The 142,089-nt window shown below is 45.3% G+C and overlaps 3 protein-coding genes and 2 long non-coding RNA genes across 16 annotated transcripts; 2 read left to right on the top strand and 3 right to left on the bottom strand.

Annotated features, from left to right (window-relative positions):
• Positions 1 to 24,633: 24,633 nt before the first annotated feature.
• MFSD2A (major facilitator superfamily domain containing 2A) lies at positions 24,634 to 38,221 on the bottom strand. 3 transcript variants are annotated; one of them, XM_042996729.1, is made up of 14 exons: positions 37,983 to 38,221; positions 36,331 to 36,462; positions 34,746 to 34,870; positions 30,584 to 30,707; positions 30,371 to 30,449; positions 29,857 to 30,014; positions 29,361 to 29,451; positions 29,120 to 29,241; positions 28,802 to 28,885; positions 28,291 to 28,374; positions 28,080 to 28,192; positions 27,528 to 27,671; positions 27,257 to 27,433; positions 24,634 to 26,567 (listed from the first exon to the last, which is right to left on the bottom strand). In XM_042996729.1, the coding sequence occupies exons 1-14, from the start codon at positions 38,073 to 38,075 to the stop codon at positions 26,504 to 26,506; spliced, it is 1,590 nt and encodes a 529-aa protein (XP_042852663.1). In that variant the 5' UTR covers positions 38,076 to 38,221; the 3' UTR covers positions 24,634 to 26,503. The 3 variants fall into 3 exon arrangements, with proteins under 3 accessions (XP_042852663.1, XP_042852664.1, XP_042852665.1); XM_042996730.1 differs by having other exon boundaries at positions 36,331 to 36,459; XM_042996731.1 differs by having other exon boundaries at positions 36,331 to 36,459; positions 37,989 to 38,221.
• Positions 38,222 to 65,671: 27,450 nt separating this feature from the next.
• LOC122241257 lies at positions 65,672 to 82,608 on the bottom strand. Its single transcript, XR_006221291.1, has 3 exons — positions 82,322 to 82,608; positions 76,439 to 76,506; positions 65,672 to 65,760 (listed from the first exon to the last, which is right to left on the bottom strand). It is a non-coding gene; the product is annotated as an uncharacterized LOC122241257 (long non-coding RNA).
• Positions 71,911 to 77,179, top strand: MYCL (MYCL proto-oncogene, bHLH transcription factor). The gene is made up of 3 exons (XM_042996728.1): positions 71,911 to 72,089; positions 72,427 to 72,931; positions 75,944 to 77,179. Exons 1-3 carry the CDS (start codon positions 72,009 to 72,011, stop codon positions 76,540 to 76,542), a joined length of 1,185 nt encoding a protein of 394 aa, XP_042852662.1. The 5' UTR covers positions 71,911 to 72,008; the 3' UTR covers positions 76,543 to 77,179.
• A 6,354-nt stretch (positions 82,609 to 88,962) lies between the features above and the next one.
• TRIT1 (tRNA isopentenyltransferase 1) lies at positions 88,963 to 132,160 on the top strand. 10 transcript variants are annotated; one of them, XM_042996718.1, is made up of 13 exons: positions 89,727 to 89,935; positions 90,673 to 90,736; positions 114,830 to 114,970; positions 118,867 to 118,965; positions 119,671 to 119,816; positions 122,442 to 122,584; positions 124,331 to 124,442; positions 124,812 to 124,924; positions 125,172 to 125,249; positions 128,057 to 128,166; positions 128,503 to 128,620; positions 131,080 to 131,276; positions 131,875 to 132,160. In XM_042996718.1, the coding sequence occupies exons 1-12, from the start codon at positions 89,901 to 89,903 to the stop codon at positions 131,247 to 131,249; spliced, it is 1,329 nt and encodes a 442-aa protein (XP_042852652.1). In that variant the 5' UTR covers positions 89,727 to 89,900; the 3' UTR covers positions 131,250 to 131,276; positions 131,875 to 132,160. The 10 variants fall into 10 exon arrangements, 9 of the variants coding, with proteins under 9 accessions (XP_042852658.1, XP_007077465.1, XP_042852659.1 ...); XM_042996721.1 differs by lacking the exon at positions 89,727 to 89,935 and adding an exon at positions 90,149 to 90,256; XM_007077403.3 differs by lacking the exons at positions 89,727 to 89,935; positions 90,673 to 90,736 and adding an exon at positions 88,967 to 89,343.
• LOC122241256 lies at positions 129,922 to 134,018 on the bottom strand. Its single transcript, XR_006221290.1, has 3 exons — positions 133,467 to 134,018; positions 130,551 to 130,739; positions 129,922 to 130,075 (listed from the first exon to the last, which is right to left on the bottom strand). It is a non-coding gene; the product is annotated as an uncharacterized LOC122241256 (long non-coding RNA).
• Positions 134,019 to 142,089: the final 8,071 nt, after the last annotated feature.

Raw genomic sequence — 142,089 nt, 5'->3', positions numbered from 1 at the left:
CAAAGAGTGTTTGGGGCAGCCTCTGAGTCAACAGGAAAAGCATCTGAACAAGACTGAGCAATGTTTGTTCGAGATTACCCAGGTTTGAATCTGTGTATTCGAAATTCTGAATGTCTGGATGACCATGAAATAAGTGTAGGTTATATCTGAATCTTGCCTACCCATGCATAGTATCCAATATTCATAGTATAATTCCATTTTCATTAAAAAGTACCACTATAGGGGTTCCTGGTTGGCTCAGTCAGTAGAGCACGCAACTCCTGATCTCGGGGTCGTAAGGTTTAGCCCCACATTGGGTGTAGAGGTTACTTAAAAAAATAAAATATTAAAAAATTTTTTTTTTAATGTTTATTTTTGAGACAGAGAGAGAGACAGCATGAGCAGGGAAGGGGCAGAGAGAAAGGGAGACACAGAATGTGAAGCAGGCTCCAGGCTCTGAGCTGTCAGCACAGAGCCCGACGCGGGGCTTGAACTCACGAACTGTGAGATCATGACCCAAGCCGAAGTCGGACGCTTAACCAACTGAGCCACCCAGGTGCCCCAATAAAATATTTTTAAAAAGTACCATTGGGGTGCCTAGGTGGCTCCAATGGTTAAACGTCCAACTCTTCATTTTGGCTCAGGTCATGATCTCACAGTTAGTGAGTTCGAGCCCCAAGTCAGTATCTCTACTGACAGCACAGAGCCTGCTTGGGATTCTCTCTCTCTCTCCTTCTCTCTCTCTGCCCCTCCCTGACTCATGCTCATGTGCACATGATCTCTCTCTCTTCTCAAAATAAATAAAAAAACTAAAAAAATTTTTGTTTTAATTTTTTAATGTTTATTTATATTAGAGAGAGAGAGCCAGAGCGTGAGCAGCGGGGGGGGGGGGGGGGGCGCAGAGAGAGAGATGGAGACAGAATATGAAGCAGGCTCCAGGCTTTGAGCTGTCAGCACAGAGCCCGATGAGGGGCTTGAACCCATGAGCCGTGAGTTCATGACCTGAGCCGATGTCTGACACTTAACTGACTGAGCCACCCAGGCACCCCCCAAAAAATTTTTTAAGTACCATTATATATTAATACATATATGCATACAAAAAAAGTTAGAGTACTTTGCTCTAAGCCATTGACAGAGGTGCCCGTGGTGTGGGTGTGTCAGAAATCGGTCAACAATTCAACAAATCTCTTTATTGTTCCTTGTGGGCACTCATTAGCTTACATTCTCAGCCACCCTTGCAGATAGGAATTGCCTTGTGCCTGGGATCTGGCCAATAGAATTGACAATTCTCCATACTCTTTCTCTTTCTGTGGCTGCTTTGGAAGGTCTGTGTTCAATATGGAGGCACGAGATGAAAGGAGCCTGGGCGCCTGAATCATTGTTTAGAAGAGAACAGTTAAGTGATCAATGATGAAATCCTATTTTGGATTTCAGAAGGAAAAAATAAACTTTTATTTTATTATGCATCCGAGATGTCAGGATTTGTTAAACTGCTAGCATACATTTACTCGTACAGTAGGATTTTGGAGACTAACTTTCTACAATATATACTTATTGTTTGCATTTTGTAGAACTTTCTTTTTAAAAATTTTCTTTCTTCTTTTTAGCCAGCAAAAATGGGTTTATTTATTATAAACATTTTCTTTTTTAATGTTTATTTATGTTTGAGAGAGAGAGATAGAGGGGGTTGGGCAGAGAGAGAGGGAGACAGAGGATCCTAAGGGGGCTCTGCCCTGACAGCAGAGAGCCCAATGTGGGACTGGAACTCACAAACCATGAGGATCATGACCTGAGCCGAAGTCGGATGCTTAACTGACTGAGTCGCCCAGGCGCCCGAACAAAAATGGGTTTATTTGGGAATAGCAGAAAATTGCAATCCGGGATAACCAAGCTATGGCAAAAATCATAGGCAATTTCTTTCTTGCATTTGTAATTAGCCTATTATACAATATAGGTTTTAAAAAATTAAATCATAGGTAACTTCTCATACTGCATTTATAATTAGCCGTCTATGCAATACAGATTTTTTAAATTAATGTTTCATAATTTATAATCAACTTTTTCTCCTTCTCCTCTGAGTAATTCCTTCTTACTTAACGTTTTTGTAGAAAATGCAAAGTTGGATGGTGTTACCAAATGGCTGATTGTCCAAGATGTAGAAGTATAGGAGTCAGCTTGTTATCCTTTTTGGTTTTCTTCATTGAGATGCAGTTCACATACTGTAACATTCATCCTTCTAAGCATACAAAATTCAGTAGTTTTTCACATATTTATCAGGCCTTGCAACCATCACCACTAATTCCAGAACATTGCCATCACCTCAAAAGAAGCTTCATACCCTTTAGCAGTCATTCCCCATGTCCTCCACCCAGCATCTGACAACCACTGATGGACTTTTTGTCTCTATGAATTTTCCCGTTCTGTGCATTTCATAGAAATGGGATCTACAGTCAGTGGCCTTTTGTGTCTGGCTTCTTTCACTAAGTACAATGTTTTCAAGGTTTACCCATGTTGCACCATATATGGCTACTTCATTCATTTTGTGCGTGAACACTGTTTCATTTATGGATAGACCACATTTCGTTTATCTATGCCTCAGCTGATGGACATTTGAGTAATTTCCACTTTCTGACTATCAGGAATAGTGCTGCTATGAGCGTTTGTGTACAAACTATTTTCCATAGTAGCTGTATCATTTTGTATTCCCACCAACAGTGTATCAGGGTTCCTATTTCTCAACATTCTAACCCTTGTTATCGTCTGTCTTTTTGATTATGGCAGTCCTAGCGGGCATGAAGTGGTATTTCATTGGGATTTCAGTCTGCATTTCCTGGCTGATTGATATTATTTCTATTTTAATGTTTGTGTGTGTGTGTGTTGATGGTGGTGATGTGATAATTACTTTCCTGTAGCGATAAGGTATTTGTGGGTTACATATTGAAGAAAACATAAAATAAAGAAAGAGTTGGTTGGTTTGGTGTGGAAAGGAAGGAAGGAAGGAAGGAAGGAAGGAAGGAAGGAAGGAAGGAGAAAAGAGAGGAAAGAGGAAGCAAGCAAGCAAGCAAGAGTTGGTTCTATTCTCTCACATGTTTTTCATTCATCTGTTCTCCCCTACAACAAAAGACACACAATCAATTCATTTTAACCTTTTCATGTAGCAAGGTTGCTAGGTTGGGCCCAGTTTTTGACTCAGTGCTTCTCATGTATGAGATTCATTAATACCCTTCTCTCCACCTCCACGTATCTATTTAAAGCTTAGTCGACTCAGGCTGCCTTAACAAAATACCATAGACTGAATGGCTTGAAAAACAGAAATTAATTTTCTCACAGTTCTGGAGGCTGAAAAGTCTAAGTTGAAGGTGCCAACTGATTCAGTTTCTGCTGAGATTCTCTTCCTGGCTTGCAGACAGCCACCTTCTTGCTCTGTCCTCACATGGCCTTTCCTCAGTGGATGCTCTTGGAGAGAGGAAGAGAGAGACAGAAAGACAATGTAAGTTCTCTGCTATCTCTTCTTATAAGAACACTAATCCTAACATCAGAAAAACCCATGCTCCTGACCTTATTTAACCTTAATTACTAAAGGCTCTATCTCCAAATACATACAGCCACATGGAGTGGGGGGTGGGGGGGGTGGGGGGTGGTGGTTAGGGCTTCAACATATGAATTTGGGGGGTGGGAGTACACAAACATTCAATGTATCCACTGATTTCTTAGGAACTCCCTGAGAAACAAAGTGTTGATTTCTATCCACTATTTTATTCAGACACATACAAACCCATCTGATGGATTTGCAGACAAGCTCAACTGTGCACTCGAGGAAAAATTCGAGAAGGGGGCTGCATGAGGCTGGCACAAAGAGCCAGTCCAGCAACAGGGACCATGAGAGGGGAGTACCAGGTCACTACACTGTACAACACCAAGGGTACCATTCGTTGTTTAATCTATGTGAATGGCACTTCGTGGTGTTATTTGGAGTGCAAAACCTATACGCTGGTTCTGAATACAATGTATTCTAGTAACTAGTAACTAGTAGTACCCTTCCTGACACATTCCCATCCAGACATTATGGAGGTATCACTGGGGAGAAGAGTGCTCTATGCATGTGTTGAAAAAGCTGGATCACTAAATATCATCTCATTTGGGGGTTCTCTTTCCTATCTATGGTACTCTTCTGAGTTTACTGTCCTTTTGCTACAGGCCCCTCCTACTTGAGCTTAATGCTAAGAGATCAACTACTAATTAAAATCCTTTGTCTACAAGCAACAGAGACCAACTCTGGCTAACTTCAAGGGAAACATAAAGGAATTTATTGAAAGAAAATGTGAAAATTCACGAAATCAAAAGACAATCTGAGCAACCAAGGATCAAGATATTCAGAAATCAGGGCAGTGCTGGATATGTAGGTAATAGAAAGCCTATTCAGGATGCCGCCCCAGAATCAATCAGCTCCAGGAGTTTTCTGTCCTCCTGTCTCCCACTAAAATATTTTTCCAGTGTCCTATTGGGATTTGATGCCATCGTATGACGAGGGAAGGGCAGAGACCCATGACTGACAGCCCACCAAGCCAGCGAGTAGTTGGGGAGGAGACACTCTCCAAAAGAAGGAGCTAGAATGCTGATAGAGAAAAACAACAGATGTCCTTGCATTCCAACCACGGGTTGCCAAGCAACGTCCTCCCACTTTTTTTCATACCATACACAATTTTTTAAATGCCTCTGCCTAACATAATATAATTATCTCACATGCAAGCAAAAAAATACATTCAACTCCTTCCAAAAGGGTACAACTCGTGTCCAGTTATGGCATCCATTCCTTCCCAGGTTTCATCAAGGTCCCCCTCCATACTTTGCAACTTGTGGACAAAACGACAAGTTTAACCTTTGCCAACCAACACAGTACACAATTCTAGAGGAAGGCAATAGGGAGGAGAAGGATAACTACTTTTAAATATATCTGACTTTCAGTGCACCTGGGTGGCTCAGTCGGTGAAACATCTGACTTCAGCTCAGGCGGTGATCTCACGGTTCGTGAATTCAGGCCCCGCGTCGGGCTCTGGGCTGACAGCTCAGAGCCTGGAGCCTGCTTCGGATTCTGTGTCTCCCTCTCTCTCTGAGCCCTCCTCTGCCCCTCCTCTACTCGTGCTTTTTGTCTCTCTCTCTCTCTCTTAAAAATGAATATCTATCTATCTATCTATCTATCTATCTATCTATCTATCTATCTGACTTTCTGTATGTAAGTCAGAGAAGGAAAACCCAGTCTTCCTCCTGTGTTTCCCCTTTACTCTCACATGACTACTGCACTCACAGCGCTTCTGACACCAGATGTGGGGGTTTCTCTGTGATGCTAGCTAAACGTCCTACAATTTAACTCAATTCTGATGCTATCTATCTGGAAATAGTGTCAGATCCCACAAGTTAAGGACCCTGTCCTACAAGACTGCCCCCACCCGTACCTCAGATGCCAACAGCAAACCCAAATTGTTGCCTGCATTTCTGACCAACTGGCTGTAAATCAGAGGTTCCCATGACACCCTCCTCAAGTTCTTAATGTGTTAGAGCAACTCACAGCACTCAAGAAAACCATTTACTTACTGCTTAATAGTTTATTATAAAAGATATGGTAAAGGACACAGATGAACATCCAGATGGAAGAGATATGTGGGACAAGGTGTGTGGGAAGGAGTACAGAGCTTCCATGCCTTCTCTGGGCACACCATTCTCCCTACACCTCTACCTGTTCACCAACCGGGAAGCTCTCCTAACCTTACACTATTGGGATTTTTGCGGAGGCTTCCTCACATGGGCATGACCAATTATTAACTCCATTCCTAGCCCCTCTCTCCTCTTGGTGAAAATTCCAAGCATCTAATCATCGCTTGGTTTTTCCAATGACCAGCTGCCAACCAGGAGCCCACTAGAGTCACCTCATCAGAACAAAAGCCACTGCTACTGCCCAGGAAATTCCAGGGATTTGGGGACTTTGTGCCACGGCTTGGGTTAAAGACAAAATACTAGAACAAAAGATGTTCCTAGTGTTCTTATTACTGAAGAAATTAGGAGGGTTTTAGGAGCTGTGTGCTGGGAACCAGGGGTGTGTGTATGTGTGTATATATATATATATATATATATATATATACACACACATTTTTTTAATTATCTCACAAAGTTATACCTCAATAAAAGAGAAAAATATACATGATGCAGCAAGGAAGGAAATACAAGTAGAGGCAACAGTCCTCACTTATGGAACTGATTATAGTATTTATGGCTCCTCCCCTACCTGTCCACATTCTCTTGTCATTGGCCAGCACCTCAGTTGGTCTAGTGCTTTGCCAAGTGGGTTGTAATAGCCAGCCTTCAAGGTAGCACCCAATAATTCTCAACTCCTGGTGATCATGCCTTTGTATAGTCCCCTGCCACATTGAATAGATCCTAGAATAGTTTAGATTACTGAGATTAATTCTTCTCCTGGGTAGCTACATCAACCACTCTCATGCTTACTACTCTGGTTTTCAGCTCTCTCTCCACTTTGGACCCTGGAGATTTCTCTTTCATCTTACCAATTCAGTTATGCATTTCTTTTTTTTTCTTTTTAATTAAAAAAATTTTTTTAACGTTTTTATTCATTTTTAAGAGACAGAGAGAGACAGAGCACAAGCATTGGAATGGCAGAGAGAGGGGGAGACACAGAATCCGAAGCAGTCTCTAGGTTCTGAGCCATCAGCACAGAGCCCAACGCGGGACTCAAACCCACGAACCGCGAGATCATGACCCGAACTGAAGTTGAATGCTTAACCGACTGAGCCAGCCAGGCTCCTCAGTTATGTGTTTCTTTAAATGTTAGTCAGCATTTCTAAGTGTTTATTATATGAACGTGTTCAGTTTTTCTAATGTTTCAGATAGCTGAGGTTGGAAGTCCCTGTGTGTTTACTTTTCTATCCCCCACCCCCCCACTGGACTGCAAGCTCCATTGGGACAGGGAGGATGTTTTGTTTAGAATTACGTTCCCACAATCTAGCACTGTGCCTAGTATATAATAGACATTCATTACATGTTTGTTAAATGAATGAATGCAAGCAGGGAAGGAACAGATGCCATAACTGGACATGGGCTGTCTCCCTTTGGAAAGAGTTGAGTGTGCTTTTTGTTTGCATGTGAGATTATTTAATTAATTAACTAATCAATTAATTACTGAGAAGTCACACAGAAGACTTTCCTCCTTTAACAAGATTCTCTTTCAGAATTGTCTGTTGCTGATAATTAGACCTTGGGACTTGCCTTTCAGATTATCAGTGTTTGGCCTGCAAACACGGTGGTCATTTGAGTTTTACTTCTTATATTTATTTATTTTTTAAACCTTGAAATTCTCTAGTGGAACTGGAATTTGGTTATGCTGAGCCAGTCATAACACTGACAGACATGGACTTCTCCATGTCAGGCTAAAAGAGACAGCATTAATTTACATAAATACAAATCTTGCATTGGTATTTATAGAGTTGTTCTTTAATGGATGGATATTTCAGGATTGAACATTTGCATTGTTTAGGGGTGCCTGCATGGCTCAGTCGGTTGAGCGTCCGACTTCGGCTTGGGTCATGATCTCACAGTCTGTGAGTTCGAGCCCCGCGTCGGGCTCTGTGCTGACAGCTTAGAGCCCGGAGCCTGTTTCGGATTCTGTGTCTCCCTCTCTCTCTGACCCTCCCCCGTTCATGCTCTGTCTCTCTCTGTCTCAAAAATAAATAAACGTTAAAAAAAAATAAAAAAAATAAAAAGAAAATGTGCATTGTTTAGAATAGGTGCCCCCTAGTCTGTGAAGTTTGACTTGGTCAATTTCATGATCCAAAGAGAATTCTTGATTCTTTTTTTCTAATCCTGCACCTGCCCGCATCTTTCCCTTTTCTGAAGTTTTATCTAGTATTCAGGCCAAAACCTTAAGAAACAACTGTGTATCCTCTTTTTTCTTCCCGTACTCCAGGCGTCACCCCACATCCAGTTCATTAGCAGTCTTGTTGACTCTCCTTTCGAAAGATTTTGAGAACCCAACCCTGTCTCTGAAGTCCAACCCACCAAGTCTAAACTCCCATCATCGGTTACCTCGCTTACTGTGACGGTCCCCTAACTCATCCGCCTGCTTTCTCTCTTATCCACACTATCAGTTCTCCACTCAACAGCCACAGGGAACTCTTCCAAAATATAAATCAGATCCCATCAGGTATATAGTCATGGGCCACTGTAAAAGGCACCTGGAAAACAGCCTCCTGTGTCATCCCTGGCCACACTGTAGGGAAGCCAGGGCCATTTCATGAAAATGATGTATGTTCCATTCCCAGCAAATTAAAAAAAAAAAAAAAAAAAAAAAAAAAAGAGGGAGGTGTTGCTGCTATGGGAAATTATAAATAGCAGAGTTTGGCCTAATCATCTTGGCTCTTCTCCACACTTCATTGGACAGCCAGTGCAAATAACCTCTGAGCAATCAGCATGAGAATGTTGGAAAAGTAGTCATAATAACCTGATATTTTCTGGATAGGTTTCTCCTATGCTACTTGCTTCTCTCATTACAAAGTTGACCTTTGATGAGCTAGTGAAAGGCTGGTTCATATGATGACCCAGAGTTGCTGCTCTGATGTTATGCCATCACTCAGCAGGAATGAATATGGGGGATTTTCATCCTTTTCCATGATGCTTTCCAGAAGGACCAATGGCCAGAAATCCAATAGGCAGAAAAAGGTTTTCTAAATCTCAGGCAGAGAGACATATTTACCATGAAGCTAATAAAGCTTAAGATTTAAGACTTCTTCCTTGCATGACATCCTTCTAAGGGCCTAATTTTATATTCATATTTATGTATTCCTTTTCTTAAAAAGAACCCCACCTGTTTGCAATCAAGTTTACAACCCCTCCTCCCAGGTTTTGTGACAACTACCAGAAAAAGGAGATTTAGGGTGTTGATAACATGAAGAGCTAGGGGGAAAGAGGAGCAGATGCTGTGTCCCTGGGACCCTCTGTTTTGGTGACCCCCTGAGAAACCTTCTGTCCTACCCATTCCAAGTCACTCAACATCTATACCCTTAACTCCGCAATCATTGCTTCTTGCCCTTCCAAAGAATCCTGGCAAATTGCCAGCTGTGTGGACCCCCCTGCAAGATCCCACTTAAAAAGATGATCTTAAATATCTTAGTTATGGAACCATATATCATCTTGATCATCTCTTTTCCATAGAATAGCAAGAGACCAGTTTGTAGTAGGTATTTCCTCTTGGCACATCTGTCTACCATCTAACATAAGAGCTGAGATTCACTGAAGTCCTGTCAGGATGGATTTGAACTTCTTGGAACACAGTAGACTCTCTGGCTTATTAAATAAACTGAACTAAAAATGAGACCCTTTGCTTTGATCTCTGCCCCCAAATCACACTCTAGATTTGCACTGACTTAGGTAGCCCCATTTTTAGGCAAAATTGCACAAAGTAACTGAACAAGTGTTCGCCCTTCCCAGGTGTTGCACCCTTCTTCTTCCATCATTTACAGAGTAGGACATTGAAGTCTTACTGAGTTACATCTTTAATACTATTTTGTAGGGGCACCTGGGTGGCTCAGTAGGTTAAGCATCTGCCTTTGGCTCAGGTCATGATCTCACGGTTTAGGAGTTCGACCCCTACGTTGGGCTCTCTATTGTCAGGGCAGAGCCTACTTCAGATCCTCTGTCCCCCTCTGTCTCTGCCCCCCCCCCCCCAGGAAATAAATAAATAAATAAATAAATAAATAAATAAATAAATAAAAGCTTTAAATAATAATAATAATAATAACATTTTTTAAATGTTTAAGAACCACCATTTAAAAAATATTCCATAAAAGGGGCAGCTGGGTGGCTCAATCAGTTGAGCGCCCAACTCTTCATTTTGGTTCAGATCATGATCTCACAGTTCGTGAGATGGAGCTCTGAGTCAGGCTCTGCATTAAGGGCATAGAGCCTGCTTGGGATTCTCTCTCTCCCCCACTCTCCCTGCCCCTGCCCCCCTAGTGCACACACACTCTCTCTCTTTCTCAAAATAAATTAAATAAGTAAATAGATAGGTAGGTAGATATTTAAAAAAATAAAATAAAAACACCCTATAAAAACTATATGATTCTCAGACCTCACAAAACCCAGCTAATTGTATCTCTTCCACACTTCAGGGAGTGACAAATCAAAGATTTCATTACTATTTAAAAATCAAGTTAATTTAAAATCAATGTATTCCTGACTATACTATATATGAGAACATTCCACACTTCCCAGCAATGTGGAAGTCAAGGTAACAACTCAAGTTTTCAGTCTGGCTAAAAAAAATCACTTTGCTTCTAACTTTACCTAATATTCTATGCCTCCTATGTGTTAAGTATCGCATTGTCCAAGAGGTTCACCAGAAAACTACATAGTCAAATAAATCTAACAGTTTTCCCCCCTTAGGTTCTTACAACTGTATCATATGTAATAGTATTATAAGAAAGATGGGGAGGGGTCCCTGGCTGGCTCAGTCGGTGGAGCATGAGACTCTTGATCTTGGGGTTGTGAGTTCGAGCCCCACGTTGGGTGGAGAAATTACTTAAAAATAAAATCTGTAAAAAAAGAAAAGAAAAAAGAGGGGCACCTGGATGGTTCAGTTGGTTAAGCACCTGACTCTTGATTTTGGCTCAGGGCATGATCTCAGGGTTCGTGGGTTCAAACCCTGTGTCAGGATCTGTACTGACAGCGTGGAGCCCTCTTGGAATTCTCTCTCCCTCTCTCTCTGCCCCTCCCTCCTCAAAATAAATAATAAACTTAAAAAAAAGAGAGATGAATTCCATTAACTCTAAGACCTCCACTCAGTGGGTTTAAATATCCATGTTACATATTCACAGCCTACTAGTCTACAATGAGAACTGGCACTCAGGGCCACTAGGCATAGGCTTAGAGATCATTCCGGACATAAAGGGCCCAGCCCACACCCCACTCACCAAACCCTACACGCTGGGGCAGAACTGCATCCACTCAGAGAGGGGGTACCCTTTACTAACTTCCTCTAAGGGGCCCTGTGGGACAGAGATGGCCCTACTGCCCGCGGCTGTGTCAAAACAGGAAGGAGAAACCTACCCCTCCCATACCTGTCCTACATAACACTTCCTCACCTACCTTCCCCCCCCCCCACCCCCCAGAGGTTTATACACTTCTCCACTCTTGGGTTTCACTAATTGTTCCTGCCTTAGCTACCTCACTCCCTCTGCCCCCATAATTTGCAAAGCTGCCTCTCTCACAATGGAATTAGGACTTCTATTTGCAATGCAGAACAGTTTTGTTTCTCTCTTTGATCCTTGGCCTTCCAAACTATGTTCTCTTAGGCCTGCTGAGAATAATGAGCAGGCCTATTGAAGAGTCAGGTACCCGTTAATAGCTTCTCCCTTTCCTACACAAAAACACAAAGGCCCTGCCAAAGCTTTGAAACTAAACCCTGAGACTCCTCCAGTCTGTGCTCTTGTGTGTTATAAAAAGGAGCCCAGTGAAAGAAATAAAGGGACAAAGAGTGTTCTCTAGTTACAATTTCTAGTCTAGTTCTAGTTCTTTTTCTAGTTACAATTGTTTGCATTTTCTGATTTTTCTGAAATGAATATGCAGAAGCTCAGGGAGGTTATGTAACTTGCCCAAGGTCACACAGCTTAAATGGTAGCCTGAAAGTCAATCCCATCTCAGGACTTCAGATTGCATGTATGGTTCTTTCCACCATAGCTGAGCTATCCCTGGAACGTTGAGGCTGGCTGCCAGGCCTGGAGTAGAAAGAGGCTTTCCCATAAGGAGAGAGACACATTACTGTCCCTCAGCCATTGAAAAATATGATACAGGATATAAATATCTCTACGGTCAAGAGAGCTGAAGAGAGCTGATCCCTTCACCCCTAAGTGGGCAGCCCTATGTACCAAGTTTGTGCTATGATCACTTCCCGATTCTAGCTGAGCTAATAGGATCTCTCCGTCTCTCAGGGAAATCTGTAATTAGAATCAGGGGTATCTAGTTCAATCTGGGAAGGTCCCTCAAACAGAGAAAAAATATGCTTGAGAGCTGTACTTTGGCCATCTTCTACCTGCTCTGGGGAACAAAAAGCTAAGCAATGATGTTGAGAGAGAGGGAGAGTGACATATGTGAGGAAGAAATCGGGATTCCTGATGTTTTTAGTTACTGGATCCAGTAAATTCCTACTTTGTCTAAGGAGTCCAAAGAACTTAAGACAGAGGGTGCTACATCCCAAGCCAGTCATTTCCAGATTCTAAAAACTACAAATCAATGGCCATGTATCACATATTTCCATGTAACAAGAAGCCAAATGGTTTAGTGGCCAAAACCACAACAAGGGCACAGACTTCCTGCATGACTGGGGCAAGTTTCTTAATATCCGTTTCCCCAATTGTGAGATAGAAATAGTACCTTTCTCGTATGATTTTTGTGATGATTAAATGAGTGGTTATCTGGAAAGTCCTCAGAAATAATGACGGGAACATAGAAAATAGTATGTAAATGTTAGATGTTATTCAACTTTTTTTCTTCTCCTTTCTCCTATTTTATACATGGGGAAACTAAAACCCAAGAAGGCAAGGGTATTGCCCAAGGCCATGCTGCAATTACACAGTAAGGCTGGGCCCAGAACTAAAGTCTTCTGATACCGAGTTCAAGGTTTGGTCCATCACCCTGAATGTCCCATAACAAACCACCTGTTACAGTGTTTCCTTGGAGAAAATGTTAGAACCCAAGCCCTGAGGGTATTAGGAGATCTGATTAGGAAGTAGCCCCCTGCCTCTGCTCCTGGTTGGAGAACAAGGCTACTCCAACTTGGCCTGCTCAGCTGGGCCTCCATGCCTGTACAGTTGAGGAAGAGGAAGAGCGTTTGTAATGATAATGTAAGATTTTGAGAAGTATTTTGCAAAGAATCCTGCTGCCAAAAACATGTCTCCTAATATTTAGGAAATCAGGAAGTGCAGAATCACAAGGAACCAACATCAATGATCTCAGCGGCCAGAGACACCAAAATGGGTGATTCATAGGAGGATGCCTAAATATGCACCCCAAACCTCTGTCTGCTGTCTGCCAAAGCCCTAGGCCTGATCATCATTGATAGAATAATAACAGCCTCTCCTTTCCTTCTGCCTTCCAAATTCACATGAGCACCTCTCATTTTCAGGATACCTAGGACCCTGCTGTTAAGGGAATCTGGGAAATGTAGTTTGAGGCTTCCAGCCCCCAAAATATAGGGGAAATTATGGAAGGAAGTAAGAATGGTGTTCACCCAACAATCTGGTATGGTTTATTTTATCCCTTTGGCTAGTCAGTGACGTTTATATACATTTTTCTATCCATATTTAACTTTCAAACAACATTACTGTTCCCCTTAATATGATGCAAGTATCCCTCATATACATAAAGATGTTGTTATAGGCTAAGTTGTGTTCCCCTCAAATTCATATGTTGAAGCCCAACTCCCAGTAGCTCAGAATTTGACTATATTTGGAAATGGAGCCTTTATAGAGATGTTTAAGTGTGGGCCTTAATTCAGCCTGACTGGTGTCCTTATACAAAGAGGAAATTTGAACATATAGAGACGCTAGATGTCCCAGTTTCTTTACAACCTTGCAGGGTTTGGAGTAGAAGCATGAGCTGATCTCACATTTTTAAAATGATCACACTGGCTGCCATGTCGCAGATAGAAAGTAGGGAGTAGGGTGGAAGCAGAGAGACCATTTTGGAGGCTGTTGTAGCAGTTTAGAGAGCTGATGATGGCTTGGATCGAGGTGGTGGTAATGGTGCTGGTGGAGGTAAAGAGTGATCAGACTGGAATGTGTTTTGAAGATAGAGCCAATTGAATTGACTGATGGATCAGATGGGGAGCATGAGAAGAAAAGAAGTGTCAGGGAGATTTCAAATATTTTTGGCCTGAACAATTAGGAGAATTAAATTGCCACTTACTACACTAAAATCAATCTGGGAGAGGAAGAGGGTCGGGTTACCTGTGTTGGGGAGCAGACTCAAGGTTTTGGTTTTGACACGTAGATTTTGAGATGTCAGTTACTGATATAAATAGAGACATCAAATAGAAATGGAATCTACAAGTGTGTATTCAAGAGAAAAAATGAGGCAGAATGAATAGTTTGGAAGGTGTCAGGATATTTAAATCCAAAGGGCCAGAGAAGATCACCTATGCCAATGATTTTCCACTGGGATGTTCCACCCAGTAGAGAAGCATTTGGAAAATTGCCAGAACATTTTGTGGGGGCGGGGGATGACATGATGATTAGGGTGGGGACCACTACAAGGCTTTAATGTGTGGGACCAGGGCTCCTGGGCTTCCTGTAATGCTTAGGACAATCCTGCACGACAGGAATTGTCCCACATTCCACATAAGTTTCAAATGTCCTATCAGACATTCGTTTGGTGGAAAATACATTGATTGTTTATCTCAGTCTAGAGCCTAAACCTATTCTCCACATAAACACAGAGTATTTTTTCTATGGTTTTAATATGTACTGAATATCTCAGGAACACCACTTCCGTGTGATTACTTGATGGAAGAGGGTGCTTTGTCTTGTTCAGAAAATCAGCCGCACAGCTGCTCTCTGTGTTCGAGATGCCAGTCCAGTTCTCCTGGATCAGTCTGCATGTGCAGCTTTGGCAGGCATAGTGATTCTAGGAATGGCTGCAAGCATCTGATGATTACATTAGGGCTTCTGGTGAAGTTGTGCATAATTTATACATGTTCGAATATGTGACACTTTTCTGCGCTGGTTTCCTCTTCTTTCTCCTTATAATATAGGGAATGAAGTTCGTTATTGTGAAATTGTGGGTGTAGAATGGCGTGAAAGGTACTCTCCATTTGCCCCTCCAGACCTGATCCACTCTCTGCTCTTGGGTTACTTGCTCTGTGCCCCAGGAGGCAGACTTTAATGAATGGTGTCAATCAGCTCCATTGCCCAGTGGCTTCCTGTTGAGTTCGGCCAAAGGGAAATACTGCTCCCTCATCCTGGCTCTTCAGACCTTGGGATGGCACACAACTCCCTCCAGTGCTTCCTCATTCCTTGTCAGTTCCCTTAACTTTGCCCACATCGTTTTCAATAATCCCTTCATTAAACTGGCTTCAATTGGACTCAGCTTGAGTGTGCCATCTGTTTCCTGCCAGGCCCTAACTAATACACTAGTGACATTATTTCTGAATTTCATTTCAGGACAGCAAAGGGCAAATTACAAAAGATTTGTTATAAAAAGGGAGTAAATCCAGAATGTGGAACATTCTTGAGGACAATTGAGCTGGTTTCTGCAGTAAATCAGTAGAATGAAAAATAAAAGGAGGGGGAGGATTGCTAGCATTAAAAAAGATTGAAAGGGCACGACAACAAAATGTAGTGTGTAGACCTTGTTTGGATCCAAATTTGGACAAACCCCGTGTAATAAGGCATATCTGAGACACGAAGGAAAGTGTAGTTGTGGGCTGGTTTTAAGTGATACCAAAGAACATTTTTAAATTTTGTTAGGTTTGGTCAGGGCATCATGGTTGTGCAAGAAAATGGCACATATCTTTAAGGTGTAAAAGGGTATAGATAAAGCAAATTCACTACTATTAAATGCTAATAATAGATATATGGGGATACATTGTACTGTTCTCTCTACATTTGTTTGTATGTTCGAAATTCTTTATGGTAAAACATTTTGAAACTAAATTAGATTAAATTTAAAAAGGACGTTGTGAGGGGCACCTGGGTGGCTCAGTCGGTTGAGCGTCTGACTTCGGCTCAGGTCATGATCTCACAATTTGTGAGTTCAAGCCCCGTGTCGGGCTCTCTGCTGACAGCTTGGAGCCTGGAGCCTGCTTCACATTCTACGTCTCCCCATCTCTCGGCTCCTCCCCCGCTCATGCTCTGTCTCTCTCTGTCTCTCAATAATAAATAAATGTTAAAAAGAATTTTTTTTTAAGGACGTTGTGTCTAATAGGGGCATCAACCAAGGCAGGAAGTGAAGATAAGAGATTTGGATTGAAACAGGAATGTATCCAGGCAAGATCTATAGAGGGGAAAGGGGGCAAGAGAATATTGATAATAATGAGAACAAGGGCCCTAAGGTAGGTAAATGGGCAAGGTGAAGGGTAACAAAAAGGTGGTAGGGTCAATGGGCTGGATGTCCTGAAGAAGTTGAAAAGTTATTGGATTCAGGATACTGACAAGAGTGAGCCACAAAGACAAGTGGTGATGGTCAAAGAATGATACTTAAAAATAAACAAAATATTAGCTTTAAGATCAATGAAAAAATATATATTTAAATTAAATATGTGGAAGTTTCATAGAATTAGTAAGTGAATCTGATGAAACTACTAGATACAAGGTGAAGATACAAACAAATGTATTTCTATATACTGGCAAGAAACAACTGGAAAATGAAATTTACAAAGTAATACCATGTATAACTGCATGGAAAATATCAAATTCCTAGGGATAAATCTACTGAAAGATGCGTAAGACCTCGACACTGACAATTCCAAAACATTCTTGAGAGAAATTAAAGGCAACCTCAGTAAATAGATATTCCACGCTCATGAATTGGACAACTTAATACTGTTAAGATATCAGTTTTTTCCAAATTGGTCCATAGGTTCAATGCAGTCCCATCAAAATTCCAGCAAGCTGTGGTGTGTGTGTGTGTGTGTGTGTGTGTGTGTGTGTGTGCGTGTGTATCTCTGTGTGTGTAAATTGACAAGCTGATTCCAAGATTTATATGATAATCAAGGACCTAGCATATCAAGAACTCTGGTTTTTTTTTAAGTTTATTTATTTATTTTGAGAGAGAGAGAGGCGGGGAGGGGCAGAGAGAGAGAGGGAGAGAGAGAATGTCAAGCAGGCTCCACACTTTCAGCACAGAGCCAGATGTGGGGCTTGAACTCATGAACCGTGAGATCATGACCTGAGCTGAAACCAAGAGTCAGACACTTAACCAACTGAGCCACCCAGGTGCCCCTCAAGAGCTCTTGATGAAAAAGCTGGAGGACTTACATCATCAGATTTCAAGATTTACAATAATAAATAATACAGAGCACCCTGGGAGGAGCAATAGACAAATAAATCCCTGGAACAGAATAAAGATTCCAGAAACAAACCACACATACTATATATATACTATCTTTTTAAAAAAAATTTTTTTTAATATTTATTTTTACTTTTGAGAGAAAGAGAGAGACAGAGATGTGAGGTGGGGATGGGCAGAGAGAGGAAGACACAGAATAGGAAGCAGGCTCCAGGCTCTGAGCTGTCAGCACAGAGTCCGATGTGGGGCTCAAACTCACACACCGTGAAATCACGACCTGAGCTGAAGTCCGATGCTTAATGGACCAAACCACCCAGGCGCCCCAATACTATCTTTGATTTACATCGAAAGTGTCACTGTAATTAAGTAGGGGAAGGATGATGTTTTTAATTTTCAAAAATTTTTTAAGTTTACTTACTTTGAGAGAGAGAGAGGGAGAGAGCTAGTGGGGGAGGGGAAGAGAGAAAGAGACAATTCCAAGCTGATAGCACAGAGCCCGACACAGGGCTCGAACCCATAACTGTGAGATCATGACCTGAGCTGAAATCAAGAGTCCGATACTCAACCAACTGAGGCACCCAGGCGCCCCAAGGATGATCTTTTAATAAACAATGCTGGAACAATTAGATGTTAGTGGATAAAAAGGAACCCTGACCCTTAACTCAAAACTATAACAATAAATTAATTTGAGATGGATCATTGACCAAAACATCAACACTTCAACAAATTTCTAAATAAAACCATAGGCAAAAATTTTTTTAATTGGGGTAGATAAAGATTTCTTAATCAGATCAGAAAACACACTAACCATTAAAAAATTGATAAATTGGACTTAATTAAAATTTAAAAATATGAGGTGCCTGGGTTGGCTCAGTTGGTTAGCGTTGACTCTTGATTTTGGCTCAGGTCATGATCTCACGGTGGTGAGATAGAGCCCCGAGCCAAGCCTGCAGTTGGGCTCAGTGCTGGGAGTAGTTCCTGCTTAAGATTCTAGCATTCTCTCCCTCTGCCCCTCCCCCACTTGCATGCACGCGCGCGCACTCTCTCTCTCTCTCTCTCTCTCTCTCTCACACTCTAAGTAAAATAAAATAAATAAGAATGTTCATAGCAACTTTATTCATAATAGCCAAAAGTGGACAAAATCCAAACATACAACACAAGAATACAACGATTTGGGTTTTTTAAAATTTTTATTTATTATTGAGAGAGAAAGAGACAGAGCGTGAGCGGGGGAGGGGAAGAGAGAGAAAGGGAGACACAGAATCTGAAGCAGGCTCCAGGCTCTGAGCTGTCAGTACAGAGCCAGGCTTCGGGCTCCAATCCATGAACCATGAGATCATGCCCTGAGCCGAAGTTGGCTTAACTGACTGAGCCACCCAGGCACCCCTGAGAATACACCAATTGGTGGTATATTTGTAAAAGGTAATTTTATCAGCAATAAACAAAATGAAAAAAAAAAAAAAACTAATATACAGAACAACACAGATGAATCTCCAAAACATTGTGCTAAGACAAAGAAATCAGACACCAAAGAATACATATTATATGATTCCCTTCATAAGAAGTTCAAGAATGGACAAAACTAATCTATGATGATAGAAATCAGAATAGTGGTTACCTCTGGTGGATTGGGTATTGATTGAATGGGGCACAGGGAACCTTCCTGTGAGATGGAAGTGCCTCTGTATCTTGAACTGAGTGGAGGTTATATGGGTGTGTACATACAGGTAAGTTGAGCAATATAATTAGTATTTGTCCATTTTCCTATCTGAAATACCGTGATACCAAGTTTTAAAATAAGGAGTTTCTTTTTTAGTTATAAAAGCAAAATAAATAGACACTTTTTACAGGAATTAAAACAAATGTAAGTGGAAGGATGAAACCAAGACTTGACTCCATTTTGAGGACATGGGTCTATCTTCAACTCCCTGCCGGTCTGAGATGGGACAGAGGGAGGGCGTGTTTTCTGCAGATGACAAAGGGCAGATCCAGGATCTGTGGGGGCAAGCCACAAGGACATAGTTTCCATTTGAGATGAGGAAGATCGTTTTCACACCTTACTCCAGAAATGAAACAGGCGGACTTGAAACAGTCTGCGGTGGCAGTGTGTGGGAACAGAAGGCTCCCAGCCAGCCACAAGTCAGGGATGTTGTAGAGGGCATCCAATACCAGATGGGGGGTGGATTAGACCACCCACATCTCTTTCCATGTGGCCTCTGCCACTGGGCCCCTTTAAGAAATAGTAGTGAGTGGAGGCACCTGGGTGGCTCAGTGGGTTAGCATCCAACTTTCGCTCAGGTCATGATCTCACCATTGGTGAGTTTGAGCTCTGCGTTGGGCTCTGTGCTGACAGCTCAGAGCCTGGAGCCTGCTTCAGATTCTGTGTCTCCCTCTCTCTCTGCCCCTCCCCTGCTCGTGCTCTGTCTCTCTCTCTCACACACACACACAAATAAATAAACATTAAAAATTTTTTTTAAAGAAATAGCAGTGAGTGGCACAGCTCCTCTCACACACCAAAATGCCACTCCTATTAACAGAGATGGCCACACCCATCTGCTGGCATCCACAGACTGCTGGAGAGCTAGCTCTGGAGTCTGGTCTCTGGTGGAAGTGAAAGGGCAGGCAAGGACACAGGACAAGAGTGCTAGTCCTTAAGAAACTGACAATTTGGTGGGAAAGCAAAAATAACCCTGAGCTGGGAGTGAAAGCTAAATTCTGATGGATTTCAGGGCAAGCTTGCTCCAAAATATGCTATTTTGGCATACTGATTATTTTGAATTAAAGTTACTTAGGAAACAGCCAGTGCAAAAGGGACACTCTGACCCTCCTTTGTACCCTTGAAAGCAGGTAATAAATCTCCTATGTGAAAGATTACCAGCAGATAAAGAGACATCCTTACCGCCAGAGATGGGAATTCAGGGCCAAAGCCTATATAAACACACCTTGTTACTTTTACTAATTCACTACCCAGCCCAAATTTTGTTTAGAATTCCTTACTAACTGAAGCTCCCAAACATAAGTTTTCTTTGTCCTGTCAATTCTTCGCAGATTTATGTTTCTTTGCCTATAAGGTATAAAAGTTGCCAACTTTGGTCACTTTCCTGAGATTCATATTTCTATGAGTTCCCATAAGTATGAATTAAATATTTCTCGTGTTCATCTGTCTCATGTCAATTTAATTCTTAGACCAGCCAGAAGAACCTTGAAGGGTAAAGTAAAATTCTCCCCTCCCCCCACCCAATAATTACATCTTGCTTCTGCTTCTGGAGGGCTGTGTGATGTTGTGCAACTCCTTTGCCATCTCTGAGCCCAGGAGCCAGGCTGGGTGGTTCCCCTGCATTCCCCAGTACAGACATCCTTCGAGGCTGCACAGGGGTCCTAGAGGGGAAGGCACTGGGATGAGGGACCACTATGACCACAGTGGGAAACAGGAGTCAGGGAGATTCCAGGCCTCATTCCCCATCTCTTAAACTACTGTTAAAGTTAACGGTTACAGTTACTGCCCCAGTTAACAGCAACTGCCCCAAGAAACTGCCCCCTCCCTGCTTCTCTGGCCCTAGGTCACCTGCAGGACGTCCCAGACTCCCCACAAGCTATCCAGGCCATGTTAGATCACCTAGGGGTAGGGATCCAGTACACCCACCCTAGGCCAGTTTCAGTAGGATCTCTGCCAGACAGAAGGCAATTTCCTGGAGAATGAGCAATCAGAGCTCACTCTGGGCTTGGCCTCTTTAGGGCTTGGGCCTCACCCCGGAAAGGTCCTTGGGCCATAGCAATCAGGGACTTCCTTGATTGCCCTGGAGATATGAGCATTGCCCAGCTCTGCCCAGCTGCCCTGGAAGAAAAGAGGAAGGCCTGGATCTAAGCCAAAACACTCAGACCTAAACCTTCCCTGGCTCTCTACTTTCTCTGTCATTGCTGCTTCTTTCTTCTCCCCTCGATCTCCTGCCTCCCTCCCTGGGGTTACAAATAAATTTTAACAAGTAGGGAAATTTGCAAATACAAAATCTTCAAATAATGAGAATCAAGTGCATGTTGTCCTAGGGGAGCCTGGAAGAACCTCTGACTGAGCCTGGTAGAGTCAGGGACGACTTGCAAAGAGACGCTACTTTGGCTGTTCCTGTAATACAGAGAGGTCCAGGCAGGGGGCTTGTGACCACAAACTAAGTCATGTGCTTTAACAAAGAACTATTTCTTTCCTATTCATTCCTAGGTATTTCGTTGCTGTCATAAATATGGTCTTCTCTTTCACCATATCTTCTAACTCAGCACTGAACAGTAGAACTTTTTGTAATGATGGATTTGTTCTATAACTACGTTAATACAGTAGGCACAAATCACATGTGGCTATTGAGAACTTTAAGTGTGACTAGTATGATTGGGAAACTGAATTTTAAAATATTTTTAAAAATGTTTTGTTTTGTTTGAGAGAGAAAGAGAGAGAGAGGGAGAGTGAATGAGCACGATCAAGTGGGGGAGGAGCAGAGAGAGAGGGAGAGAAAAAAAATCCCAAGACTCAGGGCCTGAACTCACAAACTGTGAAATCATGACCTACGCCAAAACCAAGAGTAAGTTGCTTAACTAACCAAGCCACCCAGCTGCCCCAAGAAACTGAATTTTAAGTTTTACTTAACTTTAGCTATTTTTAAATTTTTATTTGTTATTTATTTTTTTAAAATGTTTTTCTATTTATTTTGAGAGAGAGACAGAAAAAGAGAAGGGCAGAGAGAGAGGGGGAGAGAAAATCCCAAGCAGGCTCCACACTGTCAGTGCAGAGCCTGATGTGGGGCACCAACTCATAAACTGTGAGATCATGACCTGAGCCGAAGTCGGACGCTTAACTGAGCCACCCAGGTTTCCCTATTTTTATTTTTTTAAGTTTATTTTTTTAGTAATCTCTACACCCAGTGTGGGGCTTGAACTCATGACCCTGAGATCAAAAGTTGCATGCTCTTCTGACTGAGCCAGCCATTCGCCCCAATTTTAGCTATTTTAAATTTAAATTCAAATAGCCTCATGGTTATCATGTTGAAAAATGTAGTTTTAACTGATTGCAGTTTGTACATATAAAAGGTATTAATTTTTGTATGTTAATTTCATACCCCATTTCCTTACAGAATGTTGTTTATGGCAGTTTTTCAGTTGATTGAATTGGGTTCTCTTGGAATACAAACATGTCATTGACAAATAAAGATAATTTTACCTATTCTTTTCTAATTTTTATTGATTTTTCTTGTCTAATTGCATCAGCTAATACCTCCAATTAAAGGTTATATAGAAATATTGGTAATAGTGTGTATTCTTGTTCCTGATTTAATAGAATTTCTAAGTGTGGTTTCTTCTTTTTTATATAAAAATGATACAAACAGGTGACAAATAAATTGTTCTGTCCCCCTAGCCTGCTCCTCTGGTGCTCCCTGAGCTACGGAGTTGAGGTGCCACCGTTTCCCAAGTTAGAAATCTAGGGATAACCTTCATTTCTCTCTCTCTCTCTTCTCCCTTCCCTTTCCTCCCCTCCTCCCTCCCTCTCTCTATTATCCAGGCCAACCAGCTGCCAAATCTGTCTTGTTCCCATTTCCACTGCCACCACCCATCTTGTACTTTTCATTGCCTAGAAACATTAGAAGAGCATTTGCTACATTAGTCACCCTGCTTCCACTTCCTTTTTTAAATTTTTATTTTAGTGTTTGTTTATTTTTGATAGAGAACACACTAGCGGGAGAGGGGCAGAGAGAGAGGGAGAGAGTCCCAAACAGGCTCCCCATTGTCAGCACAGAGCCTCATGTGGGACTCAATCCCTAGAACTGTGAGATCTTGACCTGAGCCAAAACCAGGAGTTGGGCACTTAACTGACTGGGCCACCCAGGCACCCCACCCTGTTTCCACTTCTTCAATCCTTTCTCCACAAAGCAGATGATATGGTCTTTCTAAACTCTTGGTCTATCTTGTGGTGTCCCTACTTAAAACTTGTCAATGTCTTCTCTCTTCTCTTAGGGTAAAGACCAAAAGGCTTCACATGGCCCACAAAGCCTTGAACCATTTGCTTCTGCCTTAAAATCGCTTTTCTGTTTAAATCCCTGCAATAGTTTTTTGGCTATTCTCAAAATAAAATTTGAACTCCTACTGAGGCCACAAGGCCCTGGATGGTCTAGTTCCTGTAGACCTCTCCAAACTCACCTCATACTACCTGCATTCACTGCACTTTGGCTGCACTGTTTCCTTTGAGTACTTCAAATACACCGAGCTCTTTCCTACCTCAGTCTTTGCACTAGTTGATTCTTCTATCTACAATGCTTTCCCCCAAGCTTTTTGAAGGTCTGCTAATTCTCCTCCTTTGTGATTCAAGTCAAAAGCATTTTCTCAGAACATTCTTTCCTGGGCACTCAATTTAAAATAGTCTCCACACCAGTTCCCTCTATGACATCACCCTACTTCTTTCATGGTGCTTCTTACAATCCAAAATTATCTTATTTATATGCCCACTTATTTGTCATTGGTCCCCACTGAGCATGTAAACTCTATTTACCCCTCTATCCTCAGAGCCAGTGCATGACACACAGTAGGCCCAATAGAAATATTTGTTCCATAAAATGGATAGCCAAGGTCAGAGTCAATGACAGATCTTGGAATTCCTTCTTTGCAGTGTTGAAAGGTGTTGCTTGCCACTTTCTTCCAGCAGGTGGAGCCAAAGCCACACCTGTTTCTTAGCGGGAGTAGGGGGTGGGATGTATGATTGGCATGGCTGAGGGCAGTAGGGCAGAGTCAAGAGACAGGCAGGGTTTTCTGTAGTAATGCTGGATCCAAGCAGAGAGGAACTCAAGAATGCGCTTCTCAAAGGATGAGTAGATATGAGCTGTCCAGAAGGCACGTGGTGTTGCCAAAGACCCAAGGAGTTTCTGGGATCCCTGGGTTGCTTTCCTACTCACCCCCAACCCCCCATATCATCTTCTAAGAAATAAGCAGGGGGTCTTTGAGGAGAACAATTTTCTGTGAGCATGAAACTGAAGAGGGGGTTTTCAATTCCCAATCCCCATTGTACAACTGGGGGAAATGGAAGCCAGAGAAATGCATCATGGTGGGTCAGCGCCAGTTGGGTGTGGCTCACAAAGCCTTCTTGCTGGAGCTTGCGTTTAAAAACTCAGCTGCATAAGCCCCACCCCACCCCACCCCACCGTGCCCAGCCCTGAGCTCAATATGGGAGACTAAAGTGGAAGGGGTGTGGATTCTCAAGAGCTGCCCCAAGGAACAGAGGTGCAGGAATTGCTTTAGAGAGGCATTCTGGAGCCAAGGTGCATTGGACCAGTGTCTATCAGATGGACCAGGGGCCAGAATATGTTCCAGGGCTGGGCAGGTGGCCTGGGGGCGCTGGGGAAATCAGCAAAGGTCTCTGACTTCCTCTTGAAAGCAATGGGGACTCACAGAAGGGTTTCTAAATAGGATGGCCACTTTGGTTATCTTGGATAGTTTACAGAAGGAATGTGAGGAGATCAAATCAAAGACAGAGACCAGTGAGGCTGCTGGTATAATCCTCCTGGTGAGAGACCGGATAAGTAATTGTAGGGATGGGAAAGAAGCAAGCTTGAGTGGTTTAGGAAGTTTAAAATAATTTTTATTTTTTTAAAGACAGGATTTGGTGGGTGTTGGGAGTACAGGGAGAGGGGAGGTAGGAGTGGGTTTCTGCAAACATTATCTGAGCCCCTGAGCACTCCAACTACAAAGGCCAACCCAGAGCCCAGGGCCCCTGGCCTGCCCGGGCAGCCTGACCCTGAGATGGCAGCTCTAAAGGCAGCAGGACCTGGCTTGGCGGTGACCAGACTCTTGATTCACACAATGGCCTAAAGTAGTGGGTGAGAGCACTGGCCTTATAGCCAGACAGAATGGATTCAAACATCATCTCCTCTGTCTGATGACCTCGGACAAGTTACTTTTCTGTGCCTCAGCTTCCTTATCCGTAAACTGGGAATAATAATGGACTCACCTCACAGGGAAATTATGCATCTGGTTATGCCTGTTAGTAACACTTGATAAATTTATGAAAGTGGCTTGGCAGAACTTCAGAGCAAAAATGGAGCCTCCCCTGCTCCCTCCGAAAATGGAGCCCTAGACCCAAAGTAAAAACCAAGCCTGAATAGTGCACACACTTCTCTTCTCTGGCCTGCATTTATCCATCTATAAAATAGAGAAGCTGGACCAGTACCCCTGATCCTGCCAGCTTGGCCTAAGTGTATGAGACCCAGTGATGTGCTAGGGGGCAAGCTCCTAGAGAGCTGTTAAATTTTGGGGAACTTCTGTTAGTACATCCATTGGTAGGTAACCTGAAATTGGCTACAGCAAGAGCATTTACACCATGGAAACAGACAAGCACTATAAACCAGGTCTTCCCCAGCAGCCTCCTCCCCACCAGAGGTGGTTTTTCACCAGCACACCTGTGGGGAGAACCCTTCCTCAACTGACACACAAACCCAGCCAGGTACAGTCTCACTTTCCAACACCATCATTAACAGCTACGGGGAAAGAATCACAGGTCTCGGGACCCCACACAGCCCCAAGCACATAGGATATGTGCCAGCTCCACATGCTCAGGCAGGCACAGAGCAGAAGGCACAGGGCACAGGCCTGGGCAGAGCAGCCTGTCTGTCTGACAGCCAGCAGGTCGCTCTCAGACACAGGGGAGTGGAGAGTGGTGGTTAAGGTCCCGGAGTCTCACAGACCTGGGATGATATTTCAGTACGGTAACTCTTGGCCATGTGACCTTAGCCACGTCCGTCTCTATACTGGAGCTCAGTTTTCTTCTCTTTAAAGTGGAATAGTCCTGACATAGCAAGACAGCTTCAAGGATTGAGTGTGAACACCAACAAAGTGAATGTAAAGCCTCCACACTGTGCCTGGTACAGATAGGTGTTTAGTAAATGTTAGCCGATGCTGTTATCACACCTCCAGACACATTCTTCCCCGCCGGGGCACCTGCAGCTTAGTGTTCCCTCTCACCATCTGCGTCTTGGCACAGAAGGGGTCAGGGCAAAGTGGCTGAGGGCAAAGACAGAAACAGGAACCTCTGGTTTCCAGCTTTTATCAAAATTAATAACATTAATAGCTCACAGACATATACATACACACACATTGCTATGTACATGGTCATTAAGTTATTAATTAGTCTCTGTATAAAACGTTTCCACATTAGTGTTCCGGGCTAGGCCCGATCAGTCCTTGGCATATTCACAGTAGCAGCCCCGGGGCTTGGCCCCACGGGCAGGCAGACGTGAGGCAGGTGGCTGTATGAACAGCCCTCCCCGTGGCAGGCACAGGAGGTATCCCGGACCACTTACTCTTGAGTCTTTGGCTCCCTTCCTGGCACCTGGAGACCAGGTATTCAGCGATCAGGCAAGTAGGTCCTTATTTCTCCTGTGGTCCGGGACCCAGGCACTGTGGATGGTGGCTTCGGGCAACACAGCAGACCCTAGAGGATTCTGGCCAGCTCTGTAGAGTCTGTGTCAGAGCAGCCAGAGCTGCTGGCCTCTTCCCTGCAAGAGCCGAAGGAGATGGGTTGGAGGAAGCATCCTTGGTCTGTCTGCAACTCTCATTGCCCACAGGGTACTACAAGCCCTGGAACTACACTTTGGACTTGGGCTGGCATGATTCACTTGACCCTGCCTTCTGGTCTCCCGAAAGGCAGGCTCAGGCCACACCTGAGACCCTGCACACCAAGAGAGCTGTGAAGAATACAGGCTCTGGAGTGAGAACGTCAGGGTGCAAACCCCAGTTCTACTCCTTATCAGCTGGGCCAATTACTCTTCCTGGCTAAGCCTCTGTTTCTTCATCTACCAAGTGGGAATTGTAGGAATCTCCTGACACCTGGGGTTGTTGAAGGACTGTAGGAGATCATGAATGCACATTCCCTAAAATGTAAACTCCACGAAGGCAGAGATTCTGTTTGTTTCATTCACTAGAGCAATGCCGGTCACATAGTAGGTTTCCAATAAGTATCTGTTGAATGAATAAATGTAAAACCAGCCAGCACAGTGACCGGCATGCAGCTAAGTATCAGAGAGATGTCAGCTGACATTATTATCAGTCAGCAGTGAGAAGGGGAAATAGAGCAGGGACCATCGAGGGAAGATGGGCAGGAGGTTAAGTCAGGATTTGGCCACAGGAGGCACGAGCTGAGGGGTTAGACTGGATGATGCCCCCTCCTCCACCCCCCTGCTCTCACCTCAGAGCCTGCAAGTCCTTCTTGTTCTGCCGCCGCTTCTCCTCATCAATGGGGTACAGCTTGAAGAGCAGCAGGCCTAGCAGGATGAGGACTATGGGGGCTATGGTCACCAGCATCTTCAGTGTGAACTTGACACGTGCCGGCTGCGAGCAGCCACGGGTCTGGTACCCGGCAAAGCTGTGGTGGGACCCAGTGGTCAGGGGAGTGGTGAGGGCAGGGCACCTGGGGCCCAGCCCTGCCCAGCACTGCTCCAAGACCCCACCCCACTCACTCAAGACTGAGGGTGGAGATGCCCAATGAGACTCCAGAGGCGAACTTGGTGAAGAAGACGTAGAAGGAGAAGAAGATGGGCTCGGTTCCATGAGACTGGGGCTGCTTCAAGTGGAAGTCGTCAATGACATCAGGCAGCATGGACCTGCGGAGTGGTGGCAGCCATGAGGACCCACCCACCCAGCACTCCAGGGCCCCCGCTAGCCCATGTGGCGCCTCTGTGTCAGTAAGAAGAGGTGGCCCTCTGAGACTTTGTAGGCCCAGGGCACACGGCTCCGTGAAGTTCACAACTTCGTGGATGTTGCCCCGGTCTAGGCGTGCAGCTTGGTAAGTAGAGTGCAAACCAGATTTAAGCCCCCCATGTCCCATCCTGATTAGGTGTTTTTGCACAGTTCACAACCAGTGCAACTGTACAGGGAAGACTTGTTCTACCCCCAACCTGGACCCACAGAATGGTCTGCGGGAGAAGTTCCTGCGGAATTGTCCCCAAGGAGTTTCAGAATAGGGGCTAGGGGGCTGGGAAACATAGCCAGGTGGGCCTATATACACTCACCAGGGTAGTAAGAAGGCCGCTGCTACACTGATGCCAGCTGCCACGGCTACCACGTATGTGATGATCAGATTACTCTTCATGAAGGCCACCAAGATGAGAAATGGCACTGCTGACTAGGAGAAGGGGTGAGTACGGGAAGATGGGTCAGCCTGGAGACTCCCACCAGCAATCCCCAACCCAGTCCGGGCCCTACCCCTTCAGCCCCACTCACTGAAATCCCAGTGTATACTGCTGTCTTCTTGCCAAATCGGGTTAGGAACCACTGCCAGATGGGAATGGTGAATGTGGCCGAGAGCTGGGGATGCACAGTGGGGGGTGAGGGAAGTGGGTAGTCATGAAGCCCCGTTGCCCTTCCCAGGACCTCAAAGATACTCCTAGCAGCCAGATGGCACCATCTGGGCAGTAAGAAAGCTGACAGGCACCACTGATGGCTCCCCAGGGGAGCCGAGAGCTAGTCCCAATCTTATCTCCTGCCTTCTCTGAGCTCAGCTGAGCATAGCTTCTCAAAGTTCTTGGTTTCTGCTATGTTCTCTACCGGAATATCTTGCCCCACATCTTTCACAGTCCTATCTAAGCAATTGTAGGTCAGATCCAACTGACGATTCTGAGATTCCTCCCTCAGCCCTCCTAACCTTAGCCGGTCCGGGAAATATCCTCTGACTATCCAAAGAACCATCTAAGAAGTCCAGGCTGCCTACCCACCCTCGGGGCCCCACACACACCATGATGGCCAGGAGCAGATTCTGGAATTCGTTTCGGAAGCCCAAGGTGTAGGTGCAAAACAAGGCGAAGTTCCCCTCCACCAGCTGGGGGATGGGCAGCGTATAGGAAAGGAAACGTAAGGAAAGACGTGAGGTCAAGGCCAAGGCTTCCCCATGTTCCAGGGACCTCTGCTCACCCCACCCCCAATCCATCTGTCCCTCAGGCTTCGTCACGGAGTCCTTGTTTTACCCCACCCCTATTGCACTCCCCTCAACCCCCACTCATCCACTCCCCACCACTGCCTGCTCTCAGGCTGAGCCTGTCAGGCCCCCACTCACCATGAAAGCCAGGGAGGTGAAGAGGAAGCCAGCAATAAGTTTGACATATGGGCCATGGCTCATGACCAGTCGGAGGCCCCGAAAAAAGGACATCGGCTCAGCCTGCTGAGTCTCATAGGGTTCTGAGGGCCAGAGGGGACAGTGAGGAAGGAGCAGAGACACCTCCCAAAGCCTGAGGCCCAGGCAGAGGGACAAAGCCCTGCAGCGCCGGGGCCTGCACCGCTCCCCAGGGATCCCTCACCTCTCTGCTCCCGCACGCCCAGGGTGAGGATGACAGCACAGATGACATAGATGGAGGCAATAACTCCTGCCGCCAGCAGGTATGCATTTTGCTGCAAAGGGGATAAAGGCAACATAGAGAACACCAGTCTGATCTCATCCCAACCCTCAGCAGCTCCACGCCGTGGGCCAGTCCCTTCTCTGGGGCCTGTCTCCACTGGTGAAGTGGGAGAACTATCCTGGGCTGGCTGCTGCTTCCCATGGCTAGGCAAAGTCCAGAGGAACAGAATGTTAAGAAGCTAGGCTGTGGAGTGTGAGAGCTCCCCCAGATCGAGTTTCTGTAAATCACCAGTTCTACGACCCTGGCCAAATTATTTAGAATTATCAGAAATTATCAGAAAAGTGGGCATATTAACAGTTTGTAGAGCAAATGCCCAATATTCACTATGCTGAGGATGACTGCAAACCACCCCATTGTGCCTCATCTCCCCAGATCCCTGTGCAGCCAAGGGCCTCACCGTTTCTTTGAGTGAGGTGGCGCTCTGTGTGTGATTGGTACCTTCCGAAGCCAGTGCAGAACCATTGGGGTCCTGGAGGCAAGGTGTATCCGCTTGGCCCACGATTTGCCCCTGGATCGCTGTGCCCAGCACGGTGCCCAGTACCTCCACGGTCATTCCTGAATGGTAAAAGGGTCCTTTGGAGGGGCCTTGTGGCTTGTAGGCCCCCAGGGAGGAAGGTCAGGTGGACAGATGCCCAGTTCTAGCCCCAGGTGATGGTAGCAGCTCCAGGAGGGTAGATACAGGGTGGTGAGGCAGATGACACCTTGGCCTAACCTTATGGCCTTGCTTTGTATGACCTCTGGCTGGCTAGTCCCTGCACCTCTCTGTTCTCACCAAAGCAATAAAAGGATCAAGTTATTTTTGAGATGGTTTTACACCCACTCCCAGCAAGGGAAGAAATGTGGCGGGAGGGTCAGGAACAATAGACCCACGGTCCCCGGTGGATGGATCAGTGGGCTGGAGAGAGACTTACGATACGCAGTGGCAGAATCCCGCTCACTCTGCTCTGTGCTGATGAACATCGTGAGAGCTGAGTAGGGAACGTGGAAACACTGGCATGGAAGAGAGGCCCTTGACCAGTCAGATGATGGACAGGCAGATGTGGCTTTGGGCACCAACCCTGGAGGCCCCAGGGACTGCCCTCGTTCCTCCCCACCAGACACCCAGGGGAGGTGCCCACACTCACCGTGACCAGTGTCTCAAACAGGCAATAGAAAAGCAGGTACCACAGGGCCTGGCCCTGTGGGAAGTCAGGCACGAACCAGATGAGGAAGTAAGCAATGATGGCCAGGGGTGTGGAGAAGATGATCCTGAGGAAGGGGAAGGTCTGAGTAGGGGCTGGATGCCAAAACTCCAGGATCTGGGCCCCAGCCTGGACTGCTCTGTAGTCCCACAGGGTGCCTGCCGGGAAGGAAATTCCTCCCCCTGAATCTACCCACCCCAGGGTCTCTGGGAAGAGACTAATGGCCAAGCCCGGAAGGGCTGACTTCAACAGTGCCCCTGGACTGAAATCCTGAGCACGGAGCAGGAGGTCAGACCCTGAATCTTGCCTACATCTCCCCAGTGGAGAGGGCTCCCGAGGCAGGGGCTTCCTATGGGCTGGGGGAACTGAGAATGACAGCTAACCCTCAGGTAGTAGGGTGGCAGGGAGCAAACCCAATACCAGTGTTCTTACGCGCACACACATACAGTCAGCACACATACACACACACACTGTGGGCACACACACAGCGGTAGGGGAGGCTGACTCCAGGCGGAAGGACTGGGCTTAGTGAGATAACTATAACGGGACGTAAATGTGTGCCTTCCCACTTGTGCATTCTACACCATCGCAAAAGCGGTTAGACCTCAGGAGGGACCGGCTGCATGTCATTAGTACACACGGGCAGCAAAGAGCAGCGGCTAAAAGAAACCCCTCTGGAGTCATACTTCAGGAACCCAATTCTGGCTCTACCAGTGACTATAACTACCTTACAAGTTATTTAACTTCTCTGAGGCTCATTTTCTCATCTGTAAAATGACACTAGTAACAGCACCTACCTTACATTCCACATTTACTCAAAAGATATTCAAGTGCCAGCAACGTGCTAAGCACTATTCTTATTACTTAGGATGTTACCAGTGAACAAAACAGACGAAAGCTATGGCCCTGGTGGATCTTATATTCTAGTTGGCAAATGAAGAATAAGCATCATTTAAAAGTTATATATATTATTCAGCCTTAAAAAGAAATGAAAGTCTGACACAGGCTACAACCCGGATGGACCCTGAGGACATTGTGGTAAAGGAAATGGGCCGGACACAAAAGGACAAATATTGCATGATCCTGTTCTTAAGACACCAAGAGTAGGTGTTCAGGGACAGGGAGTAGAGTGGTGGTTGCCAGGCGCTGTGGGGAGGGAGGTATGGGAATTATTTTTTTCATGGGGACAGAGTTTCAGTTTGGGAAGATGCAAAAGTTCTAGAGATGGATGGTGGTGATGGCTGCACAGCAATGAGAATGTACTTGATGATACTGAAGTGTACATTTAAAAATGGTTACAATGGCGGGGGGTGGGGGGTGATGCCTGGGTGGCTCGGTTGGTTGAGCGTCCGACCTCGGCTCAGGTCATGATCTCGCAGTTTGTGAGTTCAAGCCCCGCGTCGGGCTCCGTGCTGACAGCTCAGAGCCTGGAGCCTGTTTCGGATTCTGTGTCTCCCCCTCTCTCTGCCCCTCCCCCACTTGTGCTCTGTCTCTCTCTCTCTCTCGCTCTCTCTCTATCAAAAATAAATAAAATGCAAAAAAAAAAATTTTTTTTAATGGTTAAAATGGCAAAAGTTTATGTTATGTGTATATTTTACCACAGTTTTCAAAAGGTTATGTATTAGAAGGTGATTAAGTGCCATGGAGAAAAGAAAGCAGTCTAAAGGGGATTAGGAGTATGGGGGTAGAGGTGACAAGAGCAGACAGGGTAGCCCTCACGGAGGTGCTGATATCTGTGCCAAGACTCGGCTGAGAGGAGGGAGTTGGCCTTGAGCAGTTGTCTGAGGCAAATGTGTGTCGGGCAGGAACAGTCAGTGCAGAGGTGCTCAAGCAAGTTTGAGGAGAAGCAAGAAGGCTACTGGGGCTGGAGTGGAGTGAGCACAGGAGGTGGGATTAGGAGATGGGGTTGGAGGACGTGGAGTACCAGGTCATGTCCTTACAGGCCACCGTAAGAACTCTGGTTCTATCTCACAGAGCTGAAGTAGTTTTGAGACTTTAATAAGTTGGTACTAAAATGTAGAACAGTGCTTGGGACATAGTAAGTCCTCGCTGTGACTACCGCACCAGAAAGCCCAGCGGGAGAGTACAGGTCCACGGCCAGGGAATCAGACCTCAGGCCCAGCCCTGCTGCATCCCAGCCTGCCCTTGTGACCTTGTGGATACTCTGCCTCTCACCACGTGGCCTTGGGAACTCCAGGGAGAGCGTCTGTCAAAGTCTTCCTGGTCGGAGGGGTGGATCTAAGTGCCGGCTAAGGGCAGGGGCTGCTCTGAGGCCTGAGAAGATAGTGGGCCACAGGGCTGATGAACCCTGAAAGGCGCGGCCTCTACCCACACCACAAAAAGGGGCTGGGTCCCGGCTGTGGTATGGACCAGGAGGAGGTCCCGTAGCCTACACACAAGCCCCTCAGCCCCCCCACCGATCCAACGTGCGCTCAGACACAGGGGTGGGGGTACCATTCAAGAAGTATCACCCAGAATTACCACCCGAACAGGTGAGGACATGTACGCAGACACCGTGCTAAGTCAGAAACCTGCCTGAAGGGCCCTCAGCAACTTCACCAGGCTGGCTGCCACACCTGCCTAGCTCCAGGCCCTCAGATCCTGCTTCCCACAGGGAGGGCCTCCTCTTTTCTCCCTCTCTGCCCTCCCCCCTCCTTCCCGAATCCACGCGTCTCCGTCTCCTCGGAGAACAAGGGCTCCTTCCGTCAGCCTTCATCAAACACTCCTTCCTCTCCTTTCGCTGAGAAGCTGAGAAACCGAATGTGACTGGAAGTAACCCAGCTGCTGCCTCCGGCCACCACAAGGGGCTGTCCAGGGTAGCTCTCTCCCATTGGCTGTGCCTCATGAGGAGATGTGGCAGCAGAGCCCCACCTCCCACAGGCTGCCAGGGACTCGGGTCTGGGGCCCAGCTGGCTGGCTCCTACCTGGGCGGCTGGCTCCTACCTGGGCGGCCTGTCCAGGTGAGGCGGATGGTCCTGCCTTGCAGCCACCCCCATCCCATCACCATCTCCCTCCCCCTCCCCCTCCCCACAAATCCACCCCCCTCCACCCCCCCACCCCCGCAGCCCTGCAGCCTGGATCAAAGGCCCCAATCTGGGCCTTAGCCAGGGGCTGGTGCGATTGTGGTGGGAGGGGGGCCTCGTGGGAAAGGAAGTTGTGGGGGTGGAGTGGGCGCTGTGGGAAGAGCTTTGAAGGCCGGAGACCAGGTATGGGCACCCCTGGGGCAGGAAGGCGCCCATTTGAGCCTGGATGGGCTGGAGATGAAAGGGGTATGTCCACCCCCCTCCCCCCACCAAGCAGGATGTCCTGGAGAGAACCAGAGCTCCAGACTGTCAGCTGGTCCCGTGTGTCTCCCTTGGCTGTGTGATCTGTGGTACTACCTCCCCCCACTTTGCCCTATAGCCTGAGGCTGAGTAGTGTAGGCTTTGTATCAAGGGAAAAGGTAGTTTACATCATCCAAGGGGCCAGAGGTTATGGTTCTGCAAATCCCATTCTTGGTATTACCCTCCACCCTTGACCACCAGGAGCTACTCTGAAGGGGTGCCAAATTATACATTACTTAATATGTGCCAAGCACCGTTCTAAGTACTTTACATATAAAAAAAAATTTAATCCTCACCATAAACGCACGAGATAGGCATAATTATTATCTCCATTTTGCAGATGAAAAACTTGAGGCTCAGAGATGTTAAGTGATTTGCCCAAGGTTGCATAGCTGTGAGTGGTGAAACACAGGCAGGCTGGATTCCGAGTATAACCTCTCAACCACTATGCAGCACTATCTCTGCCGCTATAACGACTGAGGGGGAGGAGTTAGAATTCCAGCTTCGCAGGAGGGAATGGACCTTGGGGAGCAATGGGGCCTGGTGTAGGGGAAGCTGCTCAGTCTGGCAATTTAGCCAGCCTGGGAAATGAATTGGCAGAGCATCCATCCCAGTGCCCATGCCTGGGGCAGCTGAGGCCTCAGCTGGGTTTCAACACTCGGCTTTCTGCGTCATTTCTTCTCACCCCCCAGCCTGTGACAAGTCAGATGGAAGGATCAAGAGTTAGTGGGCATGCCTGAAGCCCTGCCTTCTGCCACCTCAGAGGAGCCTCTTTTACTCACCAGGGCATGAGGCGGCCCAGGCGGGTCCAGGAAGATTTGCTAATGCAGAAGCCCACGAGGGGGTCTGTGAAGGCATCCCAAGCTCGGCCCACAAAGAGGATGATGGAGGCAGAGAAAGGGTCCACCTGGAATGGGGAACAGGTAGAAGAAGGTGACCCCTTCATCCTTCTACTCATCTCAACCCTCGATGGTAGGCAAAAGCAGGGGCTCCCTCCCCATCTCAGCCAGGCCCTTGGGACTCTGGGCTGCTCTCACTCAGGCCTTCATCATCTTCTCTTGCCTTGTTCATAATGATAACAGCTCCCTGATAGCAGCCAGTGCAGAGTGCCTTCGAAGTTTTCCCAGATCTGCTCCCTTATGTACTCCCTTCCACTGCCCTTGAAAACACTCCCCATCGACTAGAATGAATCCAGAATCACTTCCTTGCTTCCCTCTCACAGCCCTGAGCGCCAAGCACCTGGTATCAAAATGAGCATTTGCTCATTTGACTACAGTGGGCCTCAACTTCCCCATCTGTATAATGGGAGTTACGATCCCTATCTTACAGGACTGGAGTTGAGATCCCTGTCTTACAGGTCAAGCTCTATCTTGGATGTGGAAAGGAATCTTTAGATGCTTTTAAAAAGTGACCTGTGACTATCCACTGAAGCCATCCCCCTCCCTGCAAACCTTTTAGGCCTAAATAGTTTCTCTGGACTCTTCCTTACATCCATCAAGGCTCTACTATATTGCTCTGGCTCCAGGAAATAGGGAAACTGGTGGCCTCTCTCACACTGTAGTTTCCCCAAACTGACTCTCCCTAACCTCACACTCATGAAGACAATTCTATACTTTGATTGCAGGTTCCTCATATTTGTACCCCACTCAGGACCCAGCCCATGGGAAAACTAGCTGCTTGAAAGAAGTTATTTGTCCTTTCTGGGGCTCAGTGTTCCCCACCTAGAAATGGATACAATGAAGATGCTTTGCCTGCAGTGGCTGTTGAGCCTCCCACTCTCCCATCCAGACAAGGTGAATTCTCAGCATGCCAGGCTGCTGGCCAAAGCTTCTCAGAACAGAGAAGAACCCTGCTTCACCCTAAGTACCTCTCTCAGTCAAAGACCCTGTGCACTGGGCGCCTTAACCTAGCTCAGCACTTGGGGGCCTCTCTGCCCACTGACATGCCTCGGCCTCTCAGGTGAAGGTGGGAAACAGCTTATCTACAAGCCTGGCAACATCTACCAGCCCCTGAGCTGGGCCAGCTGACTGTTGTCCAGCTGGGGACATGGTGTGCCAGTCTCTTCTAAGAACAGGGTCACCAGCAGGCTCCATTCTTTCTCACACCACCGTCTGCCCCTCCAGGCTCTGTTGCTCTTGCCAGGCAAGGAGAAGTTGCCTGACCTTGCCAACTAAGACTCCTGGGGCAGATAGACTCCCCTGCTGGATACTTTCCAAAGCAAGCCTTCTTATTTCTTATCTACGGCCAACTCTGAGAGGCAGCAAAGTAGGGATTCCCAGTCCCATTTCACAGATGGGGAAAACTGAACGTATCTACCCTCCCACCTCAGGATGCTGGAGGAGCCCTGGTGGGCTCAGCCCCACTTACCTGAGCCACATCCAACAGGTAGATCTGCAGGAAGAACCCCAGGGCACAGCCTGTCACCTGGTAGGGGGCCCCCCCAACTGCATAGCAAAGCTTGTTGCAAATGGACAACTGTTGTTTCTTCTTTGGTTCCTTCTGGGAAGAAGAGGAAAGGATGAAAAGAGACCCAGGATCCTGGCCTCCATCCTAGAAGGTTCCAGAGGCAGGACCATTCTTCTGATCCACTCTGCCAGGAGGAACAAGTCTACCTTGCCCTGTTCCCACCCAGGGTGATCTCACTTCCTACAAGAAAAGAAAGGTATTCTCTATCTTAGGAAGCTGGAAAGGGGGATTCCATACCAAGGAAGTGGCCCCTAAGCCACCCTACCCCCAGATTCTGAGTTAATTTAGCAGCCCACCGTCCCTAAAAACAAAACAAAAAACAACAACAACAACTTCCCGTAGGGTTCCAACCATGCTCTGTTCCAGTTGGAGGGGGAGCATGCTCCAGCAGCAGACCTGTGGACCTGTCCCCACCAGGCACCACCAACCGTCACAACCTGAAAATCACAACCTGAAAATCCTCCGGCTGCCAAGAGCCGCCTAAGCCCAGCCCCTGCTCCCGCCCTAGTTCAGAGGCCAGGACCCACCTGCCTACTGGGTGAGGGGCCCAGCCCAGCTGGCTGGGGGCACAGCTGTTCCTTCCATCTGTCCCAGAGCGACCCTGGCCCCTGTAGTCAGCCAGAGCTTGAGGCAAACCCGGGAGCTGTCCTACCCTCCCTCTTGCTATTCCCCATCCCCAGTTCCTAGGGAACCTTGGAGAGGGGAGGAAAGGCCTCTAGGTACAGGGCTGGGCCCTATCTGGGTGGGGCACTAGAGAGATTGAGTTTGCCCAGGAAAGTGAAGATTACTCATATTAGTAGAGCATAATTGCTCCCCCCCCCCCCCACCCCACACACACACTCCGCTCCTTGCAAGGATCACTTAATAAAACTAAAAGGAAACGGCAGTCACCTCCCAGGCAGATACCTATTGCCTGGGATCTCCCCCTGGAGTCGCCTGATTCAAATGGATCCTTCACTAGGTCCAGAGAGCTGGGGATGGGGTCGAAGGTCAGGACACGCAAAGCAAGGCGCGCTCATCAACACCCACACTCACACAAGGGCCTCTCTCTCTCGGAAGTGCTGCTCTTTTAAGAGCAGAGAGCCCTTGTTCTTATGAATGAACTTGAGCGGCCCTCACCGCAGAGTTGAGGTGCCAGCGCGGGCATGTGGGGGTGGGGAGTAGGGGCTGAGAGATGGGGAATTAAGGGGACTTTCCCGGATTTCTGGGGTCTCTGGCTTCCAGGGCGGCAATCCTAAACCGCTCGTCACAGAAGAACGGAAACCGGCTGAACACAGCCAGGCACCACGTGAAGCTGCCGGCGCGGCCGATCGGCGGAGAGGCGGGGTGGGGATGAGCAAAAGGGGGCGCCTACAAATCCTCTCCATCACCCCCTGTCCCCAAGGCCGGTACCCCCGGGCCCTCCCCTGCCACTGGGATAGCCTGTCCCCGGCTAGCCCGAGGCGTCCGAAACCAAACCTCTTCCTCGACGTCCCCATCTCAGCTTGCTCTCACCCCTAGCCCTCCGCCCGGGGAGGGGTGGGGGACGGTGAAAGGGGGGGGGGGGTCCTCACCTTCACCTGGGCCGGCCGTTCAGCGGCTTGGAGGATGCCGGTGGGCAGCAGCCCCGCTGCGGAGCCGCTCTCGGAGCCCTCTCCCTTGGCCATGACCCGCGGGCCACGCCGCCTGGGACCGGAAAGCCGGGATGCGCCTCTGCTCCGCGGGACTCCGCTCTGCCGGGACTCCCGTCGTGGCCGCCGCCGCCGCCGCCGCCGCCGCCACGGCCGCCTCTCGCTAGTAAACCCGGCGGGCGGGCGAGGCGCACACTCCCCTGCACGCCCCCTCGCGCCTCTTAAAGGCCCGGCCCTGCCCACTCTGATCCAATCGCAGAGCCGGCTGCCCTGCCTGCAGCCAATCCCCTCGCCCGCCTGGCGGCTCTCCCGCCTGCCTAAGCCTCCCAGCCTCTCTGCCACTGAGCCACGTTCTCAAAAGCCGGCATCCGGCTGCGCGTGCTCCTCGCAAACCCCGGAGAAGACCGGGAGACCCACCTGACACGCACGAGGAAACTGAGGCCTAAGGCTGGAAGGGACCTGCCCGAGGTGCCCCAGAGTGAGTTCTCCCTGAGTCGGGCCCACGGCCGGTGACTTCTGACCCCCACGGCTAGGAAAGGTAGGGGCTGGGAAGCCCACTGCCCCCCCCCCCCCCCTAAAATCAGGAGTCAGGTCGTGCCTCCCTCTCTTCCAAACCTGGATGGAGGATGTAGGGCTGGCACTTCCAGTATCGATGTCCCTCTTGCATCTCCCAAGACTGACCATTCCCTCTTCCCAACACTGGCTTCTCTGGGGCCCAGGGCAATGGGGGACAACGATGACGTATCGCAGTCACTGCCCCTGCTGGCAGGGAGCTCCCAAGGTGTGCAGAGGAGACAGGACCAGCCCCCCAGTACCCCATGATAGTAACAGTGGCCTTTTATGGAGAGTTTCCTCCGTGCTTAAAATGATGTCATCCAGTCCTCACAGCAACGACATGAGCACGGTATTATCATCCCCATTTTATAGCTGAGGAAATGGAAACTCAGAGAAGTGAAACAGCTGTTTTGTGGCAAAGCCAGGCCTGGCAGGTTTGTCCCTTTCCAGAGCCTTCTCTCTTAACGGCCCTGCTCTGTCTCTCTCAGCAAAAATTACCAGGACGCTAAATGGGATATATGTGTTTCTCCAACAAAAAACCCTAGGAGATGTGACAAAACTGCAGTGGCACTCTGGGTTGAAACAATCAAGGAAGGATTTGAAAAAGAGAGGACTGAGTAATCTGGTCCTTGAAAGAAGATATCTAGAAGGACATTAGTCTGGAACAGACGCCAAACACAGATCCAGAAAACATGCTTTTTCTACCACCTCTGGGTCATCACCCCCAGGCTTCCCAGACACTCAAGAGGCTGGGGAGGGGGCGTGGGGGTCGGTTGCTCTAATTAGTGAAGGGGATGCTGGGATCTCAAAGGCCACTTTCTCCCGTTCCTGTGATTGCTGAGCTTCCACTCCTGTTTTCTTTCTTAGGCTCTCTGACTGATTGTAGGGAGGAGAGATGAGGTCTGGCTACCCCAGGATGGCCACACCAAGCTTCCTCATATGCCCCAGCAGCTCCCATCGTGGCACACAGCTCTTGGTCACTGCTGAGCAGACAGAGCCAAAGTGAGACAGTTGGATGCTGTGAAAAGGGCACGGGCTGACCTCCCATGGCTCCACCAGGAGCTGTGTGACACTGTTCTTTCTGTCTCTTCCCTTCCCCAGGCTTGAGTTGGCTGTGGTGGACTCTGATCCCTCCCAGCCCTAAAATCTTCACTCCTGTAGCATCACGCCATATCACAAGTGATTTAGACCCCCCACCCCCAGACCATGAACTCCAGGAAGACAGGAACCACATCTTTTTCCACTGCTGTGTCCCCACAAACTAGCTGGGATCTGACTCATGGAAGGAAACTAATAAATATGTGTTCAGTGATGCATGCTCAGTCTTCCTCCGGTACAAGCACAGGAAGAGCCCATCTGGGAAAGCCTCAGGCTCCTCCGTTTACTAGCTGCATGGCTGGTCCTGAGCAACTCAGTTACCCTCCGTGTATGTAAAGTGGAGATAGTAATAATGACTCCCTGGTAGGGTAGCTTTGGGTATGAAACAAGAAAATGCCCAGGAAGTGCTTAGCACAAGTACCTGGGAGCTGAAGCCGGACTGGTCCCCCTCCTGGCCTGATTCCAGCCTGTCAGTGTAGCAGTGCAAGATTCCAGATATGGCCTGACCATGCCAGCACAATAGACCTATTATTTCCCCCAGTCTGGACGCGACACACTGTTAATGCAGCCTAAGACTGCTGGGCTCCAGAGCCTTTCTCTCCCATGATTAGTTCCCATCAGGTTGTGATCAACTAAATCATTCAGATCCTTTTCAGCAGAGCTGGGGTCAAGTCAGGTCTCTCCCCCACCCTCTGCTTTGTGTGAATGTCTTCGAGCTCACAGAAGGACAATGTCATCTTGCTTATTCCAGCCTGTAGAAATTGTTTTGAATGCCGGTTCTGTTGCCCACTGTTTTCTCTCCCTAAGTTTAGATCCAGGCTGCTCCTTGCAGCTTCACTCCACCATCCATAGTGTTGCTGAGGACAGAGCCCCCGTAACATACCTCCAGGGACACTCATTGACCAGCAATGGAAACAGAGCACTGCTAATACAGAAGCTCCCAGTTATTGAGCACTCTCTGTATGCCAGGCAAGCACTGTGCTAAGTGCTTTGTGTATATCGTCTCATTTACTCCTCACAACACCCCTGGAGAGGGTAGTTTTTATTACTCCATTTAATAGATGATGAACTTGAGGCTAATAGAGGAGAAGCAGGGACTAGTTTTATAAACCCAGAGTCAGGCCCCTTTTTCTGGTGATGGTGTGGTTGTAGACTTGTCACTTAGAGATGCCTTCCAGTCCTGACCACGTGTCTCCGCTGGCCTTCTTGCCAACTGTCCTTCCTACTCCCCCTTTACCCCCACACCACCAGGCCTGGAGTCCAAGGGGCTGTCCTGAACCTCCAGTCCACAGTAGGCAGAGGGCTCTATTAGCTTCCAGAGCCTGGAGCAGGGGCCTGGGCCCATTTTTCATAGTAACATTCTTTTCATCTAGGGCGGCAGTGAGGACAAGGGTTTCTCCTTGAAGAACAGACAGACAGCTCCCCACTCTGTGCTCGGACCACCCTCCTAGGCATCCTTAACCTTTTCTGGGTCTAACCCGACCTCACAGCCTAGGGCAAATGAGCTTCAGAGCCCTCTCCCTGCCCCCTTGTTGCTCTCCACCTGTCTATGCCCTCATGAAGCACCATGCCTAGCCTGGTGGGCTTCTTCATATGCCCTAGCATAGTCCCCTGAGAGCCCTTGGGGGAGGCCAACAGGTCCCCAGAGCTTCTTGGGAGGCAGGGCAGCAGAGTTAAGTGCAAAGATCTCAGAGACAGGTTACCTGGCTGCATAGCCTATCTCTACCATTACAGTTTACTCTTGGGCAAATTGCCAAATCTCTTTGAGCCTCACTTTCCCCACTTGTCGAATGGGGATAATAATTGTACCTGTCTTTGGGGTTGGCATGAGGATTAAGTGGGGTGATTAAAACAGTGCTTGGCACAGAGTGAGCACTTTAAAAGGATTATTAGGAGCACCTGGGTGGCTCAGTTGGTTAAGCATCTGACTCTTGATCTCACCGTTCATGAGATCAAGCCCCTTGTTGGGCTCTGTGTTGGCAGCATGGATCTGCTTGGGATTCTCTTTCTCTCTCTCTCTCTCTCTCTCTCTCTCTCTCTCTCTCTCTCTCTCTGTTTCAGTCTCTCCCCATCCCTCCCCTGCTCTCTCTCTCTCAGAATAAACATTAAAAAAATAAAAGGATTATTATTATTATTATCTTTATTAGCACCCTGGGCAAAACCTCTCCAAGTAAGGCCGCTTAAGTCAGAGGGGAGGAAATTTGATGTAAATAGCTAGAGGCTAGATTTATGTCTGGTTCCACAATGTGGTATTTCAAGCACAATTGGATGCCGTTGGGTCGGGGCACGATTATCAGGTGGAGATGTTGAGGTTTCAGCTAAGTGAAAGAGTTGCCAAGTGTGATAGCTTATAGTTCGTTATCCAGTGGAAGATTTCTTCAGTGCCTAACTGGCAGACTCACCACCCTGACTTCTGAAAAAAAGGAACCAGCCCATTCCTTAAAGTATACTTAGCTCAAGAGTCACTAGTAAGTTTACATTCTGGGTGGTGGTGCTCTGAGGCCAGGGGATGGCCAGAGTTAAGGCCTGGGCAGGCCCCGGAGCAAGGGTTTCCTGGAATGGCTGCTACGATAGGGATGCCCCAGTCTACTCTCCCTGGATCCCCTATTATTTGTCCTGTAGGAAGGAGGCAGGGCAGAAAGTAGGAAGAAGGGACTCTTGAGGGTCCCAAAGAGAGGCTCTTTGGGGAGGAAGTATCTGAGGGCCCTTGAAGTCGCCAGGAGGCTGCTAGTTCCTGCCTGTATGTTGGCTGGGCAGTTGTAGGGTAGGAGAGTCTCCGAGGCTGATCCATCTGACCACGAGAGGCTATAGACCACTTCGGAGGGAGGCCCCCTATTATGGGCTTCGGGACTAGGCTAGGTGATAGGTCTGACTTCTGAGCCTCAGGTGTCAGGGGACTGAGGGGCATGGAGAGTGCCCAGAGATTCCCTGGGATACCTGGTGCCTCCCCCAGCCAACCAGCCAGTATCCCTGTATCTTCTCATCCTGGGTTCCCCCAAGTTCAAGTTTCTTCCCAGAAAAGAGAGACTTCCCTACCCCCCAGGAAGACTCTGCAGAGGAGTTGTCAGAATGATGGAGTAGAAGAAGCTGAGTAGACCAGCCTTGGCTCAGAGAACCACACCATCTGAGACAGCCCCAGGGATTGGGCCAACCTGCCAGGTAGCCTCAGGATCCAGGAGATCAGGTGAGGCGCTTTCTGGGCAGGAGCTTAGAGCCTGGCCTCAGAGGAAGGGGGAGGGGGGCCTGGGTGGCTCAATGGGGCACCTCGGTGGCTCAGTCGGTTAAGCATCTGACTCTTGGTTTCAGCTCAGATCATGATCTCACAGGTCGTGAGTTCCAGCCCCAAATCGGGCTCTCTGCTGATGGTGCGGAGCCTGCTTGGGATTCTCTCTCCCTCTCCCTCTGCCCCTCCTGCATCTCTCTTTCTCTCTCTCTCTTTCTCTCTCTCTCAAAATAAATAGTAAACTTAAAAAAAGAAGAAGAAGGGCTGGGGTGGAGGCTGAAACCTGAGCAATACACCTCCCTTCCAGGCCAGCCAGGACTCTGCCCTCGCTCTCCTTATGCTCACACCACGTTCCTGCCTGAGGCCCTGCCTTGGCTTGCTGGCCTTGACCCTCTCAGAGTAAGATCTTCAGCATAAGTGACTTGCTGGACTGAGGCCAGCGTGGCAGAAGCGGAGCCTGCCTTGGGAAGCCCAAAGTTCCACCCCACTTCTGGGCCTCCTTTTACCCATCTGCTCAAAAAAGCAGGTCGGACAGCCTAGCACCAAGTAACGGCTGCTTCCACTTTCACCACTGCACGTGGAGACTGGCCTTTGGTGGCCTTCAGACTTGTGGTAACCCTGTGGTCTCATGCTGATAAGGAATAAGAGAACAGCATGGTTGGGGCCCTTAAAGAGTGTGGCCTGGAGTCAATCTTGTCAGGTTTTGAATATAGTTCTGTTTCTAGCTAGGTCTGTGACTTTAGGCAGGTCATTTACTTCTCCGAACTTCATTTATTTGCTCAGTAATAACAGCTCATAGTGTTATCCTGAGGATCGGGTGAGACAATATATATGTGCAAAACAAAACTTATAGTTGGCTGTTAACATATGTTAATTTATGCCCTTTGTCCATTTCTTCTGACTGGCCGGATGTCTTTGATGAAGAGGCAGTGGGGAGGGGGGGGCACCTGGGTGGCTCAGCTGGTTAAGGGTCTGACTCTCGATCTGGCTTAGGGCACGATCTCCCAGTCAGGCTCTGTGCCAACAGTGTCTAGTCTACCTGGGATTCTCTCTCTCTCAAAATAAGTAAAGTTAAAAAAAAAAAAAAAGGCATTGGAAAAACATTTCTGTTCTGGGTTTAAAAACAAAATAGGAGGTAAAAAAAAAATTTTAGACATTAATTATACTGGAATTAAAAATATTTTATTTAAAATAAATTTTTTATTTTTATTTATTTATTTTTTTAACATTTATTTATTTTTGAGACAGAGAGAGAGAGAGAGAGAGAGCATGAACAGGGGAGGGTCAGAGAAAGAGGGAGACACAGAATCTGAAACAGGCTCCAGGCTCTGAGCTGTCAGCACAGAGCCCGACGCGGGGCTCGAACCCACGGACTGTGAGATCATGACCTGAGCTGAAGTCGGACGCTTAACCGACTGAGCCACCCAGGCGCCCCTAAAATAAATTTTTTTAAAAAAACCTTAAAGGGGCACCTGGCTGGCTCAGTTGGAGTGTGCAACTCTTGGTCTCGGAGTTATGAGTTTGAGCCCCACGTTGGGCATAGAGGTTGCTTAAAAATAAAATCTTTAAAATTAAAAAAAAAAAAATAAAATGAATAGAATAAACTTAAAACATGGGGGCCTTAAATTTTTTTTTAAATTTAGGGATACCTGGCTAGCTCAGTTGGTAAAGCATGCAAATCTTGATCTCAGGGTTGTGAGTTCAAGCCCCATATGTGTCATTGAGTTTACTTAAAAACATTTTTTTTTTTGTTCTTTTAAAATTTTTTTTTTTCAACGTTTTTTATTTATTTTTGGGACAGAGAGAGACAGAGCATGAACGGGGGAGGGGCAGAGAGAGAGGGAGACACAGAATCGGAAACAGGCTCCAGGCTCCAAGCCATCAGCCCAGAGCCTGACGCGGGGCTCGAACTCACGGACCGCGAGATCGTGACCTGGCTGAAGTCGGACGCTTAACCGACTGCGCCACCCAGGCGCCCCTGTTCTTTTAATAAAATCTACTTGGAAGAGGTAGAAAGGTGGCCTTGTCCATGGTTTACTGAGCTACTCTGGACCCACCCAGCAACACAAAGGTGAAGAAGGTATGGATGATCCTGTCCTTTGAGGGAGTCACATTTTTTAAAAAGTTTTATTTAATTATTTTGAGAGTGTGAATGTGTGTGTGCACACTCACATGAGAGAAAAAAGAGAGAGAGAGGAGGAGAGGGAGGGGCAGAGAGAGAGGAAAGAGAGAATCTCAAGCAGGCTCTGCAATGTCAGCCTGGAGCCCGACGCAGGGCTTGAGATCATGACCTGTGCCAATATCAAGAGTCGGATGCTTAATTGACTGAGCCACCCAGGCACCTCTGAGGGAGTCACATCTAATCACGGAGACAAACATAAGCAGACTAAGCTACAAAGTGTAGCGAAGTCCTAATGGAGATCTGTCTGAGTGCACAGACTTGAGAACACTAGATTCTGTTTGAGAGAGAGAAGTCTGGGAAGGCTTCACAGAGGAGGTGATGATGGAGCCAAACCCTGAGTAAGAGTTCCTGAGATAGGGAAGGGCATGAAGCAAAAGGAACACCACAGATGGAACAGTAATGGAGCATGGTGGGTATAGAAACAATGAGTATCTTGGTGGGGACTGGGCATTTGCTAGATGGGAAATTGATAAGCCCTGAGGCTGAGAAGATGGGAAGAGGCCTTGCATCCTCACCCTGAAGATAGTGGGGAGTCATTATAAGGATTCTAAGCAGAAGAGTAAAATGACCATATCTGTACTTTATTTTTTTTATTAGTGTTCTTTTAAATCATTACCTCCCACTCTTTTTTTTTTTTTTTTTTTAGTTTATTTTTAGAGAGAAAGAATGAGTGAGAGAGAGGCAGAGAGAGAGGGGGGACAGAGGATCCAAAGTGGGCTCTGTGCTGACAGCAGAGAGCCCAGTGTGGGGCTCGAACGCACAGACCATGAGATCCTGACCTGAGCCGAAGTCGGACACTTAACGGACTGCGCAACCTAAGCGCCGTGACCACATCTGTACTTTATAAATATGACATGACACTTGCAATCCTTAGACTCTCGTTCTATCTCTCCTGAACTATTGGAACAATGCCCTAATGGGCCTCCTCTAATCCAATCTTCAACAACAGATGAATTAAAAAAAAAAAATCTGGCCATTTCATCGTCCTGTTTAAAGTCTACCTATAGTATGTGTTCAACAAATATTTGATGAATGAGAGATTAAATGAATGAAGGGGCTATCTGTAATAGGCCCTTCTGTGTTTCTGGGTCTATGAGTCTAAATAAAACACTTTCTGATTTCCTTTTTGGGAAAAGTAAGACCAGAGAAGGGAAGGGACTTTCTCAAAGTCACACAGCAAGTCAGCAGCATTGGGATTGCTTCCCATTCCATTGAGATTCCAAGGGGTAGTCCTTGCAGAGAAAGCCCCAGGCCATGTTTTGCCTGATGTCTGAGTCTCCAGTATGGACCCTCCAGACCAGGGCTAGGAGAACCACAGAACACTCCCCTTGCCACCACACAAACACCAGCTCCTTGTCCCCCTCCTGCCAGGAGTAGGGTTGAAATCTGGAATTCCTCCTCCTCATCTTGCAGCCTTGGTCTATCGCTAACTGCTGCTAGGAGGAACATCCGGGGTCTGCTAGGCTGTGGGCTGGGTGTGGAGTTCTATGCACCCCCATAACTATTAGGCTGGACTCTGTGTCCTGGAACTAAGATGGGTCTGTGTTGTGTTCTAGGCTTTTGAGTAGCTTCTGGGTTGCTTTGGGCTCTGGACTTTGGGCTTAGCTTTAGTCTGAATTCTGGCTCTGAGCTTCTGGCCCTCTGGCTCTGGGTTCTAGGCTGTGACCTGGATTATACGCCCAGGACTCGGTTCTAAGTCCTGAGCTCTGGTCTTTGGGTCTGGTGAGGGGGGCAGAGGGAGAGAGAAAGAGAATCCTAAGCAGGCTCCCTGCTCAGCACAGAGCCCGATGCAGAGCTCGATCCCACAACCCTGGGATCATGACCTGAGCCCACATCAGGAGTCAGACATTCAACCAACTGAGCCACCCAGGCACCCCTGGGTTCTGGGCTTTAGTGCTGGCTTCTGAGCTGGACTTTTGACCCGTCTGGGCTTGTTTGGGCTCTGTGTTCTAAGCTTTGGGCTGGACTTTGGGGCTGGGCTGGGCTGGATTCTAAACCTTAGGTGGTAAATTATGATCTCTCCTCTGAACTCCAGGCTCTGGGCTTATGTTGGGTGGGAACAGGAGGCCAAAGAAGGGAAAATAGCAAATTCTTGAGCCTCTCGCCTCACCCCACTTCTTTTTGGAGACTTTTGGCTTTGCTTACTCCTTCTGAGTGACAGGGCCAAAGTGAAGGTAGTAGCAGCCTTCCTTGAGCTGCCCAAAGACTTCCTGGCCATCAGGAAAAAAACGAAAGGTGAAGGGTAGGGCCAGTGGCACGTGGAAGTGTCCTCCGGTGGCCACGATCCATTCTGCTTGCTATCAGGACCTTCCCACAGAGCAAAGGGCAATGAGGACACATAGGCACAGGCCACCGCCTGGCTCCCTGTGGGAAGGCAAGCCACAACCAGGGGCTGGGACGGAGACTGAGGGGTCCCCAGCCCCCCCCTTTCCCACCTCATTCCTGAAACTTCACCCCACCCTCTGTTCCGGCCAGGAGTTGGACTTGAAGCTCTCAGTCCCCAGAAAAGGTAGTTCCCATGGCTCACCCTAAGCTTTACTTGCACCCTCACCCTTAACCTGACTGCCTTGTCCCTTAAAATGGACTGCTCCACATTTTATTCCTCTTCAGGTAAGGTTGTCTTCCTCCCATGCCTGCTCAGGAGCCTTGCACCCAGAAGGACTCCTCCCCAGCCCCACTGCTGCATATGCTCACTCCATGAGCTACCATGAAGGCAAGGCCCACATGCCTGTGACAGACTTCACTGAAGGGGCAGGAATTCCTGTAGGGAAATACAACTAGAAGAAATCATTTTAAATTGTGCATGTCATGTGACTGCCCAAGGGAAAAACAACCAAAACCTGTTAACAGGATGTCTCCTTGTGAGTACACTCGGTTCCTAACTTTATTCTCCCGTCTCAGATCTTCCTTCCCTTACACTCACTGAAAGAGACCACCTTTTCAGTTCTCCCCTGGGCAAAATCTACATCAGGCTCTGTTCAGGAAGCCTCACCCCCTAAGCCACATGGGATAGGATCAACAGGATAAGAAACACTTAGCAGAACACTTCCCAAAGTCTGAGTTATTCAGTCTAAAAGACTATCCTAGCAGGAGCATGGAGGGGTACAGGCAAATAGCCTGCACCAAACAGCCCAGGATGGGCTTGGAAATTTTGACTCTCAGTGTCCTGTCTCTTTAAAGTCTTTCCACCAATGAGAAATGACAAGCTATGCCTCCTCCTCATTGTTCAGATTTGGCCTTTTGGGGTGAGTGGGAATGTCAGGAGGGTGGTTAAATGCAGATCAAATACACACACATACACACAGGCACACAAAACACAACTGTTTATTCTCAGCAACAGTATAGTGTAAATCCATGTTGAGGAGGAGAAACACTTTCCTAAGAGCCCCATAATCTGGTCCCTAGCCCGTAGTGGGGGTAACTCGAATTAAGTTTCAGAGCAATGTCAGATCCTCTGGGTACCTCCTCTTGCTTCAGGCTGTGGCCCAGCCTAACAACTGGCCTGGCAAAGACCTCAATCTATGCTGGTTCCTCTTGGATATACATTGTCCTTGTAAGAGCTTTGAAAAGATGATGTCCTTATTTTTGGACCAAATGAAAGTCAGGGGCGGTGGAAGGCAAGAATTCTTCCCACATCTGAGAAGAACAATCCAGAATTTACATCTCCACTCCAGTTCCCCGCTCTGACCACCACATCCTCTCTTAGAGCTCTCTTTGTCCATCGTGGGACCGCCTCTGTCTGAAACACACAGGGCTGTGAACCTCCTGGTCATACTCAGTTCTTGATATGTTTTGTTTGTTCATTCTGTCTCCCCAGCCAGACTGGGAACCCCAGGATGCAGGGATGAGGCTAGGATCCCTTCATTCAGATGAACATTCTCTGAGCCCTGCCTCAGTGTCAGGCAGAGTCCTTAAGGAGTTCAGAGTCTAGAGAGAGAGATCAACAGGTAAATAAATCATTACAGTAAAAGGCTGATAAAAATTACGATAAAGGTAAACAGAGGACTGATACAGGCAAGATTGCCACGTCACACAGCCAAAAAGGTCTATGTGACTGGTCCCCCACTGGAGTTGTGCAATGAGACAGCCATGGTCATGTGCAAGCCCAGAGGCTTCCAACCTAGCCTAGGAGGTCTCAGCAAGTCCTTAAGGATATGAACTATTAGCTGAGGCTCAAAGGGCAAGTGTGCCAGGCAGATGAGGAGAGTGAAGGGCACGTCAGGCAGAGCAAACAGTATGTGCAAAGCCAAAGGGGGTGAGGGAGAATGGTAAGTGTTAGGAAATCTCAGGAAATACATTCTGGCTGAAGCACTGGGCACATGTGGAAGAATGCCTAGAGCTTGTTTGTTAAGTGAGTTAATGAATGCAAGAAAGACCATAGTAACAAGAATCATAATGGCCAACATTTGCTAACCACTCACTCTATGCCAAGCACCGTGCTATGTGATTTACGTGAATTCTCTAATTTTAACTTCACAACAACCCCATGAGGTAAGTTCTTTATTATTCTCTCCTCTGCAGATAAAGAGACTGAGGCCGAGTAGTTAACTTGCTCAAGGTCAGAGAGCTAGTGAGTGGCAGAGCCAGGATGGAAACCCAGATGTCCTGGACTCTAGAACCCTGAACCCTTGACCACTGCTTCCCTCAACGCTAGTCCCTTAACTTTGGGCAGAGGTGGCCTCAGCACAGACCCAGGAGGGCTTTTCCTCCTCAACCTTAGATGTTAGAACTCTGAGGACCTCTTCCTTCAACCCTCTTTCCTCTTTACCCCGTCCTCTCCCACCCCATCAGTGACCATATTACACCAATAACTCCCCGAACTACGGCTTCACCCAACCTGGATGCCTGAATGTGTATTTCACACAGTTGTTAATACAACTAACGTTTTTGGGTCTGTCAGGCACCGTGCTTGGTAGATGACACAGACCCCGGCCTTGTGAGATCACAGTCGGATGGACAAATAGAACCAGGCAATTGGAATGGAGTGTGTCGTCAGAGAGAGCTGAGGGACAAGAGAAGAGACGGCTGGTACCAGGGAAATGTATCAGCTAGGCTTGAGTTTGGCTGTAGGTGACAAAATTCCCCAATCACAGCCACGTCACGAGCTAGTATGGCGGCTCCATGATCATCACAGCTCAGTGCTTTCTGTTCTATTGCCCCATCATCCTCTGCCATCCTTAACACAATGTTTCTATCTCACTGGCCAGCGTGGCTTCCATGTGAGTTGGAAGGAGGAAGGTGTGAAAAACAACACACACTCCCTTTAAAAAACAGTTCCTGGGGCGCCTGGGTGGCTCAGTGGGTTAAGCCTCTGACTCTTGATTTCAGCTCAGGTCATGATCTCGTGGTTTGTGAGTTTGAGCCCCGCATCGGGCTCCGCGCTGACAGCCCAGAGCCTGCTTGGGCTTCTGTCTCCCTCTCTCTCTGTCCCTCCCCTGTTTGCTCTCTATCTGTCTCAAAAAATAAGTGAAAATAAAACTTAAAAAAAAAATTTTTTAAGTAAAAAATAAGATAAAAAACAGTTTCTGAAAGTTGCACAGAACAGTCGTGCCCACAAGCTGTTGGCCCACATTCAGTCACAGAGTCACACGTAGCTGCAAGGAATTCTGGGAAATAGGGTTTTTACTCCAGGCCAGCCAGGTGCCCAGCTAAAAATCAGAATTTTATGACTAAGGGCAAGCAGAATAATTGGGTATTAGGGGACAACTAGCAGTTTCAGCCTCAGAAATTTCCCTGAGGACCTGACACTTAGCCTGAATTTTGAGGGATGAATCAGAGTCAGCCAGGCGGAGTAGCCCATTTTAGGCAGTCATTCTTGGAAATGCAAGTGGTTCAAGGCATCTCCAGCATGGAGTGCATCTTAGGGAGCAATGGAAAATACAGACAAGATCACATTATCTGAGGAGTCATTTCGAGAGGGGGAGTCCTGGTGCATTCTGAGGAAAGAGACGCACCAAGGGGTGGGGCAGGGAGGGCCAACCTGTTTAAAATTAGGTTTCTCTAGAGATCAACAGCCTAGGTGCGATGCGGCTTTAGAAGTCCCTTAGGGGCGCCTGGGTGGCTCAGTCGGTTAAGCGTTTGACTTCGGCCCAGGTCATGATCTCACAGTTCGTGAGTTTGAGCCCCACGTCAGGCTCTGTGCTGACATCTCGGAGCCTGGAGCCTGCTTCGGATTCTGTGTCTCCCTCTCTCTCTGCCCCTCCCCAGCTTGTGCTCGAACTCTCTGTCAAAAATAAACAAACTTTAAAAAAAAAAAAAAAGTCCCTTAACTTTCCTTCTGGGGCCTAGGGTCCCAAGAGATACCAATTTGCAATTGCGACACGACCATGCCACAAATACATCCACACCTACGCATTCACTCACCTATGTGTCACCCCCAGACCCTCCCATTGATGTTGGTTCCTGTGTTTGGGGGTCAGGGTTCCCCAGTTCTCTTAACCGTAGGAACCTGTGCCTTATGAGCTTTGATGAACAGAGATTCAGCAGGAATACTGTGGAAATTCTGGAATGGGGCTGCAGTACTTAGGTAATCATCTAGGAGCAGTTAATGGCAGCAAGGCCATTGGCCTCACAAGCCTTAGCGGCCGGTCAAAGGCAGGGCATTGCCCACATGAGCTACCAGCTGTAGAAGCCTCCCCATACACATCACCAGGACTTCCAAAGGTTGTGTTTATTTCCCTGGTGTTTTTTTTTTCCCCCCCAGACATCAGGGCAAGATAGTCAGCTGAGTGTGAAGCATCTGGCTCTTTGGAGAATAGACCCAACCCCCTTGACTCTGCCCCTACTGCCCTTCTTTGCTCTTGCAGCAAGTAGACCATGACCTTGGCCGGGCCACCTCAGAGAATTCAGCAGGGAATCCTAAATACACCAACACTTCCCCACTGCCTAAAAGAACTCTCCAGTTCATGCTCTCCCCCTGATGTGGCTCACACAAGACACACACATCATATACAGACACACCAACACACATTGCTTAGACCACGTACCCAGATCTACATCTGTCGCCCCACGTGCAGGTATTCACACGCAAAAGTCACCTACACACACTACATATGTGCTACATGTAGACATGGCCCTCCAACTACCCACATCACTTCGAGACCCGTGTACATTGCACACAGACATATACGTGTTACACGTGATATTCTAACATGCCTGTATTTACCATACACCATGCACAAATACATCCATACCTCCATATTCACTTACCTATGTACACATCACACCCAGTCCCCCATTGATGTTGGGCCCTGTGTTTAAGGTACAGGGGCCCCCAAGTTCCCTTATGCATAGGAACCCTTGCCTTCCGAGCTTTGATGGACAGAACTCAGGAGGTAGTCAGAGGGGAGAAGGAAGCACCCCTACCTCCACAACCCAAATACATACACTCAGCCCACAGCAAAGAAGGAAGACCAGCCTTTTCCCCAGTACCCTGTGGAGCCATGTTTGCCCCTGACGTCAGGGACATGGAGTTCTAGGCAGGGGCTCCAGTGTGGTGCCTTGGCTCTGCCCCCACTGCCCAAGATGTCCTTGGGACAACAGTCCCAGCCAGAAGCTTGGAAGCAAGGCTGTGCCAGGGCCACTAATGTCATAGTGGCAGGACAGCCCTTACGCAATGAGCACTGTGGAATGTGCAGGGCACCCACAGGAGCTGACCTGGTGGATCTGGAAAAACAGGGAGGGGGAAAGGCCCTGGCGGTTATTGACATCTACTGTGTGCCAGGCGCCATGTCCAGACCTCCACAATATTGTCTCCTATCATTCTCATGTCATCTGTTCTCTTGTTTTATAGACAAGAGAATCGGGGCCCAAGGAGGTGCTCAAAGCCTCACAGCCAGTAAGTGGTAGGGTCTTGCTCTGAACCTGGGACTAGTTGTCCCTACAGCACCAGGGCCCTGAGGTTGGGCTGGGATGCTGCATGCAGCAAGGCAGCTCCAGGGCAGGCGTAATCCCAGAAGCAGACCGGCCACATGGGGCCCTGTTGTGGTCTTTTCCCAGTCTCTCTCCTTCCTTCTAACTGGAGAGTACAGACACCCCATGCTTTTCAAACATTTGCATGAAATGCCACTTTGCTTTTACAAAAGACCTACATCAGTACCTGTGTGTTTTTTTTTTTACTAACCAAAGAAATTCAAGGGGGATTTTCACTTTTATAAAAGATGAAAAAAACAAACAAACAAAAAACCCCCAAAACAAAAAATGGGACACCTGGGTGGCTCAGTCAGTTGAGCCTCTGACTCTTGATATCAGCTCAGGTCATGGGGCCAAAGGTCCTGGGATGGAGCCCCACGCTGGGCTCCATGCTGAGCGTGGAGCCTGCTTGAGATCCTCTCTCTCCCTCTGCCCCTCTCCCCCACTTGCACGCTCTCTCACTCTATTTTTTTATTTATTTATTTATTTATTTTTTTTAATGTTTTTTTTTTTTTTTTTTATTTTTGGGACAGAGAGAGACAGAGCATGAACGGGGGAGGGGCAGAGAGAGAGGGAGACACAGAATCAGAAACAGGCTCCAGGCTCCGAGCCATCAGCCCAGAGCCTGACGTGGGGCTGGAACTCACGGACCGCGAGATCGTGACCTGGCTGAAGTCGGACGCTTAACCGACTGCGCCACCCAGGCGCCCCAACACGCTCTCTCACTCTAAAAGAAAAGAACAAAAAGGGTAAATAGCCAAAATAGTGCTCAGTGTTTGGCATCAAGCTGTCACAGAAGCAGCGTGAACCCCTGACAGCCAGAGTGGCCCCACCAAGCTCCTTCCCCAGGAAGTACACTCAGCCTCTCAGCATCCAGCCACCAGAGATCTGAACCGTGTCTGTAAGCATCTATGCTTTAATCTCGGATTCATTTTGCACATACACTAGCGAGATGTGTCCTAAAGTATCAGAAAAGCCTAACAGAAGCTTTTGGGTGTGGGAATGCTGAAGAATTTTTCCATATAAGTTCATGGCCATTGCTTCTTTACGCCATTTTAGCTTACAAAAGGCTTCATAGGAATGCAGGGGAAACCTGGAACTGAGGTGGGAAACTTCAGCCCAGGAAAGTGGAGCTGGGGATGGGGGCGGGGGGTAGGAAACACAGGGCGCCTGGCTGGCTCGCTCGTTGGAGCAGGCAATTCTTGATCTCGAGGTAGCGAGCTTAAGCTCCATGTTGAGAGTAGAGTTTACTTTTAAAAAAAAAAAAAAAAGAAGAAGAAGAAGAAGAAAAATAAAAGGGAGGGTAGGAAACAGATGAATGGGTTGTGAGTTTGGACCCAGTGCCATGGACTAAGCCCATATTAGTCCTGGATATTAAGCCAAAGCTGGTGCTAGGCCTGGAGCTGGATCTCCAGCTTGCAGCAGGTCAGAGCTGGAATCAGAGATGGGTCTGAGCCAGGAGCTAGACCTGCAGCTGCAGCTGGCTCTGAAGTGACTCCAGGCCATGCCAGAGCCGGAAGAGACGGAAGGGAGATCGAGACTAAGGGGCTCCCATCCCACGTTTTCAGAGCCTCCCCACTATGTCAGGTAACACGCTGGGCACCAAGGGAGGGATGCACAGAAGCTCACGCCACTCAGCAGGAAAGAGAGACAGGGACACAAAGAACTTTAATCCAAGGCACATTAGGCTCCAGCAAAAGGACCCTCTGTGCAGCGAGGCTTTCAAGGGTAGCCAGAACTTCAGTCACCAGAGATGGACAAGGGAGATTACGGTAAGCCAGGTTGGCACTGGGAACAGAGGCCCTGAGGCCAGGAAGCCTAGCCCAGGGTCTGTTCAGAGGAGGGGGAGTTAACATCCCATTTGGCTGGAACAGTCCAGGGATCAGTGAGCACGAGGCTGGCAAGGCTGGTGACCAGAGTCCACAGGGCCTGATGACCCACTTGGGAATTTGGGCTTTATTTAGAGGGCAACAGGACATCATGGACAGGTGTTAAGGACAATGACTGGGTCAGACTTGTGTTTGAGAAGAGCCCTCTGGCTGCTGGTGTGGATGAGGGCCTGGAGGAGGGAAAGGGAGAGCTGGAAGGCAGGGGGACCAAGGAGGAGGCTGATAGCCAGGGCAGGAGATCATGAGGCCCAAGCTGGGGCAGTCACTCTGGGACTGGAGGGAAGGGCACAGATGCAAGGTCTGCAGAGGGGGTATGATTGACAGGATTTGGTGATCACTTTTTGATTATGAGGGAGAAGGTGAGCCTAGGAGGACCCTCAGGGCAGAGCTCAAATGTCGGGGAGACTGGGAGGGCTATTGCAGAAGTGGGGTCGCCCCAGGAAAAACTGTAGGGACAGAGCCCAAGCTCCAGCCTTGTCCTCCCAACTAGGCCTCTCACCAGCTGCATGTCTTTGCATGTTATTTATGCCTTATGAGCCTCAGTTTTTTCTTCTGTAGAATGGGGAAATTTTCATTTTCTTCATAGAGTCTTTATAAACATGTATGATGATATTTGGCACATGGTAAGGGCCAATTAATTTTTCAAAGCTCAGCCATGCCCCAGCCCAGATCTCTGGCTCCCGAGAAAGATCACTGGCCTCTATCAGTGACAATCTCAATACTTCCTGGCCATAAGGGGTGACCTAGCCTGACCTGCCGAGTATCCTATCATGTGATAGGTAGCTCCAGGTACCTCCAGCCTTCCAATTTCCCTGCAGCTGAGAAAAATGTCCTGGATGCCCTCTTTGCTTATTCTCCAGCCAGTGGGCCCAGGTGGGCTTCTCCTCTGAACTCCCCTTCCCGGTAGTGTCCCAGAGGCCCACTAAGTGACCCTGGAGGAAGGAAGGAACTTCTGAAGGATGCTTAGATGTCCTGAACCAGCCTGGGGTCTTGTCCCACCTCACCCTTTATCGGGCTACAGCAGGCTCCAGTCAGAAACCCTCCTCCCCACCTATCCCTCAGTCTATCTGTGCAGGGAGGTCTTGAGGAGGGGTCCAGTCCTACAGGACGGAGGCAAAGGCCACCTAGGGAGGCACCTGGATCCCGCAGAGCCTGTAGACTCCTCTCCTTCCCCTTGTAATCCCTTAAATGTCCTTAATCCCTTAATGTTAACAGGTCCTCGGGGTCCATCCTGGGCCTCCTGCTCTCCTCCACATGCCCACAGGACTTCCTTGTCACCAACAATACATCCTAAGGCCAGCTCTTTCTCCTGAGCACCAGACCCCCTCTATCCCACTGGTCTCATAACTGGCCCAGACTTTTAGACCCCGCGTGGCTAAATGAACTCATTCGCCTCCTCTGGACCCTCGGGTCAGTGAATGGGCCTTCCTCCCACCCGTGCTCCCAGGCTTTGTCTCCTCTCTCTCCTCTGCACACCACACCTTATCAGTTCTGTTTTCTAAATGCCTACAGCCTGTCTGTTCCTTCTCTCCATCTCTGCTCCACTTTCTGCTAATGTCTCCACATCTTCCACCCTGTCACTTCTGACCTCCAGCCCAGCTGGGAAAGCTCAAAGGCCTGCAGATCCTTTCCTTGATTCAGGGGACTCGAATGGCATAAACTGCCTCATTCTGCAATGTTTGAGACATCTTTCAGAAGAAGAACGTGTTCCAGAAGGCAACATTTTAAAATCTGACAATCAACAATCACAACTTAAATACAGTATCTGCCTTTCAAAATAAACTTGTCTTGCAGACCTTTGCAACAGGGGAGTTGCCTAAGAGGTTTTTGATTTTGGTTTTGGTTTTTTTGTTTTTTTCTGGTCCAAAAGTTAACACCACGTTGCAAGAGACATACAAAAATACACTCTGGGGGCGCCTGGGTGGCTCAGTTGGTTAGGCATCCGACTTCAGCTCAGGTCATGATCTCACAGTCTGTGAGTTCCAGCCCCGTGTCAGGCTCAGTGCTGACAGCTCAGAGTCTGGAGCCTGCTTCAGATTCTGTGTGTCTCTCTCTCTCTGCCCCTCCCCCACTCACACTCTGTCTCTCTGTCTCTCTTAAAAATAAATATTTAAAAATTTTTAAATAAATAAATAAACACTATATGTAAAAAAAAACAAAAAAACAAAAACTACTTCTAGCAAAATACAATAATACAATAACAGCTTAGGAAATACAAGCTTCCCAGACCTTCAGCCTTTTTAAAAGAAGCCAAAATCTGAGTTTTAGGTAAGATCTCACAATTTTAAATGTTAGCAATTAGTTTTTAAAAATCTTTGAGGGGTACTTGTGTGGCTCAGTCGGTAAAACGTCCGACATCGGCTCAGGTCATGATCTCACAGTTTGTGGGTTCGAGCCCCACATCGGGCTCTGTGCTGACAGCTCAGAGCCTGGAGCCTGCTTCGGATTCCGTGTCTCCTTCTCTCTCTGCCCCTCCCCCGCTCACGCTCTGTCTCTGTCTCTCAAAAAATGAATAAACGTTAAAAAAGTTTTTTTTTTTAATCTTCAAAACCAGTGTTCAGCCTCCAGTATGCAACTTTGGGGCCCTCTAAGTGCGCCCTCCATGCTGCTCTCGAAATGGTCTTTTGCAATTATAAAGATTATTAAAAAAAAAAAAAAAATCCTACACTTGGGGCATCTGGCTGGCTCAGTCGGAAGAGCGTCGGACTCTTGATCTCCCCGTTATGAGTTCAAGTCCCACGTTGGGTGTGGAGATTACTTAAAAATAAAATCTAAAAAAATAAATAAATTAAATAAATTAAAAAAAAAAATCCTGCACTTAGTGAATGCTTACCAGTTCCAGACTGGTTCCAAATGCTTCACATGCAATTCATTTAATCCAACACTCCACCTGATGAGGCCCAGAGGGACCAAGTAATTTGCCCAAGTTACACAGCTAGTGAGGGAAAGGAGCAAGGATTCCAACCCAGCCATCTGGCCACAGAGCCACGAAGTGGGAGGGTCCTTGGGTCACGGACTGGTTTTGCGCTCCTGCTCCTGCCATAGCTCAAAAATTGATGAATGCACCAATAAACGAATGAAAGTGCAGCTCTAGCCTTCTCTGCCCAGTTATTACTACCTGCCTGACTGCCGCCGTCCTGCCCCAGCAGCGGATGCCAGGAACGCGCCCCGGGGAGTCCCTGGCGGCTCAGCAGGGAGCGGGGCTCGCACAATGCAGGTGCCGGCCGCTCCCTCCCTTCCGCCGCTTTGAGGCTCCAGGACAGGCCTGCCGCCGCTTCCTGCGCCCAGCCCCGGTCCTTGGACGTCCGGCTGCCTGCCGGCCCTCCCGCCCCCAAGTCCCAGCCCTGGAGGCGGGGGAGGGGTAAGGGGGTACGGAGGAGGCGCCCTTGCCGGTCGCCCAGTGTTTGGCCGAGTCCTGGCCTGAGGGCCGGTTTCCAGTTCGAGTCCACTTCCTGGCTGTGGGCTTGGGGCAAGAAGGCCAGCGGTACCACCACGGATTTGTTGCCTCCTGGCCCTACCCCTCCTGCCCTCCCTCCTGAAACACAGAGCGTCAAGGTGGTCCGGCACTCGGCACTCGGCACTCGGAGCCAACTTAAATTCACACCCTCCTCCCCACCCCACACCCTGCCTTTGAGTATGACAATAGCTTCTACATCATTGAACACCTTCTCGGTGACTGAATCACCGGCTGAGAGTTTTGCATGGATAATCGCGTTTAATGGACACCGCGGCCATGCAAGGCAAGATGATCATTCTTCTCCTTATTTCACAAGTTAGGAGACCAGAGACCAGACTGGTTAAGTGCCTCTCTCAGGTCATGTGGCAATGGGGTGACCCAGCCCAGATCTGCAGGACTCCAGTGTCTTGCCTGGTGCTGCAGTGTTCTGTGTAGCTGCTCCAACACTTCCGGAGCAGGGATTTGCAGCAGGCCTGGGACCCTGGTGGGAGTTTCCCTGGCCCTCAAGAAACCCCCCCTTCTGATGGGGGAACACTTTCTAGGGTTGGATGATCTAGAAACTCACTTCGTTGCTATGCAGACAGAAAGGCATGCCTGAACACTTAAGCATAAACAGGTTTCAGGTGGAAGGAAGAGCTTGCACAAAGCCCGAGCCTGGGTGAGGACCCCTGGGCCAACTGCCTGCAACAACACAACAGTGCTCTCCACTGCTGTACCCCTCAACAGCCTCTGCCTGCTTCAATTGGGTGCTTCCTTCCATGGGGACATCTGAGTGTGTCTGTGTTGGCAAGACCACTGGGAAAGCTCATCTCCTCCCCGCGACACCTGATGTGGGAGAGGCCGAGGCAGTGATGTCCTGGCAAATGTTTAACAACTGGCACGGGATTGGGGGGAGGGGGGGTGGAGCCCCAATTTGTAGCATTTGCGGGTTTCCATGGAGCAGATATTCCACCATGGCCACTTTCAAGCTACCACAGTTGAAATTGGACAGAGCACACCATTATACAGTACTGCTGACGTAACAGATTCAATAGAGAGGTAACAGTAAAATAAGTAGGGAATGGTGAGTTTGGGGTCTTGACTACCTTTGTTTTTAACATTTAACTTAAGTGTCAATTCACAGAATTTAATTTTTAATGACCGGGCATAACAAACAGCTCGCACACACGATTCCTGGAAATGTAAAACTCGGCTCTCACCCAGCTGACACATGCTAACTCCCGTCAGCTTTGAGCCAGGGTCACTCGGGTCCCCTGGCTGGCAGCTCCCTCCGTGCCTTCTTCCAGCCTCAGGGCTCCTACACACAGGACTCCCCATCTCTAGCCTGGGATTCCCTCTAGTGGACAGAAGAGTCATTCCAGGTGATTCTCTCGCTCCACCTGTGTCCATGGCTCAACCCAGAGGGCGTGGATGAGGTTGGTCATCCTTCATGAGAAAATGTTCTTAATGAGGGTCCGTATGGTTTCAAAATTGTCCTCAGGCACTTGGCATTCCTTCTCTCTGGAGGGCAGCGCCAGGGGGGCCCTCTGGGCTTCGGCCATTGTCACACTCCCTAGAGCTTCTCAAAAGTCCCATCTCATCCCCCAGGTGGCAGCTCAGGCTGGCTACACCAGCCCTTCATGTTTGGGGAACATCCACGGTCAGGTCTGTCTCTAAGAAGACAAGCTGCTTTCCTGTTTGCCTTAGGGATTAAGCTTTCACACAACTCACAGCCCACTAGGGAAACACTGTTGGAGACCTTTCATATGTGTTGGGCACATTAGAAAATGGAGTCACTTAGATGTAGAGCTGGGGCTCAGGACTCCCTCTCTTGCATTATGCTTGGACTCTCTTCTTCTGGAAGGGATATATCTAAAGCATAGATATATTTGTCACTCTTCCACTCACAAATCTCCCATAATTCCTCATTGCTTACAGCTTCAGTCCAAGCTCCTTAGATAGGCACTCGAGACCTTGGTTGAGATTCCATCCATATTGTTTACCTTAAATTGCCAAAGAAGGAAACAGAAGAAAACTGACATTTAAAAAATTCTCCTCTGAGGGGCGCCTGGGTGGCTCATTGGGTTAAGCATCCGACTTCAGCTCAGGTCATAATCTCATGGTTGGTGAGTTCGAGCCCTGCATCAGGCAGGCTCTGTGCTGACAGCTCAGAGCCTGGAGCCTGCTTCAGATTCTGTGTCTCCCTCTCTCTCTGCCCCTGCCTCACTCAGGCTCTGTTTCTCTCTGTCTCTCAAAAAGGGATAAACGTTAAGAAAAATAATTAAAAATAAAAAAATTCTCCTCTGGGCCTCGCACTCTGCTAAACACTGCAAATACAGGTGTTCCCCTGCCCCCCGCCCCCCGCCATCTGAAAGTAGAGGGTTCCTATGCAATCTTTCATAAGTCCAACTGGCCATTTCACTTTTATGAAAGACTTATTATTAGTAGAGGCTGGGTTTTTTTTGGAAAAAAAATGAAATCCTCTTTTTATTTCTTTCAGTTAGCAAAAACAGATACTAACGTACTTTCAGAAAGTGAGGGATGCCTTGTATCTTAATTCTCCAATAACGCTGCTAGATAGAACATTTTACAGATGAGAAAACTGAGTCAGCACCTGCTGACTTGGTGTGGCACAACTTGCAAATAGATAAATTTTATATCCAGCATACATCTCTTTGTTCTTGAAAGCTGCCCTTGTCTCTTCAGGCCTGGCACCTTCCCAGGTTAGTTGCAGAGGGAGGTCCAAAATTCCCAGAACCTTTTTCTCACTGCGCTCAAGGCCAGGTCACATTCCTTAGGGTTCTAAGAAAAGGGCTGCTTTTCAGTGAAACTCAAGCAGAGGTAATAGATCTACAGGCAAGGGATAAGACACCAGATTTTTATCTAATTAAATTCTTCTAGTGCTAGCACCAGAGTCCTTCCTCTCCCTTCCTTCCCCTTCCTTCTCCCCAACTCTCCCTTCTCATTCTTTCTCTCCTTTATCTCCTTAACTTCCACTGGAATTGTAGACATCTTTAAGGCTCAGATCAAATTTCCTTTCTCCAGAAAGCCCTCTCAGAGCGCCTGGCCCCGGAATCTGCCTAATGAAAGTGAGAGTTGTCGCACTTTGAAAGGAAGAAGAGATTTCTGGCTAAATGAGGATGGATCGCATGTGTTTATCTCTACTTACTCCTGCAACTTCACTAAAATGGCAGTAAGTGGATTGGGGGCGGGGGAAAGGTATGAACTCACAAAGGAAAGGAATGAATGACTCGTTAGTGGTCACAGGGTTTCCTTTGGGGATGATGAAAATGTTCTAGCATTAGTAGTGATGGTTGCACATACAAAAAAAAGAAAGAAAGAAACGGGAGAACCTGGACCCCTGCCTCACACCATATACAAAAATTAACTCACAGGCACCTGGTTGGCTTAGTCAGTAGAACATGTGACTCTTGATCTTAGTCAGGGTTGTGAGTTCAAGCCCCACATTGGTCATGGAGGCTACTTAACAACAACAACAACAACAACAACAACAAATTAGGGGCACCTGGGTGGCTCAGTCAGTTAAGCAACCAACTTCAGCTCAGGTCACGATCTCTCTGCCCCTCCTCCACTCACTCTCTTTCAAAATAAGTAAATAAACTTTAAAAATATTTTTTAAAAATTAAATGGATCAAAGACCTAAATGTAAGAGCTAAAACTATAAAACTCTTGGAAGAAAGCATAGGAGTAAATCTGTATGACCTTGGATTTAGCAATGGGTTCTCAGATATGAGACCAAAAACGCACAGCAACCAAAGAGAAAATAGATTAATTTCATCAAATTAAAAACTTTTATGTATTAAAGGACACTATTGAAAAGACAATTCACAGAATGGGAGAAAATATTTGCAAATCATGTGTCTGATAAGGGTCTAGAATCTGAGACTATACAAAGACCTCTTACAACACAATGACAAAAAGACAAACAATCTGATTAAAAAATGGGTACAAGATTTGAATAGACATTCTGGAAAGAAGATATATTAATGGCCAATAAACACACAAAAAGATGCTCAATATTATTAGTTGTTAGAGGAAATGCAAATCAAAACCGCAATGAAATACCATTTCACACCCACTTCACATGCAGTAATAATAATAATAACTGAAAATAACAAGTGTCGGTATGGATGTGGAAAAATTGTCACCCTTATACATTATGGGTGGGAATGTAAAATGGGGCAGCCACTGTGGAAAACAGTTTGGCAGTTCCTCAAAAAGTTAAATGCAAAGTTGCCAGATGACCCAGCAATTCCACTACTCAGAATATACCCAGGAGAACGGAAGACATATATTCAAACAAAAACTTATACACGAATGTTGATAGCAACATTGACCGTAATAGCCAAAAAGGGGAAACAACCAAAATGTCCATCAACTAATGAATGGATAAACAAAATGTGGCCTAGCCATACAATGAAGTCTTACTCAGCTATAGAAAGGAATGAAGCAAAGGGGCACCCGGGTGGCTCAGTTGGTTAAACGTCCCACTTTGGCTCAGGTCATGATCTCACGGTCCGTGAGTTCAAGCCCCACATTGGGCTCTCTGTGTTGACAGCTCAGAGCCTGGAGCCTGCTTCCGATTCTGTGTCTCCCTTTCTCTCTGCCCCTCCCCCGCTCACGCTCTGTCTCTCTCTCTCTCTCTCTCTCAAAAATAAAAATAAACATTAAAAATAAATAAATAGGGGCGCCTGGGTGGCGCAGTCGGTTAAGCGTCCGACTTCAGCCAGGTCACGATCTCACGGTCCGTGAGTTCGAGCCCCGTGTCGGGCTCTGGGCTGATGGCTCGGAGCCTGGAGCCTGTTTCCGATTCTGTGTCTCCCTTTCTCTCTGTCCCTCCCCCGTTCATGCTCTGTCTCTCTCTGTCCCAAAAATAAAATAAACGTTGAAAAAAAAATTTTTTTTTTAAAAATAATAAATAAATAAATAAATAAATAAATAAATAAAAAGGAATGAAGTATTGATACATGTTACAACACGGGTGAACCTTGAAAACACTATACGTGGGGAAAGAAGCCAGACGCAAAAAGCCCCCTATTGTATAATCCCATTTATCTGAAATATTCAGAATAGGCAAATCCATATTTGGAGTGATTACTTAACGCATATGGGGTTTCTTTTGGGGGGTGATGAAAATGCTCTGGAAATAGATGGTGGTGATGGCCTATTGGCACATCAGAGCCCAAGAACAGATCAGGAACTGGAGACACGGGATACCTCTGAAAGCAGGTTGTAGGATGGGGCTGAAAAGAGGAGGTTTGGATGAAAGTAGAAGGAGTTAGACTCCTCAGTCTCCTCCCTAAACCTCTACAGCCAGGTGATTGCCCTTTTCCAACTTGGCAGGAGGTTGAACTGTGAGGCTCTAGATTTGGGAGCACCGGCACAGCTGAGACGAGGGGTGCCAGACTGTACTGTAATCAGGGGGGATTTGTTAAACTGTAAGACCCTCTCATCCCCTTTTCCCTGTTCGTTCCCAGAACGCTGGCAACCAGGCTTCTAACTTTGTCCCTGGAAGAAGATTGGAAAACTTCTCTGTATGAAAATTAAAAGACCCACGGGTACTGACAGTGGAGGAGTCCCCAGCAAAACAGCCACATACCTGTCTAATAACGCTTCAGCGAAGCTTAGTAGTCAACACACACACATACTTACAGAGATTTCAACTCTTGTTTTTATTTATTTATTCTTAAGATTTTATTTTTAAGTAATCTCTATACCCAATGCGGGGCTCAAACTCACGACCCTGAGATCAAGAGTTGCATGTTTTACAGACTGAGCCAGCCAGGTGCCCCCAATCTACTTTTAAACCTCACTCTTTAATATTAAAAAAAAAAACAACTGACAGCAAGGATCACCAGATACTTGCTTTCATTGAAACAACAACAACAACAACAAAACCCACAAAGCAAAGCAAACTGAGGGATGGAGGGGGTTTCAGAGGAAACAGGGAAAACAGGGAGCAGAAGAAACTCCCCAAATTTATAATTAGTACAAAAACTATTATTAATAACCTCAGAGGAAAAAAGAGGGAAACAATTGTGTCTGTGGAAAAAGAACAGGAAAGTACAGAAAAATGAACTTTTATGAAACAACAGAAAAAAAAAGTGCTCTTAGAAATTAAAAAATATGCAATAGTCAAAAACATTTTTGTAATCAATAGAAGAATTATAAGGTGAGGAAATCTGGGGCACTTGGGTGGCTCAGTTGGTTAAGCAACCGACTTTGGCTCAGGTTATGATCTCGCACTTTGGGAGTTCGAGCCCAGCATCAGGGTCTGTGCTGACAGCTCAGAACCTGGAGCCTGCTTTGGATTCTGTGTCTTCCTCTCTCTCTCTCTGCTCCTCCCCCACTCATACTCTGTCTCTCTTTCTCAAAAATAAACATTAAAAAAACAATTAAAAAAAAAAGCACTTGGGGGGCACCTGGGTGGCTCAGTCGGTTAAGTGTCCAACTTCAGCTCAGATCTCATGGTTTGTGGGTTCAAGCCCAGCATCAGGGTCTGTGCTGACAGCTCAGAGCCTGGATCCTGCTTCGGATTCTGTGTCTCCCTCTCTCTCTGCCCCTCCCCCTCTTGCACTCTGCCTCTTGCTCTCTCAAAATAAACATTAAAAAAGATTTTTTTTAATTAAAAAAGTAAAAATAAAAAGAAGCTGAGGAAATCTTCCAAAAAGTCAAATGAAACACACAGAGACAGAAATGAGAGAAGAGATAAGGCTAACAGGAGTTTTAGAAAGAGAGAAGAAAAAAACAGAGGGGGGAAATTTTTCAAAAATATAATTATAGGGGTGCCTGGGTAGCTCAGTCAGTTGGGTGTCTGACTTCAGCTCAGGTCATGATCTCCCAGTTTGTGGGTTCGAGCCCTTTGTCGGGCTCTGTGCTGACAGCTCAGAGCCTGGAGCCTGCTTCAGATTCTGTGTCTCCTTCTCTCTCTGCCCCTCCCCCACTTGTGCTCTGTCTCTCTGTCTACCAAAAATAAATAAATGTAAAATATATATATATATATTTTTAAATATAATTACAGAGTGAATGGGTTTCCAGATTTTAAAACTTAGGGCAAAGAATGCAAAAAGATGCATTTCTGACACTAACTGTTTAGAGTTACTTCAAACTGCACAGGTTAAGGGCACAGTCCTCCATAAGACTATCTTAACTTCAGACACCAGCTGCAATCTCAGGGCTTCCCAGGCCACCAACACTAGTGACCAACTGCTACAAATTCAGGAGTTCTCACCACCCCTTCAGGTTTGATAATTCACTAGAACAACTCACAGATCTCAAGAAAATGCTATACTAATGGTTACAGATTTATTATGGCAAAAAGGATACAAATCAGGATCAGCAAAAACAAGAGACACATAGGCAAGGTCTTGGAGGGTCCCAAACAGGAAACTTCCAATGTCTTCTTCCTGTGGAGTCAGAATGCATCACCCTGTCAATACACGTATGTGTAATAACATACACATAGCATTGCTCACCAGGAAAGCTCACCTGAACTTCAGTGTCTAGTTTCTTTCTTTCTTTCTTTCCTTTCTTTCTTTCTTTCTTTCTTTCTTTCTTTCTTTCTTTCTTTCTTTCTTTCTTTTTAACACTTATTTATTTTTTGAGAGACAGAGACAGAGTGTGAGCAGGGAAGGAGCAGAGAGAGAGGGAGTCACAGATTCTGAAACAGGCTCCAGGCCCTGAGCTGTCAGTAAAGAACGCTATGTGGGGCTCGAACTCACAAACCATGAGATCATGACCGAAGCCGAAGTCAGTTGTTCAACCAACTGAGCCACCCAGGTGCCCCTCTTTTTTTTCTAATTAAAAATTTTAAAAAAAAATTTTTAAGTTTATTTAATTATTTAGAGAGAGAGAGAGAGAGAGAGAGAACATGAACTGAGGAGGAGCAGAGAGAGAGAGAGAGGGAGAGAGAGAGAATCCCAAGCAGGCTCCAGAGAGCACAGAGCCTGATGCAAGGTTTGATCTAAGGAACCATAAGATCATGACCTAAGCCAAAACCGAGAGTTGGACACTTAATCAGCTGAGCCACCTAGGAGCCCCTAAAATTTATTTATTTATTTTTATTTTTATTTTAGAGAGACTGAGATCATGGGTAGAGGAGAGGCGCAGTGGGAGAGAGAGAATCTTAAGCAGGCTCCATGCTCAGTGTAGAGCCTGACTTGGGCTTTAATCCCACGATCCCGGGGTCATGACCTGAGCTGATATCAACTATCTAGAGGGCCACCATGAGTAATCCATTAGCATAAACTATCAGGGCCCATTATGAATAACAAAGAAAGTCCTATTGCTTGGGAATTTCCAAGGATTTATTTCCGCTCCAGGGACAGGGACAAGGGCCAATCAAACTCTTTATTATACAATAGACCCATACCAAGGCATATCAATGAAAAAATTCAGAATGTTAGAGACAAAGAGCACACCCTAAAAGCTTCCAAAGAAACAGGTCATCTACAAAGCTTTGTTTGTAGTTCAAACATCAGCCTCAGGGCACCTAGCTGGCTCAGTCAGAAAAGCATGAGACTCTTGATCTTGGGGTCATGAGTTCAAGTCCTACGTTAGGTATAGAAATTATTAAAAATAAATAAATAAATAAACTTCAAATGATATCCACCTCAATAGCAACATTGGTTTCTAAGAAACAGGAAAGCAATACCTTTAAATTTTTGAAGGAAAATTATTTCTAATTTGGTATTCTATACCCAACCATACTATCAACCAAAGATGACGGTATAATAAACACAATTTGAGAAAGGCAAGGTCTCAAAATTTTACTTCCCAAGGACACTTTCCCAGACAGCTGCAGAAGGATGGCTCCAACAATGTGAGGAAGTAAATTAAGAAAGAAAAAGCAATGAGTTCCAGAAAACAGGGGAGCCAACACAGGAGAGAAGCGAAGGGAATGTCCAGGATGATGGTGAAGGGAACTTGCTTGATGACAGTTGTGAAGTAGGCCTAGACACCAACAAATTCAGATTAGAATAGGAAGATAAAAGGTTCCAGGAGGTATGTTTCCAAGAAAAACATGGAACTGATAGATTGACTACCTGATGTGTTTGACCATATGAAGTGATCTTTGTACCTCCAGGTGGGAATGTGTAGGGTTAAATTATATATGTATAATATATAATATATATATGATATATATAATGAATAAACAAATATAAATCTAAACAAAAGATAAAAAATGAAAGAATTTAACTCTGAAAAAAGTGTACAAGAAAAGAAATATAGTCAGAGTGTTCCATAGTCACATAGTCAAAATATTGTAACTAATATTTTAAAATCTAGGGGCACCTGGATGGCTCAGTCAGTTAAGCCTCCAATTTTGGCTCAGGTCATGACCTCGTGGTCTGTGAGTTCAAGCCTCACGTTAGGCTCTGTGCTGACAGCTCCGAGCCTGAAGCCTCCTTCAGATTCTGTGTCTCCCTCTCTCTCTGCCCCTCACCTGCTCACACTCTGTCTCTCTCTCTCAAAAATAAATAAACATTAAAAAACATCTAACTATAATTTTACTGGGAGAATAAGGGAAGACCAAGTATGTGGGAAGGGAAATATAAGAGCTACATCATCTTCTATTGTAGAATCTATTTTAAATCAGGATAAATAGGGGTGCCTGGATGGCTCAGTCAGTTAAGTGTCTGGCTCTTGGTTTTGGCTCAGGTCATGATTTCACATTTTGGGGATTGAGCCCCGCGTTGGGCTCTGTGTTGACAGTGCGGAGCCTGCTTGGGATCCTCTCTCTGCTCCTCCCCTGCTCACTCACTCTCTCTCTCTCTCTCAAAATAAGTAAGTGAACTTTTTAAAAAATCAAGAAAAATAGATTATATTGGTCAAAATATGGAAGTAAATATTAGGGACCAAAAAAAAAAAAATCTAAAAAAGTAGTTGCTTGTGGGGAGTGAGAATCAGGGGTGGTGAGGGCAGGGCAGAAGACTGCTTTTTTTTTTAAATCTTGTCATACACTTTGTTGATTTTTAAAAACCATGTGTATGTATTATTTTGATTTAAAATGTTTTAAGAAAAATAAAGGAAGGGGTGCCTGGGTGGCTCAATCAGTTAAGTGTCTGACTCTAGGTTTCAGCTCAGGTCATGACCTCAGGGTTTTTGGGATCGGGCCCCACATTGGGCTCTGTGCTGACAGCGCGGAGCCTGCTTGGGATTCTCTGCCTCTCTCACTCTCTCTCTCAAAATAAATAAACATTAGGAAAAAAAAAAAAAAGAAAGAAAAAGAAAGGAAGTGAAAAGTTGAGTGTCCCTAGGGTAGCATTTGTTATGCTGGAGAATTTATCACCACCCTGCGTGCTGATATCACCTCGAAAACCAAAGCTGTTAGCCTTAAAAGCAGCAGCATCTCTGTGGAACAGATACACATTAACCAGGCTCATGAGACTGATATTTCCTATCAGATGCCAGTTCATTAATTTATAAGGGGAAATGGGGCTTTGAAGCAGACGTTTTTCTTGTTTGCCCATGAGTGCATTATCTCCCTAAGGGTGGATCTACATAAGAAATAGAGTGGTTTTCAGCAGGTTGCTTGGTAATCCAAAGAACTAGTGAGGTGGGGGGTGAATTGGGTGATTTCAAACCATGAGGCCTCTTTCTCCCTTGTTCCTGGACCAGCATCTTTGTGTCCGGACAGCGCTAGGATAGACACTCTGATGGTTGCTTTGACAACTCTTACTGCTCTGTGCTTCATTGGCAATGCAGACTCCTAACTGGAACCTTCGTTCTTCAGCTACTTTAATACCTTTATTCAGTCTAGACTAGGCCTGACAGTTATTCTGTCTCCATCAGATATGTTGGCACATCTCTGTAGCATCAGAGACTTATATCCACTCAAACAGGCAACACGTTTACAAAGCACCCATGATGTGCCAGGCTCTGTTCTAAGCTCTAGAGTTACAGTGGCCAACAAGAGTGACAGTTGTCCCTGCCTGATTAAGTTTACAGCCTGGTAAGGAAGACATATATTAAACAAAGTGGGCAAAGTGAAGGAGCAGCCCAACTCACAGGGACAACTTCATTTCCTTTATCCTAGTTCTGTTTTTTTTAATATATAAATTATACTTTTACCTTTTTAAAGTTTATTTATTTATTTTGAGAGAATGAGTTGGGAAGGGGCAGAGAGAGAGAGAGAGAGAGAGAATCCGAAGCAGGTTCCACACTGTCAGTACAGAACTGTGAGATTGGGACCTGAGCCGAAACCAAGAGTCAGATGCTTAACCCGCTAAGCCACTCAGGCACCCCTTTATCCTGGTTCTTGAGGTGGGGTCATCTCGTGGGTATCACCTACTGCAATGAACCATCTAGATAAAGAAGGCTCATTTTCCAAGCCTTCTGTGGATTCTGTATCCCAAATCCTTCCAATAAAGTTATTTTATGCGGAAATTTATCTAGGGTTGGTTTCTGTCATTTATAACCAAGAATCCTGACTGGTATAGCAACCATCTCAGACATCTGTGGACCAGAGAGCAAGTTACCAAAAGACGGTTCCAAACCTTCTGCCTTAGGACTACAACCAAAACTGGAGCCTTTCAGATCTGTGCCTTCATTCAGCACAAAGCAGGGCACACAGGCTGTCTCAATAAAATATGGTTGGCTGAGTCACTCAGTAAGTCCACAAACATCTGCCAGAAGTTATTCTAGGTACTAAGGTTACAAAGCTAGTACAAACTGGGGTGCCTGGGTGGCTCAGTTGGTTAAGCATCCGACTGCAGCTCAGGTCATGATCTCACACTCTGTGAGTTCAAGCCCTGCGTCAGGCTCTGTGCTGACAGCTCAGAGCCTGGAGCCTGCTCTGGATTCTGTGTCTCCCTCTCTCTCTGCCCCTCCCCAGCTCATGCTCTGTTTCTCTCCGTCTCAAAAATAAATTTAAAAAAATTAAAAAAACAAAAACAAAACCAAATCTAGTACAAACTAGTTGCTGCCATCAACAGTGTCCCACATGCATTTTAGATCCAATATAGTCAAAACTGAGGGTGTCATCTTCCCTGCCTTTTCTCCCAACCCATATGTCAACTCACACTTTGTGCACGCTCCAAACACAGTGAACTGCTTGCACTTCTCACTTCCCTCTGCTTCGATGCCAATAGTTTGGTGTTCTTAGACCATAGGAGTGGGAGGGAAAGAGACAGCAGGCGATCTGGTTGCTGACTATAGACAGTGACCAGACCTTGAATGCCACATAGAACATTCTAGATGTGTTGGCTGCTATCCCAAATTATTTGGCCTAAATGGAATGACCATACAGTTTGGCTTTTCTTCTTCCACTAAAAGTAGTCTGCATAGAAGATGACACAAAAGGCTTATATGTCCATCGTCTTGGCCAGAGATGCAGCTGCAAGCAATGGTCCCATTTTACAGATAAGCAAACAGAGACTTCAAATGACTTGGCCCCACAGCTAGCAAATAGCAAAGCAAGGGCTTGAATGAGGTTTCCAGACTCCAAATTCTCATTTTCTTTCCTCTAGTACTGCAGCTCTTACAGAGCTGTTTTGGGTGTGGTGTGAGGAAAGGGAGACAGCTCTGACCTCGACCAGGGGAGGGGGGGCGGAATTCTCTTTACCACCAGTGCACTCACTAGGGGCTAAGTCTGTTTAACTTGCCTCTTTTCTTGGCCTAGTTCCCTTCCCTAATCAATCTTTTTTTTTTTTTTAATGTTTATTTATTTTTTGAGAGAAAGAGAGACAGTGCAGAGAGAGAGGGAGACACAGAATCTGAAGAAGGCTCCAGGTTCTGAGCTGTCATCACAGAGCCCAACCCAGGGCTTGAACTCAGGAACAGTGAGATCCCAAGTCAGACGCTTAACCCACTGAGTCACCCAGGAGCCCTCTCTATCTTCTTAAAGAAATCCTTACAACAACCCTGTAAAGTAACTGTTCCATCCCTTTATTTTATAGATGGAACTGAAGCTCAGAAAGGTTAAGTTTCACGCTCCAAAGTCCGGAATCTTCCTACCTCGCTTGTCTGAGGTACCGGCTTGGAACACCGCGGTAAAGAAATCTGCCAACGGGTGATGAAGAGGATACCCGGGACCAGCCCCCAGTTCAGGGCTGAGGGCCGCCAGGTGGCGCGGTGGAGGTGTGCCTGTCCCCTCCCCAACCTCCACCCGGACTGCGGGGCAGACGCACCTGAACTAAACCCGCGAAGCTGCCTCGAGGGGCGGGGCAGGGAGTAGCTCCACTGCCTAGCTCAGGGTGGGCAAGGAGGGCGACTTTAGTTTGCGCGGTGCGGACGGCCCGGGCCTAGCTGGAGAGTCACGCCTCCACTTGTCGACTGCCAAGCCGTGTCAGCTCGCTCCTTGCCCTGCACTCCCCAGCATGCAATTCATTTTTTTGGTGGGGGGGGGGGGGTCCAGGGAATAGACTGGAGCGGGAGAAAGCAGCCAAGAGCGGTGGGGCGGAGACTCCACCGCCCCCACCTGTCGGCGGCGGGGCAGGGGCGGGGCGGGGGCGGGGCCTGTCCCGTAGGGTCCGCCCCCGGTCCCAGAGCTCAGGGAACGCGACGAGATATAAGGCAGCCGGAAACAATGCGCCTGCATCTCGCGCTCCCGCGCGGATCCCGGGAGCGTCCGGGCCGCCGTGCGCGAGCGAGGGCGGGGGCGCGCGCGCGGGGGGCGCGTTCTTGAGTGCGGGCCGCGCGCTCGGTGGCGCGCATGTGCCTGTGTGCGGGCTGCCGGGCTGCCCCGAGCCGGCGGGGAGCCGGTCCGCTCCAGGTGGCGGGCGGCCGGAGCGAGGTGAGGCTACAGGCGGCCGAGGGGGGGCGGGCTGCAGGCTGCCTCCTGGGCACAGCGCGCCCCCGCCCGGCCCGGCCGGGCCCTGGGAGCTGCGCTCCGGGCGGCGCTGGCAAAGTTTGCTTTGAACTCGCTCCCCGCAGCCCAGTCCGCGCGCTGTGAGCCTCTTCCTTGGGCACGTCGACCCGGGGCTGGGCTTCCCGGGACGCGAGGGAAGGGCGCGGGCTGCCAGCCGGGAGGTTGGGGAGGGACGAGAGCCTGGCAACCGGCTGTGCTGGCGGACCCGGGGACGCCTCCCTCGGCCCGCACCCCAGTCAGCCGGTCCCCTTCCCTCCCGCAGGGAGCGGACATGGACTTCGACTCGTACCAGCACTATTTCTACGACTATGACTGCGGGGAAGATTTCTACCGCTCCACGGCGCCCAGTGAGGACATCTGGAAGAAATTCGAGCTGGTGCCGTCGCCCCCCACGTCGCCGCCTTGGGGCTCGGGTCCCGGCGCCGGGGACTCAGCCCCTGGAATCGGTCCCCCGGAGCCGTGGCCCGGAGGGGGCGCCGGGGACGAGGCGGAATCCCGGGGCCATTCGAAAGCTTGGGGCAGGAACTACGCCTCCATCATCCGCCGTGACTGCATGTGGAGCGGCTTCTCCGCCCGGGAACGGCTAGAGAGAGCGGTGAGCGACCGGCTCGCCGCCGGCGCACCCCGGGGGAACCCGCCCAAGGCGCCCGCCGCCCCAGACTGCGCTCCCAGCCTCGAGGCCGGCAACCCGGCTCCCGCTGCCCCCTGTCCGCTGGGCGAGCCCAAGACCCAGGCCTGCTCGGGGTCCGAGAGCCCAAGCGACTCGGGTAAGGACCGCCCCGGGCCACCTAAGAGGGGGGCACCCCAAGGGTGGCCAATACTCTGTCGCTGTCTGAGGTCAGGCATTGGGTCTTCGCAAGCCCCGCGGCCACCTCCCCCTTTCTGTGGCTGAAGCCGCCGGTGTAGCCCTCAGCAGTGTCTGTCTGGCACGTGGGTGTGTTAGTAAACAGTTTGAAGAAGTGGCGTGGGAGCCAGCGTCCTTTCGATGATGATTGGAGCCCCAGGGGACAAGGGAGACAGGGTGAGGCTTAGCGCTTAGGGAGGACAATACTAGGATTGGACTGTAGGGGATTTCTTTCCTCCGGAGGCTAGAAGGGTCTCTTAAGGGTTACTCCAGGCTTGAAGTTTTTTGTTGCTGCCACTTTCCCTGGGAAACTCACACTCCCTTAGGGAGAGGAAGCTGAGGAGCCTTTTGTGCAAAGCCAAAGCCTTCACCCTTTAAAAAATCTAGTCTCCTGTCTGCTTTACTTTAAAAGGGCAATAATGCCCTCCCATTGCACCTCCCACCCCTTACCATTTGTACACCACACAATCACCCACAGATAGGTAGCAGAGCAATGAATGCTCCCCATTAACAGATGGGAAAACCGAGGCTTGGAAATAGGAAGTCACTAGAAGTGAGCCCCATCTTTTGCCCAATCCTCCATTGCATCCAGGCACTGCTTCCTTAATGTTTCGAGGGTCTTCATGGTAGCTTATCCTAGAGGAGCTACACTTTGCTTTGTTGCTTTGGCCTGAGTTGGAAAGGTGTTCCTCTAGCTCCCTCCTAATTTCACCTGTGGGCTCTCTGTAGCTACTTCCTTGCATTCAACAAATGTTCCCTGGCCGCTGAGTGGTGCCAAGCTCTGACTAGGTGCTGGGGTCACAGATATGGAGCTCCAGCCTCCTCCCCCATTCTTGGATGCAAATTTGAACCTCACTAAGTGCAGACTTCAGCATCCTGTTCTTAGCCTTGCCTTTTAGACCTCTACCCAGAAGAAAGACTGGAGAGGGTGCTTTTATAGGGTGCCAACTGACTAGCATCAGGTAAATCAGGATCTAGAAAATTTGCCATAGCTTTTAAGAATAACTTTTACATGACCTTTTGAGAGGGAAGTGGGGAGTGGATATGGAAGTTGTCATATACTTGCGGGGGGAGGGGGGGAATAGGGATAACAAGAAATTAAAAGTCAATTTTCCTTTTTTTTTTTTTTTTTTTTTTTTTTTTTTGGTCCACTGTGTTAAGGTCATTTTTAACCTGCTTGCTTTCAACACCAAGAGCTTGTGTTTGTTTGATGGCTGGAATGGGAGTTTGAGATCAAGAAACCAATAAAGATATATCTCTACAAAAGCTGATGGAGTGGTAGAGTGGAAAGAGCATTGTTTGGGGACTTTGGAGATCTTAGTTTGAGATTCAGAACATTACAGAGGTGATGTGTGGACTTGGCTGGTCTGGATCTCAGTTTCTCCCTCTGCACATAAGAGGCTTGGACTTGATTGTCCAGCGGAGGGCATTTTCTTGTCTGGGTAGAGTTAGACCATCTCTGGAAAGAATGGTGCCCTACATTATTTCTTCCTTAAGAAGAACCTTACCAGCTATGAGGTTTAACACTGAAATATTAAAAGTTTGGGATGTGGGAAAGCTTCCTGAATCCTTTTCTGACTTGCCCTTTAACCTGAACCTGTTTGCAAGCCACTGGTTCACTCACAGGCCACATGGCCCAGAACAAAATGCAACAGATTGCAAACAATGAGGGGGGGGCGGTGGGGAGAGTGACTGACGGCAAGGCTCAGCCAATAGGGGTTAGGGGCTGGGTAAAACAGCATTCCAAACACAGCTTATCCAGCCAATCACAGGCCTTGTGGCCAGGAGGGCTGAATGGTCAGGTTTTATTAATGGAGAAATAATGCGATTGTCCACACAATGGAAGCCTTCCTGACAAAGGGGCTCAAGGATCCTGATATGCAAAAGAGGCCGAGAGAACTGAGCTCTTCTGTTGTCAGGCTGAAATGCATGAAGGTGGCCTTCTGTGTGGGGGCTGCAAAACGTGAGGCAGGAAGACTTTCCCCTAATTGCACTCTCCTGGTTGGGTAGCCTAAGAGACCTTTGAGCCAGGGAATGACGGGGGCATGTCCAGGCATCTCCAGGTCTCTTGGTGTTTTGGCCCTTGTACTGGGACATTCTGTTGCTGCTCAGTTCCCTGCCCCCCGCACAGGTCGCTTGGAAATGGTCGCTTGTACCTTTGTGAAGTTCCTGCAGCTTTTTCCGACCTGCTATTACAAATCCAACCCTCTTCTGGTCCAGGGAAGGGGGTAGGGCAGGCGACCTATAAATGATGGATGACTAGAAACCCATTGAAACCAGGAGCAAAATGCTCCTGAGAGAAACCCTTTCCCTCCCCTCTGTGGGTGAGGAGGGATGGGTTATATGTAGCCCTCCCTTCTCCAAATCTTCAGCTGAAAGGGATGGCAGAATAGAGAGGTGGGGGAATAATAGGATTTATAACTTGTGAAAAGTAACAATTCCCCAAGTGCAGACTGTGCTGGGCAGGAACAAAGGGCAGCTCGGCCCACAGACCCCTCATTTACAATTCTGATGGGGCTTGAAAGAGCCCGACTGGGGAAGATCTTTATAGCTAAACTTTGTCCCAGGCCGATAGCTCTTTCTCTCCATCCCCTCGGTGGGGGAGGGGAGTGCCTGTGCAGACTGGGGGCTGTTGGCTTGGGTCTGCCTTTTGTTCTTATCTAAGCCTTGCTGTGCAAAAGGAAATTGGAGAATATTTTCCTTCTTGCTTATTTCCCCTCCTTTCCTCATGCTGCCCTTACTCCATTACAAATGAATCAGTTGTCTTTCTCCTCATTTCAATTTGTTTATATCTAAATGGGGGAAACGTCCCCTCTTTTCCCCGAGCCTCAGCATAGGGTGTGTGTGTGTGTGTGTGTGTGTGTGTGTGTGTGTGTGTGTGTGTGTGTGTTTCTCATGGGATGTGTTTCTTCTCTGGATCTCTCTTCTTGGACAGAGGGTGAAGAAATCGATGTTGTGACAGTGGAGAAGAGACAGTCCCTGGGCGTACGGAAGCCAGTCACCATCACGGTGCGGGCAGACCCGTTGGACCCCTGCATGAAACACTTCCACATCTCCATCCATCAGCAGCAGCACAACTATGCCGCCCGTTTTCCTCCAGAAAGCTGTTCCCAAGGAGGGGCTCCCGAGAGAGGTCCCCAAGAAGAGGCTCTGGAGAAAGATGCCCCAGAAGAAAAGGAAGAGGAGGTAGATGAAGAGATTGTGAGTCCCCCACCTGTAGAAAGCGAGGCTCCCCAGTCCTGCCACCCCAAACCTGTCAGTTCTGACACCGAGGACGTGACCAAGAGGAAGAATCACAACTTCCTGGAGCGCAAACGACGGAATGACCTCCGTTCTAGGTTCTTGGCCCTGAGAGACCAGGTACCCACCCTGGCCAGCTGCTCCAAGGCCCCCAAAGTGGTGATCCTGAGTAAGGCCTTGGAATACTTACAAGCCCTGGTGGGGGCCGAGAAGAGGATGGCCACGGAGAAAAGGCAGCTCCGATGTCGGCAGCAGCAACTGCAGAAGAGAATTGCGTACCTCAGTGGCTACTAAGTGACCAAAAAGCCTGACTGCTCTGTCTTACAAAGACCTGAGTTTATTTTTTAACCTGCCCTCTCCCCCTTAGTAATTTGCACATTTTGGTTACGGTGGGACAGTCTGAACAGTAGATTCCAGAATGCAGAACAGCCGGTGCACACACTCTTAAGGGCTTGCATTCTTGGAAACCTGGGAACCCAGCTCTCCCTCTTCCCTGACTCAGGGGAGCACTGGGTGCTCTCTGGCGCCTTTGGCTTCTCAGGCAGGCAGCTGACTGAGGAGCCTGGGGTGCCTAGCTCACTAGCTCGGAAGAAAAGCCTGACAGATGCTATGCAACAGGTGGTGGACGTTGAGGGGGGTGGGTTCCAGCCTGCATGAAATCTCACACTCCGGATGAGCTTTAGGCTGGGAAAGGATGCTCCCACTGGTGTCTCTGGGGTGATGCTAGGACAGCTGGGCCCGGACGCTCTCCCTGAGGCTCTTTTTTCCAGGAGACACACGAGCTGTCTTGGGTGAAGACAAGCTCACAGACTTGATCAACATGGACCATTACCTCACTGTCAGACACTTTACAGTAGCCGAGGAGTTGGAAACCTTTAATATATATGTGTATATACATATATATATGTGTATATATATATGTATATACACATATATACATATATATATTGTGATGTTAGCTGACACCCCTCCTCCCACTCTAAATGCTGCGACCTTGAGAACATTTAAAGAGCTTGGCCTCTAGTTTCTTTGTCTCAAAGCCCTCTGGGCCCTTTCCTCTGAGGGAGAAACCATTCTGTCCTCACAAGGGACTTTTTTGTTTTCTTCTGCCTTTGTTATGCAATGGGCTCTCCTGCACCCCTTTCCCACAGGTCAGAAATATTTCCCTAAGACACTGGGAAATGGGTCCTAGCCTGCGGCCTGAGGAAGGCTTGGAGTCCTGGCTGTGAACTTGTGATCTGCCCAGGTGTTTTCCATCTTGGAATCTTTTCTCAAGGCAGATGTCAGGCACATCCAGAGGGAGAACTATACCACTTCCTCTTTCCTACTTCCCTCTCCTCTCAGTCTCTGACTGGTAAGTCTGAAGTTCTACTAGATACTAGAACCCTGCAAACTGTCCTAGTGCAACTCCCAAAGAGCTTGCTGGCCCTGCACCCACCTTGGGCCCCTTGCCAGCCTGATATGAGTCAGATCTGTTTCCCAGAGTCCGGGCCTTACTGCAGTTCTTGCTGGGAGAGCTGCTGGGACTCATCCAGTGCTCCAGAAGGTGGACTAGTTTCCTGCTGGGTTCTAAAGGAGCTTCCAGGAGCTCTGCTTCGCTGACCATGACGGATTTTGCCCCAGGTGAACAGCCCACCTCCAAGTGGACTCCAGGTGCAGCCTCCAGTTTGGAAAGACCTCTAACCCAACAGGTGTCATGTGGGCAACTCAGGAGCCCCAAAGCCTAGCCTGGAAGAAAGATCAACCCCTCCAGAACTCTGCCCAGGGCAGCAGGTGCCTACTGGCTGTGGTTTTGAAATTGGGGGGGGGGGGGCGGGGGGGGGCGGGTAGAGCACTGTCTGTGGCTCTGGAAAGCCAGCTGCTACTTCCAAACTTATTATGCACAGTGGTCTGTTTCTGAGGTCGTTTTCTGGCCTCAGAGAACCCCAGTGGAAATTTGGAAAAAATCTCTCTACCTTCTGGAGTATGGTTTTCGGGAGCCAACTGTCTTCTGGAACTGTCTTTGGAGAACAGGTGGGACGTAGGTTACTGATGTATCACCTGAATAGCTTGTGTATAAGCTGCTGTTGGGTATTAGGCTGGGAGCAGTGGTTTGTTTTATTGTTTTGTTTTTTTTTAATACTGTATTTTTGTATGCCTTTTGCAAAGTGGTGTTAATTGTTTTGTACAAGAAAAAAAACACAAAAATCTCTTGGGCAATTCTCCTGTTGCAAGAGTCTGGTTTATTTTGAAAGGCAAGTTTACCTGAAATTTTGTATTTAGTTGTGGTTATCAATTGCCTGATTTTAAAATGTTGCCTTCTGAGACCTCTGCTAATAAAAGATTTCTCAAACATGTCAGAGTGGGGGCACCTTATGCCAACCAAGTCCCCCTGAGCCAAGGAAAACAGTTTCGGGGTAACCACCAGCGATCCAGAGGGTTGCATTTCTCTAACCATGTTGCTAACCAGGTCATTCCACTTCGGGTTCCTGAAATGCCATTTCAGACATGTCTAAACAATGTAGGTTCGGTCCGTGGTGTAGTCCGTGAACGTGGCATTCTCTTGTGAATTGCAAAGAGGGTGGAATTTGAGCTTCAGAAGGTTTGAAATCCCAGCTCCACCACTTGCTCTGTGCCTTTTAGCTTTACCTTTCTGAGCCCTAGTTTCCTTATCTGTAAAATGGGGATAAATGCTCCTGCCCAGGGGGGTGACAGGTATTCATGAAGTAGTAGATTTTAAACCCCTTTCTTTCTTTTTTTTTTTTTTAATGTTTTTTAACATTTATTCATTTTTGAAAGGCAGAGAGAGACAGAGCGCGAACGGGGGAGGGGCAGAGAGAGAGGGAGACACAGAATCTGAAACAGGCTCCAGGCTCTGAGCTGTCAGCACAGAGCCCGACGCGGGGCTAGAACTCACGGACCGCGAGATCACGACCTGAGCCGAAGTTGGCCGCTTAACCGACTGAGCCACCCAGGCGCCCCTAAACCCCTTTCTTAAAGTGTGAAGCCTTATATTCTTTTGGATGGTACCAGGTTCTTACCTTGGTGGTATGATGACCATGCAGGATATCTTAAACATTCGCTAAGATTTTGTGATGTAATACGATTTTTTTTTCTTTCTCCCTCAATTAATGAAAGCAAATGAAGGCTCCTCTTCCCTCCCGTAGTCTTCCTAAACTTGCCCTACACGCAGGAGGGGAGAATTGAATAACAGCTGTTCCTGATAGAACACTGCCTATGTCAAAGCACTCTGCCCCCTCCTTCATGTTACACCACGACCAACTGTGTGACAGGGTTACAGAAGACGAACCTGAGGTTCTTTTGTTTTTTTCCGTAATAAATATTTATTCACTTTTGAGAACGAGAGCATAAATGAGGGAGGGGTGGGGACAGAGGACCCAAAGCAGGCTCTGTACTGACAGCAGCGAGCCTGATGCGGGGCTCAAACTCATGAACCATGAGACCATGACCTGAGCCAAAGTCGGACATTCAACCGACCAAGCCCCGCAGGCACCCTGGAACCTGAGGTTCTAAAAGCAAAAGAAAACTTGGAGCGCCTGGGGGGCTCCATTGGTTGAGCATCCAGCTTCAGCTGAGGTCATGATTTCGCAGTCTGTGAGTTCGAGCCCCGCATCCAGAGCCTGGAGGCTGCTTTGGATTCTGTGTCTCTCTCTCTCTCTGCCCCTGCCCCCCCTCTCATGTTCTGTCTCTCTCTGTCAAAAATAAATAAACATTAAAAAAAAAAACAACAACAAACCTCTGTAAAAGTAAAACAAACCTGCCCAAAGTTACTCAGTTACTTGGCTAGTAAGTCAGTGAGTTGGGATCTAAACTCGCTTGGCTAGTAAGTCAGTGAGTTGGGATCTAAACTTGCTTTTGCCTATCTCCACAGCCAGAGGTCTCAACCACTACATAATAATGACAGCTGGTTTTGTTAGCATGGGGTGTGTGGAGGAGGGAAACATGGAATTTCATCACTTAACTGCTTGTTGGAATTGTCTCTCCGTGGGGCCATTGCGCCTGCCATTTATTGGGATGGAGTGGAGCAAATGTTCCATGACCAGTCACTCTGCCACATTTGTGGGCTGGGTGGGTTAATCTTGCCCCAACGAGGCCCCTTCTGGGACTGTGAAAGCAAACAGTTGCTGTTCAGAAAGGCCGAGCACATCATGGTGGAAGAAGGCCACGTTGCCTCGGCTAATCCTTTACAGCTGAGACCTGGTTGCTCTCCCTCTCTCTTACGGAGCCTGAGTAGAGTCAAAAACTTCCTATAAATTCCTCACGTTTACAAAGTGACCCTCATCACAAGTATGCAACCTCTGCCACACAGTACTGGAGCCTAGGGCAGTTTCTTGCTCAAGGTCACGTAACAAAACCAGAGTCCCAAACCCAGTCTCTTGTCAGGTAAACTTTCCACTCAACCCCCCACTGTCTCTAAGCCAGGGAACCTAGTTTGTAAGTAGCTGTTTGATAAACATAGACTTGCGTTCTTGGGACTGTTTTCTTAAAACTTCAGTTCCCTCTTTCAGTTCTTGTCACTCTGCTCCCAGTATATTCATCCTTCTTTTTTGATGCCATTTGTCAAAAGACTAATTTGTAGGATTCCTCTCCCTTTCCTAGGCCTCGAAAGAAATCATGAGCCCTCTGTAAAACAGCAGGGACCCCCAGTGTTAGTTGTTTTACATATCTTAATTCTCGCAATAACCTGGAGAACAGGGTGGCGTCAGTTCCATTTCACAGATGAACAAACTGAAGACTCGAGACATTGAAATCCTTTGTCTAAGCCCACACAGCTAGTGCCAGCTGCCTGACTCCAAACTTCGGCTCTTTTGAGTGTAACTCTGCTGAGAAAGGAGAGGGAATAAAGCCATCTCCTGGGGGGAAGGGAGGGTGTTTCTGGAATGTGAAGTATTTTAAGCTCCTTCCTAGCTCATTTCTACAGACTCCTACCTCTATCTTTGTCTGAAAATAGCTGGGAGTTTATTCCTGGATTTTGGAGGACAATTTCTACAAATTAGGTTTGACTGGGAATAGTATACCTCAGGGACTCTGCACATAGACAATAAGGGGCAGCTGAGAAGCCACACTTAGTATAGAAAAGACAGGCCATCTTCTGTGTTAGACAATAAAAAGCTAAAGCGTGTGCTAATTCTTGCCTCTGTTGGCAGGGAATATTGGGGGGGAATGAGACAGGTTGAATTATCTTAGATGTGCTGAATTTGTCTAAAGGACTCCCAGGGTTAGGATATTCCAGAATATTCACTTTAGAAGGAGAAGGGGAGGATGGGGATGGCTTTGTTGATCTAGAAGGTGATAAGAGGGACTGAGAAAGAGGTTCTTTTCTAAGGAGAAGATAACCCGTTGGCAGATGACTGATGAGTGGGTGACTGGGCAGGGGTGAACGAGAGGTGTCTAAATGTGTCAGCTAAAGTTCCGTTGGGGTGTGAGCATTTCTACTTTAAGCCCAGTGGGCAGCCCTTGTTAATGTCTTTATTTGGAACTGTTGCCAAAGAGATCAACTGTCTTAACATTACCCATTCTTCGGACCAGGAAATGTAAATATGGTCTTAAAGTCTCTAATCAGGTGAGTTATTAAATAATTACACTCTGTGCCAGGGGCCTAGGAGGTGCCTAGGAAGTGTTGGATTGCCTTTCAACTTGTGGGAAACAGTATGGTTGAGTGGTCTCCCTCACCCAACAGATCTTAGTTCCAAGTCTGGCCCTGCATTTTCCAGCTGCACCTTTGCTACCACCTTGGGCAAATTACTACCTTCTCCCAGCCCCAGTTTCCTCCTCTGTAAAACAGGTATAAATAATAGCACCCACTTCACTGAGTTGTGGTGAGCAATAGTAAGTGCTCAGTAAATGATTAGCGTTATTCAAACCATTTAGCAAGGCACACCTAGAATACAGATTAGTCATATTTAGAAAGTGACAGAAGAGAGTGGTAAAATAAAGAGCCTTCCCACAAGGAGTACTTAAAGTAATCTGGAGTGCACATATTGATGCCTCAAGAGGCAATAGGTCATCAGGGAAAGAGTAGCGAGGGTTTGGGGAGACTGAGCTAGGCAGAGGAGAAAAGGCAGGCACAGACCTGAGCTTCTGTCTGGTCCGTAGCATCCCATGACCCACAGCAGGCAGGAGCTGTGAGCCTGCGATGCTGTTGCACATATGGGCCCTCCATTTGTCCTCCTGGGCACTGACTGTGGTGTCTTCAAACTGAGCAGGAGTCAATGGACTCCATTTAGCCAGTTAAACCCTCAAATGCCTATTTTGTTCAGGCAGTGACTCTCAAACTTGAGTATGTGTTAAGAATCTACCCACCCCACCTGATGCAGTAGGTCAGAGCTGGGAATCTACACTGCTGACAAACAAGCAGGAAGGCGGAATCCTGAGGTCACAGTTAGAAGAATATTGGAATAAAGAGTTGGAGCCAGATCCTATGGAGATTAAAAAAAAAAATTACTGGAGGTGGTATAGACGGCATAATATAACGGTTTAAAAACAGGGATTTGGGGGGCGCCTGGGTGGCTCAGTTGGCTGAGCGTCTGACTTCGGCTCAGGTCATGATTTGGCAGTTCGTGAGTTCGAGCCCCACATCAGGCTCTGTGCTGACAGCTCAGAGCCTGGAGCCTGTTTCAGATTCTGTGTCTCCCTCTCTCTCTGACCCTCCCCCGTTCATGCTCTGTCTCTCTCTGTCTGAAAAATAAATAAACGTTAAAAAAATTAAAAAATAAATAAAAAAATAAAAAAAATAAAAACAGGGATTTGGATCCCTAGTACCTGTGTGATGTTGGGCAAATCACTTAATATCCCCGAGTCCTAGAAGTTTCCTTATTCTCTGAAGTGTATATAATAGTGAGAGCAATGATATATGAAGCTATGGTTCCTTGTGGAAGTTTATGAGCGTGCAAACACCGTCACAAAAGAAGGCAGCGTGTGGCTCAGTCAAGGGCTACAAGTCTCAGAAGGGGAAGAGAGCACTTGGGAGTCATCAAGAAAGTTCTTGTTGGAGATACGGTGACTATAACTGGAACCAGAAGTCCCAGAAGCATTTGGCTAAGTGAAGAAGAGGAAGGTGTTCTAGGCCGAGGGACTAGTGTTGGGGAAGAGGGGATTGTGGGAAGGCTGTATGGAATCTGGGGAATGGGGAACAATCTGGTCTGATGTGCTGGTTGGGTGGTCTCATTCTTACAAAACAAGAGGGGTTGCACTGGATTTCTAAGAGGTTCCTTTCAATAGCAAACATTCTCTGTGATTCTTTGAAATAGGGAAGTCAGGGAAAGAAACTGATTGTGGTTTGAGATTTGAGGTGATGGGGTCATACAAAATAGAGCACCCAACAGGAAGTTGAGGATGTGATACTAAAGCTTTAGGAAGGGGTTTGAAATGATGGTACAGGTTTGAGACTCATCAGAATATAAAGATGATGAGGGCCCAACATGCCAAGCCTTGAGAAAGAGAGGGGGCCAGAGACATAGGCCTTGAAAGAGCCATGAGATTAGGATTGGCAAGGAGCTCTTATGGCTCTGTATCTTCTTCCTTTTTGCACTTCCCCCACTCTGATTTTGCAGCCTTCAGGGATCTGCTGTGGGTGTGCAGACCCTCTTAGAGAGCTGAGAAGACTGGAAGTGAGCCCCCTTTGAGAACATTCTGGTATGCTCTGGAGAAAGCCCAATAACTCAACCTTAGCTGGAACATAAACTATATGACATGGTGAGCTCTACTCTCTTGTGAGGGGAACCTTAATTGTTGTGAGCAATTCTGGCCTCCCAAATTTGAATCCGCCAATTGCTAATGGAAAGAGCAACCAATGGAAAATATTGTGATTACTCAGGTACTGTACTGGGTTGTGTTTTGTCCCTCACCAAATACATGTCTATCCAGAACCTATGAATGTGACCTGAAATAGGGTATTTGCAGATGTCATCAAGTTAAGATGATGTCATACTGGATTAAGGTGGGCTCTAATCCAATGACTGGGGTCCTAGGGAGGGAAATTTTTGGAAGAGACACACACAGAGAAGATGGCCATAGGAAGACAGAGGCAAGATTGCAGTCACACTGCCACAAACCAAGGAATGCCAGCAACCGCTAGAACCTACAAGAGGCAAAGAGGGATTCTTTCCTAGAGGGAAGCTTGGGAGCATGGCCCTACTAACCCCTTGATTTTGGGCTTTTGGGGTCCAGAACTGCTAGAGAATAAATTTCTGTTGGTTTAAGCCACATGGTTTGTGGTAATTTGTTATGGCAGTCCTAGGAACCTAAAACAGGCACCAAATTTATTGTGAAATAATCCTACAGGAAATATTTTTTATTTGGGATACCTAATTAGTATGGGGGTCAGGCTGCTAGGGCTCCTTGGGTTGAATAAAAAGCTAGTGTTTGTCTTCAACTCGACTTTCTTCTCCTACCTTGGAAACAGATGCTTCAGTCCTCCCATGGCATGTTCCTCCTTCTGTCCTATCACAACATCCCTAGCTTTCCATGTTGAACATTTGAACTTTCTGGATGCGTCACTTTGAATGGCTTCACCTTTAACCATCTCCCTATGCTTCTTCTTTTTTCTAAAAAAAATGTTTTTAAGGGGCGCCTGAGTGGCTCAGTCAGTTAAGCGCTAACTTTGGCTCAGGTCATGATCTCGTGGTTTGTGAGTTCAAGCCCCAAGAGGGGCTCTGTGCTGACAGTTCAGAGCCTGGAGCTTGCTTTGGATTCTGTGTCTCAATCTCTCTCTGCCCCTCCCCCACTTGTACTCTGTCTCTGTCTCTCTGTCTCTTTGTCTCTCTCAAAAATAAATAAACATTACATTTTTTAAGAAAAATGTTTTTAAGGGGCGCCTGGGTGGCTTGGTCGGTTAAGCGTCGGACTTTGGCTCAGGTCATGATCTCACGGTCTGTGAGTTCGAGCCCCGCATCGAGCCCCGCGTCGGGCTCTGTGCTGACAGCTCGGAGCCTGCAGCCTGTTTCAGATTCTGTGTCTCCCTCTCTCTATGACCTTCCCCCATTCATGCTCTGTCTCTCTCTGTCTCAAAAATAAATAAATTTTAAAAAAAAGAAAAAAAAAGAAAAATGTTTTTAAGAAGGTATTTTTTAAAGTTCATTTTCATTTATTTTGAGAGAGAGATAGATAGCGAGCAGGGTAGAGGCAGAGAGAGAGAGGAAGAGACAGAATCCCAAGCAGGCTTCACATTGTCAGCATGGAACTTGATGCAGGGCTTGAACTCATGAACCGGGAGATCATACCCTGAGCCGAAGTCAAGAGTCAGACGCTTAACTGACTGAGCCACCCAGGAGCCCCTCTAAAAATTTTTTTTCAAATAAATTATTTAAAATATACAAAGGGCAGGAAATAATATAATGAACACTATTGGGTCATCACTCCAATATCCCCTCTACCTCTCTGCATTACTCCCTTTCTCCTTTTTTGCCATGTTCCCATGCCTATCCCACCCCATGCTCTCAATTTCCTGAAGAAGGTGAGGCAGGTGCATAGGTTGCCCAGCCTGACTAGACATCGGTCCTACAGACACCGTACAACACGCACACACGAAGGATAATAATTAGGTGACTGGTTGTGGACTTTCAGGAGGGGAAGCAAAGAATTATTATCTTCCAAGTAATTTGAGCATCCCTAGTCTTACATTTTAGTTGTGCTTTTCTGGACCGAACCTATCCCAGAAATTTTGCCTTTTCCAGCAGAAATTCTTTACCCCCAATAATCTGTAAGCAGCGGAGTATGTTGGAAATGGGCTTCTGCCTCCTCCACCTCTAGATATACGCAGAGACCTTAAATGAAAGACCCTCTTACCTCTTGGGTTATCTTTCAGAATAGATTGAACCACTTCCCATCTGGCATCACAGAAGGCAAAGAGGGGGTCAGGGCTAATACCTGGGCATGACTACAAATAGCTTTCTTGACTCTCTTTTGTACCTTTTGTGCAAAGCTTCCCATTAGAGGATTTTCTATTATTTTTGTTGTTGTTTTTGTTGTTGTTTGTTTTTAGAAATTCTTATTAACTCTTGGTCATAGACTTCAATTTCCTAATTTTCCCTTGAACTTAAACTCTCCAATTAGGATTTCAAGTTACAGCTATCTTGAAGGAACTATTCTTAATATAATTTAGAGTTCAGAAGATCATTAGGGAGACAAATAGAGGTACAAATGGAATAGCCTGAAGATACTTACAGAATATGTTCCTATTCTCTTTTGGTAAGACTGGTAGAATAAAAATAAATAGAAATGGTATGGTTTTTTTTCACTTCTCCTGATTTGTTTTGAATCATGGGCTCCATTCTGATTTAGGAGTCTTTCCTGCTCACCACTTCAGTGATAATTCTCCCCATGGTCTATAGGATCCCTGTTCTCTTTGTTTCTATAGCAACAGTCCCGTGTTGCTTGGCTAGAAGCAATTTTCTGCTGCTGTGGTGAAGCCTCATTTTTTCATTCTTTTCTCCCCAGTTGCCTTGGTAACCAGCCTCTCCCTCTTTGGGTCTCTCAGTGGTAAATTCCACTCCTCTCTTTTTTCTCTCTCTCATAACAGTCACCTGGTCATGACTTGGACAGTGCTTTCCCATCTGTGAGTGAGCACTCTGTCATGGTCAGATTGTCATCATGAAATTAGCCTCTCTTTTGCTTTATTTGCATCGTTTCTCCTGCCTGCCGGCTTTCTAGGGGTTGTCATGGTAACCGTACCCTCTGAAAGTCTCCAGGCAAAGGCTCTACAGTTAACAACCATCATGTGAGAGTGTCTGCCAATATATGGCCACACATCTCGATTTTAAAACCAGCCCCAGGCAGGTACCACAAATTGGAGAGAACAGGCTTTTGATCAAAGCAGACTGGACTGAGAAAAGGAGGTATAGGGGACCCTGGATTCTGATGTTCTCCAAACAATATATGTGGCTACAGGGTTCAGGCTGGGCCTGCAAGAGTGCCCATTATGCCAGCAGTGATCCAAGTGATTGAGAAATGTATTGGCAGTTATTCCAGGCAGGCCTATCATATAATCTAAATTTCCAAGGGTAATTCCTCTGGCCCAAGGGATCCTGGTGATATGACCTGAGAGCTAGGTGGAGCCAAGTAATCTCAGGAAAAAAAAAAAGTTAACCCTTAAATTGGCTAACAAGGGGTTAGGAAAATACATATTTAGGTATTTTTACACAGTACTGAAAATTTCTCTGCCCTTAGGCTTCTGCTCTTACCTCTTTAGTGAGGCAGATGGGGTGTTACCATTAAAGTAACACCAAGTGTTCAGCAAATGGTGGTTGTTATGTGTTAGAGTATTGTGGCAGACACATTTTGGATATAACTTCATTTTATCCTTATGACAATCCTGAGAGGTAGTTAATGATAAGAAGACTGAGGCTAAGGGGCGTCTGGGTGGCTCAGTTGGTTAAGCATCTGACTCTTGGATTTTGGCCCGGGTCATGATCTCATGATTCACAAGTCTGAGCCTTGTGTCAGGCTCTGTGCTGACAGTGCAAAACCTGCTTTGGGATTCTCTCTCTCTGTCTTCCCCCCGCCCCGCCAGCCCTCCCCTGCTGATGCGTGTTCTCTCTCTAAAAATAAATAAACAAACATTAAGGGGTACATGGGTGGCTCAGTTGGTTAAGTGTCTGATCTCACAGTTCTGTGAGTTCGAGCCCCACATCAGGCTCTGTGCTGACGGTGTGGAACCTGCTTGGGATTCTGACTCCCTCTCTTTCTGCCCCTCCCCTGCGCTCTCTCTCTGTCTCTCAAAAATAAATAAATAAACTTAAAAAAATAAATAAACATTAAACAAAAGAAAACTGAGGCTAAGAGGTAAAGTGAGGCCATGCAGCAGCTGGTAAGTAGCAGAGTTGGGATTTGAACCCAGCTCTATCATTTCGAAGCCCTTTCTTAAAGGTTGTGGTTCTTGAATTTTGGTCTTCTGGTCTCTGCCTTTTTTTTTTTTTTTTTTTTTTTAATGTTTATTCATTTTTGAGAAAGAGAGAGAGAGAAAGCAGGAGAGGGGCAGAGAGTGAGGGAGACAGAGAACCTGAAGCAGGCTCCAGGCTCAGCTCCCAGCTGTCAGCACAGACTGCCCCAACATGGGGCCCGATCCAATAAACTGTGAGATCCTGACCTGAGCTGAAGTCAGACACTGAATACCCAGGTGCCCCTGGTCTTCACTTTCATCTGAGGGTTCCTACTTTATCCTTTCTGCCTTCCTTATTCTTCCTGTTCATATTTTGTGGGTTGTTTACTTGCTTTTCTCTGTTCTCAATCCATCGTTTGCATCCTTTTGCTAAAGAGATGGAAGATTTTGTCCTTCCTTCTGTGTCTGGGTTCGTTTTGTGGGATAAAAACATTAGAGCAGCTGCCCTTGCCTAAGAATTAGGCAGATCTGATTCTGGAGAACACCACACTTCTAGTTCAGTGGCTCCAGCACTAGGTAGGCAAACCGTTCTCTTCTCCACTTAACAATGCCTGTTCTGCATCAGGCACTGTGCTAGGCACTGGAGATATTAGCAGTGACCTAGACCTAGGCAGAATCTGTTCCTTGCCTTTATGGAACTAACAGCCTGGGGTGGAAGTCAGACAATACATAGGAGTCAGTATATAATTTTATACTGTAATTAGTGGTATGAAGAAAAGAACTAGCTGCCGTGAAAGGAAGAAATAACAGGGATAGATTTGAGATAGGATTGCCATCCCCCATTTAAGAGAGGAGAGGGTTAAAAAAATCTTTTTAATAAATTGATTACCAGTTGTTAAAACAACAAAAACGGGAGAGGAGAGAGTTGAGGCGCTGGCACCAGCTAGTTGAGGGCAGTCAGGTCGAGAGCCTCTCAAGCTCCGAAGTCTTGGTCGCGCCGCTCCCACCTCTCCACTCCTCCTAACGGAGTCCTAGGTCTGCGCAGGCGCACTGACGGTTGCCATGGGGACAGCTGCTCCTGCACAAGCGCAGATATCTTCAAGATGGCGGCGGTAGCGGCTGCACGAGCCGTTTCTGTGGGTTCCGGGCTACGGGGTCTGCAACGGACACTGCCTCTTGTAGTGATTCTTGGGGCGACCGGCACCGGCAAATCCACCCTGGCGTTGCAGCTAGGCCAGCGGCTCGGTGGCGAAATCGTCAGCGCTGACTCCATGCAGGTATGACAGTGCGGCTGTCCACGGGCCTGTGAAACCCAGAGGCCGCGTGCGGGCCTCTGGCGGAGTGGATACCCTGTCGCATGGGTGTAGTGGGCGAACCCTGAGGCTTGTGGGACCGAGTGGGCAGGTGAAGGGAACCCATAATTACTAGGTGCCCACCCACCATGTGCCAGACGTAGTGCCGGGCGATTGATTGGCTTTCCTCATCTCATTTACTTCTCACGACCTTGCTGTTGGTAGATTCTGTTCTCTCCATTTGCGCGTGAGAAAATTCACCTAGGGAGATGGAACGGCTTTCTCTGTGTCACACAGCGACTAAGGGGAGGAGATAGCATTTGAACCTACAAGGTTGACAGGCGTCCAATAAATATCTTTTGAATGAAAATTATCGCAGAGCCTTTGCTACTTAGAGTATTCAGCGACACCGGTATAAGTTGGTTACCATCTATGAGTGCCTCGTGAGGGTATGGAACAGGATGGATATTCATCGAGACCTGGATTCTAGTTCCGGATCTGCGTCGGCCACGTGAGCTTAACGTATCTGTAAAGTGGAAAAAATGCCACCTGCCCTCAGGGCTGTGGTGCTTAGTAGGTGAGATCATGAGTTTTATTTTTTATTATTATTTTTTTAAATTATTTTTTAACGTTTATTTATTTTTGAGACAGAGAGACAGAGCATGAACGGGGGAGGCAGAGAGAGAGGGAGACACAGAATCTGAAGCAGGCTCCAGGCTCTGAGCCATCAGCCCAGAGCCCGAAGCGGGGCTCGAACTCACGGAGCGCGAGATCGTGACCTGAGCTGAAGTCGGACGCCCAACCGACTGAGCCACCCAGGCGCCCCGAGATCATGAGTTTTAGAATGAAGAGCAGGGTCCTGAAGAAGGCGGGGGCCATGCACTTGGCAAATATTTGTGTAAGTTGAGGTTAGAGGTTTTTTAACCTACTCTGGCTGATGGGAGTGGGGAGGCTTTGTCCTCTTCCCTGAGTTAGAGGAAAAGCCCAGAAGGAGTGTGTACTACACACAGCACCTGGGTGCATTTGGCCTCGGGTTGAGAGTGGGTGACATTTGGGGTAAATCTGTGATGGAGGAATTACAAACGCTATTTATTGAGGATAATTTACAGTTAATGAGGTTTTGGAGTAAATGAGGCGCTTGAGTGTGAAATGCCTGGCACTGAGTCTAGCCCCTACCTGATGGGTACTCAGCAAGGAAGGGCAGTCCTTCCCACTGCACCCGGTAAACCTCGGGGCATGGTTTCATTTGGAGGGACATGACCCATCAACACACATGAAATGATTAGTATAATTCAACAAATGTTTGTTTGCAAGCTCTACGATGTGTCAACTTCAAGAGACAGACTTCACCTCAAATCCCAGCCCTGTCTTTTCTAAGGTACGTGATTTCAGCCTGAACTCTTTGCGCCTTTGTTTCTTCTGTAAAATAGGAAGAAGAGTATCAGCGCAACATAATTGTGATGATTAACATGATAGAGTGTGTAAAGCACTTAATACAACGTACGGCACGGAGTGCTAAAAACATGACAGGTGCTATTTTCCGCAAGGCCCTTTTGGAGAGAAAAACCATAATGCCTCTCCTCAAGGAGTTTTAGTCCAGCTAAACATGAAATAAAGCAGAAGTATTGTTTGAACTGTGATACTAATGATGCTCTGCAAGGTGGATGGGGCAGGGAGGAGAGAGACTGCAAATGTTAGATTTTATGCTAAAGCATACAGTTTCTGAGAAGGGAGAAGAAGTCAACAAAGACGTGTGGTTAGTCACGGAAAGCTCTCTGAAAAGGGACTTGAAAGGTGAAGTTTGGATAGATAAGAAAGAAGAAAGGCATTATGTCAAAGGAGAGAACATGAAGGAAGATTTAGAGGGTGAAATGGGCATGTGTGTATGTAGGATGGTGAAAGGAGGCTGTTCGTTAGGTTTTGCAGATATTGTGGAATGGGGGATGAGTAATATGATGAAGGAAGGCAGTGTGTAAGAAGCATTCATCTGTGAATAGTGTGCCTGATGAATTGGATTTGGGGGTGGGTGTTAGGAATGCAGGGGAAAAGAAAGATGTCATCATGTCAAAGTGAGTTGACCACTGATCGCTGAAAGAATAATGCACACCATGTGATTCAGGATTCAGGTTTGTGGGCCTGGGAGAGTATGGTGAGCAGGGCAGGAAGTCAGGAAGGTTTGGCACGGCACAGTGGGGGTGGCAACAGGACTTCCAAGGGGAAAGTCTGTTGGGGGGTGGAGAGTGTAACAGGTATGAGCCGTTTCAGGACTCTTGCACTGACTGCCTCTGCCTGGTGGAACTTCATCTGTTTAACCACGTGGCTTGCTTTCTGTCTTCAGTCACATCTTTACTCAGATGTCACCTTACGAGACTTTCTCCGATCCTCCTATTTAAAAAACACACCACTGCTCCCTGTTCCCATCTTCCTCAAACACCACACGTAGCCCTGTCGAGAGTGTTCTCAGTAAGTCGTCCTAATTTTACATTTATTTAAAATAATTTTTTTTAATGTTTGTTTTTTTTGAAAGAGAGAGAGAGAGAGAGACAGTGCGAGCGGGGGAAGGGCAGAGAGAGAGGGAGACACAGAATCTGAAGCAGGTTCCAGCTCTCAGCACAGAGCTGGCTGGACGCGAGGCTCAGACTCAAAAACCGTGAGATATCATGACCTGAGCCAAAGTCAGACGCTTAACTGACTGAGCCACCCAGGCACCCCTTAATTTTACATTTATTTTTAAGTAAGTTAGTGGGTTCTGGCAATGAGTGTTGTATATAGCTCTTTAATAGCTATTACCCATTTCTCAGAAATCTTTCTCTACTCATAGCTGTGTGCCGTAAGGTTGAGGTTGCTAGAGGTTTTGTTGACTGTAAAACAGGTCATGTGTATGAGACAATGAGCCTCATATAGTGCTGATGATACGGCAGACCCTTAATATTTGATGAAGTATTTGTTGACTTGCCATATTAAAATGGCACATCTTGATCCATTCACATTTTTCGTGTGGTTATATAAGTAACTAGAGCATGGGAATTACATTTCTTTTGTCCTAGGGACACCACAAGGATTAATTAATGTATGAAAACACTTTGAAGATTATTGAGCCTCCTGAACTGGCTATAGGTTGTGTTTAGTTTTGATTGTACTGTGGATATTTGTATCATTTCCTCTTGATTCCCATTGGAGAACTTTGACCTTTGATTTTACTTTTCAGTCCAAATAATGATATAAAGTATCTCTGCCCCATTTATGGGGTTATATGCAGTTCTTCATTCTACCTTTGCTTACCATGCCCCTGTTACGTGTTTTTTTATCCAGTGGAGGGAGATGGTGCTTTTTAGTGACTTGAGGTTGACTCAGAATTTTTATAAGTGTGTGAACAAAAAGGACATTTAAAGAAAGAATTGAAGTATAGTTGATACGCAATGGCACATTAGTTTCAGGTGTACAAAAGGACGTTCTTAATGTTGGATTACCAGCTCCTTGAAAGAGCATTTTCAATTTCAAATAAATACACAGGCAGAATGATAATAACAACTTAAATTTGCATAGCAAATTTGTTTATAAAATACTTACATATGCTTTTTATTCTACCTTACCTCATAAGGTAAATATCATTGTCATTTCACAGGTAAGACAACAGGCCTTGCAGTAAGGTCTGGCAGTAAGTAGCAAACCTGGAGTTGAACACAGGTGTTTACTTTCCACGTCTACTGCCTTATCCACACAAAGCCATCCCCTTTAGATGAGGCAGGAGCTGTGGTGTTCAGTCATTAGAGAGTATTTCTTAACTTGTACGCCACTCTTCTTTCACAGGAGTGTGCTCCATTTTGATCAGGATGTAAAATGTATTTGAGGATTCATATTGTGAATCATAGTGTGAATTCATAGTGATGTCTGTCAAATGGAGTGTTGAGCTGAGTGGTGGCCACATGAGGCATTGCCTATGGGGATAAAACTTGCTGCAACTAAGAGGTATAATTTAATGTCAATAATTTAATGATACTAAAGGCAGAGAATGTTTACTGAAACAAAGGAGAAACTTGGCCTTGTGGAGAGCCTAGTCGGAGACGTAAACTTTGTTGTACAGCCACACAGACAGACCAAAGGATGACCAAATGGAAAGTGTGATAATTAGAAAGTTCTTTCAGGCTTCCAAGTTGATCTTTTAAAAAACAAATATTTGCTTTTTAATAATCACTTTTGGAATGATGTCCAGAATTTCATATTTCACAAGTATACTAGTAATTCAAAAAGGATTGTAAAACACGGTCTTAAATCTTAACTTGTCTAGCACCTCATACTTGTTTCGTTATCCTTTTGTTCTGCCTTAACTGTAGGGTGATCCCAAGGCAACCCCTGTTGGGGCATTTCCCATCCAGGGAAAGTGATTGTTTTTTTGTGAACATTGAGTAAGTATATCGAGGTAGCTTCTTCAACGGAAAACCACAATGTTTAGGGTAGTATATCTAGGGTGATAATATTGTCCTGGAGCCCAACAGATAATGACTTGCTTCTGTAGCCATGTAGCATGTGAAGGTCCTGCCTGGCTTCTTGCTTCCCATTCTCATGCACTTGATTTGTTGAGTGGGAAGTCAGAAACACTCTCTGAGGGATTACTTGCTTAGGGACTCCTGCTGGGCTCTACTTTGGATTTCTGCCTGGCAGGTGTGATTATAGTGAGAAACAACATTTGTGCTTAATTTCCTGAGTTTTCCAAGTGCCGATTTCACAAATTATAGAAACATGAATATTGTTAGTCAGCAGTAAGAGTCTAAATTTAAGGACGGTCAGGTAATACAATCCCTGCTTTCCAGGATGGAAAAACTGAGGCACAGAAGATTAAAGAACACACTAGAGATCACGCTGCAAGACGCTGGTACACCTGGGAATTGGATCTGGGTCTTCTAACTCCTCTGTAGTGTCTAATATACTGCAGGAAGATGATACTGAAGGTCTTCTTTTCAGACTGAGTCTTTTTCTTGGCATGTAAATTCAAGGTACAATGCATCGCCTTCAGTGACTGGATGAAACATTGTACTGAGAAACATGAAGGCACTTGCCAAAAGATGTACAATGACTGCCTGGAAATACAGACTGCCAACTATATGCCACGAGATAAATAAACAAAGTGTTCTATTTGGGTTTATAGAGAGGAAGTATCCCTAATGCCTTAGTTCTTCAAGTCCTGTGGAGAAGCAGTAGTCATACATAGGAGCACTGTTCCCTTTATGTTTGTCTAAACCTACAAGGGCAGAAGCAAATGATTTTTGGCAGTCTGACTAGTGAGCAGCCTATGTGTCATCTAATAGATGTGGAGTCTGGGTTCTTTTTGTCTGCTTCGGGACATAATTTAGGAGCAGTATTTTTTTTTTTTTTTTTTTAAACCAAAGGACTGTTTGTCTGATAGTGCTCAAGGGAGATCAGGGATGCATGGGAGAGGGATATGAAAGGAGAGAAGGGAGTGTGAATCACGGTGGCTTAGTAGGACACGATATAAAAGCCACAAAAACCTGTTAACCAGGAGAGATGGGGGCTGTCTGGAGGCTGCTTGCCACAACTGAACAGAGGCGATCTTTTAAGAAAAAAAAAAAAAAAAAAAAAAAAGACTGAGGCTGGGGGTGCCTGGGTGGCTCAGTTGGTTGAGCATCCGACTCTTGATTTCAGCTCCGGTCATGATCTCACAGTCTGTGGGATCAAAGCCCATGTCGTGCTCTGTGCTGAGCCTGCTTGGGATTCTCTCTCCCTCTCCCTTTGCCCCTCCCCCACTTGTACGCTCCTTCTTGCTCTCAAAATAAATAAACATTAAAAAAAAAAAACAACTGAGCATGACAAGAAGCTAAGAAGGAAGTCTCAAAAGTTTTGCCTCCTCCCAAAAATCTGTCTGTGTCTCTAGATTCCTTGATTCACCTCCATTGTGACTGAATGTAGTTTTCCTTTGGCTAAAGTATTCACCTTGGTGGGTTGTTCATATACTGTATGTTCACCTTTTTGCAGCGATGGGAAGAACTTTGGAATCAAACCTTCGATGTTTTGTAAGGAAAGAGAAGTCACTACTGGCCAAATGAGAAATCGTGGGAGGGCACAAATGGGACTTGCAGGTTCATATTTGTGAGGGTGAGGTGCTGCCCTGAGGCTTCAGGGCCTGGGGCAGGGTGTTGAAATAGCTCTTCTTCAAAAGGAATGTATGTTCTAGGGGTAAAAGTTACTTGGGGTATGTAAGAATTCACGTATGTGATTCGTATCTACTTGTATGTGTCTTAACTAAATTGGTTTTGGTTTCTTGTGTAGTTTGAATTCTTTAGATAAACTTGAATCAGACTGGGGTCCTCTTTACCGCCTTGCTTACCTTTGGAGCCCTGGTTCGGAGCTACAGGTTCACCACTGCTGCTTCCTCATTGTGGCATCCAGAGTTCAGGCTCATACCACTACACCATGAACAGTCATAATAATAATAGCAGCAACGTAGTAAGCAATAATAGTCTGTATGCCAGGTACTGTTCTAAAAGTTTGACACGTATTATCTCACTTAGTCTCATCACAGCCTTATCAGGTAGGCACTATCATTATCTCACCCATCCAGAAAATTCCTTTCTTGAATTCTGTCTCTGTGCTATTCTATATTTTTCCCCCACGTCTTCTTACTTATTTATCCATTCATCCTGCATCCCATTCTTTTCCCCTGTACCCACTGTATACATTTTATCAGACAGAGGAGGAAGACTATTCCTGACAAAAGAACAGCATGAGCAAAGTAAAGGAAGAATAAAAGTGTATGGTATGTTTTCAAGGAATGACCAGGAATTATCCGGCATGGAGGATACTTGAGGAACAGTAGTAAGAGGTAAAACTAAAAATACAGGACCCTGTGAACAAGTTGCAGAGGCCCTTGAAAGGAATGCCAGGAGGCGTGGCGTTTTAAATTTGGAAGTGATAGCAAATCTGTTACATAGGGTAACTCTGATGGAGAGTGGGTTAGAGAGTGATAAACAGCTTAGGATTTGGTTGCATTAGCCTGGGTGAGAGGGGCTGGAGTTGGTCTGTGGCTGGGGAGAAGTAACCATTTCGACATTTTAGAGACAGAATCAATAGGATTTTGGTTTTTGAAAAAAAAAATCCAAATAACAGAAAAGTACAAAGGAAGTGTCACCATAGTCTTGGCATCAAAGGTTCAACATTTTAATATGCTGGTGCACATCCTTTCAGACATTTGTGTATTTTTGCAAATGTGCTTATGTGTTTTTTTGTTTTTATTCCCAATTTTACTGTGGTAACATACACATAAAATTTACCACCTTAACCATTTTTTTTTTTTTTTTTTTAACTAAAAGAACCTCTACGGCCAACATTGGGCTTTTGAACTCACGACCTGGAGATTAAAAGTCACATTCTCGGCCAACTGACCCAGCCAGATACCTTCATCTTAACCATTTTTAACTGTACAGCTTAATGGTATTAAGTACGTTCATAATGCTGTGTAACCATAATCACACCATCTATCTCCATAACTTTTTGTCTTATAAAACTGAAACTCTGTATTCGTTAAACAGTACCTCCCCGTTCCTCTTTCCTCCTAGCCCTTGGTAACCACCATTTCACGTTCTATGTCTATGATTTTGACTGCTCTTACGTACCTCATATAAATGGAATCATATAATATTTGTCTCTTTTGTGACTGGCTTGTTTCATTTAGCATAATGTCCTGAAAGTTCCATTTATGTGTGTATGTTTCTACATAAATTGACTCATACATTTGCTATTCTTCTGTGTCCTGCTCTCCCCCCACTCTTAGCAGTATGTTATGGATAACTTTATGTGTTAATGTTACACAACTGTACATCAGTGGTCTCAATATGGGGTCATTTTGCCCCCCAGGGGACATTTGCAATTTCTGGAAACATTTTTGGTTGTAACAACTGGGAAGGTTGGTCCTTGACATATATTGGGTAGAGACCAGGAATGCTGCCAAACATCCTACTTTGCATAAAACAGCTCCTCACAACAAAGATTTATTTGGCCCAAAATAGTAATATATTGTACTGAGGTTAAGAAACCCTGTTCTACTTTATTGGTTGTTAAATTTTGAAGTAATTATAGATTTACACAAGAGTTTCAAAGATAGTAGAGAGAGTTCTTGTATACCCTTTACCTATCTTCTCCTAAAATTAACATCTTGCATCATCATGGTACATTTGCCAACACTAAGAAATTGACATAGGTACAGTACTGTTAACTGTAGACCTTACTTGGTTCTCACTAGTTATCTACTAATGTCCTTATTCTGTTTCAGGATCCCATCTAGGGTCCCACATTGCATTTCGTTTTCGTGTCTGTTTAGATTCCTCCAATCTGTGACAGTTTCTCAGACTCTTCCAGTCTATGACTTCAAAACTGTTGAAGGGTACTTGTCAGCTGTTTTGTAGAATGCTTCTTTTTTTTTTTTTAATTTTTTTTACGTTTATTTATTTTTGAGACAGAGAGAGACAGAGCATGAACAGAGGAGGGTCACAGAGAGAAGGAGACACAGAATCTGAAACAGGCTCCAGGCTCTGAGCTGTCAGCACAGAGCCCGACGCGGGGCTCGAACCCACGGACCGTGAGATCATGACCTGAGCTGAAGTCGGACGCTTAACCGACTGAGCCACCCAGGCGCCCCTGTAGAATGCTTCTTAATTTGGGTTTCTCATGATTACACTGGCATTACAGGTTTGGGGAAAGCATACCCTTCTCATTACATCATATCAGGGTATGATGTCAACATGACTTGCTTCTGGTGCTGTTAACGTTAACCTTGATTGTTTGGTTTGGGTTGCATCTGCCAGATTTTGCCACTGTGAAGCCCCATTTGTTAGAAATGACTTGCTAAGTCCAGCCCATATTGAAGGGGAGGGGATTTAATCTCTACCTCCTGAAGGGAGGAATATCCAAGAATGTGTGGATGTATGTTAAAAGCACCACAATAATTAATAAATATTTTAGAGGAGATACTTTGAGACAATTCAGATGTCCTGTTTTTCCTTAAAGTTTCACTCACTAATTTTAGGATTTGTCAGTGGATCATTCCTGCTGCAGTTACTATGATAATTTACTTCATTCCTTCTACTTTTATGAGTTGTAATTTTTGTGGAATGATTTGTCCTTTTTCCTCACTTATTTACATCATTTACTTGTATCAGTATGGATATTTATTTTATTCTTTGGGTTATAATCCAATACAGTGTTGTTTTGTTGCTCAGATTATTCCAACTTTGGTTATTGAGCGCTCTTTCATATTGACTCTGTGTCCTTTGGCATGCCTCCATGTTTGTTTGTTTAGTACTTCCTTTCTGGCACTGCAAGATGCTCCCAGCTTATGTTTGTCTTGCCCCAGCCCTAGAATCAGCCATTTTCCCAAGGAGCCCTGATTCCTTTTATTGGTGAATGTTTTTCTTTTGTTTTGTTTGTTTTTTTGTGTGAATGGTATTTAGAAACCAAAATCTGGGGCTCCTGGGTGGTTCAGTTGGTTAGGCGTCCAACTTCGGCTTAGGTCATGATCTCACGGGTTCGTGAGTTCAAGCCTCTCGGTCAGGCTCTGTGCTGACAGCTCAGAGCCTGGAGTTTGCTTCAGATCCTGTGTGTGTGTATGTGTGTCTCTCTGTCTGCCCCTCTCCCACTGTCTCTCTCTCTTAAAAATAAATATTAAATTTTTTTTTAATAAAAAAAAAATGAAACTAAAATCTGGATGCTGGGTGTGTTTGTTGCTATTGGGATATCATTGTTTCTTGTCTCTTTGGTGGAAAAAGCTAGGAAACATGCTTATGTACACTAATCCTTGTATACACAAATATCTATGTTTATATCTGTATCTATCTACATATATATGAAAATAAACATGTGTTTATACAAATATCTCTGACTCTACTCTGGCACCACAGGATCCATCCCAATGTTCTCTATTTGTGTTCTCTTTCTCAGAGAGTAAGAAATTTGGCTTCTCATTGGCTATAATTTATTTATTTATGCAACCTGTAAAGTAGTTTCAGTACTTTTTTTTTTTACTTATGTAAGAAACTTATCAGTTAAAAAATTTTTTTAATGTTTATTTATTTTTGAGAGAGAGAGACAGAGCATGACTGGGGGAGGGGCAGAGAGAGAGGGAGACACAGAATCTGAAGCAGGCTCCATGCTCAAGCTTTCAGGACAAAGTCCCACAGGACAGAGCCCCACGTGGGGCTCGAACTCACAAACTGTGAGATCACGACCTGAGCCAAAGTCAGATGCCCCAACTGACTGAGCCACTCAGCCGCCCCAACAATTTACCAATTAGGTATAATGTTTGTGTACGGTTCTTTTTGTCCATTTTAGCCTATAGTATCTAGTGATAATGTTATACACAGTTATTTAGGTAAGCTCCTTTTTTTCCCCCTCCACTGCCCTTCAGTGAGGTAATGCTGTGCATTTGTAACACAGGTAGATTCATTTATTGCAGTCTGCATTCTATCCTGGGTTCCCCAGAAGTTGTTTTTTTGTTTTGTTTTTTTATTTTATTTTATTATTATTTAAAAAAAATTTTTTTTTAACGTTTTTTATTTATTTTTGAGACAGAGAGAGACAGAGCATGAACGGGGGAGAGGCAGAGAGAGAGGGAGACACAGAATCGGAAGCAGGCTCCAGGCTCCGAGCCATCAGCCCAGGGCCCGACGCAGGGCTCGAACTCACGGACCGCGAGATCGTGACCTGAGCTGAAGTCGGCCGCCCAACCGACTGAGCCACCCAGGCGCCCCTGTTTTGTTTTTTTAAATTGCATACAGTAAAGTGCATTCTTTGTTGAGTACAGTTTTATGGGTTTTGACAAATGCACAGTCAGGTATCCACCATCACAGTACCGTACTAAACAGTTCCGTCACTCTAAACATTTTCTTGTATGGCCTCTTTGTAGTCAGCTCTTCTACCTACCCCACCTTTCAACAACCACTGATCTGTTTTCCATCCCCTTGTTTTTTGCCTTTTCTGGAATGTAATGTACATGGAATCATACAATATGCAGCCTTTGGGGTCTGACTTTTTCACCTAGCAAAAAGTACCTTTTAAATCTCCCAAGTCCATTACTCTTTATTGCTAAGTGTCATTCCATTGTATGGATGTACCATAGTATGCCCATTCACCTAAGAGAGGACATCTGAATTTCCAGTTTTTAGCACTTATAAAGAAAGCTGTTATAAACATTCATGTGCCGATGGTTTAACTTTATAGGAAGCCCTTAAAGGATTTTCCAAAATGGCTGTGCCATTTTGCATTCCTACCAGCAGTGAATGAGAATTTCTGTTCCTCTGTATCCTCCCCAGGATTTGCTATTGTCTTTTGTTTTTTTTTTTTTTTTTTTTTTTTTTTTTAATTTTAGCAATTCTAATAGGTATGTACTGGTATCTCAGGGTGGTCAATTTACATTTCCCTAAAGGCTAATGATGTTGAGCATCTTTTCATATGCTTATTTGCCATCTGTGTGTCTTTGAAGTGTTTGTCAGATTTTTTGGTGGATGTGTTTGTCTTATTCTTGACTTTTAAGAGTTCTTTATATATCCTGGGTACAAATTCTTTATTAGATTTGTTATTTGCCAGTATTTTCTCCTGCTCTGTGGCTTATTTGTTTTCCATTTTCTTCACTGTCTTTGACAGAACAAAAGTTTTAAATTTTCACAAAGTCCAGTTTTTTTTTTTCTTTTATGGATTGTGTCTTTGGTTTCCTACCCTAAAAACTCATTGGCAACCCCAAGGTCATGCAGATTTTCTTGCCATTTTTTAACAAAGTTTTAAATGTTTTATTTATTTTTGAGAGAGCGAGAGCTAGTGAAAGAGCATGGGGAAGGGGCAGAGAGAGGGGGATACATAGAATCTGAAGCAGACTCCAGGCTCTGAGCTGTCAGCACAGAGCCGGACGCAGGACTTGAACTCACGAACCGCAAGATCATGGCCTGAGCCAAAGTCAGAAGCTTTACCAACTGAGCCACCCAGGCGCCCCTCACCATTTTTAAGAGAAGTATTATTTAAAGAAAAATTGTATAGTTTTGCATTTTACATGTAGGTTTGTGAGCTGTTCTGAATAAATTTTTGTATAAGGTATGATATTATGGACATCCAGTTGTGCCAGCACTGATTTTGAAAGGCTATCCTTTCTCCATTAAATTGCCTTTGTACTTCTGTCAAAAGCCAGTTTATATTTCTGCGGGTCTATTTCTGGGCTGTGTTCTCTTCCATTCATCTATGTGTCTCTTCTTTTGCCAATATTGCATTGTCTTGATTACAGTGGCATTATAATAAGTCTTGAAATTGGATAGCGTAAGCCTTCCAACTTTCTACTTGGTTGTTTTTAATCTCCGGGTAGTCTATTTTTTTTTTAATTAATTTATTTTTTTTATTTTGAGAGAGCACAAGCACAGGAGGGGCAGAGAGAGAGGGAGAGAGAGAATCTCAAGCAGGCTTCACGCTTTCAGCACGGAGCCCAATGTGGGGCTCGATCCCATAAACCATGAGATCATGACCTGAACCGAAATCAAGAGTCAGGTGCTTAAGTGACTGAGCCACCCAGGCACCCCATCTGTGTAAGTCTGTTTTATAGATGTATCATAATTAATGAGGTTTCTACTGAAGGACATTTAAAGGGTTGTTTTTTGCTATAATAAATGATGCTGAGATGAACATCTTTACACATACATCTTTTTGGACTGTGTGATTCCTTTTTCAGGATAAATTCCTAGAATGGGAATACTGGGTAAGATGTAAACATTACCTCTTTTTTTCTTCCCAATTTTCTGAGGTTATTAGAGGTTATATTATTTTTCTCATTGAGGGAAAATTCATATGACGTCAGCCATTTTAAATTGTTTTTTGTTTTTTAAAGTTTATTTATTTTGCGGGAGAGAGCACACACATGGGAGAGGGGCAGAGAGAGTGGGAGAAAGAGAATCTCAAGTAGGCTCTGCTCTGTCAGTGCAGAGCCGGATGTGGGGCTCGATCTCATGAACCGTGAAATCATGACCTGGGCCAAAATCAAGAGTCATACGTTTAAATGTCTGAACCACACAGGTGCCCAGCATCAGCCATTTTAAAGTGAATGATTCTGGGGCATCTGGCTGGCTCAGTCAGTAGAGCATGTGACTCTTGATCTCGGGGTTGTGAGTTTGAGCCCCATGTTGGGTGTATAGATTACTTAAAAAATCAAATCTTTAAAGTGAACGATTCAGTGTCATTTGGTATATTCACAGTGGTGTACAACCATACCCTCTGTCTAGTTCCAAAATATTTCCACCACCCCAAAAGAAAACCCCATACCCATTAAGCAGTTACTTGCCCATTTTCCCTTCCTTCCCAGCTCCTGGCAAATACTTGTCTGCTTTCTGTCCCTATAGATTTTACCTATTCCGGATATTTCATATAAATGCAGTCATATAATCTGTTAGCATGTATTGGTAATTTGTTCCATTTTATGGTTGGATAATTTTCCTTTGTATGTATAGATCACAATTTGTCCCATCTATTGATGGGCATTAGTACCTTAGGCTATTATGAATAGTGCTACTATGAACTTGTATGTATATGTACATGTATTTGTTTGATTATCTGTTCTCAGTTATTTTTGGGTAATACCTAGGAGTAGAATTGCTGGGTCATGGTAATTCTATGTCTACCTTTTTGAGGAATTGCCAAACTGTTTTACACAATGGCTATATTATTTTACATTCCCACCAGCAATGTGTAAGGGTATCAATTTCTCTACCTTGTCTCCAATACTTGTTATTTTTCCTTTTAAAAAATTATTTTTAACTTTTATTATTTTTTTTTAGGTTTGTTTATTTTGAGACAGAGAGGGCACAAGCCGGGGAGAGGCAGAGAGAGAGAATCCTAAGCAGGCTTTGCACTCCATGCTGAGCTCAACATGGGGCTTAGTCTCATGACGGTGAAATCATGACCTAGCCAAAATCAGGAGTTGGACGCTCAAACGATTGAGCCATCCAGGCGCCCTTTTCCTTTTTAATAAAATTTTCCTTAAAAAAAAAAAAAAAATTACAGCATCCTAGTGGGTGTGAAAGTGGTATCACTTTACAGTTTTGATTTACATTTTCTTAGTGGCCATTTGTGTAATATCTTCTTTGGAAAAAATATCTATTTAGGTCTTGTGTTCTTTTTTTTTTTTTTAATGTTTATTTTTGAGATGAGAGAGAGTATGAGTGGGGGGGGAGGCAGAGAGAGAGGGAGACACAGAATCCCAAGCAGGCTCTAGGCTCTGAGCTGTCAGCACAGAGCCGGATGTGGGGCTTGAACCCACGAACCGTGAGATCGTGACCTGAGCTGAAGTAGGACACTCAGCTGACTGAGCCACCCAGGCGCCTCTTGTATTCATTTTTAAATTGGGTTGGTTGTCTTTTTGTTGCTGGTTGGCACGCATTACATTTTGATACATATTGCCAGACTTTTGGTTTGAAGAAAGTTTGTATCAGTGGTATTTCTATTTTTGTTCACCCTTGCAATTCTGTGTATTAACTATCTTTTCATTATTATAGTTTGGTAAACAAATGAATTTCATTTTGATTTCATTTCTTTGGTTAATTGTCTTTTCAAGGGTGCATTGGTCATTTGTGTATTGCTTGTTTTAATTCCTTGCTCATACCTGTTATGCCCACTTCCATATAATGGTTTTCATTTTTGTGTTTATTGCTTTTTAAGAGTTTTTTGTGTATTGTAAGTTTGAATCCTTTATGCAGTCTCATGTATTGGAAGTATTTTTTTCAGTTGGTCATTTGTCTTTTGACTTGTGTGATTTTTTGGGGTCATAATAAATGTTTTAGGTTTGTATGTTCTCATACTTTTTGTGAGTACATGTTGGTTTTAACATTCTTTTAGAAAGAGAATATTATAGGGGCACCCGGCTGGCTCAGTCAGTAGAACATGGACTCTTGCTCTCTGGGTCATGAGTTCAAGTCCCACGTTGCGCATAGAGCCTACTTTATTATTTTTTCTTAAAGATTTAAAAACTTTTAAAAATGTTTATTTATTTTTGAGAGAGAGAGAGAGAGAGAGAGAGAGAGAGAGAGAGAGAGGCAGAGCGTGAGCCAGGGAGGGGCAGAGAGAGAGAGAGAGAGAGACAGAGAGAGAGAGAGACAGAGAGACACAGAATCTGAAGCAGGCTCCAGACTCTGAGCTGTCAGCACAGAGCCCAGTACGGGGCTCCAACTCATGAACAGTGAGACCATGACCTGAGCTGAAGTCAGACGCTTAACTGATCCATCCAGGTGCCCCGAGTCTACTTTAAAAAAAATATGAGAATGTTATAATAGATTTATAATGTATTGAACTGTTGGAACTTACAGATGTGAACAAAAAGTATTGTTGATGCTCTGGTGTAAATGAAGGTATACTCAGGCCTCCTTGCCTTCAGCATGCCTGTTGCTCTTTCCTTGCAGTCCCCTACATACATAATTACAGATGGAATATGGGATTCTGTGTTGTCCAGGTGGGTACTTTTGGTTAGCTACCCCACTACCCAGTTTCCTTACTTTCCTTTTTTTTTGGTTTACATCTTGCTAGTGCCTAGCATCATAACTTGTAACGGTGGTTCTCACTCCCAGGTGCACAGTGTAATCACCTGGGTAGCATTAAAAAACATTGATGCTCAGGCTTATAGTATTCAGAAAGTGTGTATTGATTAGAATTAGATTTAGATGATTTGCCTAATAGGCAAATGTTTCCTAATTTATAGTCTGTCTTTACTCTGAGGTCTTCATTTAGCTTATTTAGCCTAGCAGGCAGTTTTATTTACTGAGAAAACTGGGTTTTAGTCTCAGCTTTGCCACTAACTCGCTGTACTTATAACCTGGGACAAGATACTGCCCTCTCTGGGCTTTAGTTTCCTCTTTGGCTATATTAGTGAGGGGGGACTGATTAGATCAGATCAGGAGTGGGCAGACTTTTTCTGTTAAGGTCCAGTTAGTAAATATTTTAGGCTTTGTGGGTCATACAGTGTCTGTCAGTGTCTATTTTATTTATTTTTTATTTGTTTTGAGAGAAAGAGTGGGCATGCTTGTGTGTGGGAGGGGCAGAGAGAGAGAGAGAGAGAGAGAGAGAGAGAGGGAGGGAGGGAGAGAATCCCAAGCAGGCTTCGCACTGTCAGCACAGACCCTGAAGCCAGGCTTGATCCCCATGAATCCCAAGATCATGACCTGAGCTGAAATAGAGTTGGACACTTAACCAGCTGAGCCACACAGGCTCCCCTGTCTGTCATGGTGTCTAAAGCTCCTTTTAGCTCTGGTATTTTGTGGTTCTCTTCTTTCAAACCCTAGCCAGGGGTCTCACCTCGAAACACCAAGAAAAATCTTGTTTAATCACCACCAATTAAATATAGATAATACCAAGCACTTCTATAGTGCTTATTACCATTTGCCTGCCATTATTCTAAATATTTCGTCTATATTAACTCTAATCTCCAGAATAACATAGTGAGGAGTGTAGGTACTATTATTATTATTATTATTATTATTATTATTCCCATTTTATAGATTAGGATACTTGAGGCAAGGAAAACTAAGATACTTAAATATCCTGCGAAATGAAGTTGGGTAGTGGAGTCAGAATTTGAACCCGTGCTTCTGGCTCCATCATACACTGTTGGCTTTCCCTAACTTAGATACAGACCTCCAAATAATATATGCTCTATCTCAGGTATCTTAAAATAAAATCTCACTGAAACCATCAAAAGTGGGCCAACCTGGAGGCTGTAAAATTGGCCACAAGAAGAGCTTTATTATTGATTTTATTTTCTCAAAAGAGCCCTTTTGTTTCTGTCCCAGCATTATGGTCACATGGCATCGTCTTTGTTTATATTTTCAGCTTTCTATCATATTTACTCTTCAAAACCTTGAAGGGGTTCAGTGTATGGAAGCTGTCTTCTCAGTTTCTGGAATTTAATTTCACCTTAGTAGGAATTCATTACTTCAATCAAGCAAACAGACTAGAGTCAAATGGGAATAAAAACTCCTCACGAGAGGCAGCAGAAACAGCTTGTGTTATGGGCAGAGCATCTAGGCTTTAGTCGTGTCTCTATTGCCAGCCAATTATATATGCAGGGGAGCTCCCTGAGCCTCTGTATTCTCAAGTATAAAATTTCAGGTGATCGGACCGGGTAGATGATCTCGGAATTTCCTTACATCCATGCTTTGCCAGGGCTTGCAGGTGGACGTCTAAGCAGCCACTGCAGAGGCTCTCCGTTGCGGAGTTTCTCATACTTCAACTTTAAAGTATGTTAAAAGTATGTTAACTTTTTTTTTTTTAACGTTTATTTATTTTTGAGACAGAGAGAGACAAAGCATGAACGGGGGAGGGTCAGAGAGAGGGAGACACAGAATCTGAAACAGGCTCCAGGCTCTGAGCTGTCAGCACAGAGCCCGACGCGGGGCTCGAACTCACAGACTGCGAGATCGTGACCTGAGCCGAAGTCGGCTGCTTAACCGACTGAGCCACCCAGGCGCCCCAAAAGTATGTTAACTTTAAAGTATGCCAGTTTTGCATTCTCTGCCCTGATCTGTCTGCATTTATTTATCTATTTACTTAAACATTTATTTATTTATTGAGAGGGATGAGTGGGGAAGGGCAGAGAGAGAGAGAGAGAGAGAGAATATCCCAAGCAGGCTGTCTGCATTTATTTATCTATTTACTTAAACATTTATTTATTTATTGAGAGGGACAAGTGGGGAAGGGCAGAGAGATAGAGAGAGAGAGAGAGAGAGAGAGAGAGAGAGAGAGAGAATCCCAAGCAGGCTCTGCACTGTCAGCACGGAGTCCGATGTGGGGCTTGAAGTCACGAACCACGAGATCATGACCTGAGGCAAAGAAATCAAGACTCAGATGCTCAGTCTACTGAGCCACCCAGGTGCCCCTGTCTGCATTTATTTAGATGTAAAAATTCATGTTTTACGTTCTTTTTACCAATTAGGAAGATCTGGTGCTTAAGAAGAATGCATAGTGTACTTATTATGTATGCACCTCTCAGTTTGAGAAGCATGGCCTTGTATTATGATTGTAGTTCCTTTTCCCTTAAATAGAGATAGCCATTGGAGGACCAAAAGTCTCTATCTGCACTACAAATTCCAAACCACTCCTCTCACTAGACTGAACACATCAGGTACAGGTTCTCCCACTTTCTGAGCGTCTTAATCTGTCTGATTTAGTCAGCATGTCTGCAGTTGAACTTCTGCCAAGCAAAGCTAAAAGGAGTAGTTGCCTGCCATGTTCCTGCAGCTAATTCATTCTTTCTTAATAAAGTGTACATTTTTTAAGAAGTTACCCTTTTATTAAGAAAGAAAAGTTAAATAGGGTGCCTGGGTGGCTCAGTCGGTGGTTAAGTGTCTGACTTTTGATTTCAGCTCAGGTCTTGATCTCAGGGTTGTGAGTTCAAGCCCTACATTGGGCTCCGTGCTGGGTGTGAAGCCTACTAAGAAAGAGAGGAAGAGAGAGGGAGGGAGGGAGAGGGAGGGAGGGAAGGAAGTTAGGCAAGAGATTTGACCTTTTCTCTACTTTTCCACATCTCTTCATTTGAATAATCAAATTCAAAATCTTTAAAAAAAAATTTTTTTTTAATGTTTTCTTTATTTTTGAGACAGAAAGAGACAGAGCATGAGCAGGGGAGGGGCAGAGAGAGAGCGAGACACAGAATCTGAAGCAGGCTCCAGGCTCTGAGCGGTCAGCACAGAGCCCAACGCGGGGCTCGAACTCATGAACCTCGAGATCATGACCTAAGCCGAAGTCGGATGCTCAACCGACTGAACCACCCAGGTGCCCCAAATTCAAATTCTTTTAATCAAAAAGGAAAATCAACTTTTGGTGATAGAGCCAGGAAAGCGATTGAAGGATTTCAGGATCTAATTTGGATTGGGAAGGAAATGAAGTTAAAAGGGGGAAGATAACTTATGAGGAAGAAACCAAACAAGGAGGGCAGCTTTTCATTTTGCTTATAAACAGCTATGTTGGGGCATCATAGCCAACCTGAACTCAGACAGAGCTCCACAATCTGCCCAGTGTCCAGGATCTTGCTGATTAACACACTTATTAGGGCCACCCTAGAGCATAAAAACCCTAAAGGGTTGGAGCCAAGTTGCCTGGATTTTAAGTCCTAGCCCCACTACTTACTAGCTATGCAACCTCTCTGTGCTTCAGATTTTTTTTTTTTTATGTTTATTATTTATTTTGAGAGAGACAAAGATAACACAAGGGTGGGAGGGGCAGAGAGAGACAGAGAGAGAGAATCCCAAGCAGACTCCACGCTGTCAGTACAGAGCCTGATGAGGGGCTCAAACCCATGAAACCGTGATATCCTGACCTAAACCAAAACCACCCAGGGATTTTGGGGAGTTTCTCCATGGTGAAATTTCTTTGGACCAGGGTTTCTCAACTTCAGGACTGTTGACATTTTGGGTTGGGATAATTTTTTGCTGTGTGAGCTCATATTTCCTTGTAGTATCCAGTTAAATACCTAGAACATTAAATGTTTGGTGGTTATGATATTTAAAGAAGATGGTACAGTCACACTTTAATGTCTCTTAGAAACTTTAAATCACGTATGTCTTTATAGTACAGTTACTTGTATCTCTGTTTCTGCTAGCCTGGACTCCTTGAGGACAGGGACCCTTTCTTAATCTTCTTTGCATGCCTAACATCTTGCAGATTACCTGGCACATAATAGACTCAGTAAATGTTTGCAGAGATAAGTCAGTTATGTTGATAATTGGCTAAGTAGGTTAAACCTGGGATTTTTCAGAATATTTCAGCTATCAGACCTCACAAAGAGGCCAGAGCCTCCTTAGTATTGACAGAATCTGATTTGTGCAGAGAGAAGCATTTTATCCAGTCATTTCTGTGTACACAGATCACAGGTGTCTTCTGGGAGAGTAGGAGATGGAATGGAGTGGCATACTGCCTTTAAAAGATAACACAAACCCTTTAAGCTCTTCTTAGCACCCAGGGCTGCCTGTTCTATAGGCAAAGTCACACTGAAACTGTAATTGAAGCTGGAAAATAGGTGAAATGTAAAGCAATCAGCTACAAACCTAACTTACCCTGGTGGAATGTTGTTTTGTGGGCAGGTAATAAAATAAGCCCAGTTGGGGCATTTGCAATATAAATATCTGTATGGACCAAATGTGACGTTTACAAAAATTGATTGGTTTCTAAATTTGTTTAGATATTTATCCTTAGTGCCAATGTGTAAAATGTTGCTGTGTTTTTGCTTTTTGGCTGGGTGGTATGATTTTAATTGATAAGCAATGTATGCCCTAAAATGCATCATTCATGGGGCACCTGGCTGGCTCAGTTGGTGGAGCATGTGACTCTTTATCTCAGGATTATGCGTTCAAGCCCCCTGTTGTGTGTAGAGATTACTTAAAAGTAAAATCTTAAATGCATAATTCGTAAGTGTACAAAAAGTGAAAATACCTGTGTAGGGGTGCTTGGGTGGCTCAGTCAGTTAAGCGTCGACTCTTGGTTTCAGCTCAGGTCACGATCTCACAGTTGGTGAGTTTGCTGCCTTGCTCCCTGTTGCCCCAGCTTGCTCTCTCTTTCTCTCTCTCTCTCTCAAAAAAATGAAACATAAAAAAATTTAAAAAGTGAAAATACCTGTGTAACCACAACTCAGTTCAAGAAATAGAACGTTACCAGTCCTCTCAATAGTTTTGAAAATTGTGATTTGATCCAGCAATTCCACTTCTGGGTGTATATTTAAAAGAATTGAAAAATTCAGCAAATGTTTGAAAATTTCATTTCATTGCAGATATTCACTGTTTTCTCATTGTGCTGAAAATCTGTCATCCAAGTCTTTCGTTGTTATTGTGGTAAAATATACATGACATAAAATGTACCATTTTACCATGCATTAAGCACATTCACATTGTTCTGCAACCTTCACCCTCTATCTCCAGATCTTTTTCATCTTCCCAACTGAAATTCTGTACCCATTTTTTTTAAGTAAAAAATTTTTTTAAAAAACATTTATTTATTTTTGAGAGACAGAGACAGAGACAGAGAGAGAGAGAGAGAGAGAGAGCGAGAGCGCGCATGAGTGGGGGAGGGACAGAGAGAGAGAGAGAGAGAGAGAGAGAGAGACAGAATTGGAAGCAAGCTCCAGGCTCTGAGCTGTCAGCACAGAGCCCAATGCAAGGCTCGAACCCGTGAACCCTGAGACACTCAACTGACTGAGCCACCCAGGTGCCCCTGTACCCGTTTTATATGGACTCTTCATTGTTCTCTGCCCCAGCACCTGGCAACCACCATTCTACTTTTTGCCTCTGAATTTTTACTAGTTTAGTTACATCATGTAAGTAGAATCATACAATATTTGGCTTTTTGTTACTGAGTTATTTTACTTATCATAATATCTTTAAGGTTCATCCATGTTATAGTATGTGTCAGAATTTCCTTCCCTTTTAGGGCTGAATAATAATGGAATAACACATTTTATTTATCCATTCATTCATGGTGGACTGTTGGGTTGCTTCTACCTTTTGGCCTCAGTGATTGATGCTGCTATTATAGACATGGGTGTATAAATACCTGTTCAGCTCCCTGCTTTCAGTTCTTTGGGGTACATACCCAGAAGTGGAGTTGCTAGATAATATGGTAATTCTATTTTTTTATGTGTTGTTTTTAAGATTTTATTTTTTAGTAATCTACACTCACTGTGGGGCTTGAACTCACAACCTTGAGATCAAGTGTCACATGCTCTACAGACTGAGTCAGCCAGTGTCCCTCTATTTTTTATGTTTTGGTGAATCACCGTACTGTTTTCCATCCACAGCTATGTCATTTTACATCCCCACCAACAGTACACAGGGGTTCTAATATCTCTACATCTTCACCAACATTTGTTATTTTTTGTTTTTTGATAATAGCTATCTCTGTGTATGAATTGCATCCAGATTTTTTTATAGGAACTTTTTGTTAGGGAAGTTTTCCAACATATAAAAAAAATAGAATGAGTACCAGTTGAACTTCTGTGTGTCTGTCACCTAGCTTCAGTAAGTTAGGAACACTTGGCCAATCTTGTTTCATTTAGTCTATCCCTCTTCCACCATTATTGGAATGTAGATCCCAGTTGTCATATACTTTCTTTTTTTTGTCCTATGGTTAAAAACAGAAAATAAAGATAAAAGTTTAATGTTATGAATGTTACTGCAAATTTTACTTGCATCATTGTTCTTTCATTTCGTGATCATAATTCTTTTCTAAAGTAATCTCTACCCAATGTGGGGCTCGAACTCACGACCCCGAGATCAAGAATCAGATGCTCTAATGACTGAGCCAGCCAGGCACCCCAGTGATCGTAATTCTTGTGTCATTATTAACAAATGTCTTTTCAGCGTCATTTTTGCTCTCATGCAGTGCAGCTATAGATGTACTTTACATATGCCCTTCATCTACCCTTGCCTTCTTGCTTATTAAAAATTTATTCAGGGGTAAAATGAAAAAAATACACAGTAGCTGTGATCACAAGTTGCACAGTCATTTGTAAGCTCAACTTCAACAGCACATCGCTAACTGTCAAAAGAAGTCATATTAGAATGGAAGAGTGAAGCAACATCATTATTGATATAACCTTGGATCAGCTCTCATTTCTTTAAAAAATATATATACTCCCATTCATAAGTACTTCAGTATACTGTATACCTCAAAGTTAAAGACTCCTTTTTTTTTTTTAAGTTTATTTATTTTTTTTTTTGAGAGAGGGAGTAAGCTGGGGAGGGGCTGAGAGACAGGAGAGATAGAGAATCCCAAACCGGCTCTGTTCTTTCCTGATGTGGGCTCAAACCCACAAACTGCGAGATTATGATCTGAGCCAAAACTGAGAGTCGGACACTTAACCAACTGAGCCACCCAGGCGCCCCAGTGACTCCTTTTTTATTTTCTCCTTTTTAACAAAACAAAACAAAACAAAGCAAAACAAAACACAAAACCATAAAGCCATATGATACCTAAACATTAACAATCCTTTTATTATCAGATACCTGTTTAGTACCACCCATATCTTTATGCCCAGTTTCTTTTAGTCTGATGGTATGGGAAACAAAAGTTGACAAATCACTCAAAGATGACAATTCACATTGGTAACCAAGATGTAGTACTTTTGTATGAATTACAGTTTTTAGTTTGTTAACTCTGTGAGCAAGAAGTCTTTCCTTAAACCATGAGTACTTCTTTCTGATATTTGTTGGCATTTGCATATACCATAAATAGTGTAGTAGTCTACTTCCTTTAAAATAAGGTGAGCCTCATTCTGGGGTTACCTTCTGTTTGATTTATGTTGATGTGTTTATTTGTTTAAGCTTACTATTTTAAGGAGTTCTAGAAGATACCCTTAAAGACGAGACTCAAAATGACAATTTACCAGGTATCTAGGTGGCTCAGTCAGTTGAGTGGCTGCCTCTTGATTTTGTCTCAGGTCACGATCCCAGGGTTGTGGGATTGAGCCCCATGTCAGGCTCTGCGCTGAGTGTGGAGCCTGCTTAAAGATTCTCTCTCCCTCTGCCCCTCTCCCCTCTTGTGCTCGGTTTCTCTTTAAAATTTAAAGAAAAGTGGGGGGGGGGGGATGAAAATTTATCTACAAATTTATCTATATGTCGGATAGAACATGCTGGTAGGGATATTTACATTTTGGTTTTTTTGTAAGTTGGGGATGGTAATTTTGCATTTGCAGCGATAATTTCCTTAACATTAATCTCAATGTTAAAAACGAGAATCCACTTACAGGGTTCAGAAATCTTCCACTGGCAAAATCAAGTTGTTGCTGTTTGAGTTCTTTCACGTTGATTGGGTCATTTGGAATGCAACAGAGCCAGCTAAAGTTTGTGGGAAAAGAGGGAGAGGAACACGCAATTGTTAACTCCTTTTCTCCTGTAGTCTTCTTAATTTGTGCAGAAGACTGCGGTGTAGGGTATATCCTATAGCACTTTGTAACATCAGAAGGAAGTCTTGCTCAAGATACACAGAGAGAACACCCTGTGATCTAAGATTCCACCAGTATTCAGGTGTAAGAATGCAAGTTTGTTGTCGGGCACAGATTAAATGAGTTAAAGGCAGAGCTGATTCTTTCCTGGTGGCTCTTTATATGTCTTATGTGCACTATTTTACTAATTAACAATTTTATTTTACCTGAAGATAGCTTCTGTCCCTGTTGGATAAAAAACCTCAGTAGCTACCAGCAAAGAGGCTTCAGAGAGATAAATAATAACACTAAATTTATTTCCCATTATCCTTCTGTTGTGATAGTAGTTGTTGTAATACAGGTAGTAATATAATAACCCTTCATAGCATCTGCAAAGTTAGGCAAAAACTAAGTGCTTTGCATGTATTAACTCACTTAATCCATGCAACAACCCCACGAGATAGACATTATTATCCTCATTTTACTGATGAGGGATTGAGGCACAGAGAAGTTAGTAACTGACTACTCCACTGGTACAAATAGCTGGTAAGTGGCAGAGCTAGGAATTGATCTGAGGCAGCCTGGCGCCAGCGTCCTTCCTCCTAACCATTATACTGTGCTGTACTTAATCGACACCCATGTAAGTAAAGGGAAATGTGAGATAAAAAATGCTTTTAACATCTTTGTGGGCTCTATGGAACTTATTATTTGTTCATTCAATGCTCCCTGTAGAATCAGTGATTACAGAGAGAACATTTAATCTCAAAGCATTCATCCCTATTTTCAAACTAGTATTTTCAGATCTGCACTCCGAGACCTTGCATTTAGAAAAAGTACATTTGAACTTTTTAGTTGAATTGGCAGATCAAGAGCTTACAGACAGGATATTGCCTTTGAGTATTTAGACTGTATATGCTGGCCCCCTGAAGCAGTAATTTGGTTAGATCACAATGTTTCCACTAGAGTGTAGCAGTATTAGGGGTTCTGACTTCAAAGTGTGTATGTGTGTGTTTTATATGTATCTTTGTAAATAGGCCACTTCTTCACAAATGGAGCCAATGCTATACAAATCCTAGAAATGTTTCAGAGCATTTTAATCCAAGACATATCTAAGCATTTGAAGTAGAACTATGAGCAATGCAAAATGTTACCTTTCTGGAGACTTATGATAAGTAAAATAAATAAAACAACCTGCCCATTTTTAAATGCTTAAAGTTCAGGCCTAAAGAACTTCCAGTTAATCTTGCAGAATTAGTTCTCACTTGAGCACTGATTTACATACACTTTTTATCTTTAAGTTTAAACTAATTGCCACTATTTGATAAGAAAGCCAGTGTTTTGTTTTCTCCCGCTACCTTTGTCCTGGGTTTCTTGGGTGGGTCCCCTATGCCCTGAACACAAATGCTTAGAGCACATCTATTCCGGTGCTTTGCATCAGTCACGTGTTTGGCTGGAGGGAGGTACGGATCACCATTCCTACCTCAAATGTGCCTTTTATGGAAGCAGGTGACTATCTCATGCTAATTTTCTTTCCCCTAGGTTTATGAAGGCTTAGACATCATCACCAACAAGGTTTCTGCCCAAGAGCAGAGAATGTGCCAGCACCACATGATCAGCTTTGTGGATCCTCTTGTGACAAATTACACAGTTGTGGACTTCAGGAACAAGGCAACTGCTCTGATATCCTTAGGAAAGACAGCAGCTAGGCTTGTGGGTGCAAGGCAGCCCAAGCCAGAAAGTTTTCTTTTCAGTGACAGATTCTTCTAAACAGGGGCACCCAAGACCTAACAACCCATAGGTAGCATCCCCATCTGAACTATATGGATTGAAAGATACAATGCCCTTGCTACTCAGAACCTTGTCTTCAGACTGCAGCATTTAGCATCCCTTGGGCACTTATTAGAAATGCTGAATTTGGTCCTCACTCCAGACCTGTTGAATCAGAATCTGCATTTAACGAGAATCCCAGGTGATTCATAGGCATGTTAAAATTTGAGAAGCTGTTTTAGTGGCAAGAACACTGATTTAGGAACCAGAAAATCTGTGTTCTAGTCCCAGAACTACCTCTTTGGACCAAGTGGATTTTATTGGGTAGAGAGCATTTACCCCACGGAGCTTCAGTTTCCCACCCTTTAAATGAGGTTACAAAATCAGTTTATAAATATAATGGAGTTACAGTTAGAATTTAATAGGGATTGTTGGGTGAGGGAGGACTGCAAAACACCAATAATTTTTTTTTTTTTCTAAAAATAATTTTTTTTCTGTGATCAGTGATCTTTTACTTTTTTAATTTTAATTCCAATATAGTTAACATATAGTGTTACATTAGTTTTAACGCCAATAAATTTTTGAAAAGACTAGTATAAGGGAACTGCCCTTGTATTTTAACTGTTTAGACTGCCTTTAATATTTGGACTGCCAGATGGGGCTCCTGGCAGGCTCAGCCGGTAGAGCATGAGACTCTTGATCTCGGGGATCACAAGTTCAATCAAGCCCTATGCTGGGCATAGAGATTACTTTAAAAAATATATTTGGACTGCTAGATATTAAAACATAATGAAAATTCATAATAATTATAATAGCATGGAACTTACACTAGACAGTCTTATGGCACAGAATAGAGAAAACGCAGAATACAAATTCAAATCAATGTCCATACTTAGCTTATGATCAAGGTGGCATTTTAGAACAGTGGAAAAATAAAGCAGCAGTTAATAATTATTCCCAGGACTTGGGGTGCCTAGGTGACCTAGTTGGTTAAGCGTCTGACTTTGGCTTAGGTCACGATCTCACAGTTCTTGAGTTGGAGCCCTGCATCCGGCTCTCTGCTGTTCAGATCCTCTGTCCCCCTCTCTCTCTGCCCTTCCCCTGCTTGTGCACATGTGTTCTCTCTCTCTCTCCAAAATAAACATCAAAAAAATAATTATTTCTAGGACAGCTAATTATTTTGGAAAAAAATAAAATCACAACCTCATTATATATGACATAAATTGCAGATGGATTTCAGAGTTAAATATGTGTATTCTTAATGAAACTTTAAAACAAATGGGATAATATATAATTGAGTACTTATGTGATTTTAACTACACACAGTAGGGAAGGACTTTGTAGATATCTAGTCTTTAAAAAACATTTTTTTAATGGATTTTTTAAAAAGTCTGTTTATTTTGAGAGAGAGAGAGAGAGTACAAGTTGGGAAGAAGGAGAAAGAGACAATCCCAAGCAGGTACTGATGGTGCAGATCCTGTTGTGGGGCTCAAAACTGTGAGATCATGACCCAAGCTGAAGTCGGCTGCTTAACCAACTGAGCCACCCAGGTGCCCCTAATGGACTTTTTAACTTAATTTTTTCCCTTGTTGTGTTAAAGTACACACAAAACTTCCCACTTAGCCATTTTTTTTTAAGTTTATTTTTTGAGAGAGACAGAATCCCAAGCAGAGACAGGGAGAGAGGATCCCCAGCAGGTTCTGCGTTGTCAGCACAGAGCCCGACACATGAGATCATGACCTGAGCCAAGAAACCAAGAGTTGGACGCTCAACTGACTGAGCCACCCAGACGCCCCTATAAAAAACGCCTATGGATCAATACGAAAAATACTTAAAGGGCCTTAGTAGTAATTCACAAAGGAAGAAGCATAAATAATGGTAAACATGACAAAGGGCTTACCCTTGCTGTTAAGGCTATGCAAATCAAAATAATGAAATCATATTTTTTTGCCTATCAAATAGGCAGAGATTAAAATGCAGATAATAATTCTTGCTCTACCTGCTTTACAAGGCAATTGTATCAGATGAGATAATGTATATGAAAGACCTTGGCAAATTAAAACATATCACCAAATGTCCATTGTTGCTTTAAGACAGTTTGGTTCAGAAAGAACTGATAGAAAATGGAGTTTTCATATAGGGCAGCATGGGATGACTTAATCACATCACTTACAGGAATGGAGATTTCTGAGTTAAGGTAAGAACTTAGAAACAGAATGTCAGAACTGAAAGTACTTTAAGAAGTATTCTTAGTTAGCTTTCTTTTTTTTTTTTTTTTTTTAATGTTTTTATTTATTTATTTTTGAGAGAGAGAGACTGAGCATAAGTGGAGGGGTGGGGGGCAGAGAGAGAGGGAGACACAGAATCTGAAGCAGGCTCCAGACTCTGACCTGTCGGCCCAAAACCAGACGCAGGGCTCGAACCCACAAACCATGAGATCAGTACCTGAGCTGAAGTCGGATGCCCAACGTACTGAGCCACCCAGGTGCCCCCTTAGTTAGCTTTCTTGATTGGGCAGGTGAAGATATTAGATACTGAGGCCCAGAGAGGAGAAGGGTTTTGCCCAGAATCACAATTGTTTCATGGCTTGGGCAAACAAGTCAAACCTTTCCCCACCAAATGTCACCTATCCCATGTCCCTCCCTCTTTTCCACTCTTTTTTTTGGCATCTCACCATTTTACCCTTCTCTTTTTACTTTCCTTGCTCCCTTTCCCTTTGTTAATCATGTTATATATTTGAATTTTTATTACAGTTACTATGTAATTGTGTGCTCCCTATGCTTAAAGGCGGAATATAGAATTTCTCTTTTAAAAAACAAATAGACAGTGTTTCTTCTTTATGATCCTTGATCGGTAACAGCTTTCTTCCCACCCCACCCCAGCCTCTTCGGGGTTAGTGGGCCTCTGATAGAAAAGAGGTCATCTATCTCTGTGCCCACAGACAGGCTGGCAGGGGGAAGAAGCATGTAAATGAGTCTTTGTCTAGGTTGAAAGTCTCTTTATCAATTATCCTTAGAAGCAAAGCCCTTCATAAAGCAGATAATTATCTGCTCAACAGAGATTCTAAAGAAGAATTCAAAGTAGCAGGGATATAAAAACAATAGAGGCTCAAGTAAATTCAGTACTTACTCAATTGAAAGCAAATATTTCAGGCATTGTGGTAGGGGATTTATATGCCTTGTCACATTTAATGCTCTGAAGAATTCTGGAGAATTTTACAGGTGAGAAAACTGAGTAACTTGCCAGAGAGTTGGAGCTGGTCATTGAAATCTATTTATCTTTGGAACCCATGCTTTTCAGTTTATCTGGTGGAATCTCAAGTGGCCAAAATGTGCATTACTACCACATAATGGTGGGGACTGAGTCCAAGAACCATGGCTTAGAGAAACCAGCTTGTATTTTGCCTTAGAAGGTAAAGTCACACCATGGGCGTCACCTTGGTGGCTTCCTGAGCAGCTGACACTCGGTTCTCTGAGAGCCCTTGGGCTTGTGTTCATTAAACTGATTTGGAATACCAAGCAAGCTTTGAATTTTAGCAGCAAGGCCTAAACATTTTTAGCACTGGAAGGAATTACCATCATGCATTTGTCTCCGGTTTATGCAAGACCCCCTAGAACTAATAGGAAATGCTTCTGAGAACTCATGGGAAACAGTGAAGACTGATATCCATTCATCTTGGTTTCCACCCTTTCCCCTCTGTTCTCCAGACGAATAAATGAGTGTGGTTTCTTGCTAATACCCTCCTTCTCAGGTGAGTCAGGATGCTCTTCTTGATATTAAATATTGTGATAATCTTTCTTAACGTTCACATTGAAGATATATTTGCCCGAGACAAAATTCCTATTGTCGTGGGAGGAACGAATTATTACATTGAGGCTCTGCTCTGGAAAGTTCTTGTCAGTACTAAGGTATGTTTAGTTCACTTGTAAGTCACTGAGGAAATGGGTTCCTCTTGCCAGCTAATTTTAGTGGGAGGAAGGTTGACTTTTGCTTATTTCTTATACTCAGCAACTTAATTTTCTTAATATTCTGAAGCAAGTGCAACCTCCATATGTGAAGTGTGCTCCTGCGGGGTGTGGCCTGAGGGTGAGGGCTGTGTGTGGGAAAAATGCTTCTCTGTGGATTAATTAGCATCTCCATGTAAGTTAACAGTACATCAGTCTGACTCAGCATTTCTTGGCTGTAACTATATGTCAGAGAGATGTCCAACACTAACCTTTCTAATGGAGATGCTATTGCATAGGGTGGAACTTTGCAAACTGTAATGTGCAGGCAATTCTGGTCCACTCTGGTCATTTGCTGAGAAGACTAGACTCATGGATATGTTAATACAGATGCGTTAGCCCTGGTTCCTGTTTATACTTCTGATGAGGAAGCAGGTACCTGAATACTTCCCTAGGCAGTAAGTCCTCTTTTGTTTGCTGTAGCCTCACAACACTACCACAGTGTATCGGAATTTTCTGTTATATGGTCTTTGTCTCACTATATGCCAGGACCTTCTGATTTCTCTCTATTCTGTATTCTCAACTCCCAGCAAGGTGCCTGACACACACACTGTCTCAGTGCTTGTTGAACTGTTAAATTAAATTTACTTGTAGATCTTCTTTTAACAGCCCCAGGAGATGGACACTGAGAAAGTGACTGACCGGAAAGTAGAGCTTGAAAAGGAGGATGGCCATGCACTCCACAAACGCTTAAGCCAGGTGGACCCAGAAATGGCTGCCAAGCTGCACCCACATGACAAGCGCAAAGTGGCCCGGTAAGAAAGCCTGGGCCCACTGACTTTGAATCCCTCTGGAATTGGGCAATGAGTCGTTCCGTGTGCCTGGGTAATGAGAGGGCTTTGGCAACAGCAGTTGGTGGAGATTGGTGTGTTCCAGCTCACAGTTTGTGAGGCCCCCAGTTACTGCCTCAGTTCCCCTCCCTCAATAAATAATTGCACCCAACTTTGTTGTTAATTTAAAATGTATAGTACAATAGAGTTTTCCCTAGGACCTATGTAATCGTGCTTCATTTTCTATTTGATCTCCCCTTGTATAGCAGTTTTCATGTAAATTTTTTCTGGCATGCAATTGGTTTACATTGTGATTTGAGTTTCATAATTAATTGTGCAATGCTGAGTTTTGCCCCAGCAGCTTTCCCAATGGGAGGTGGATTTTATAAACCATCTCCTGGACCAGCTCACCTTTACATATGGAGGCTTTCTTGAAGGAAAGAGAGAGGTGGTGAATGAACTCATAAGGTCATGTTTTCTTAGGTTGTTTTGAAATTGCAGCTTCATGTGTTAGGTTTATTTTTTTTGCAGTGTTGGAAATGATACCATATCTGACAGGGTAGAGGATCTAACGAAGGACCTACTATATGGATGATTGGTTATACAGATTAAATGTAACAACATATGGTATTGATAGGGATTTTTTAAAAATGTTTTTTAATTAAAAAAAAAATTTTTTTTTTACATTTATTTATTTCTAAGAGACAGAGATAGAGCGTGAGTGGGAAGGGGCAGAGAGAGAGGGAGACACAGAATCTGAAGCAGGCTCCAGGCTCTGAGCTGTCAGCACAGAGCCCGATGCAGGACTCGAACTCACAAACCGCGAGATCATGACCTGAGCCGAAGTCGGACGCTTAACCGACTGAGCCACCCAGGTGCCCCCAAAATGTTTTTTAATTTAATTTGAGAGAGCGTGCATGCACACGTGTGCATGCGCAAGCAGGGGAGCGGCAGAGAGAGAGGGAGAGAGAGAATCCCAAGCAGGCTTTGCACTGTCAGCATAGAGCCTAACATGGGGCTTGATCTCACAAACTGAGGTCTTTACCTGAGCCAAAATCAAGAGTCAGATGCTTAACCGGCTGAGCCACCCAGGCACCCCTAGATCAGTGTTAATCCTTTTTTCATTATCTCCCACCACTCCCAACACATCTAGAGCTTTTTTAGAAATTTTTTTCTAATTGTGCCTCCCTGCCCTCCATGAAATTCAATACTAAAGAATAATATTTCTTCAGGTATGGTACCCCTTGAAGTGTCACACATCATTGTAATATCTAAGGTTTTTGCTCCCTTGGTAATGCACATTCTAGATAAATGAAGTTTATACTTTCAGTATCCAAACATTTTATTTTAAAGCATTTTAATAGAAATCTTTCAAACATTTTTGGAAAACGGAAATATTATGATGAACATTCATTTTTATATTATTTTATGACATAATCCTAGAGGTTGGTCTTTATTATCCTCTCCTTTTATTAATCAGTTTTCTTATCACGTCTCCTCATTTTGCTACTTCTAAACTAGTAATGAGTTGAGAATTGTGTCTTAGTAAGAGTCAATAGGTTCTAATCAAGAGCTCTAGAGTCTCTTCTTTAGAGAGGACTGGAAGACTTTTCATCTTTTAGTTTGAGACTATATTCTAATCTCCAGCTAAGTGAGATTATCTGTTACTACATATTTTCCCTCATAAGTCCTCTTTGAGTGACCATGGTATGGAAAGGCAAGGGGTCTCTATTCTTGTGTCAGAATTTCACACAAGTGGAATTGGGTCAGGAAGGGAAGGATCACTTTCAAGCTAATATGTTGCAATCACCCAGAGTGGTAGAGTATAAATTTGAGAGTTAAATTACTTAGTGCTGCATAACATAATAGATACGGACAGGCTGGATGGTAGCTTAAGAATAAGCATGTGAGTTCTTTCTTCAATGATCTTTGTGCTAGTAGAGTACTAAATTAGTTAGACGTGTTCTTCATTAACTTTAGACATATTTAAAAAGAAAGTTGATGAGCTGGATATACAACATACTTTTGTAACTGTGGGAAAGGCATCCCAGCGAGACTGGGCTTGTTGGCTTGTAACAGTCTCCCAAATAAGCTCTTTTACTGCTTACCTGAGGGTGAGTGAGTCCCATTCTATCTGTGTAGAAGAAGCCTGTTGTTTCTGAACCTAACTGATTTCAGAAAGGTTAATTTAGTATGTTTGGAAGAATAGTATTATTCTTACTTTATCTTAAGTTTTCTTTAGCATGGTTTCTTTTTTTTAAATATTTTTAATGTTTATTTATTTTTGAGAGAGAGAGAGAGACAGAGCATGAGTGGGGGGAGGGCCAGAAAGAGGGAAACGCAGAATCTGAAGCAGGCTCCAGGCTCTGAGCTGTCAGCACAGAGCCAGACTCGGGGCTCAGACTCATCAACCGCAAGATCATGACCTGAGCCGAAGATGGATGCTTAACCGACTGAGCCACCCAGGAGTCCCAGGATTCCTGCATGGCTTTGGGAGCTTATGCAATGAAAGTGTTCTGTAATAAATAGCCTCTTTCCTTGTTTCACTTGAGAATCAGTATTTTCTAATGGTTTTTATGGGTGTGCCCTCCCCCCTTTTAAATGACTTAGGAGCTTGCAAGTGTTTGAAGAAACGGGAATCTCTCATAGTGAATTTCTTCATCGTCAACACTCAGAGGAAGGTGGTGGTCCCCTTGGAGGCCCTCTGAAGTTCCCTAACCTTTGCATCCTCTGGCTTCATGCTGACCAGACAGGTAAAAGCCCTTTGATGCCTTAGAGTCCATCTGAGATAGAGCTTATTATATTACTATGTAGAAAATACTTAGAACCATGAGTGGCTCGTAATAAGCACTAAACAAGTGTTAGCTATTCATTTAATTACCATTATTCATTGACTTAATGAGGTACTTTGTTCCCTTCCCCTGGGTGTCTGTCTGGAATGGAAAGAAGGATAGCGCTGGCAGTAGGCTAAGATAGCGAGGCTGGATAAGATGAGATGGTGGCGTGAGTACGAGACTGCCATCCAGGGAAGGTCTGAAGAGAAAGAGAAGGAAGGCTCTGTAGTAGGAGGTCTGACTCCCTGGATTGGCTGGATGGAGGTTGTATCACTGATTATTCTAGAAGCAGCAGGCCTGAGAAATGGGTATGATAGTCAGTTAGCTAGCCTGATTATGGGGTTTCTTTTGTTTTGTTTCCTTTTCTTTTGCTAAAGATGATCATGCCCTGTGATAGTACTAACTTCATCCAGCTAGCATTCAGTAAGCTTTCAATGAAATGTCAAGTACACTGCAGAGTACTTGGATTTCAGAGATGAATATGAGACAGTGCCTGTTTTTTAGGAGCTCCCAGTCCAGCGGGGTGCAAACAAGCTAGATCCTACATTGTGATAAATGCTGGGCTAGAAAGTGCTGTGAGGCCACAGACAAGGGATGATGAGCACTCTTCTGGGGGCATCCAGGGACCCATTTTTAAAGGTAACCTATGAGCTAGGTCTAGTATATGTGAACAGTATAGTGTAGCGATTAAAAGCACAGTCTCTGAGCCAGACTGGATTCAGATCCCTGCTCCACCATCTTCTGGCTATGTGAATTTTAAGGCAAGTTAGTGTACCTTCCTGTGCCTCAGTTTTCTGTTCTGTAAAGTAGAAATAATGATAACAAAATAATAGTAGTAATACATACATCTTCATTGAAGATTAGATGAAATAATACACACAAAGTGCTCAGAATGTGCTTAACATGCGATAAGTCCTTAATAAATGCAAACTTTTTAGGAAGATAGGAAAAAAGGCTACTGTTACTGCAGGCTGAGAAGTAGCAATGGCAGATAATGTAGAGCATGATGGAAATGATGAAAATTTGTGGTTAAATTAATCTCAGGTGCCAGTTTATAGAAAAAGATAATATTTAATGGATTTTTTAAAATTAAAACCTGTATTGCAGTTCAGCATAAAATAATGGAATCTGACTTCACTCATAGTGAAGCTGTCTTTGACCTCCACATCTGAATGATTATGACCCCTTACCCTTTGCTCCTTTGTCTGGCTCAGTAGTTCACAGTGTACCTCGGATGGGCTTGGATTAAAGTTTTTGTTCCTACCCAAGGTGTTATCTGAAAGTTCTTAAATGTGAAATAACACCAAGTTAGAGTAACAAATATAATGGAAAAAAGTAAGAAGAGTAAACCAGGGGTCTCACAGCTGCCTCTAAAGTAAACAATGAATACACATTCCATAATAAAATATTTGTCCTTCCTAATAGCTATAATTGTATGCTTCTCTTTATATAATAAGACACGTGCTTCATTCTGGCTGTTTTATTGAAGTGCAGAGTCTTAAGTATGATAAAAATAATATGAATTATTCTATAATCTTTGGAGTGTGAACCCTTTCTTCCACTTGAACAAATGTTCTTCTTCGTGGCAGCCCGTCCATTCATCGTGTAAGTGTCTAGTGGGCACCTGTGACAGACTTGCTGGTTGATGGGCTAATTTGATTGAAGTTCTAGATGAGCGCTTGGATAAGAGAGTGGATGACATGCTTGCTGCTGGGCTCTTGGATGAACTAAGAGACTTTCACAGGCGCTATAATCAGAAGAAAGTTGCAGAAAACAGGTGAGGATTTGGCTATTACTTTGACCTACTCTCCATCCCTTGCTTATGGTCAAAAGACCATAAATGTACTGGCTTTGGATCTACTTGTTTATTATTAGCCTTTGTCCTTGGCATTGGCAAGGTTTGTTGGAAGGAGGTTTGGTGTACTTGTTAACAGTTGCACTTTCTAATCTGTCAGACATTCTCGGGAGTTAATTTTCAAGGGAATTAACCAGGGAGCTGGTGCGGGTCGGGGTGGGGTGGAGGAAGGTGGTTAGAGAGGCAGGGTCTCGGTTTCTCATCTATGAGATGAAATGGCTAGATCCTCTCCAAGGCCCCTGCTAGCTCTCAGATGCAATGGCTCATCTGCTGATGCTCTCCTATTCCCAGGCAGGACTATCAACATGGTATCTTCCAATCCATTGGCTTCAAGGAATTTCATGAGTACCTGGTCACTGAGGGAAAATGCACACCAGAGACCAGTAACCAGCTCCTAAAGAAAGGTGTGAATTCCTCCATTAAACCTAGCCTTGGACATCCTTGGGTGCCACAGTATCCTGCTGGTATGGTCTGAGAAAGAGCTGAGGCCAGAAGAGTCCCAAATGGCCTTCAGCTCAGAACTGAGATTCTTGTCTACCAGGTGTCTTCCAGTGTGCTGCTATGGTTCATTTTCTCTTCTTCTGGGCTGGGAGGGCTTGCCTTTCATCTGGGTGAGAACTTACAGGTTCTTAGATCTACTTTGCCTTTCAGGTATTGAGTCTCTGAAACAGGTGACCAAGAGATATGCCCGGAAGCAAAACCGATGGGTTAAAAACCGCTTTTTGAATAGTAAGTCTCATGTTTTTCCTTATCCCCTGGGTCTGTTTCCAATAGATGTCCTCACCTCGCCCGGAAAAGGAACTTTAGTTTCTGGACCTGTTCTAAGACTTGGGGACCTGATCTGGGGGAGGGTCCACCGCATAAATGACTGTCTAGGGATACTTTTTTGTAATGTCTCAGAGAACAAATTAAATCTTTCCAGTGAGGAAAGATGTGTTTCCCATGTGTTCCGCCTTACACCTTGAACACATGGGTGTTGACTGCAAAACAGGCAAGAGCATAATAGCAACATCTTAGCAGAGTCGGTGCTCAGGGTTGATTTTAGCTTCACATTTTGTACCTGAAGTGCAGTCAGCTTTCTATAGGAACACTCTCCTAATTAAAATGGTTCTGGGGCACCCAGCTGGCTCAGTCAGAAGAGCATGTGACTCTTGATCTCGGGGTCGTGAGTTTGGGCCCCATGTTGGGTGTAGAGATTACAAGAAATAAATAAACTTTAAAAAAAAGAAAAAGAAAAATGGTTCTTAGGCCAGACGAGCAGTGTAGAGTCAGACCGTCACCAGCTCTCCCTGCATCGCCTTCATTTTCAGGTACGTGGTGCTTTAGAATGCTGCAGCCTTAGCTTCAGTTGAAGAGCACTTTTAAGGAACAGGGAAGGAAATTCTTGTTTATTTGACCCTATTCTGTGTCCTTGACGCTAAATTTGGTGCTAAACATATATTTCTGAGCCTGCGGGATAGGTGTGATTCTTTTATTTTTGCAGATAAGGAAATGGAGGCTTCGAGAAGTTAAATATCTTGCCAAAAACCTGCCAGCTGAATAAGCTGTATTGAATGCAGGCCTGACCCCCTCCCCCCCCCCCCCCCCCCCCCCCCCCCCCCCGCCACACACACACTGTACTTCATAGCACTCTTCTTGTTTCCTGTAGCTATAACTTTAGCTAGACAGCATTGGTATTGGGCCTCAGGTAAGAAATGGTGTGGTTATGAGCCAAATGGAGATTGATTTAAAAGAGATTGAATACCAGTGAAACACCAACTCTATCTTATAGGCACTTTTTAAATATGCTTCTAAATCATCCCGTTTACCTTTTGCCATTAGACTTCTGCTTTCAGTTATAGATAAGAACAGCTGAGGCCTCCGCTCTGCTCTTTAGTGTCTCTGAACACAAGCACCTTGGTCCATGTTGTTGACCACCGATCGCTACAGTTCTTTCTCCTGCTCTTGCTCTCTGCCAGACCTCTCTAGCATAGTTCTGGCACCATCAAGCTCTATATACTTCCTTCTCCTTACCCTGTTTTCTCTGCATGACCTTTTAGATAGGTGAATTCTTTGCTTCAGCTAAAATTGAAATTGAATTGCGTCAACGGACACTCACTACTACAGATTTCTAATGCAGCTTCTCTTCTCCCCAGGGCTAACAATTAATCTGTAACAAAAGATGTTTTTTTGTAATGATTTGAAACTTCCTCCTGTGGTAAAGCCACAGTAACTCCCCCATCTCTGAGTCCGGAGGGATTGATGGCCCAGAGCATCATCTGCCCATTCCTCATTCATGTGTATGTCGGCACAGTCCTGGTGCTAGAGTGAAAGGCGCAGCTGCCTTGTAAACCAGGAGCTGAGTGTGATTGGCCGGGGCTAGTCTGCGGGGATATGGTTCTGGCAAGAAGCCAGAGGGACTTCCCTGCCCCAACTTGGCCTTGGACCCAAGCCAGAAATAGCAGCTGGGAGCCGAGAACTTGTTGAAAGGTGCTTAGACAGGGCACAGAAGCCCAACAAAGGACTCAGAGGGGAAAGGAAAATATAGAGTGGCCTGAAAACAGGTGCAGAGCTTAGCCAAGGCCAGGTGTGCTGTGGATGCTGCCTGCACCCTCCTGGTCTCACCTTTCCGTGTGGTGGCAGGTGCAGCCCAGGCCATTTTATGAAGAATCTTATTTGTGGTTGGCACAATCAAAAGGCCAGCACCTGCCAGCCGTTGGCATCCTAAGGACTTTGATGTTTTTGTCCATGGGGAGATGCTCTTTGCCTTTAGGCAACTGACTTAACCTAGCGGTGGAAGGCAATGTGGTGTGTCTATAGATGGGGGAGGCTACCAGCGGAGACCTAACATGGTTGGCTCCAGTGGATGAAACGCCTGTAGCTGTACCCTAGGCGGTCTCCAGTCTCCTCTCCATTCAGAAGTGTTTACCAAAGGATGTTTTCTTGAATACTCCTGTAGATCTGTTTCCTAAAAGAAAGGGGCTCAACTAGTTCAATTTCAAGGCTTTCTAGTTTTCAGATTTAGTGGCTCATTGGCTGATAATTCTTCTGTTCCCTGTCCCCGATTATCGGTATGGTGTCAATGAGTTTCATGAATGCCGTACTGCTGAGGGAATATATACAAACCCGAGACTAGTGCCTGTTCCTCAAGAAAGCTTTGAACTCTCTTGCCACAAGAGCAACATCACTGTAAGATGATAGGGAACTTAGAACAGGCATTTACTTCAAGCTGTTAGTTTATTTACTCCTGTGACGTGCTGTCTTTATATCACTAGAGCTATTACTCCATTCTGTTTTTCTGACTGATCTGGAAGATCCTGTCTCTGGAAGTCTGGATTATACAGCTAGACTTGTTGACTACAGATCAGTGAGCCTTCTAGGTCATTTTTGAATTGCATGTAGCTGTTTGTTCATATTTCTGGTTAGAATGGATGGCATGGTCAGCATGTTTATTCCTTTGGCTCCATATATTTCTCTTGAGGATTCTGGAGTCCTGGGCACAGAATGGATTGGGTGTCAGAGGCTGACCTGTCACGTCTTCTCTTTGTCATTATTAGGACCTGGTCCCAGTGTCCCCCCAGTCTATGGCTTAGAAGTATCTGATGTCTCGAAGTGGGAGGAATCTGTTCTTGAACCTGCTCTTGAAATCGTGCAGAGTTTCATCCAGGTGATTATTAATCACAGTACTGCCTTTTGTCTGGCTTTCAGAGGGCTTTCCTCAGCTGGCACCTTTGTTGGTATGTCAGGGAACCAAGTTTTCTTTTCCATGGAATAGAGCAGAAGCGCTAGCTGCTTTTAGATCCCTGGAGGCTGTGTTTCTGCTTTCACATTTAGAAAGGTTGTTGCTAAAATCTGTCCGTCATATCTACCTGCTCTCTGGAATGAGAAAAAGGAATCTTGGGAAAATCCCACTCCCCTTAATATCAGAGAATAACATCCAAATCTCTTTGATTCAGTTGCTTTTCCCCCCATCTCCCCCACTCCCCCAACCCCGTTCTTTCAGGGCCACAAGCCTCTAGCTGCTCCAGTAAAGATGCCATGCAATGAAATGGAGAACAAGAGAAGTTATCACATGTGTGACCTCTGTGATCGAATCATCATTGGGGACCGTGAATGGGCAGGTAGAGTCTGGGGAAGGGCATGGAGACATCTGTTAAGGGTGGTTCACAGTGACTTCATGCAATTTAAGGTCTTTGGTAGGTTGAATGCTGGGGTCTGCTTATTAATAAAGGGACGGCCAGATTCCTCTAAGAGCCTAAGTACTCAAATTTCATGGACACTTTCCCATATCTGTGGGAGAGTTATCTGTGTATTCTGAATTTTAAAGGAAGGTCGTATGCCCTCCAACTTCAGCTAGAGTAGATATTTTATACTGAGGGGACTGCAGTTAACTTTCCAGAGCTCCTTTGACTTTCCTGATCCTACCTCCTAGGAGTTTCTGGGCCCTTCATGTTTAGACCTCAGTGCGGGTGAGGTAGGAGTATAAGGGAAGCCAGCCAACTCACCCAGGAGACCCAGACGCAGAGCCAGCTGTGGGGAGGCGGGAGGACGTGCTCCTCCTGAGTACACCCTTTGCAAGCAGGGTCTCTTTGGTAACTGTTAGGGTATTGTGTTGAAGCTGTGGTGATGCTGAGCCTGTGATGGAGAGTGTTGAGAGGAGCGGTGGCAGCTGACTGTCCCACACGGATAAAGATGGTGATCGGTGATCAAAGGGTGCTGTCTTCTTTCAAGGCACTCATGACCACCCAGCGGCGGCCCTGCCCTAAAGCTCTCTTTCCCTCTCAGAGCCTGGATCCACCTCTGCCACAGATTCACACCCGCACTCCCCTGTCCGATTCCTCTGGTCCTCCGGTCAGAGCCCACAAAGGCCCGGGGCCTCCAAGCCTTCAGCTCACACTGTATTTGGAAACTGGTTTAAAGCTCACTCCTTTTGAGCACAGTAGGGCTTGTACTATACCCAGTGGCTGGAATCCTTCTGTTCCGAGTACTGCCTTGCATGGGATTCTCATAGAAATGGGGTTTTCTCCTCATTCCAACCAACAGAATGATTACTTCTATTAACTGGTAACGCTGGCAAAATGAACGCCATTGTCAGAGACTGGGGATGGCTGTGATTTGCTCAAGCGGCAGAAGAAGCCTCGATTGTCGTTGGTTTATAATGATGAAAGGGGAAGAGAAAGAGAGTGTCTGATTGTTTTTTCTAAAGGAAACTTAGTGGTTCGATTTGTCGAATGTCCTTCAGGGATAGCCTTAAAGAAGCAACATTTGTGAGCCTTTTGTGAGCTTAGCTTGTGTGAGCCCTTCTATAGTGCCATCTGTCAAGTCCTTGCTCCCATCCCCTGCTGCCGTGGAGAGCCAGGCCAGAAGCCCGCCTCCCCCCACTTTTTTTGCCTTAGGCTCTAGCTGGAGAATAAAGCTGACTTTTTCCCCCACATAAACTTTTCTTTGACTTCTAACCTCTTCTTTACTTTTTTTTTTTTTTTTTGCTCCAAAACCTTTAAAATGATGTTTTTAATATATATCAAAGAGCATTTAATCTAGTCATCTTCTTTTCAAATGCTTCCAAATAAGATTTCCTTGAAAAAGAAAAAATAAAAAGAAGGTTGTATGAGTTAGTTAGAGGGTGGGAACAGTCTTTGGGGTGAGAGGTCAGAGATTGATACCAGGAAGCAGTGGCCTTTCAGCTTTACTGCTTCTGTGGACTCTCCAAAGGGATCGTCAGAGAAGAATGCTTCCCGTTATCTCTCTGGAGCATTGTGTGCTTGGAGAATGTGAGGCTTGTGAGTTAGTCATTCGAATGGCTTATCTGACCCAGGCATGGGGATGTCAGACCAGGAGGGCAATGTGTGTGAGCAGGGAAGAAGTGGAAAGGACAGCTCTGGGTGCTCGGGGGCTGATGCAGACAAGGACCTGGATTTGGCATTTTTAGCTGAGTGAGTGGAAAGGTAATGTATCTGTAACAGGAAGCCCCATGCTGGAAAAGTGCATCTACAGCCCCGAATCTGGAAAATTGGGGCTCTTTTTGAGCTATAGATGAGCCGAAGAACTTACCTGCTATGTGTCCTTGGACAAAATGTAAGTCCTCTGTGAACTTCAGTTTTGTCCTGTATCAAATGAGCTGAATAATACCGTCCTGCAAGATTGCTGTGAGGATTAGTGATGTAAATAAAGGACCCAGCAGGGTATGCTTGATGCTTCCCTTAAAAATGCTAAGCAGCTATACCAGCACATGTGTTGATCCTGTTATTGTTAAAGAAAAGGATTGTATAGTTAATTCTTATGCTTCTAGGATTGATTCTAGAAAGTTCTAAGGAGGGGCACCTGGGTGGCTCAGTTGGTTAAGCATCCAACTTCGGCTCCGGTCACGAGGTCATGATCTTGGGGTTCGCAAGTTCAAGCTCCGTATTGGGCTCTGTACTGACAGCTCAGAGCCTGGAGCCTGCTTCAGATTCTGTTGTCTCCCTCGCTCTCTGCCCCTCCCGCATGCCTGCTCTGTCTCCCAAAAATAAATAAACCTTAAAAAAAAATTTAGAAAGTTCTAATGAATTGTTTTTTTGTTGTTGTTATCGTTTTGTCTCAGCACATATAAAATCCAAATCCCACTTGCACCAGCTGAAGAAAAGAAGAAGATTGGACTCAGATGCTGTCACTGCAATAGAAAATCAGAGTATTTCTCCAGACTGTGACAAAGAGCTTAAAGAGAAAGGATCCCCAGAGCAGAATGAGAAAGAGCTGAAATCCAGTGTTTAAGAGACATGTCCCGGAGCCTTTGCACAGGTAGGGATCCAGTTCAGGAGGGAGGGTTATGTCTGTGTCCCCGTCTGGGCTGAGGAGTGCTATGCAGAAAGCCCCCACCATTTTTTTTCTTCTGTGGTGTAGTTTTTGTTTTTGTTTTTTTAATTTTTTTTTTTAACGTTTATTTATTTTTGAGACAGAGAGAAACAGAGTATGAACGGGGGAGGGTCAGAGAGAGGGAGACACAGAATCTGAAACAGGCTCCAGGCTCTGAGTTGTCAGCCCAGAGCCCGACTCGGGGCTCGACTCGGGGCGAGATCGTGACCTGAGCCGAAGTCGTTCGCTCAACCTACTGAGCCACCCAGGCGCCCCTGTGGTGTAGTTTTAAAGTCTCACGTTCTCTGTCATGGAAACAGCAGGTCTTGTTAGCTTCTTGTTTGGCTGGTGTGTCTGGTAATGATGATTTTGGGAAGGGATTTTTTTTCCCCTTTTAACCTTAAAGGTTCTATTTTTAAAAGAGGTGCAGATTGTACTTTTTTATACTTGAGGATCTTTCTGGTAATGAACACTGAATTCCCTATATCCCTTTAGAAAGAAGTTTTTATGTCCCTGACTCTGGCTAAAAATATCTCCTTTCCAGATACTTTTATAGATGAAGGAAGTCTTGTGAGCCACAGATCAGGAGTTCTGGATTTGAGTGAATGGCAGGAAAGGACCAGCCCCAGTGAGAAGATTAAGTGAACTCGACCAGTTCTTGGAATTCCACAGAGAAGGAGAGAAGGAGGTGGTCGTGATGTGGTGCTTGAAAACTAAAGACTTCAACATTTGTTGCACTCTTCCTGGTGATAATTACTGTCACTACTGTCTTTCTATTGGCTTAGGAGTCTATATATTTTTTGAAAGTTAAATAAAGAAAAAGTTCCCAAGAGTCTCTTTAGTGCTTAAAAAATGTATATTCCATGTCTAGTTTATACACAGTAGGCTGTGTTATCAACATGATAGCCTTTTCTCAGTCTTGACATCCTTCATATGTTCGTGCTGTCTATTCATTATTTAGCAAATGTTTATTGAGCACTTAGTATATTCCTGGAAGACCTCTGGAGAGGGTCTTTTATTGAAGATTTGTGATTTCCAGCAACGTTGAGTATATGTATGTATTTAGTATAAAATTAAGTATGTTTGTGTTTACAGTTCAGCAACATTATGTTCACAATGCTATAAAACAGTCACCTCTGTTTCTAAAACTTTTTCATCACCCCAAACAAGGCGTATCCATTAAGCAGTAACTCCACTCAAGTAATATTTTATTTGTTAAGAATCTGCCATATGTGAGGCTAGAGGGAATACAGAGATAAAATGAGACGTCATTCTTGCTTTCAGGGAGCTTTGTTCATACTGTACAAACAACCAGTCTAGGGAAGAGAATATCTAAAGGCCATAAGAGGTGTGTAGAATTGCACTTCGGAGGGGAAGGGGTGGTGAAAGAAGGAGCATTTCTGCTGGACCTTAAAAGCAGTTCTTGGGGTGGCTGTGTGGCTCAGTCGGTTAAGTGTCCAACTCTCGATCTCAGCTCAGGTCATGATCTCATAGTTCGTGAGTTTTGAGCCCCGTGTCTGGCTCTGCACTGACAGTGTGGAGCCTGCTTGGGATTCTCTCTCTCCCTCTCTCTGCCCTTCCCTCTCTCCCCCACCGCCCCCCCCCCCCCAACATAAATAAACTTAAAAAAAAAAAAAGCAAGTCTTGGTTAGCCATGTGCTAACTCTCCTCCATAGGAGGAGAAGGTAGAGAACTATTGAACTTGATTGACTTTTTTAAACAGTGCTGAACTCCATAGCCTCACCTACCTTTTCCCCCCCTTCTAACAATTTTTAAAAGTTTTAACTTTTTCACTAAATTTTGTTCCAAAATTAAAATGGTATAAAAAAACATTCATTGAGAAATCTCACTCCCGTCTCTATCCCCTTCTCCCCCAATCCATAATTACTTTATTAGTTTCTTATAGCTCGAGTTTTTTTAATGCAAAAATGAATAGATACAAATATATATTCTTTTCTTCCTCCCCTTACCCAAAAAGATAGCATTTAGCACATACTGTCTTCATGTGTCACCTTACCTGTTGGCAATATCCGGGTGTGCATGGATTTCTCCTGCTGCTGCTGGCAGGTCTCTTGTTTGGGGCCGTAACCACCTACCCGAGAGTTCCCCAGTTAACCCCCAGCAGGGTTCACCTACCTTGTATACTGAACTTCATTCAGATGCCAGTGTTTAGGCCCAGACCAGCCTCTGAGGAATTCTTGAGGTATGGCCAGCCCATTCCTTCAGCCAGCAGGTTCCCTGGGACTTACTATGTCCCAAAGCTTGGTGCTTTGCTAGACTCAGGAGGTACAGGGGTGATCCAGGTCCACACTGATGAAATAATCACAGAATTACAGCGGGTGTACACAAAGGACACTTGCTGTAAGAGCAAGTAATCTAATCTGAGGACCTCCCCGCCGGCCCCTGCCTTGGTGCGGGGGAGTGTGCGCGTGTGTTGGGGGAAGGCATGTGCTGAGGCACGTGGTGTGGCACAGCAGGACACTAGGGCAGGAGTCAGCCCAGGCCTGCAGATATGGTAGCGCGCGACCTGGAAAAGCGGGGGTTCTCCACGTGACTTGGGCAGCTTCTCTTCTCCCTCCTTGCCCACTCTGTGGGATATCCTTGGGCCCCTTGAGTTTTATTGAGCTTTACCCATTTTTAACTGCTTTGAATTTCAATAGTTTTTTATAGTCCAAGAAATTATCTTTGTATCCACCCCATGTTCCTTTTTTTTTTTTTTGAATTTTTAAAAATGGTTTTGGGAGAGACAGAGCGCAAGCGGGGGAGGGGCAGAGAGAGAAGGAGACACAGAATCCGAAGAGGCTCCAGGCTGTCAGCACAGAGCCCGACGCGGGGCTCGAACTCAGACTGCAAGATCATGACCTGAGCCACCCCGGCGCCCCACCCCATGTTGTTCTTTACACTAAATGAACATAGTATAATTTTCCCAATCAGTTTTTTATTAGCTACTTCAGGAGCTAACAAGGCAGGAAGCCACATGTCCCCACTGGAAGTGGTGATGAATACTTGACTGTGGGTCAAGCAAGACCAAGCTTTATATACTTTCTCTTCTCACACAGCCCTGCGGTGGGGTGGGGTGGGGGATGCTATTTCTCTTCCCATTACCCGTAGGGGAAGGGGCTCAGCACAGGAGCACAGCTAGCCAGCCCCGGAGCTGGAATCCAGGTGAGGCCTTCACAGCACTGTTAAGCTAGCTGTTTTTAGGAGGAGCCTTAGTCACTGAAATGCACTTCACTCAAGTTGCTAAATATATTTTAAAGCTTTAAAAGTTTCAGTGGAGAAGCAGGAAAAACTAGTTTTCATAATCCTACCTCAAAAAGCCTTTAATCCTTTCATCTGAATGAAGTACCTGGTGGAACTCATTGCTATCTCTATGGCAATCGGAAATAAGGAATTTCTTGAAAGAAAACATCCAAGTGCCTAATATTTATGAAGTACCTACAACGTTTAAGGCGCTGAGGTTGTGCCCACTGTCCCTATTCTTAGAAACTATAAATTCAGCCGGACGGAACTCCTTCCCCATCAGGAGAGAGCTCAGGGAAGAGGAACACTCCCGGGAAATCAGCCTGGTGCCCTGGTCTGAGGCACTGCACTCCGGTAGATTTCCCCTTCTCCGCCTGCTACCTTCTGAATGACTTTGCTGTTGAGTGTAGGGAAGGAAAGTAGTTCCTCCTAGTGATTGTCCTAAGTGTAGAGATGAAAGGATCCTTGGCACCTTCTTGTGCACATGGGGAAACTGAGGCCCCAAACATGGATGTTCCATTGTCACAGCAGGACAAACTTCAGCTTCCCTCTCCTCTCTCACTACTACCAAGTCTCATTCCAGATCTCATTTGAGAGCTGGAAGGAACCACGGAGACTAGCCCTGGGCTATTTGTTCAGCCCGGAGGGAGGATGAGGAATGCCATTTTGTACCATCTGGCCTCAGCTGATCCCCAGACAAGCAGAGCCATTTAGTTCAGGTGCTCAAGAGTCCCCAGTCCACAGCAGTGCTATCTAAATGGCTTTGATAATTAATTCCAACACTCAGCAAGCTATTAGGTCCATCTACCTCTGTTGGTAAAAAGTTTTTCCCTGGTTTTATTGAGATAAAATTGACGCATAAAGTAAAAATCTTGGCAAGGATTCACACTTCTTGTAGTTTAGGCAATGCTGCTTTGAAGCGGTAGGAAATACTCTGAAAAGGGAGCTGGATTCTTAGTCTTTACAATATTTTGCTTGATGGGGCGCCTGGGTGGCTCGGTCCGTTAAGCGTCTGACTTCGGCTCAGGTCATGATCTTGTGGTTTGTGAGTTCAAGCCCCACGTCGGGCCCTGTGCTGACAGCTCAGAGCCCAGGGCCTGCTTCGGATTCTGTGTCTCCCTCTCTCTCTGCCCCTCCCTCACTCACACTCTGTCTCTCTCTCAAAAATAAACATTAAAAAAGATTTAAAATATTTTGCTTGGTTTTCAAGACTAAGCAAGGAAACAGTTCCGTCTACACGGTTTGATCCTTTGTAACCCTCAGTAACTCTTTGTATTCTTAGCCTCAGTTCCCACAAAGAGGATTTTTCCGCTTAAAACACAGCACAACATTAGAAACAAAACAAAAAACACTAGAAGGCAAGCTTTTATGAATGTAGTAACCTGTCTATATATTCCCAACATCTAAAACGTCAAATATTGGTTGACTTAAGCGCATGAAAGGATAAAAGCTAAGTGGTTCTCTACATAAATGATCTGCTTTAATCATTAAATAGCCTTTAACCAGGATGAAGAAAACTTGAGTTGGTAGCCACAGGAAAGAATTTTCATCATTTGATTATCACCTGCTTGGGCGGTTAGGGCTCTGTTCTAAAAAGATGGCTAACTGGTCACTTGTAAAACTACCGTGAATACGTACAAAGGAAGCTGCATGATTGTACTGGTTAGAATAAAAGGCTAAGCTGCTCTAACAAAGAGACTCAACAATGCGGCGGCTTAAAGAACAGAGAAGTTTGTTTCTTTTTCACATGAACAACTCTCACGTAACATTTCTGAAGTGCACCATCCGGGTCAGTGGGGCAGCCGTGCTCCCAGCAGTCATTCAAGGACACGGGTTCCTTATATCGTGTTGCTTTTCCATCCTCAGGGGGGCCATTGTCATCACCTGCGTGATTGAAACTGGGTCATCACTGGTTGCAGGCAGTGAGAAGGGGAAAAAGAGCGTAGAGGAGACACCCGAAACCCTAAGGCCTACACCCTGCAGTGGCACGCAGGCTTCACACTTTTCGCTGGCAAGAGCTTAGTCATATGGCCGTCTACACTACCTGCAACGGCTGCTGAGACATGTAGTCAAGCCGTGTGCCAAGAAAAAAATGGGAGAGCAGATTTGGGTGGGCAAGTTGCAGTCTCCACTAAACACATACTTGTTATCGTGGAAAGAGCACCGGACTCCAGGCTGGTGTAACTAATTAGCTCTGATATCTTGCTGGGGGCAAATCTCTCTATTTACCCATCTGTGAGGTCAATGAGCTGTATGAGCTGACTGCTGAACTATTTCAAAAAAAAGTAAAGCTTGACAAAAATCTTGGCTGGTGAGATTTTTAAAGACAGGTTGAAAAAAGCGTAAGGAAAGAGGCTGAGCCGCGGAGGGCCAATGGCCAACACTCAAGATGGTGGGGAGGAATGATAGGGTTTGGGTGACATTGTGAAATAAACCAACTACGGGCTGTCGCTACTTCTAGACTTCTTTTTACGTGGAAAAAAAGAAACTGCTATTTGTACCTGCAGCTGAGCTCTTTGCTATCTAATATATTGTCTCTGTGACCTTTGGAAAACGGCTCAAGCAGCCTGGGCTTCCTCATATATAAAATGGAGTTATTAGCTCCATTCCAGAAGACATCGTGAGGTTTAAATGAAGTCCTTTTGAAAACAGCATAGTTGTTGCCATTTGCTGGGCAATACAGTGTCCAGTAAATGGTAGGTATAAATTGGATTTATTTGCTTCACTGTGGAAAAATTGTTAATGCTACTCAAGGGTTGGTTCCCGGAAGTTGTCAGGTCAAGCTCTGACTCAAAACTGGTTAGTTTAGTGGCCGATAATGCTAATGGCCAAAAACAGTGCCTCAGGCATTATCTGTCACCCAACCAGCGATTAGCTGTTGTTGTTTGCCTGTTTTTTTTAATAAAAAAAAAAATTGTTTTAAGTAAACTCTACAGCCAATGTGGGGCTCAATCTCACGACCTCGAGATCAAGAGTCAAACACTGTGTGGACTGAGCCAGCCAGGTGCCCCTATTGTTTTTTAACGCATATGATTTCTTCATGGGTTAGCTCATTTACTTGAACTGTGTTCTTCATCTGAAATGCTCTTTTCTGCTGCTTTTTACTTGCAGCTGAACACTTTCCTATCTGACATATTGTCTCTGTGATCTTGGGAAAATGAGCTCCTATACATCTTTGAAGACCCAAATAGGATATCCTCTCCTTAGACAAAACTTCGTTGGCAACTCTCAGGAGGCTTAGTTTCTCCTTCTTCTGGGTTTTCATAGCAGGTTTGTCTTTCTTTCTTTCTTTCTTTCTTTCTTTCTTTCTTCTCTCTTTCTTTCTTTCTTCTTCCTCTCTCATTCTTCTTTCTTTCTTTCTTTCTTCTTTCTCTCTCTTCTTTCTTTCTCTCTCTCTCTTTCTTTCTCTCTCTCTCTTCTTTCTTTCTTTCTTCTCTCTCTCTTCTTTCTTTCTTTCTTTCTTTCTTCTCTCTCTCTCTTCTTTCTTTCTTTCTTTCTTTCTTTCTTCTCTCTCTTTCTTTCTTTCTTTCTTTCTTTCTTTCTTTCTTTCTTTCTTTATCTCTGGCCAATGTAGGCCTCAAACTCATGACCCCAAGGGCCAGACAGGCTTTAAGTACTTTACAAAGAACTCATTTAGCCCTCACAGCAGCTCTGTGACGGAATAGGGTCACTGTTGTTATTAGCCCTATTTTGCAATTGAAGAAACTGAATGAAAGAGTTAAGTGATTTTCCTGAGGGCCAGCTGGGGTTTGAAACTAGGTGGGTGGCTCCAAAGTCTGTATTCTTACCCACCATAGTCTTTTTAAAATTTATTTTTATTTTTTAAGTTTATTTATTTTTGAGAGAGAGAAAGAAAACGAGTGGGGCAGGGGGAGGGGGAGAGGGGAGAGAGAGAATCCCAAGCAGGCTCCACGCTAATAGTGTGGAGCTGATGTGGGGCTGGAACCCATGAACCGTGAGATGAAGGCCTGGGCCTAAATCAAGAGTCGGATGCTTCACCGGGGGCCACCCAGGTACCTCTATACCCACCACATTCTTTCACCACCTTACTCTGCCACAGCACATTCCATCTCTGGCTCCGATTGGAGAGTCAATTCTGGCAAGATGTCAGTCCTATTTTGAGACAGATGTGGGACATACATTGGGTTCCCAGTGGATATTGAGGCTAGTTCCTGCAAGGCACGACTTCGTGTCCGATCATAAACATGGCTGCTTTTCATTGAGTTCTTGCTGTGTGTCAGGCATTGTGTGTTAAGCACACGCATACCTTATCGTGATTCCTTAAAACAAATGGACAAGCAGAGCGCCTGGGTGGCTCAGTCAGCTGAGCTCCTGACGCTTGACTTTGGCTCAGGTCATGATCTCACGATTCGTGGGATCGAGTCCCACGTCAGGCACTGTGCTGACAGTGCAGAGCCTGCTTGGGATTCTCTGTCTCTCTCTCTCCCTCTGCCCTTCCCCCACATGTGCCCTCTCTCACACACACACACACTCTGTCTCTCTCTCTCAATAAATAAATAAACATTAAGAAAACATTTTTTTTAATAAAATTAAAGATGGACAAGGTAATTATCCCCCATTTTATAAACAGGCATATATATTAATTTTGCTCACTGGTGGCTGGCACATAGTGGACACACGGTTATCTGCTGAGTTTGTAAAGTACTTAAAGCCTGTCTGGCCCTTGGGGTCATGAGTTTGAGTTCTAGAAAGAAAGCTCTGTGAAGGCAGGGGTTTTGTCCATTGTTCACTGCCTTATCCCTGGCACTTCCAAGAGGGCCTGCTGCTGGCAACATTTGTTAGGCCAGGATTTGAAGCCAGTTTGGGCTGACTCCAAACCCGTGCTCTAACCACTGCGCTCCTTCTCTAAGGGCATTCCTTTAGGGCTATTTATTTTAAGATTTTATTATTATTTTTTAAATAATCTCTACAACCAACGTGGGGCTTGAACTCACAACCCCGAGATCAAGAGTCTCATGCTCCCCTGACTGAGCCAGCCAGGCATCCCTAGGGCTTTTTAAACGCACAAATTATTTATATCCCAACTAGTTCTAAGAAGGAATCAAGAAAAGAAAAAGCAGACAGGATTCCTGCAGAAGCAACTCTTCTGCTAAGCTGCTTATTTTAGTTAAGACTCACGGTCACAAATGAAATCAGCCAGACTCTAACTGAAGCAAAAAAGGTGACTCGGTGATAAATTTACTTAGGTGTCTTCTCAGATTCGAAGACAGAAAAGCCCCAGGCATTACCGGTGCTACCTAATCTGATGCTGTGGAGACTCCTGTCTCCCTGCACACAGGCCTTCTCTACATGGCGGGAGAGAAATCAAGGTTGCCAGGAGCACCTGAGCTTTACCGCTTAGGGCTTTTACATCAGAGATTGTGCCCACTCTTTCTCTAAGTTCAAAAGTGCCAGGACATCTTACACCCATTAGGATGGCTCCTAATTTATTCATTCATTTATTTATTGAGGGGGCGGTGGGGCAGAGAGAGAGAGAGAGAGAGAGAGAGAATCCTAAGCAGGCTCCTCCCTGTCAGCACAGAGCCCAACTCGGGACTCGATCTCACAAACTGTGAGATCAAGACCTGAGCCGAAATCAAGAGTCGATCAACCAGCTGAGCCACCCAGGTGCCCCAAAAAAGGAACAAACAGTATATTATTCCACTTATCTGAGGTATCTAAAGTAGTCAAATTCACAGTAGAGAGGAGAATGGTGGTTGTCAGGGCCTGGAGAGAGGAGGAAATGTGGAGTTGTTTAATGGGTACAGGGTTGCAAGTTTGTAAGATGGGAAAGTTCTAGAAATTGGTTGTGCAAGAGTGTGACATGCTCAGCACTGCTGAACTGAATGTTGGAAAATGGCTTACGATCAAGGGTGCCTGGGTGGTTCAGTCAGTTAAGTGTCCGGCTTCAGCTTAGGTCATGATCTCACAGTTTGTGAGTTTGAGCCCCTCATCAGGCTCTACGCTGACAACACAGAGCCTGCTTCGGATTCTCTGTCTCTTTCTGTCCCTTCCCTGCTCACACTCTCTCTTTCTTTCTTTTTTTTTTTTTTTTTAACGTTTATTTATTTTTGAGACAGAGAGAGACACAGCATGAACAGGGGAGGGGCAGAGAGAGAGGGAGACACAGAATCTGAAACAGGCTCCAGGCTCTGAGCAGTCAGCACAGAGCCCGACGCGGGGCTCGAACTCACGGACCGCGAGATCATGACCTGAGCCGAAGTCGGACACTCAACCGACCGAGCCACCCAGGCGCCCCAACACACTCTCTCTTTCAAGAATAAGTAAACATTAAAAAAAAAAAAAGAAGAAGAAAATGGTTTAAGATCATAGATTTTATGTTACCACAATTAAAAAAAAAGAAGGGTGCCTCAGTCAGAACCGAGCGTGCAACTCTTGATCTTGGGGTTGTGAGTTTGAGCCCCATGTTGGATGTGGAGATTACTTAAATCAATAAATACCCATTTTTAAAGATATTTATTTTGACAGGGAGAGCCCAAGAGGGGGAGGGTCAGAGAGAAAGAGAGAATCCTAAGCAGGCTCCCTGCTGTCAGCATAGAGCCCAATGCAGGGCTCGAACCCATGAACCGTGAGATCATGACCTGAGCCAAAATCAAGAGTCAGATGCCTAGCGAACTAAGACACTCAAGCACCCCAAATAAATGTCTTTAAAAAAAAAAAAAAAGAAGAGTCCCAGGAAAGGGATTCATTAGCCCAGATTGGGTCTGGTGCTTATCCTGAGGTCCATCAACTAGGCTAGGGATGCAGTTTTGAAAAGACTAGGGCAGTTCCCATGGAAACCAAATGGATGGAGTGGTGGTGGAGTGATTCCAAGAAGCAGGGTGTGTGGGGTGGGAGGGGAACACAACTAGAGAGACAAGCAGTGAGTATCCACTACTGAGTTATTGCCTTCTAGTCAGGCAGACACTTTTTTCCTAGCAGCAAGGGTGATCTTATGCTAAGTCGAAACTCTACCTGGGCAGCACTTGCTGTTATCATCAGACATGTCCTAGTCACTTCTTACAGATTTATGGCTCAGAATGGTGTTATGTATGTTTTTTTTTTTTTAATATTTGAGAGAGAGAGACAGAGACAGAGACAGAGCGCGAGCAGGGGAGGAGCAGAGAGACGAAGACAGAATCCGAAGCAGGTTCCAGGTTCCAAGCTGTCAGCACAGAGCCCCACGTGGGGCTCGAACTCGCGAGCAGTGAGATCATGGCCTGAGCCGAAGTCAGACGCTCAGCCGACTGAGCCACCCAGGCGCCCCGGGTTTTAACAGAGTTACGTACCTCCTTAGTCCTTGCTAAAAATCTTTGAAGTAGGTTCTGCAAGGAGGTAACAGACTCATGCTATTTAAGTGACTTAATGTAGAGTTGGGGTCAGTTCAGTCATAAGGGACTAAAAGCCAATTTGAATTAATTTAGATATAAAGGAAGATTTATTGGCGCATGGAAGGACAAGTCGAACAAGGAGCCCCCTTTGAAGTGCACCTGAGATACAGCCGGGCATCAGGAGC

The sequence above is a fragment of the Panthera tigris genome, chromosome C1 (genome assembly GCF_018350195.1).
Source record: "Panthera tigris isolate Pti1 chromosome C1, P.tigris_Pti1_mat1.1, whole genome shotgun sequence".
In the NCBI taxonomy this organism is placed as follows: Eukaryota; Metazoa; Chordata; class Mammalia; order Carnivora; family Felidae; genus Panthera; species Panthera tigris.
Note: the sequence above shows the minus strand (reverse complement) of the source record. Positions and strands in the feature narration are given on the sequence as shown.

Bases quoted from the DNA above. Each gene is read 5' to 3' on its own strand.
- MYCL (XM_042996728.1), top strand. From the start codon at position 72,009: ATGTGCCTGTGTGCGGGCTGCCGGGCTGCCCCGAGCCGGCGGGGAGCC. The intron at 72,090-72,426 runs GTGAGGCTACAG...TCCCTCCCGCAG, and splicing joins TGGCGGGCGGCCGGAGCGAG to GGAGCGGACATGGACTTCGA. The intron at 72,932-75,943 runs GTAAGGACCGCC...CTTCTTGGACAG, and splicing joins CGAGAGCCCAAGCGACTCGG to AGGGTGAAGAAATCGATGTT.
- MFSD2A (XM_042996729.1), bottom strand. From the start codon at position 38,075: ATGGCCAAGGGAGAGGGCTCCGAGAGCGGCTCCGCAGCGGGGCTGCTG. The intron at 28,886-29,119 runs GTGAGTGGGGGC...CCCATCCCCCAG, and splicing joins TCACCTCCCTGGCTTTCATG to CTGGTGGAGGGGAACTTCGC. The intron at 27,434-27,527 runs GTGAGTGGGGTG...GTCCCACCACAG, and splicing joins ATCTCCACCCTCAGTCTTGA to CTTTGCCGGGTACCAGACCC.
- TRIT1 (XM_007077403.3), top strand. From the start codon at position 89,170: ATGGCGGCGGTAGCGGCTGCACGAGCCGTTTCTGTGGGTTCCGGGCTA. The intron at 118,966-119,670 runs GTATGTTTAGTT...TTCTTTTAACAG, and splicing joins AAGTTCTTGTCAGTACTAAG to CCCCAGGAGATGGACACTGA. The intron at 128,621-131,079 runs GTAGAGTCTGGG...GTTTTGTCTCAG, and splicing joins TGGGGACCGTGAATGGGCAG to CACATATAAAATCCAAATCC.